Consider the following 144179-nt stretch of genomic DNA (forward strand, 5'->3'; position numbering starts at 1 on the left):
AAGTAAAGTCTTCCGAAAAAGACACGCGCTTCTTGATTTAGGTCAAGAAGTTGTCGTCCAGACCAGCTGTAGGTTGACGAAAAATCTAGAAAAGTCATCACTAAAATCAGCAGGAAATCCACGGACCTCGGCATTAAACAGGGTCGCTAAGTGGTCAGATTTATCCTAACCATGAGAAGGATTTATCTCGTACAATGGGGGGCACCATGCAAATTAGCTTGATAAGACTAATGAATCAGATCCCCAGAAAGGATAATCTCCTTAAAGATTAAAAATCAGCTTTTAAGCCTGATATTACTCAATCCTAGAGATTGACCTTAAAGATTGAGAATTCAAACTCATGGAATTCAATGATATCTAAACTCGAGCTTGAACGAGAAAATATTTTGATCAAAATTGCAAAACCGATTTGTTTTCTGAAAACCCTATTTTCAATGCGTTCATTACCATTGAATGTAAAATCCTAAGAATTCACCTAGAATTCATTAGGTCACCTGAACCAAATCGGGTGTCAACCGTAAGAACGGTGGTTGCATAGTGGTCAAAGACAGGACCTTGTGCCAGACCGAAAAATCATAAGGGTGAGCTTTACTATTGCTCCTACCAAGGATAGTAATTGCATCCGACACGTTATAGACCATAATTAAAAGCATGTCAGGGGACATTGCCTTAACAGTTGCTTGTTCAACGCTTTCCTTTACAACCGGACGGTAGTTTATCGAAAGGTAATATACGGGACAAGTAAACTGGACGTGTTGCTTTCCAAATACAAGGTTAGCAAGTGGGTGACACAAAACCGCAAGTTTTGAGCTAAAATTTTCAAATCTGAAACCCACCAAATCCACAAAAATATTTTGCAAACACCGGTGAAGGGTTATTCCGGAAAACTTATCTAGGGTAAAAGCTAGATTGAATTTTCAAAAGATCAAATATTTTCATAAAGATCCAATTTCCTTATGGATCTAAATTTTCATAGTCATGTGGGACTGTAAACCGCCTTTCAAATGTGCACTTTGCTTTGAAAACCGAAAGTAAATCGGCTATTTGATTGCAAGTGTCGTTGACCTAAACCCGAGGCAACTGTGGATGACACACCCACCTTTAACCATGGTTCTATCGTTACTATCATTGTTTATACCGCCGTATAGAAATCACTGATGTACAAAGTGTGAAGAATAAAGAAGTGATTCTAGTATTTCAAGACGATATTGCTTGAGGACAAGCAACGCTCAAGTGTGGGAATATTTGATAATGCTAAAAACGAACATATATTTTATAGCATTATTCCTCAAGAAAGACAAGCTTTTAGTTGCAATTGTTCTATTTACAAGTGATATTCGTTTAAATAATAAAAGGTGAAGACAAAAGACAGATTCGACGAATTGAAGACGCAAACGACCAAAAAGCTCAAAAGTACAAAATACAATCAAAGAGGTTCCAATTATTGATAAGAAACGTCTCGAAATTACAAGAGTACAAGATTCAAAACGCAAAGTACAAGATATTAAATTGTACGCAAGGACGTTCGAAAATCCGGAACCGGGACTGGAGTCAACTCTCAACGCTCGACGCAACGGACTAAAAATTACAAGTCAACTATACACATAAATATAATATAATATTTAAATAATTCTTATAATTATTTAATATATTATATTATTTATAAAACCGTCGGCAGAAGAAAACAACCAAAAATGAGCCTTCCCAGCTGGCCATGCGATCGTATGGCCTGGAAGGCAAAAATCCATGCGATCGCATGAGCCCCAGTTCCAGCCCACATGCCTATAAAAATCGAGCTTTGGTGCACCAAAAACATATCCATCTTTCTCTCTTCTCTCATATATACGTAAAATATATATATTTATAATTTATATTTTACTTTTAATTATAATTCTAATAATAAGGGTATGTTAGCGAATGTTGTAAGGGTGTAAGTCGAAATTCTGTCCGTGTAACGCTACGCTATTTTTAATCATTGTAAGTTATGTTCAACATTTTTACATTAATGTCTCGTAGCTAAGTTATTATTATGCTTATTTAATCCGAAGTAATCATGATGTTGGGCTAATTACTAAAATTGGGTAATTGGGCTTTGTACCATAATTGGGGTTTGGACAAAAGAACGACACTTGTGGAAATTAGACTATGGGCTATTAATGGGCTTTATATTTGTTTAACTAAATGATAGTTTGTTAATGTTAATATAAAGATTTACAATTGGGCGTCCCTATAAATTACCATATACACTCGATCGGACACGATGGGCGGGGTATTTATATGTACGAATAATCGTTCATTTAACCGGACACGGGAATGGATTAATAGCCACTAGAATTGTTAAAACAGGGGTGAAATTATGTAAAAGGACACTTGGTATAATTGATAACAAAATATTAAAACCTTGGGTTACACTCAGTCGACATCCTGGTGTAATTATTAAACAAAGTATTAAAATCTTGTTACAGTTTAAGTCCTCAATTAGTTGGAATATTTAACTTCGGGTATAAGGATAATTTGACGAGGACACTAGCACTTTATATTTATGACTGATGGACTGTTATGGACAAAAACTAGACGGACATATTAAATAATCCAGGACAAAGGACAATTAACCCATGGGCATAAAACTAAAATCAACACGTCAAACATCATGATTACGGAAGTTTAAATAAGCATAATTCTTTTATTTCATATTTAATTTCCTTTATTTTATATTTAATTGCACTTCTAATTATCGCAATTTTATTGTTATTGTATTAAATTGCACTTTTAATTATCGTACTTTTTAATTATCGCAAGTTTATTTTATCGCACTTTTATTATTCGCAATTTCATTATCGTTATTTACTTTATGCTTTAATTTAAGTCTTGTATTTATTTTTAATATTTTACATTTGGTTTTAACTGCGACTAAAGTTTTAAAATCGACAAACCGGTCATTAAACGATAAAAACCCCCCCTTTATAATAATAATATTACTTATATATATATATATATATTTGTATTTTTATAAAAGTAAACTAATATAGCGTTAAGCTTTGTTTAAAAAGATTCCCTGTGGAACGAACCGGACTTACTAAAAACTACACTACTGTACGATTAGGTACACTGCCTATAAGTGTTGTAGCAAGGTTTAGGTATATCCATTCTATAAATAAATAAATATCTTGTGTAAAATTGTATCATATTTAATAGTATTTTCTTGTAAAATTTAATAGTATTTTATACCCCTTAGCTTTAACATCAACTCCCAATCTGTTTCATCTTATGTCCTTAAATTGAAAAGCCTTATTGATCAAGCGAACCGTCTAAATTGCAACGTGTCTAATGAATTAGCCACGGACCTCATTCTCAACTCATTGTCAAAAAGGTTTGACACATTTGTAATGAATTACAATATAAATGGTTGGGATAAAAGCATTGGCGAATTACATGCCATGCTTAAGACGGCAGAAACAAGCATGGGTAAAAGGGCTTCACCCGTGTTTACGATCAATGAAGGCGGGTCCAAAAACAATAACACTTCTAAGCCGAAGGCGGCTAAGAGGAAAGGACCCGCCTACCAAGGCAAGGGCAAGGTAAAGTGGAAGATGGTTACCCCAACCAACAATAACAAGAAGCAAAAGGTTGCCGGAAAAGCTAACCCCAAGGAAGATCCGTGCTTTGGTTGCGGTGAAATGGGTCACTGGAAACGCAACTGCCCGGTCTACCTGAAGGAGTTGAAAGAGAAGAGGGATGCAGGGCAAACCTCAGGTAATGTATATATGGTATACATTGAGCTTAGTATTACTTCTTCTAATACATGGGTATTAGACACATGATGTGGAACTCACATTTGCAATTCTATGCAGGGGTTCAAAAGAAGTAAACAAGAAGCGGGAACATCAAGTCTCTACATGGGAAATGGAGCTAAGGTGCACGTAGTAGCTCAAGGAGACTTTATTTTAAAGCTTCCAAGTGGTTTGGAGCTTATTTTGAAAAATGTTTTGTATGCACCTGATTTATCTCGAAACATTATTTCTGTATCCCGTTTGAAACAATGTGGTTTTAATCTTAATTTCATTAATGATGATATCCATGTTTCTTTAGATAATGTGTTCTATTTCAAGGCTTCGCCTTTGAATGGTATTTATGAATTGGTTCATAATAACACATCATACAATAGCTCAATATACCATGCAAATACCAAGAAACTTAAAAGGGATTTGAGTGATTCCTACTTATGGCATTGTCGCCTTGGTCACATAAACAAGAATCGAATGCATACACTTCAAAAGAATGGACTTTTGAAATCAAATGAACAAGACTCGTTTGATGTATGTGAATTTTGTTTACAAGGCAAAATGACTAAAGCACCTTTCAAAGGTACCTATGAAAGGGCTAAGGACTTATTGGGATTAATACACTAGGATGTATGTGGACCCTTTAAGCCTATAACGAGGAATGGTGAAAGATACTTCGTTACTTTCATTGACGACTTTAGTCATTTCAGATATGTCTATTTATTAAGGCACAAGGACGAAACTTTTGAAGCGTTCAAAGAATATCAAAACGAAGTACAAAATCAACTCAACAAGACAATCAAGGTACTTCGTACCGATAGAGGAGGTGAATACCTAAGCGAAGCTTTCCAAGATCATCTTAAAAGGTGTGGGATTATCTCGCAACTTACTCCTCCTAGAACACCACAACTTAATGGAGTATTCGAAAGGAGGAATCGAACCCTAATGGATATGGTTCGATCTATGATGGCTAGAAGCTCGTTACCTCTATCATTTTGGGGTTATTGTCTATGCTCCGCGGCTCGTATTTTAAATATGGCCCAAACTAAGAAAGTGGAACGAACGCCTCATGAGATGTGGTTTGGAAAACCTCCATCTCTATCATACTTAAAGGTATGGGGATGTGAAGCTTACCCTAAGCGTTACGTCCCTAATAAGTTGAATGCTCGATCCACGAAGTATATCTTCATAGGATATCCCAAGGATGATATGGGATACTATTTCTATGATCCATCCGAGCAAAATGTATTTGTTGCTCGGAAGGCGGAATTCCTTGAAACTAAGTTCCTAATGGAAGGAAATAGCGAAAGGAAGATAGATCTTGAAGAGGTTCAAGATCAAGTAGATGATACACAATTGGTTAACACTAGCACTCAACATGAAAATGTTGAGAGTGATCAAATGGATGATCAAAATACACAAGACGTTCGCGGATCTGGTAGGATTAGTAATCCTCCTGAGATATATGGGTTTCTCATGGATGGTTGCTATGTGGTTGATTTGGATGAACCAACAAACTACCAAGATGCTTTATCAAGGAATGATAAGGATAAATGGCAGGAAGCCATGAACGCTAAGATGCAATCCATGTATGACAACCAAGTTTGGGAACTTGTTGTGCAACCTCCTGGCTCTAGACTAGTTGATTGTAAATGGCTTTTCAAAATGAAAACTGACATACATGGAAACTTGGATACATATAAAGCTAGACTTGTAGCAAAAGGTTTCACTCAAACTCAAGGGGTTCGCTATGATGAAACTTTTTCGCCAGTGGCAATGCTAAAGTCTATTAGGATATTACTTGTCATTGCTGCTCATTATGATTATGAAATATGGCAGATGGATGTCAAGACCACTTTTCTAAATGGACATCTTGAGGAAGACGTCTATATGGTTCAGCCTGAAGGTTTTGTGGATCCGAAATATCCTAAAAAGGTATGCAAGTTAAAGAAGTCAATCTACAGATTGAAACAAGCATCTAGAATGTGGAATCATCATTTTAATGAGGAGGCCAAAAAATTTGGCTTCATTAAAAATGGTGATGAAGCTTGTGTATACAAGAAAGCTAGTGGGAGCACTATCATGTTCCTTGTACTATATGTGGATGATATATTGTTATTTGAAAATGATATTCCGGCAATGGAAGGTGTTAAAACTTGGCTAAGTAAATGCTTCTCTATTAAGGATCTTGGAGAAGCACAATACGTTTTGGGGATTGGGATCTACAGGGATAGATCCAAGAAGCTGATAGGTTTGAATCAAAGTGCATACATTGAAAAGATCTTGAAAAGGTTCAAGATGGAGAATTCTAAGAAAGGTTTGGTACCTATTCAAAAGGGAACACTTCTCAGTTCATATCAGTGCCCCACAACGAAAGATGAACAGGAGAGAATGAAGAAAGTCCTATATGCGTCTGCCATTGGGTCAATCATGTATGCAATGATATGCACTAGACCGGATGTGTCATGCGCTCTTAGCCTGACAAGTAGATACCAGAATAACCCAGGAAACAGTCATTGGATTACTGTCAAAAGTATATTGAAATACCTTAGGAGGACTAAGGATATGTTTCTGGTATATGGGTCTGGTGAGGAGGAACTCGCTGTAAAAGGTTACGTAGATGCGAGTTTCCAAACTGATCGAGATGATTCTCGATCACAATCCGATTATGTCTTCACGTTAAATGGAGGTGAGGTCTCTTGGAAGAGTTCAAAACAGGATGTTGTTGCTTTATCCACTACAGAGTCGGAGTACATCGCCGCATCATTGGCAGCTCAGGAAGCTGCATGGATGAAGAAATTCATCGACAACTTAGGAGTAGTCCCTTCCATTCAGGACCCTCTTGAGATCTTTTGTGACAATGAGGGTGCGATTGCTCAAATCAAAGAACCTCGTGCTCACCAAAAGACCCGTCACATTGAGCGGAGATTCAACTACATAAGGGATGAAGTTGAAAAGGGAAAGATATGTATTCGCAAAGTTCACACAGATCTTAATATAGCTGATCCTCTCACGAAGCTCTTACATAGAGCAAAACATACTGGACATGTTTGTGCATTAGGGCTTCGATATTCCAGTGATTGGTCATGATCTGTTTTAAGTATTGTATCGGAACAAAATTGTTCAAACTCATTAATATAATTATGGTATTAATTTATCTTGAGTCAATTTCCTATTTTGCATATTTTATGCATGAATAAGTATTTATTCTAAATTCCATAGTCGATCGCATTTGTGGGAACAAGTGTGAGGTTTAGACTATTATGAACTTGGATTGGTATACATTCACGGGATGAATGTGGGGCAAGGTTGCAACCAAGGTTCATAGATATTTGTGGGATACAAATATTGGAAGACCCGCTTCGAGATTTACTAAATGGAGCCTTTGTGGTTGATCACATGTAGTCTTGAGTAAATGCGAATATCATTGTATCCTCTGACCTGAGATACATATTGGGTTCGGATATTCACTAAGTATTATGCCTTGATTCTTTCATTCGCTATTCTGAAATATGGTAGTTCATAAGGAAGAGCTCAGGTGTAATACAAAGTATATACCTAGGACGTATGTAATCAAGATGGAATTTGTCCCTCTTATTCGTTGAGAGTCAGATGTCTAAGGCCTGATAAAGTTAAATCTAAAAGAGAGTGATCACTCTGTGTCTCTTGGATTTAACATGACATCTAGGATGAAAGGATAGAATGAATGATTCACCTATTCATATTCAAGATGGGAACTCGAAAGGGATGATGTTATTGAATGGCACAAAGTCATAACATATTGGGGGTGATGGACGATCGTTAGGTGGTATCCGTCACCTGCATTAATTTCTTATGTTTCTCGTGCAAGTGGGAGATTGAAGGTTTTTCGTATGCCCGAGAGACATATTAAATTAATGTGGCTAATGTGTTATGATCCAAGTCGGGTCATACCCAATAACAAACTTACCGACACCTTATTCGTATTTGATCTTAGCGATTGGATCGTTGATTAAATACGCGACACTTGAACTTTAAGAAAAATAGTTTTCTAAAATATTACTTGATGTGTATATATATAAATTATGGAATAATTTATATAATATGAAATTAATTATTTATAGGTTAAATAATTAATTTATGTTGCATTTTATATAAATTGGTTTTATATAAATAAAATGTACATAAAAATAAATATGGAAGTTTTATAAAACTTAATTTATAAAATCTAACTTTTATAAAATTAAATTTTATAAAACTAATCGGTGGCCTTGGAGTCTTAACACACATGCTAGAGATTCCATCTAGTTGGTCACACTTTTCCTTTAATCCATATACATGTTCCTTGACTTCTTGGAACACAGAACATGCAAAATACATCAAAAAAACTGCACCAAACTCTCTCAAAATCTGCTGTTAGGCCGTGGCCTTTGGGAGGAGAAAAGAGGTTCAAAGTTTGGTTTTTGCAAGTTCATTCAAGTGTCTAATAAATCCTAACCAAAAGCAAGGGTGTTGGTGCACAAGTTTGGGGTATAACTACTTGAGGTTTCATAGTTTTGGAGCTCCATTCATCATCATCATCCACATCATTTATCAACAAGCTTGGAGAAGGTATAATCTCTTTACTTTCTTGTAGTTTGTAAGTATATATCACAACTTGATCCTTATTGAGATTTAACTTTAATTGGTTAAAGATTAACAAGTTCAAAATGGTAATACATACATGCTTCCGCTTTAATTTGATTCTTAAAATGTTTTATGTACTATGAAACTTGTTAAATCCCAACACTACCTTTCTCAATATAGGAACAGAAGTTGCATTTCCAATGATACTTCTAATTTTGCTATCTAATCTATAAAGAATAGCATCTTGTTCTGTCCACTGAGTTCTTGGAGTTTGAATGAACTCAGCAGGTTTGACCACAGTACCATCAGCATTACTTACTTCTTCAGTCCATTTGCCTGGAATAATTAGTCCTTCAGTTAGAACTCTTTCCATTTCATCATGAATAGAACCCAGATACCAAAGTAACTTTAGTTTCCAGGTTGTGAAATCAGTACCATCAAAAATTGAAACCCCTTTTCCTGCCATAACAGGAGCAGTAATAGTAGTAGCAGACATGATGAATGTGTGTTTTGTTCTGAGTTATAATAGATCGTTTAAAGAAAATCAAAAGAATTTATATCTTTAACCGCTCTGATACCAGTTGTTGGTCCACAATCAACAACCTAGAACGTTTATATAAGATCAATTGAACAGAATAACAACTAGGTTATAAAGTAAGGAATCAATTGAACTTTACAGATAAATTAACACACAAAGAAAGAAACAAATAGAGAAGAAAATTGTTATTGAATTGATGACTTGGAATGAATTACATGTTCCCTATTTATAGATTTGAGAAACAAACTTCTCAAATCTTATCGAATCAATTCCTAAACAACCATAGCAAAATATAAGGAAACAATATAATCCAAATCTTCTCAATTATCTTCTCCTAGAAATCAGAGATATTCTCTTTGATATAATCTCTTCAATCTTATCTTAATTTACTGTACACGTATTTGATTTGATCTTAATCTTTGTTCAGCACCGATAGAATCTGTATCTCTTGTTGTGCAGAGTCTGTGTTCTTCAATCTTCCAGACTCTAAATATTACAGACTCTAAATTTACAGATTCAAATAATACAGACTCAAAACTATTTGACTCATCATATTTACATAATTCCTAACAATCTCCCCCTATCTGATGATGTCAAAACATATAAGCAAAAATATAAGCTATAATAAGTCTATGAATATATGAACAAGCTTACAGACTCTAAATCTTAGAACCAACCAGTTCTTCTTTTCCTTCATTCACCCTTTCTTTGACTCGAAGATTCACTTGGAACTCTTTTCCTCTGAAGTTTTGCATGCTCATCCTTAAACATCACTCATAAATCTCAAACTTGAATTAATTTCAATCTCAGTCAAATTAAGAAACAGAAAGTCAACCAATTTTCTTCTGAATGGTAAACTCTGTTCAGATTCACACCTCTTAAGTAGTGCAATCAGGTGGCTCAGCTGTGTATCTTTAAACTTATCAACTTTCATAAAACATTTTGTGTTTCTTCTGTCTTTGTACATCAGACCTTCAGGATCAGGCAAATAAGCATTATCTTCAAATTTTACATAACTTCGAACCTGAAACAAAGGATGCTTCTCATCTTCAAAAATCAGATCTACCCCATCAATTTTTATCCTTTCTTCTTCTGAGTGAACTCTGCAGTATCCTCTATATTCTTCTTCTTCTATTATACCCAGTTCATATGAAACATGAACTAACATATGAATTTATCTAAGAACTTCTGGCTTTAAATCCCATTCCTGCAGCTTTCTAATACACCTTGCAATAGCTTTTCACTCATAGAAACCTAAAATAAACACCTGATCCAAATTAATTATCCTTTTGCTCTTATCATCTAGAATCAACTCAATACAAATAACTCCATCATCATTCTTTCTTAAAATACAATCAACAATTGTATTATCTTCAAACCCTCTATAAGAAAATCTATCATTCAATTTTTCAGCCAATTCTCTTTCTTCCTCTAACCTTTTTAAAACAAACTTCTCAGCTTAAGACCTTGATTCTTGTTCTTTTATCATCTGCAAATAGTCTTCAACAGACATTCCTTCTGCAGCAGCAGTTTCTCTGATTAAATCATCAACAGCTTCTTCAGCAGGACTCATCTTTCTTTTACCAGCATCCTTCTCCCTTCTTTGCACATTTGAATCCGATCTCTGTTTCATATATTCTTCTCTCTTTTCTGCTCTTGCCCTTCTTCTTTCTGCCCTGTTCAAAATAGATGATATCATATCATTATCATTATCATCACTATCACTATCATCACCAGATTCTATGCTCATAACACTTGATTTACACCCTTCAGCCTTCTTCATTCTTTTTGGAATAATTTTCTTTCTTGTGTACAACTTTGTGATTTCTGGTTTAGATTTTTGTTGTTGCTGAGCTGTATCCTCCCCCTCAACCTTAGATTCACCTTTACTTTCAGCATGTGACTTCTTTGTAACCTTAGGCTCCCCCTCAACCTTGGAATCCTTATCAACCTTTGTAAAACCTCCAACTCCTACAATCCAAGGAATCCAGTCACCTGCACCATCATTAACAGATTTAACCCTTTTACCTGGATGCTTTGCAATAAAGGCATTAATTTCATCACGTTTTCTCTCATTCTCCCCCTTTTTGACATCATCCAACTCCTCATCAGACATAGGTGGAGGATCAATATGAGTAACATGATCATACACCTTTTTAGACAGATTCTTAATTGTACCAAGCTTTGTAGATAGACCAGCAACTTCAGATCTAAGACTATCCATTTCACCAACAGCTATCTCCATTGAATCTAACCTTCTATTGATAGTATGTAAAATAACATTGTTAGAACACGAGGTAGTTGCTTGATCTTTCTGTACCTGCATCATCACACCTGTTAAATTCCCAACCAACCTCCTTACCTCCTCCAGCTCATTTTTGGTTGCCAAATTATTATTCAAGTTATTAAACCCATCCTGCACACCCTTCAGCTTGTCATCAAACTATGCAGTCCACTTGGTCAAAGTATTAAACATACCAACCAAGTCAACTTGTGCCTCGGGTTGGGGTGGAACATCAACATTGGGTGATTGTGTTGGTTGTGTGTTCTCACCTTTTTCCTATTGAGAAGGATTGGGATCATTAAACACAGAAGGCTTTGGAGCCTGTGCCCCACCCTGTGACATGATATTAGCATTGGCAGCTCGTGCAAGAATGTGTAAGGAGTCATTTATGGGAGATGAGTGAGTCAGATTTTCATCTGAGGTATTTGTGGGATTAGGTGAGTTTGGTGGAGCAGTGAATTGGTTTGTTGAGTCCAGGATTGGGATCTCTGCAGTTTGAGCATCTGAGGGGGTTTTCTCAGTGTCAGTAATATGAGAATCCAGGTTAACTATTCAAATAGGTGAAGGCTAGTTTTGACCAATAACTTCCTCACTCCCTAGTAGAGATGAAGAAGCATTGAGTTTAGCATCTAACCTAGTAGACAGATTTGGTTGGGAGTCTACAGATGCTTGTTCATCTATGGTTTCAAGTATGGTGGTATTCTCTGTATGACCTGGTGAAGTCATAAGGTTGTTTGAGGAGATATTTAATTCTCCGATAGCAGTAGGTGAGGATGGGTTAGAGTTTGGTGGTTGTACCTCACTCATCTCCTCAGTCTGCAAATTAGTATCCATACCTGAAGGTGTTGTAGAAGAAACACCTTGATCACCTGCAATGGAGGGTGTTGTCAAATCTGCATCATTGGTTGAATGTTCAACTTCTGGTACAGATGAATGATCCCCTTGACTAGGACTGAGAGAGGACCCAGAGTCTGTGAACAGGTCAGAGTCTAATAAATCAGAGTCCGAAATTGCTTCTTCCCCAGATTTAGGTTGCCAATCCTCTGAGGAAGATGACCCAACATTATCTGCTAGTTGATTGTTGAATCCAACCCACACCAGCATAGCTGGTGTTAAATCAACCTCAAGAGAGTTAATGGGTAAGTGAAACATTTTACTGCTGCACTCTGGTACTGCTATAAAGTCAAACTCATGATTTAGCCCTGCATACAAAGGTGGAGATAGGGCATCCTCAAACATCAGACTCATGAATTTAATGAATGGGACATTATGATCCCTAGTGCTCCTTTCAACAAGCATTAAAAGTTCACTGAAAAATAGATTAGCAAAATCTATATCTCTCCCTATCACAAAAGCATTAAAAATTTAGATTTCCATCTCATTCATCTCACTTAAACTTCCACTTTTATAACTTAGGCTTCTTAATATATTTGCAATTATAAAACTCCATCTTGAAGAAAACATATTCATTCTAATGGTGCATGTAGTCATAGGTTGACCCACCATTGGAAAACTTTGCTTTGCCTCAGTTTTTGAGGCAAAGGCAACAAAATTATCTCTGGCTGGCAGATTTAAAACACTTCTTAATGATTCTTCAGAAATAGTTAGAGTATTTGCACCATCACCATATGTACCAGTGATGGTTCTAGCTTCAGAGTTACCTCTACATGTATACCAAAATTCTGCAAGTATAACTGGATACATGTAATCAGGGGTTTTGAAAAATCCTTCTCTGAGAGGATGATTTTGCAAAAACAAAATAAGTTGTTCATATCCTTGATTTTGAAAATCGGAAGGTATATCAATACAAGCCACCCGATTGTTTATAGGCACTTGTACATCCTTACCTCTTTTAATAGGGCGAGCCCTATTTATATTAGCAGTAGGGATAAGAACATAAGGGATGTATTTCACCATTGTGATTAAGAGAAATAAAGATTAGCAGATAGATGAACAGTAAACAAATAACAGATGATCGATCGAATGAAAGAAAATATAGAAGAGTCTGTATAACTTTGATAGCAAAAAGTATTCTCCAAAGGTTTAACTTATCTATTTATACCCTTCACAAAACCCTAATTTACCTTAATTAAAACGATTTGACCTCAAAGTTACTGTTTGCCCCCCGAAACGAAATTACCATTTGACATTAATTAAAAAGAAAACTAGCCGTTGTAACAGAATTTTACAAAATTTAATTATTACTAAAACAGAAAAATGTTTTATTTTACACAAAAGCTTTAAAAAAATAAAAAATAAAAAAAATGAAAAGAAATGGAGTCTGCAAACACCTGAATCTGGATGACGTCACCCAGACTCAAAAATACTCATTTTTTAGATTCTTCCGCTAACATTTCTGGAGAAGGATTCAACATGCTGAAAGGACCCGTCCTAATCCATCTGGACGAAGTCACCAATATCTGGTTCCATTGCGATGATCGACTCCAAATAATGTCTTTAAAATGAGCAAATGCACAGCGGAATATTTCTTTCATACCTGAGAATAAACATGCTTTCAAGTGTCAATCAAAAGGTTGGTGAGTTCATAAGTTTATCATAAAACAATAAAATTCATCATTTTGATAGACCACAAGATTTAAATGATGCATGGTACAAATGGGCCCGAATCCTATACTCACATGTAATGTACATGCGATATCTTTTAAATACAGAACATCCTTCTCGTGTACGAAACCATTTTCATAAATCATAGTAACCGTACACATATCTTGTGTACAAAAATAACATACACATAACTTGTGTATAAAATCATTCTCTCGTTATATAACATTCACATCAACTGGTGGCAATTATCATGTCCACATAATTCAATGGTGGCAATTATCATGTCCACATAATTCAATGGTGGCAATTATCATGTCCACATAATTTAATGGTGGCAATTATCATATCCACATAATTCAATAATAATCCGCAGAACTTCTGTATGCATAATAATTCATTCGAGGAATGTTTTGCTTGTGTCTATCTCGTCAAACATTTATAAAAGCATTTCATGTATTCGCAGTTCAAAATATATTTCAAAAGCATTTAATAAAGCAGTTGTAAAAACAGCGCATGTATTCTCAGTCCCAAAAATGTAAAGAGTAAAAGGGAGCAAATGAACTCACCATACTGTATTTTGTAGTAAAAATACATATGACGATATTGAACAATGCAGGGTTAGCCTTGGATTCACAAACCTTAAGGGTATCATCTCCCAAAATAATATAAAATTGTCTCTGCCAAGACTCGAACACGCAACCTCTCATTAACCCGATATAACCCCAACCACCTGATCTAGTCTGCTTTTCTTGATTCAACACCCAAAATAATTTTATTAATCCATTTTCTGTTTCGAGCCCGAACAGTCTAGCCACTCTTGGCCCAACAGCCCAATCACCCTTAGCCCACCCTGTGCAGCTATCTATTGGAAAAAATAAAATAAATTTTAGCAGCCTAGATTCGAACCCACGACCTCCTGATTCAACAAACAAACTCCTAAACCACTGAACCATCTGATTCTTTCTGTTTTAATGCGTGACATAATTTTTATATATCCAATCTCGTCTGTTTTCCCATTTCTTCTTCTTCGTATCATTATCTTCCAATATTATCAACCCATTAAAACCATAACTACCCATCATTTATAATCATAACCGTGATCATTTCATGATCATAAAAGTAATCATAACATAATCATAATCATATTATAATCATGTTTATATCATAATCATAATCACCATCATCTACTTATAACTCGTAATTGTTAACATAGTCATTCTCCATGATCAACATCGAGCATCATCATCTATATCAACATCATATATCTCGATCATCATCGTTACTTATCTATCATTATCATACCATCGTCACTAACTTTTATCCATCATCATCAACTTCGTTATGTGTAACAACTTATCATTTTATGCGTTATCTTCCTCAACTTATCGCTACCATTATCTTACATTGTTGTTTAACGTCATCCTCACAACAAGAGAATACAATAGCTACACGAGTGAAATTCTTGGGTCGTTATAGAATTAATTTAGTTTAAGTTGTCCCTAATTTTACATCGGCCCAAAGAAGCTGGATCCTAGTTTTTAGAAGAAGGAACACGACTCCCTAAACCGTCCTAAACTAAGCACGACCCATGTAGGAAAAGTATAGGTTAATTTAACTAAAATAATGATCGCTCGATAAAAAAAATTAAAGATACCGTTCCATGTTGTCCCATGCTGTCCACTTTTCTTTGTTCCTTTATTTTTTTAATCGCAAATTGGTAACCATCTTTAGACAAAGGTATACAGCTAAGCATTCCATTAAGAATAAGATATACAAAAGTATTGTATTGGCTTTTCATTGATCGTTCTAGTTTATGACAATATTATCATCTTTATCATCATGTTACCCACTATGATATCATAAAGTTATGTGGGGGTATTTCACCTAATAAAGGTTGCCGTAAAAAAAATGCATTTGGTTCTCGGTTCACAGCTGAATCAGATATTAGTAATATTGGAGGTGAAGTGGTATTTGTTTGTGGCGTAAGAATCAAACATAGAAATATGTACAACGTTTAGGTTTGATAGTGGTGGCGCCGTGGCAGGTTTTAAAGCAGAAAAAGTAGAGAGGGGGAGATAGAAAGGTTAGGAGAAAGAAGGTTGTCGTTAGTGGCTGTGGTGGTTGATTGAACTCGAACAAGAAGGAAATAAAAAATGGGGTTGATGAAAGTCGTGAACCGAAGGTGAAGTTAGGATGAGGATTATCGTGCAGTAATGAAAAAAAATCTGTTTTCCTTCCCATTAGTAACAGGGATGAATCGTATATAACCAAAAATGAAAAGGTTAATTGAATTATTAAAGCAGTACATTTGATTGTATTTTAATGAAGATGGTCGACAGGAAATTTTGTCAAGAATATAAATACAATAAAAATAATAAAAAGCTGAACTAGATAGATCATGGAAATTTTGTTTGGTTCTAGTAGTTGGTTCCTGATTTGTACGATTTTATAAATCAACAACAGTATGAAAATAACATGTAACAGATTCTGAATCCAAACAAGAAGATGTACGTATGGTCTCATCCCATTTTTATTAATAGTTAATAATTTATTAATTATATTTATATTAATAATAATCTAAGTAAAAATAATAATAATAATATTAATAATAATAATACTAATATTGATAGTATTATAATTAATAAAAATACTGATAATTATAACAATAACAATAATAATAATAACATCATTACTAATCAAATAATGCTAATTATAATTATAATAATAGAACTAATATTAATAATAATAATAATAAATGATAATTACTAATAATATTTAAATCTTAATTGGATTATAATTTTATTCATTTTTATAATAATACTTATATTTTTAACTTTTTATTTTGATAAACATACTTTACAATTATTAGAATTTTTAATTATATTAATAATAATAATAATAGGATTAATAATACTAATACTCATATCAATATTAGTAAAAATATCAGAAGTAACTATAACAATTATATTTAATTATATTTTTAACCCGCAATCAAACTTGATATCACATATTATTAATTATGACATATATATAATAACATATATATAACCTTTATATTTATATATATTACAATTTACATATAACATTAACTACATATAACATTAACTACATATAGAAATCATATTTACATATAGATTTATTTTAATCACTACTTTATCATTTTATATATATTTTACTTCTTCAATTCAAATGATTAAATTGTTTTCTATTACTTAAAATTATTATATATTTATATTTACATATTCATTTATACACAATTGTTCGTGAATCCTCGGGAGTGGTCAAAGTCCAATAATTTCATAAAACAGTTCAGAAATTTTGAGATTCAATTTAATAGACTTTGCTTATCATGTCGAAACCATATAAACATTAAGTTTAAATTTGGTCAGAAATTTCTGGGTCGTCACAGTACCTACCCGTTAAAGAAATTTCGTCCCGAAATTTGAGTGTGGTTGTCATGGTTAACGATAAATATGTTTTCATGACGAATACGATTTGATAAGATAGAATTTTATCATCATTGATTAATATAGATAAAATGATTCGATTATGTGAAGCTTACGAGTGAAGCTAATACAGAAGAGTGAAATGAGTAAATGCAGATTCGTCTTATTCGGTGACGTAGTCATGGTTAAATTCCGGAATTCAAGGGATTTAGAGGAAATCTTCGTAATAAGATTTGGTTCTTCGATAATTAAGGAAATTAGGATCTGCTTTAAATACGATCATCTGTTTTGATTGCTCTGTCGAATAATTTACTATGAATTCATCTTTTCCGTTCCATTTCACAACTCCTCTATTTCCTTCTATTTTCATGCTTTTGTTTTCTTCTCGACTAAAAGTAAACCGATCAAGACGTCTCAGTTTTGTAGATATAAAGTTCGGATGAACATGACTAACGTTCTAAGAGAGAGATTAAAATAGCACGATCTTCATTGGTTAGATTACCAGAATTTAAGAGAAAAAAATAGTATTATCAGGAAATTATGTTCTTGATATATTTATATATTAGATAGAATGTAAGAGTCATGTAACATGGCACATGATGACGTTATAATCTGTGAATAATCATGTTTCATTAGAAACTGAGCATGACTTACTGTAATATAATCACGTTGATCAAGTGTCATTTTATTATACTAACTCATGCATCAGTTCCCAACACTACTTCAAAACATTCTTATTTTAAACTCGAAAGTTACAGAATATAGAAACTAATAGTTTCTCATATGATGTAACACTGATAGCTCAAAGAGATAAATGATTTCAGATAAGATTAGTTCAGAAATATCGAGGATATTTATAATGAAATATACGATAATATCTTTGGATATCTAAGATCGGAGGATGATGGAGACTATTGTCCACACGGGTTTAGAGTAAGGAGCAAGATATTCTCTAAAGACTTCAGCAGGCATTGAATCATTTGGATTCTTTGAAGTCAAACTTATTCTTTGTGATTTGTCCATGACTTCCTTCATAGTTTCGCATAATCCTCTTTTCGGTACTAAATTTTCTATTGAATGTTTCCAATACTCCATTCTTTATCATCAAACTTTCGACAGTTAAGGTCGTATACACTTTTTGCTGCTGTATTCAGCTTTTCAAAATTCAGAGTATTAATTCGCAGACTGGGTGCTTTTCAGAATTTCATAATGAAAGATCATAGTTCAAAGAGATAAATGTTATATGGATACATATAATTGTTGATGTGGAAACGTTGCGAGACTCACAATACAGATTTGCTGATTCCCAGTAATTGGTATGGCAATTCTTGTTACAAGATGCGAATGAGTACATGATGAGACTTCAATAGATAAATATAGTGATTTGTCGGAGAGGTTTAAACCAAGGAGCAACGAGGTTGTTGGTACGTCTGCTGGTATTATGATAGAATATAAAAAGTTTCCCGGTAACCATAAAAAAGCACACATATATATCAAGATTATAATAAGGTTGTTTTGAACGAAAAATCGAAGTTGACTTGTTAGAGCTGTGACAAAATTGGCTAATTTGGAAAGAGATTGCAAAGTTATTTTCGGTAATAATGACGCTAAAGGAATTAGCACAGCTACGCATTAAACGTTTATTCAGTTTTCGAGAGTTTTCAGGTGCGTAACTATACGCATCAATTTTTTTTCTTTCTGTAGATGAAGTGTGGTTGGTTCATCCTCTCGATTGAGGTGTTTTCAAGAATCATGAAAGGTTTGAACGCAGATTGTAATCGTCAAGATACAAATGAAGTTTAAGATGAAATCAAGTGGCAAACTTGAAGAATTGTTTAGTTTCATATGTTATAATCAATATTTTAATTCATTTTAATTGTCCAATATTATTAGTCCACAGTCGATAGTCCACAGTTAACAGTCTAATAATTTATATATAGTTTAATATATAATATTCAAATTAATTAATACATATCGTGACCCGTATTCATCTCAGACTTGATCACAACTCAAACTATATATATTATTGTAGAATCAACCTCAACCCTGTATAGAGAACTCGATCATTACTGCATATAGAGTGTCTATGGTGATTCCAAATAATATATATAGATGCGTCGATATGATATGTCAAAACCTAGTATACGTGTCCCGATATTTAAAATGAGTAAATAACAGTATTTAAATGACGATAAATAAAGTGCGTAAAATAAATAACAGAAATTAAATGACGATAATTAAAATTGCGAGAATATAAATTGCGATAAATAAACTGCGATAAAATAAAATGTAATACGGAATTAACAGTTAGCTAGGATCTTGTTAGCATGGTTTCTTAACAAAATTTCATATTGTTAATTAGTCTGTTTCTAATCAATTTTTATTGTGTCCATTATTTCTTCATTATGCCACTTGTTGGATTCTGATAGATCAAAATCCAAATATGAAATTGAATTTGAATGAAAATAGTTATTCTGCGGTGAACGAATACGTATATCGGTGGTTGTAAGTAGGATAATTAATAACTGTTGAATCAGCTTCGAATAATGTACAGTGTCATTTATTAATGTGAAATCTAAATATTCCTCGAGTATTACCTACCCGTTAAAATATTTTCACCATTAACAGTTTGTACAAAAGAATTTTTAATTACAATCTTTATGAAAACATATATACATATATATTTTCTTCAGATGTAGTCAGGGATTTAATGAGTCAATATGATATTAGACTCATTTGATTTACCGTTAGAATAAGAATATATAATCTCTAAAACATTAGAGATTACATAATTGCCATGAAGAACGAAGGTAATTGATGTAGAACGATATGTAGTATTATGATTATAATCGAGGTACAGAATGAGATGTTGAAGCGTGTGTTGTTGATGGTACGGGTGTTGTTACTGATGGTGTTGTTGGTGCCAGTGATGTTGCTGAAGCTGGTATGTTTTGCATCATATTTTACAAGGCTACAACTCGAGCGCGAAGCTCGTTGACTTCTTCTATTATACCAGGATGATTGTCAGTTCGGACGAGCGGATGAATGAGGTTTAGATTCTATATAATCGTTACGAGATACTCTGGAAATGAGAGAGAAAATGGTGACTCGAACAGGTTCGTCGGTAAACGCTTCAGGTTCATTGTCAAGAGGTGAATTCGGTTGGTGGAAGGGATCGCCTTTTTCGCGTCTCCATAAATTAAGTTGACTACGAACCCATCAGATGAATTGGGGATGGTTGATTGATTGATTCATTCTGGTGACACCGCTTTCGGAGCTTAGGTGAATATCCATGTCGGAATAGCTGTCGGAATAACTATCGGAATATCTATTAAAATCTGAGGGACTCGAACTGGTTGAGTGATCCATCTCGTACGATCAGATGAAGGATTTTCGATAAGAAATAGATTATAGGATGTAGATTAGTACCCTGCAATACATAATTTACATATGCATATATAATACTAAAATCCCATAAGTTAGGGAGGAATCTACGGAAGCTGTCAGGCAAAGGTAACAATAACAGATACGCTAAGATATGAATTTATCTATACACTGTCTATCCAATAGAGGCAGTAAGACATGTCTAGACTAAGAATGATAAGCAGGTAATTTCCTAAGGATGATAAACTGATGATTTCCGACAAAAATGATAAGCAAAATTTTTTGACATGCAGACACGGTCGAAGTCCAGACTTACTAATGCATCCTAACGACTACTAGTTAGACACACTAATGCAAGACCTGGTTCCCTAAGACCACCGCTCTGATACCAACTGAAAGGACCCGTCCTAATCCATCTGGACGAAGTCACCAACATCTGGTTCCATTGCGATGATCGACTCCAAATAATGTCTTTAAAATGAGCAAATGCACAGCGGAATGTTTCTTTCATACCTGAGAATAAACATGCTTTCAAGTGTCAATCAAAAGGTTGGTGAGTTCATAAGTTTATCATAAAACAATAAAATTCATCATTTTGATAGACCACAAGATTTAAATGATGCATGGTACAAATGGGCCCGAATCCTATACTCACCTGTAATGTACATGCGATATCTTTTAAATACAGTACATCTTTCTCGTGTACGAAACCATTTTCATAAATCATAGTAACCGTACACATATCTTGTGTACAAAAATAACATACACATAACTTGTGTATAAAATCATTCTCTCGTTATATAACATTCACATCAACTGGTGGCAATTATCATGTCTACATAATTCAATGGTGGCAATTATCATGTCCACATAATTCAATGGTGGCAATTATCATGTCCACATAATTTAATGGTGGCAATTATCATATCCACATAATTCAATAATAATTCGCAGAACTTCTGTCTGCATAATAATTCATTCGAGGAATGTTTTGCTTGTGTCTATCTCGTCAAACATTTATAAAAGCATTTCATGTATTCGCAGTTCAAAATATATTTCAAAAGCATTTAATAAAGCAGTTGTAAAAACAGCGCATGTATTCTCAGTCCCAAAAATGTAAAGAGTAAAAGGGAGAAAATGAACTCACCATACTGTATTTTGTAGTAAAAATACATATGACGATATTGAACAATGCAGGGTTAGCCTTGGATTCACAAACCTTAAGGGTATCATCTCCCAAAATAATATAAAATTGTCTCTGCCAAGACTCGAACACGCAACCTCTCATTAACCCGATATAACCCCAACCACCTGATCTAGTCTGCTTTTCTTGATTCAACACCCAAAATAATTCTATTAATCCGTTTTCTGTTTCGAGCCCGAACAGTCTAGCCACTCTTGGCCCAACAGCCCAATCACCCTTAGCCCACCCTGTACAGCTATCTATTGGAAAAAATAAAATAAATTGTAGCAGCCTAGATTCGAACCCACGACCTCCTGATTCAACAAACAAACTCCTAAACCACTGAACCATCTGATTCTTTCTGTTTTAATGCGCGACATAATTTTTATATATCCAATCTCGTCTGTTTTCCCATTTCTTCTTCTTCGTATCATTATCTTCCAATATTATCAACCCATTAAAACCATAACTACCCATCATTTATAATCATAACCGTGATCATTTCATGATCATAAAAGTAATCATAACATAATCATAATCATATTATAATCATGTTTATATCATAATCATAATCACCATCGTCTACTTATAACTCGTAATTGTTAACATAGTCATTCTCCATGATCAACATCGAGCATCATCATCTATATCAACATCATATATCTCGATCATCATCGTTACTTATCTATCATTATCATACCATCGTCACTAACTTTTATCCATCATCATCAACTTCGTTATGTGTATCAACTTATCATTTTATGCGTTATCTTCCTCAACTTATCGCTACCATTATCTTACATTGTTGTTTAACGTCATCCTCACAACAAGAGAATACAATAGCTACACGAGTGAAATTCTTGGGCCGTTATAGAATTAATTTAGTTTAAGGTATCCCTAATTTTACATCGGCCCAAAGAAGCTGGATCCTAGTTTTTAGAAGAAGGAACACGACTCCCTAAACCGTCCTAAACTAAGCACGACCCATGTAGGAAAAGTATAGGTTAATTTAACTGAAATAATGATCGCTCGATAAAAAAAAAAATTAAAGATACCGTTCCATGTTGTCCCATGCTGTCCACTTTTCTTTGTTCCTTTATTTTTTTAATCGCAAATTGGTAACCATCTTTAGACAAAGGTATACAGCTAAGCATTCCATTAAGAATAAGATATACAAAAGTATTGTATTGGCTTTTCATTGATCGTTTTAGTTTATGACAATATTATCATCTTTATCATCATGTTACCCACTATGATATCATAAAGTTATGTGGGGGTATTTCACCTAATAAAGGTTGTCGTAAAAAAAATGCATTTGGTTCTCGGTTCACAGCTGAATCAGATATTAGTAATATTGGAGGTGAAGTGGTATTTGTTTGTGGTGTAAGAATGAAACATAGAAATATGTACAACGTTTAGGTTTGATAGTGGTGGCGCCGTGGCAGGTTTTAAAGCAGAAAAAGTAGAGAGGGAGAGATAGAAAGGTTAGGAGAAATAAGGTTGTCGTTAGTGGCTGTGGTGGTTGATTGAACTCGAACAAGAAGGAAAAAAAAAATGGGGTTGATGAAAGTGGTGAACCGAAGGTGAAGTTAGGATGAGGATTATCGTGCAGTAATGAAAAAAATCTGTTTTCCTTCCCATTAGTAACAGGGATGAATCGTATATAACCAAAAATGAAAAGGTTAATTGAATTATTAAAGTAGTACATTTGATTGTATTTTAATGAAGATGGTCGACAGGAAATTTTGTCAAGAATATAAATACAATAAAAATAATAAAAAGCTGAACTAGATAGATCATGGAAATTTTGTTTGGTTCTAGTAGTTGGTTCCTGATTTGTACGATTTTATAAATCAACAACAGTATGAAAATAACATGTAACAGATTCTGAATCCAAACAAGAAGATGTACGTATGGTCTCATCCCATTTTTATTAATAGTTAATAATTATTAATTATATTTATATTAATAATAATCTAAATAAAAATAATAATAATAATAATAATAATAATAATAATAATAATAATAATAATACTAATATTGATATTATTATAATTAATAAAAATACTGATAATTATAACAATAACAATAATAATAATAACATCATTACTAATCAAATAATGCTAATTATAATTATAATAATAGAACTAATATTAATAATAATAATAATAAATGATAATTACTAATAATATTTAAATCTTAATTGGATTATAATTTTATTCATTTTTATAATAATACTTATATTTTTAACTTTTTATTTTGATAAACATACTTTACAATTATTAGAATTTTTAATTATATTAATAATAATAATAATAATAATAATAGGATTAATAATACTAATACTCATATCAATATTAGTAAAAATATCAGAAGTAACTATAACAATTATATTTAATTATATTTTTAACCCGCAATCAAACTTGATATCACATATTATTAATTATGACATATATATAATAACATATATATAACCTTTATATTTATATATATTACAATTTACATATAACATTAACTACATATAACATTAACTACATATAGAAATCATATTTACATATAGATTTATTTTAATCACTACTTTATCATTTTATATATATTTTACTTCTTCAATTCAAATGATTAAATTGTTTTCTATTACTTAAAATTATTATATATTTATATTTACATATTCATTTATACACAATTGTTCGTGAATCCTCGGGAGTGGTCAAAGTCCAATAATTTCATAAAACAGTTCAGAAATTTTGAGATTCAATTTAATAGACTTTGCTTATCATGTCGAAACTATATAAAGATTAAGTTTAAATTTGGTCAGAAATTTCCGGGTCGTCACACATGCCTTGCCTTTCCAAAATATAAAAATGACTTTCTTCACTTAAAGGTTTAGTAAAAATATCAGCCAACTGATCATTTGTTCCCACAAACTTTAGCACAACTTTTTCTTTTTCAACACAATCCCTGATGAAGTGATGCCCAATCTCAATGTGTTTAGTTCTTGAATGAAACACGGGATTTTTAGTTATTGCAATAGCACTTTCATTATCACACATAATAGAAGTCTTTGTCAAAATCACATCATAATCTGCCAATTGATGTTGCATCCATAACAATTGAGCACAACATCCACCAGCAGCAACATACTCAGCTTCTGCAGTTGAAGTAGAAACAGAATTTTGCTTTTTACTTGACCAACTAACTAATTTTCCTCTCAATAACTGACAATCACCTCAAGTGCTTTTTCTATCCAACTTACATCCTGCATAGTCAGTATCTGTATATCCAATACGATCAAAACCAGAACCCTTGGGATACCACAGACCCAAATTTGGAGTCCCTTTTAAATACCTGAAAATTCTTTTAACAGGCTTATAATGTGAGTCCTTTGGGTTTGCCTGATATCTTGCACATAAACATGTTGTAAACATGATATCAGGTCTGCTAGCAGTTAAATATAATAAAGTTCCAATCATACCCCTGTAAGCCTTTTCACACACAGATTTTCCAGATTCATCTTTGCTCAATTTTTCAGACACTCATTGGAGTTTTCAAAGTAGAACAGTTTCTGAACCCATATTTTCCAATTAAGTTTAAAACATAAGTGTTTTGGTTTATAAAAATTCCCTCAGGATTTTGTTTGACTTGTAAACCTAAAAAGTGATTTAACTTACACAAGTTGCTCATTTTGTATTGCTTAGACATTGTATCAGAAAACCATTTACCCAAATGTGGATTTGTAGACCCAAAAATGATATCATCCACATATATTTGAACAAGTAAGACATCACCTCTATCCTTTTTAATGAATAAGGTTTTGTCTATTAATCCTCTGACAAACTTCTTTGAAAGAAGAAAAGATGTCAAAGTATCATACCAAGCCCTTGGTGCTTGTTTTAAACCATACAATGCTTTATCAAGCCTGTAAACATAATCAAAAAACTTTTTACTTACAAAACCTGGAGGTTGTTTGACATACACCTCCTCCCGTAGCTTCCCATTCAAGAATGCACTTTTCATATCCATTTGTGATACTTCAAAGTCCATGTGTGATGCATAAGATAAAAAGAGTCAGGTTACCTCTATTCTTGTAACAGGAGCAAAAGTCTCATCATAATCAATACCTTCTTCTTGCCTGTAACCTTGAGCAACAAGCCTAGCTTTATTCCTTACAACAATACCATCTTTATCAACCTTATTCCTGTAAACCCATCTAGTTCCAATAGCAGTCTTTCCTGCAGGCTTAGGTACCAAATTCCACACTTCATTTCTTTCAAACTCCATTAATTCTTCAGTCATAGCTTCAACCCAGTCATCATCCTTTAAAGTATCATCAACCTTTTTGGGCTCTATGAGAGACAGAAAACTTGTATACAAATAGAAATTAGCAATTGCAGTATCAGACATAGGAGTCTGTGAAGTAGAACCTCCTTTTGGTAACCCTTTTGTGTTTACAACATAATCCTCAAGATATCTTGGAGGATTAATAGATCTTTATGATCTTCTTGTACTTTCAGAACCAGAAACCATAGGGACAGTATTTACTTCTTCTTCATCAGAATTTGTTTGAGTGGAAACATCATCAACTTCTTTTTCTACAGCAGAGGAAATCTCATTTGAAATATTCAAGGAGTCATTAACTTTTTCACAAGTAACTTCATCTTCAGATTCATGATCAGAGAAGTAAGTCTGTAAGCCAGACTCATCAACTTTAGGAGAGAGTTCAAACAAAATATTAGAATCTGTATTAGCAGAGATATCTGTAACAACAGAATTCTCATCAAAGGTGATGTGAATAGATTCCTCAATCTTCTTTCTTCTAGAGATAAAAGCTCTGTAGGCTTTATACACAGATGAATATCCCATGAAAGTGCCTTCATCAGACTTAGGCTCCATTTTACCAAGCAAGTCTCTTTGATTGACAATATAACATTTACAACCAAAAATTTGAAAATAGTGAACAGTAGAAACTTTCTTGTTATAAAGCTCATAAGGAGTCTTTCCATGCTTTTTGACAATAATAGATCTATTTTGAGTATAACAAGCAGTATTTACTGCTTCTACCCAAAACCGGATAGTAACATTTGTATGACACAACATAGTCCTTGCAGCTTCAATTAGTGTCCTATTTCTCCTTTCAGCAACACCATTTTGTTGTGGTGTTCTAACAGCAGAGAAATTTGACCAATACCAACACTTTCACAAAAATCAACAAGAGTAGCATTCTTGAACTCTGTTCCATGATCAGTTCTTAATTGCTTGACCAACTTTGTAGTGACCCGAACTTTTTTAATGTTTATATATATTAAATAAAATCGATATTTACATGATTAAATATTTCCAAAATGTTAAGCAATCAAACTTGTTAAGACTTGATTATTTGAAATATGTTTCATATAGACAATTGACCACCCAAGTTGACCGGCGATTCACGACGTTAAAAATTTGTAAAAACTACATGATGATATATATATGGATATATATATGGTTAACATGATATTATGATAAGTAAGTATCTTACTAAGTATATTAACAATGAGTGATATACATAAAAATGAGTTTATTGAATTAAGAAACCCGAAACGATATATATAACGATTATCGTTATAACAACGTCTTACTAAATACATATGAATCATATTAAGATATTGATACACTATGTTTAACATGATAAAATGATAATTAAGTATATCATTAAGTGTGTTAACAATGAACTACATATGTTAAACAAGACTACTAACTTAAGAATTTCGAAACGAGGCATATATGTAACGATTATCGTTGTAACGACATTTTAATGTATATATATCATATTAAGATATATTCATACATCATAATATCATGATAATGTAATAATTTAACATCTCATTTAAGTATAATAACAATGGATTAATTACATTTAACAAGATCGTTAACTTAAAGGTCTCAAAACAACACTTACATGTAACGACTAATGGTGACTTAACGACTCAGTTAAAATGTATATACATGTAGTGTATTAAGATGTATTAATACACTTTTGAAAGACTTCATGACACATATCAAAGTACTTCTACTTAACAAAAATGCTTACAATTACATTCTCGTTCATTTTCATCAACAATTTTACTCGTATGCACCCGTATTCGTACTCGTACAATACACAGCTTCTAGATGTATATACTATTGGTATATACACTCAATCATCAGCTCCTTAGCAGCCCATGTGAGTCATTAAATATGTGGGAACCATCATTTGGTAACTAGCATGAATGATTACACAAAATTACAAAAATATTATAAATCATTCATGAATTATTTACATGAAAACAAAATTACACATCCTTTATATCTAATCCATATACCAACGACCAAAAACACCTACAAACACTTTCATTCTTCAATTTTCTTCATCTAATTGATCTCTCTTAAGTTCCATCTTCAAGTTCTAAGTGTTCTTCATAAATTCTACAAGTTTTAGTTTCATAAAATCAAGAATACTTTCAAGTTTGCTAGCTCACTTCCAATCTTGTAAAATGATCATCCAACCTCAAGAAATCTTTCTTATTTATAGTAAGATATCTTTCTAATTCAAGGTAATACTCATATTCAAACTTTGTTTCAATTTCTATAACTATAACAATCTTATTTCGAGTGATGATCTTACTTGAACTTGTTTTCGTGTCATGATTCTGCTTCAAGAACTTTCAAGCCATCCAAGGATCCTTTGAAGCTAGATCTATTTTTCTCATTTCCAGTAGGTTTATCCACAAAACTTGAGGTAGTAATGATGTTCATAACATCATTCGATTCATACATATAAAGCTATCTTATTCGAAGGTTTAAACTTGTAATCACTAGAACATAGTTTAGTTAATTCTAAACTTGTTCGCAAACAAAAGTTAATTCTTCTAACTTGACTTTTAAAATCAACTAAATACATGTTTTATATCTATATGATATGCTAAATTAACGATTTAAAACCTGGAAACACGAAAAACACTGTAAAACCGGACATACGCAGTCGTAGTAACATCGCGGGCTGTTTTGGGTTAGTTAATTAAAAACTATGATAAACTTTGAATTAAAAGTTTTTCTTCTGGAAAAATGATTTTTCTTATGAACAAGAAACTATATCCAAAAATCATGGTTAAACTCAAAGTGAAAGTGTGTTTTCCAAAATGGTCATCAAGATGTCGTTCTTTCGATGGAATTGACTACCTCTTTAGTAAATGACATGTAACCTGTATTTCTGACTATAAACTTATACTTTTTTTGTTTAGATTCATAAACTTAAGTTCAATATGAAACCATAGCAACTTGATTCACTCAAAACGGATTTAAAACGAAGAAGTTATGGGTAAAACAAGATTGGAAAATTTTACTTGTTGTAGCTACGAAAATTTTATAACAAATCTATATTAATCATATCCTAGCTAACTTATATTTTATTATACATGTATTCTAATATATATTATGTAATCTTGGGATACCATAGACACGTATACAATTTTTGACATATCATATCGACCCATCTATATAATATATTTTGGAACAACCATAGACACTCTATATGCAGTAATGCTGGAGTTAGCTATACAGGGTTGAGGTTGATTCTAAAAGAATATATATAGTTTGAGTTGTGATCTAGCCTGAGACGTGTATACACTGGGTCGTGGATTGATTCAAGATAATATGTATTAATTTATTTCTGTACATCTAACTGTAGACAACTAGTTGTAGGTTACTAACGAGGACAGCTAACTGAATAAACTTAAATCATTAAAACGTAATAAAAAAATGTTGTAAAAATATTTCGATCATACTTTGATATATATGTACATATTGTTATAGGTTCGTGAATCAACCAGTGGACAAGTCTTATCTTTCGACGAAGTAAAATCTGTGAAAGTGAGTTATAGTCCCACTTTTAAATCTAATATTTTTGGGATGAGAATACATGCAGTTTTATAAATGTTTTACAAAATAGACACAAGTGCTTGAAATTACATTCTATGTTGGATTATGAATACCGAATATCACCCTTTTAGCTTGGTAGCCTAAGAATTAGGGAACAGACACCCTAATTGACGCGAATCCTAAAGGTAGATCTACGGGCACTAACTCCCCCCATACTGGAAAATGATATGCTTTAGTACTTCGAGTTATTTGTACAGATGGATTTCTGTTTTGAGGATATTCTATATGCATTTTGTTAATGTCGGTTACCAGGTGTTCAACATATGAATGATTTTTATACAGATTGTATGTTATTAAAAGATGAAAACTTGTGGTCTATTATTATGATTTGATAATATATAGGTTAAACCTATAACTCACCAACATTTTTGTTGACATTTTAAGCATGTTTATTCTCAGGTAATTATTAAGAGCTTCCGCTGTTACATACTAAAATAAGGACAAGATTTGTAGTCCATGCTTATTTAATATTGTTAAAAACTGCATTCGAAGACGTATGTTGTTGTGTAATATTATTGTGAACCATTATGTAATGATCTTGTGAAAACGCTACATTTTAGATTATCATTATTTGATAATCGTTGTAATATTTAAAAAGTTATGCTTCGTTTTAAAAATCGAATGCAGTCTTTGAAAAACGTCTCATATAGAGGTCAAAACCTCGCAACGAAATCAATTAATATGGAACGTTTATAATCAATATGAACGGAACATTTTAGTTGGTATCCGAGCGTTGGTCTTAGAGAACCAGAAAAATTTACATTAGTGTGTCTTATCGAGTTTGTTAGGATGCATTAGTGAGTCTGGACTTCGACCGTATACTCTTCTCTATAAAAAAACGATTGCTTAACATTTTTTTTGTTGGAAACTATATATTATTAACATGTAAATATTATGTGATATATTAATCTCTTAACATGTTTGATATTGTGTGATAGATGTCTACCTCTAGTACAAATCCCATCGACTCACCTAATAATAATGAAGAGTCGAATATATATTGGGAAGATTCACAAGTTCCTGAAGAACCGGAAGAAGAGGAACCGGAAGAAGAGGAACCGGAAGAAGAGGAACCAGAAGAAGAGGAACCGAAAGAAGAAGAGGTTCCGGAGGGGGACATATTAGGAACCACAGAAAAACAGATAAATAAACGAAAATCCTCAACCAACGGACCAAAGTTAATAATGGTCAATGGTGTTTCCGCCGAGGAAACAAAATATTAGGAAGATTACCAATTTTCCGAATCGGATCCCGATGAAGATTCCGATGATGTTATAGAAATTACCTCGGCCCAATTTAATAAAACAAAAGAAAATAATAAGGGAAAAGTATAAAAATAGAGAAACCTGGCTCCAACCCTGATGAACTTTATAGGTATCTGCAACATCCGTATTTCCTAAATTGTAACAATAACCCGGGAACCTCTAAACCATCAGGTTTTTCTAAACCATTATGGAAAAAAACGGCTCGTATTAGAGGAACACCATATATCCCTCAAAAATTAGGAAAACGAACCAGGTCCGAAGAAGAAGAAACTAGTGATTCAGATTAGAGGATTGTAATCATATTGTGTAATATAGGTATTGTAGTGTGCTTGTACTTTTATGTTCTATGTAAAAATAGCTTGTATTTTTTGTTAATTATCTTTTACGAATCTAATCCTTGTCTATTTTACAGTATAAAAACACAAAATGAACGTTAAGGGTGGACAAACGAATATTTTAGAAGACCTACCAGAGGATATGATTGAGGAAATTTTGTCTAGAGTCGGTCAGAATTCATCAGCACAATTAGTTATGGCGAAATTAACTTGTCAAACATTTGAAATACTTTCCAGAAATGCCTTAGTTTATAAAAGGTTTTCCTTTGATAGGTGGGGTATATCACATTGGGGAGACTTTAAGTTACGCCGTGTTTTCTTTAAGGCATTGAATGCCGGGAACCCAGATGTAATTTTACGCTACGGGTTGAGAACCTATTTTGACTCAACATATCCCAACATAGGACTTCATGCATTAGAAAGAGCTTCTAACATACAATATAAGGAAGCATGTTATGCTTACGGGTTAGTAATGTTCGCTTCTCACCAAAGTGAGAAAAAGAACATCGGATTACAACTGTTAAATAAAATATTCCCACAAGTGACGGACTCAGTAGTTAGGGTGAGAAACAAGGTTTTTAGATTGTTACGGGGCTGCTGGGCATTACGTAATCCCCGTCCTTTTGACGATATTACTACATGCTGTCTTGTCAACGGCCATAACAGTTATGTTCCACAAGATCAAGGGTGGGAAGTAGTCCTAGTAAAACCAGAATGCATGACTTGTTTATGGACGTATGAATTACATATCTTCATTGCCTTTGCTGAACAACTTGCGTATTAACTAAGATCGTTGTCACAACTGTTTTGTATCAAAGTTATTGTGTGCTATATTTCATGTTATATGTATAATAGCGGTATTGTAAGTTTGTAAAATTTTGTATAAAAGTTTGAATGTGAAACATTTTTGTAATCAGTTTTTCATATAGAATTGTAGTAGTTGAATTATATATTAGCTACTAAGTATGAACTTAACTGGTAGGTACTACCCGAATTAAAACTATAAAACGCTAATATGAAGAAAAAGCTTTTATAAATAAGTTCATATTATGCTACGAAATACTATTGGCTACTCTTAATATTCTATATGATTAACTTATTTCTTTTGGTTATTTTTGAAGGAAATGGCACCAACTACTCGACACACCGTGAATATGAGCGAGGAAGAGTTCTGTGCCTTTCTGGCTGCGAATATAGCTGCGGTGCAAGCCGCAATGCAAAATAACAACAATAATTTTGGTTCTAGCAGTGGAACAATTTCCATAGGAACTCGTGTAGGATGCTCCTACAAAGAATTCACTGCCTGCAAACCTTTGGAATTCGATGGAACAGAGGGTCCAATCGGATTGAAACGATGGACCAAAAAAGTTGAATCGATGTTTGCCATAAGTAAGTGTACTGAATGAGACAAAGTAAAGTACGCTACGCATACCTTCACAAGTACTGCGTTGACATGGTGGAATACCTATCTAGAGCAAGTGGGACAAGATGCTGCGTACGCACTACCGTGGTTAGCATTCAAACATTTGATGACTGAGCAGTACCGTCCCAGAAACGAGGTCAATAAGCTCAAATTAGAGCTTAAAGGATTACGAACACAAGGATTCAACATTACCGCCTACGAATGACGATTCACAGAATTGTGCTTATTGTGTTCAAGAGCGTTTGAAGATGAAGAAGAGAAGATCGACGCGTTTGTGAAGGGGTTACCGGAAAGGATCCAAGAGGATATAAGTTCACACGAGCCCGCCTCCATATAAAAGGCAAGTCGAATGGCTCACAAACTCATAAACCAAATTGAGGAACGAATTAAAGAGCAAACGGCCGAAGAAGCCAACACGAAACAACTCAAGAGAAAGTGGGAGGAAACCAGTGACAAGGGTCACCAATACAACAACAATCACAATCAAAATCGTAACAACTATCCCAACAACCGCAACATCAATCGCAACAACAACAACAATCTCAATCCCAATAACAACAATTACAACAGACGTTTCAACAACAACAACAACCACAACAACAAACATCCTAACAATAATAACAAAAGGAAAAAACCATGCCAGAGGTGTGCAGGATACCATCCGACTAGGTTTTGCATGACAACGTGTACCAAGTGTAATAGAGGTGGTCATGGCGCAACGAAGTGTGAAATCTATGGACCGGCGATTAACAAAAATAATGCAACTAGTAATGTCGGGACAAGTAATGCCACCTTTATTTGTTATAGATGTGGAAAACCGGGCCACGTCAAGAGTAAATGCCCAAACCAAGGAAATACAAATGGGCAAACCCGTGGAAGAGTCTTCAACATCAATGCGACAGAAGCACAGGAAGACCCGGAGCTTGTTACGGGTATGTTTCTTATTGATGAAAAACATGCTTATGTTTTATTTGATTCGGGTGCGGATAGAAGCTATATGAGTAGAGATTTTTGTGCCAAATTAAGTTGCCCATTGATGCCTTTGGATAATAAATTTTTACTCGAATTAGCAAACGGTAAATTAATTACAGCAGATAAAATATGTCGGAATCGAGAAATTAAACTGGTTAGCAAAACATTTAAGATTGATTTGATACCAGTAGAGTTAGGAAGTTTTGATGTGATAATCAGAATGGACTGGCTGAAAGAGGTGAAAGCTGAAATCGTTTGTTACAAAAATGCGATTCGTATTATGCGCGAAAAGAGAAAACCGTTAATGGTGTACGGAGAAAAGATCAACGCGAAGCTAAATCTTATTAGTAGTTTGAAGGCGCAAAAACTAATAAGAAAAGGTTGCTATGCCATTCTAGCACACATCGAAGAAGTCAAACCCGAAGAAAAGAACATCAATGATGTTCCCGTCGCAAAAGAATTTCCTGATGTATTTTCGAAAGAATTATCGGGACTACCCCCATATCGATCCGTTGAATTTCAAATAGACCTTGTACCAGGAACTGCACCAATAGCTCGTGCTCTATACAGACTCGCACCCAGCGAAATGAAGGAATTACAAAGTCAATTACAAGAACTTTTGGAGCGTGGTTTCATTCGACCAAGTACGTCACCCTGGGGAGCTCCTGTTTTGTTTGTTAAAAAGAAAGATGGTACGTTCAGGTTGTGTATCGACTATAGAGAGTTGAAAAAGCTTACCATCAAGAACCGTTATCCACTACCGAGAATCGATGATTTATTTGATCAGCTACAAGGCACGTCAGTTTATTAGAAGATCGATTTACGTTCCGGATATCATCAAATGAGGGTGAAGGAGGATTATATTCCGAAGACTGCTTTCAGGACGCGATACGGTCATTACGAGCTTATGGTTATGCCATTTGGACTGACTAACGCACCAGCTGTGTTTATGGACCTCATGAACAGAGTGTATGGACCATATCTCGACAAGTTTGTCATTGTTTTCATCGATGACATACTTATTTACTCAAAAAATGATCAAGAGCATGAAGAACATTTGAGGAAAGTACTGGAATTGTTGAGGAAAGAAAAACTGTATGCTAAGTTTTCAAAGTGTGCATTTTGGCTTAAAGAAGTTCAATTCCTCGGACATGTCGTGAGCAAAGAAGGTATTCAGGTTGATCCGGCAAAGATTGAAACCGTTGTAATTTGGGAAACCCCGAAAACTCCGAAGCATATACGCCAATTTTTAGGACTGTCTGGTTACTACAGAAGATTCATCCAAGATTTTTCCAAAATAGCAAAACCCTTGACTGCATTAACGCATAAAGGGAAGAAATTTGAATGGAAGGATGAACAAGAGAAAGCGTTTCAGTTATTGAAGAAAAAGCTAACTACGGCACCTATATTGTCATTGCCTGAAGGGAATGATGATTTTGTGATTTATTGTGACGCATCAAAGCAAGGTCTCGGTTGTGTATTAATGCAACGAACGAAAGTAATTGCTTATGCGTCTAGACAATTGAAGATTCACGAGCAAAATTATACGACTCATGATTTGAAATTAGGTGCTGTTGTTTTTGCATTAAAGACTTGGAGGCACTACTTATATGGGGTCAAAAGTATTATATATACCGACCACAAAAGTCTTCAACACATATTTAATCAGAAACAACTGAACATGAGGCAGCGTAGGTGGATTGAATTGTTAAATGATTATGACTTTGAGATTCGTTACCACCCGGGGAAGGCGAATGTGGTAGCCGACGCTTTGAGTAGAAAAGACAGAGAACCTATACGAGTAAAAGCTATGAATATAATTATTCGTACTAACCTTACTACTCAAATAAAGGAGGCGCAACAGGGAGTTGTAAAAGAAGGAAATATAAAGAATGAAATACCCAAAGGATCGGAGAAACATCTTAATATTCGGGAAGACGGAACCCGGTATAGGAATGACAGAATTTGGGTACCAAAGTTTGGGGATGTGAGAGAAATGGTACTTGGGGAAGCACATAAAACGAGATATTCAATACATCCCGGAGCGGGAAAGATGTACAAGGATCTCAAGAAACATTTTTGGTGGTCGGGTATGAAAGCCGATGTTGCCAAATATGTAGGAGAATGTTTGACGTGTTCTAAGGTTAAAGCTGAGCATCAGAAACCATCAGGTCTACTTCAACAACCCGAAATCCCGAAATGGAAATGGGAAAACATTACCATGGATTTCATCACTAAATTGCCAAGGACTGCAAGTGGTTTTGATACTATTTGGGTAATAGTTGATCGTCTCACCAAATCAGCACATTTCCTGCCAATAAGAGAAGATGACAAAATGAAAAAGTTGGCGCGATTATACTTGAAGGAAGTCATCTCCAGACTTGGAATACCCGTCTCTATCATCTCTGATAGGGATGGCATATTTGTTTCAAGATTCTGGCAGACGTTACAACAAGCATTAGAGACTCGTCTAGACATGAGTATGGCCTATCATCCACAAACTGATGGGCAAAGTGAAAGAACGATACAGACACTTGAAGACATGCTACGAGCATGTGTTATTGATTTTGGAAACAGTTGGGATCGACATCTACCGTTAGCAGAGTTTTCCTATAGCAACAGTTACCATTCGAGTATTGAGATGGCGACGTTTGAAGCACTTTATAGTAGAAAGTGTAGGTCTCCAATTTTTTGGAGTGAAGTGGGGGATAGACAGATTACGGGCCCGGAGATAATACAGGAAACTACCGAGAAAATCATCCAAATTTAACAACGATTAAAAACCGCCCAGAGTCAAAAAAAGAGCTTCGCGGACAGTAAAAGAAAAGATATAGAATTTGAGATTGAAGAGATGGTCATGCTTAAGATTTCACCTTGGAAAGGTGTTGTTCGATTTGGTAAATGGGGGAAACTAAATCCAAGGTACATCGGGCCATTCAAGATTATTGATCGTGTTGGACCAGTAGCTTACCGACTTGAGTTACCTCAACAACTCGCGGCTGTACATAACACTTTCCACGTCTCGAATTTGAAGAAATGTTTTGCTAAAGAAGATCTCACTATTCCATTAGACGAAATCCAAATCAACAAAAAATTCAATTCATTGAAGAACCCGTCGAAATAATGGATCGTGAGGTTAAAAGACTTAAGCAAAACAAGATACCAATTGTTAAGGTTCGATGGAATGCTCGTAGAGGACCCGAGTTCACCTAGGAGCGGGAAGATCAGATGAAGCTGAAATACCCTCACCTATTTCCAGAAGATGCGTCAACACCTCCAACCACTTAAAATTTCGGGACGAAATTTATTTAACGGGTAGGTACTGTAGTGACCCAAAATTTTTCCATGTTTATATATATTAAATGAAATCGATATTTACATGATTAAATATTTCCAACATGTTAGGCAATCAAACTTGTTAAGACTTGATTATTTGAAATATGTTTCATATAGACAATTGACCACCCAAGTTGACCGGCGATTTACGACGTTAAAAATTTGTAAAAACTACATGATGATATATATATATATATATATATATATATGGATATATATATGGTTAACATGAGATTATGATAAGTAAGTATCTCACTAAGTATATTAACAATGAGTGATATACATAAAAATGAGTTTATTGAATTAAGAAACTCGAAACGATATATATAACGATTATCGTTATAACAACGTCTTACTAAATACATATGAATCAGATTAAGATATTGATACACTATGTTTAACATGATAAAATGATAATTAAGTATATCATTAAGTGTGTTAACAATGAACTACATATGTAAAACAAGACTACTAACTTAAGAATTTCGAAACGAGGCATATATGTAACGATTATCGTTGTAACTACATTTTAATGTATATATATCATATTAAGATATATTCATACATCATAATATCATGATAATGTAATAATTCAACATCTCATTTAAGTATAATAACAATGGATTAATTACATTTAGCAAGATCGTTAACTTAAAGGTCTCAAAACAACACTTACATGTAACGACTAACGGTGACTTAACGACTCAGTTAAAATGTATATACATGTAGTGTATTAAGATGTATTAATACACTTTTGAAAGACTTCATGACACATATCAAATTACTTCTACTTAACAAAAATGCTTACAATTACATTCTCGTTCATTTTCATCAACAATTTTACTCGTATGCACCCGTATTCGTACTCGTACAATACACAGCTTCTAGATGTATATACTATTGGTATATACACTTAATAATTGGCTCTTTAGCAGCCCATGTGAGTCATTAAATATGTGAGAACCATCATTTGGCAACTAGCATGAATGATTACACAAAATTACAAAAATATTATAAATCATTTATGAATTATTTACATGAAAACAAAATTACACATCCTTTATATCTAATCCATATACCAACGACCAAAAACACCTACAAACACTTTCATTCTTCAATTTTCTTCATCTAATTGATCTCTCTCAAGTTCCATCTTCAAGTTCTAAGTGTTTTTCATAAATTCTACAAGTTTTAGTTTCATAAAATCAAGAATACTTTCAAGTTTGCTAGCTCACTTCCAATCTTGTAAAGTGATCATCCAACCTCAAGAAATCTTTCTTATTTATAGTAATATATCTTTCTAATTCAAGGTAATACTCATATTCAAACTTTGGTTCAATTTCTATAACTATAACAATCTTATTTCGAGTGATGATCTTACTTGAACTTGTTTTCGTGTCATGATTCTGCTTCAAGAACTTTCAAGCCATCCAAGGATCCTTTAAAGCTAGATCTATTTTTCTCATTTCCAGTAGGTTTATCCACAAAACCTGAGGTAGTAATGATATTCATAACATCATTCGATTCATATATATAAAACTACCTTATTCGAAGGTTTAAACTTGAAATCACTAGAACATAGTTTAGTTAATTCTAAACTTGTTCGCAAACAAAAGTTAATCCTTCTAACTTGACTTTTAAAATCAACTAAACACATGTTTTATATCTATATGATATGCTAACTTAACAATTTAAAACCTGGAAACACGAAAAACACCGTAAAACCGGACATACGCCGTCGTAGTAACACCGCGGGCTGTTTTGGGTTAGTTAATTAAAAACTATGATAAACTTTGAATTAAAAGTTGTTCTTCTGGGAAAAGGATTTTTCTTATGAACAAGAAACTATATCCAAAAATCATGGTTAAACTCAAAGTGAAAGTGTGTTTTCTAAAATGGTCATCAAGATGTCGTTCTTTCGACGGAAATGACTACCTCTTTAGTAAATGACATGTAACCTGTATTTTCGACTATAAACTTATACTTTTTCTATTTAGATTCATACACAACTTAAGTTCAATATGAAACCATAGCAACTTGATTCACTTAAAACGGATTTAAAACGAAGAAGTTATGGGTAAAACAAGATTGGAAAATTTACTTGTTGTAGCTACGAAAATTTTATAACAAATCTATATTAATCATATCCTAGCTAACTTATATTGTATTATACATGTATTCTAATATATATTATGTAATCTTGGGATACCATAGACACGTATACAATGTTTTGACATATCACCCATCTATATAATATATTTTGGAACAACCATAGACACTCTATATGCAGTAATGCTGGAGTTGGCTATACAGGGTTGAGATTGATTCCAAAATAATATATATAGTTTGAGTTGTGATCTAGCCTGAGACGTGTATACACTGGGTCGTGGATTGATTCAAGATAATAAGTATTAATTTATTTCTGTACATCTAACTGTGGACAACTAGTTCTAGGTTACTAACGAGGACATCTAACTGAATAAACTTAAATCATTAAAACGTAAAAAAAAAAATGTTGTAAAAATATTTCGATCATACTTTGATGTATATGTACATATTGTTATAGGTTCGTGAATCAACCAGTGGCAAGTCTTATCTTTCGACGAAGTAAAATCTGTGAAAGTGAGTTATAGTCCCACTTTTAAATCTAATATTTTTGGGATGAGAATACATGCAGTTTTATAAATGTTTTACAAAATAGACACAAGTGCTTGAAATTACATTCTATGTTGGATTATGAATACCGAATATCACCCTTTTAGCTTGGTAGCCTAAGAATTAGGGAACAGACACCCTAATTGACGCGAATCCTAAAGGTAGATCTACGGGCACTAACTCCCCCCATACTGGAAAATGGTATGCTTTAGTACTTCGAGTTATTTGTACATATGGATTTCTGTTTTGGGGATATTCTATATGCATTTTGTTAATGTCGGTTACCAGGTGTTCAACATATGAATGATTTTTATACAGAATGTATGTTATTAAAAGATGAAAACTTGTGGTCAATTATTATGATTTGATAATATATAGGTTAAACCTATAACTCACCAACATTTTTGTTGACATTTTAAGCATGTTTATTCTCAGGTGATTATTAAGAGCTTCCGCTGTTACATACTAAAATAAGGACAAGATTTGGAGTCCATGCTTGTTTAATATTGTTAAAAACTGCATTCGAAGACATATGTTGTTGTGTAATATTATTGTGAACCATTATGTAATGGTCTTGTGAAAACGCTACATTTTAGATTATCATTATTTGATAATCGTTGTAATATTTAAAAAGTTATGCTTCGTTTTAAAAATCGAATGCAGTCTTTGAAAAACGTCTCATATAGAGGTCAAAACCTCGCAACAAAATCAATTAATATGGAACGTTTATAATCAATATGAACGGGACATTTCAGTCTTGCCTTTTTGCACCTGCTCCTTCTTAATCAAGTTAATGATTTCTTCAGGTGCATCACTTTTAGCATATAAGAAAATTACCTATGTATACCTGGAGTATTCATCAACGATCACCAGAGTATACTTCTTACCACTCAGACTACCAATATTCATGGGTCCAAAGAGGTCCATATGAAGCATATGAAGTGGTTCATCAATTGTAGCTAGAGTCTTAGAGTGAAAATGGGCTTTGGTTTGTTTACCCTTAACACAAGCAGTGCAGACTTTATCCTTCTTGAAGGAGAGCTGTGGCAGTCCTCTTACAACCCCTTTTTAGACAATTCATTTATGTTTTTGAAATTTAAATGAGAAAGCCTTCTATGCCATAACCAATTCAACTTAGGAACAGTTTGTGAATAAAGACAAGTATCAATACCCGAATCTGTAGCATCATGATCAACTACATAAACATTTTGTTGTCTCCAAGCAATCAAGGTAGGTTTTCCTTTAGGATCATAGATGATTCCAACATTTTTCCGTATCCTTATCTCACATTCTTCATCAGCAACTTGACTCACACTCAACAGGTTATGCATCAAACCTTCTACAAGAGCAACTCTTTTTAAAGAAACACCACCAGCTTTGACAGAACCATATCCAATAGTCTTACCAACAGAATTATCCTCATATCTAACAGAGGGATCTTTTTCTTCTACAAACCCTTCAAGATGCTCCTTGCATCCTGTCATGTGTCTTGAGCATCCACTATCTAAAAACTATTTTCTTTCATTCTGCACAAGACACAAAAACAACAAACATTAGTTACCTTTGGGAACCCACTTTACAGTGGGTTTACATGAAGAGCTTTTCACTCTCCAAACAAATGGTTTATTTTTTATCCAAATATTTTTCTCTTTACATTGATTCTGAATATTTGACCATTGTTTGTCTAACTTCATCCTTTTTTTAACCTTTTCAGGACTCTTGGGTTTGTCTGACACAGTTTTAACTTTAGTTTTATCTTTTAGTTTTTTGCAGAGTTTTGAAATCCTCCTTTTTAGTTTAGTAATAGCTTTGACTTCAAAACACTTTTGTTTTTCACTTTTAGAATCATGTGTTATATCTGAGATCACAGTATCAATTTTTTGACTGAGTCTAAATTAGAGTCTGATGATTCAGACTCTGAATTTGAGTCTGTAACTTCAGATTTTGATATAGTCTCAGTGCTATAAATTAATCCTGATTCTGGTCTAACAAAAGCATTTTTTAAGTATTGCTTATCACCATCAACCTTAAGAAAAGTATTATGTAAAATCACTGGCTTAAATCTATTTGGATCCTTTTCAATTCCAGTATCATTCTTAAGATCAAAACCTACACCAAGCACAACCTTAATATCTGCAGGTATTTGCCTAGCTATAGCATCAGAATTTTTCTTAGATGATACACACCAAGATTTACAAATCTTTTCATACTTATTTGCTCTTTCTCTAATTTTCCTTTTCTCATCATCAAATCTTATAATCTCCTTATTAAAACTAGATTTGTATGCTGCCAATTCAATTCTACATTGCTCAGTTTCACTTATGTGTAAATCTTTCTCTCTAACTATGGTTTTAAGGTCTTTTAGTTCAGATTTTAACCTTTTATTTTCATCTAGGCAGGATTTTAAGTCATTCAACAAATACTAAAACATGCTTATTTTTTAATTATCAACACAGTGAACAAAATTTTGTACCTTATAGGCAGTAGATTTATCACTATTTGATTGACTATTAAGTTTCTCAGCAATTTTCAAGTCAGCTTCAAATTGACTAGGTAACTTCTCCTGCTCAATAACAGCCATCAAACATTTGTCTTCATTTTCATCAGATGATGAATCTTCATCATCCCAAGTTTCTGTGTAGAAAGCCTTCGCAGCCTTTCTTACCACAGGCTTTACTCCTTCCTTCTTCACGTTCTTGTACTTTTGCTTGTACTTCTTTGCTTTTTCCAAATACTTATCAGAGTCTGAACTAGAATCAACCTTAGACCAACACTCAGCAGAAATGTGACCAACTTTTCCACACTTAAAACAGGTAGCCTTCTTGGGATCAAAAGAACTTTTTCCTTTCCTAGGACCAAACTTTTTCTTTTCAATCCTTTGAGTAAGAAGAGCAATATGTTCTTCAAGCACTTGAACCTCTTCATCCTCCGAAGAGTCATCACTTTCTTCATCAGATTCAGCCTTGGTAGAATAACTTGAAAATAATTCTTTGTTTCTTTTGGTTGTTGCAACTAAAGCAGCATCTGAATCTTTGGCTATCTTCTTAGCATTGATCTTCTTCTTCAATTTGGTTTCCTCAAAATTTGTGAGGATCCCAACTAACCCACTAAGATCATAATTATCCAGCTTCTCACTTACTACCATTGAAGTGATGATGGATTCAAAAGTTTCTGGAAGTGCATCAACAAACTTTTGGCACAATTCTGCTTGAGTTTTTTTTATAACTCCAGCTCCTTCCAGATCATTGATCAATACCTGAAATCTTGAATGAAGATCAAACAATGATTCCTTTGGTTCAGCAGTAAAATTCTCATACAATCTTACAAAATTCTTCTTCTTTTTGAGTTTTGACAACAGTGACCCTTTCAAAATCATTCAACAGAATATCCCACATGGCTTTTGCAGTTTTAGCATGTCCTTCCTTTCTCAATATAGGAACAGAAATTGCATTGCTAATGATACTTCTGATTTTGCTATCTAATCTATAAAGAATAGCATCTTGTTCTGTCCACTGAGTTCTTGAAGTTTGAATGAACTCGGCAGGTTTGACCACAGTACCATCAGCATTACTTACTTCTTCAGTCCATTTTCCTGGAATAATTGGTCCTTTAGTTAGAACTCTTTCCATTTCATCATGAATAGAACCCAGATACCAAAGTAACTTTAGTTTCCAGGTTGTGAAATCAGTACCATTAAAAATTGGAACCCCTTTTCCTGCCATAACAGGGGCAGTAATAGTAGTAGCAGACATGATGAATGTGTGTTTTGTTCTGAGTTATAATAGATCGTTTAAAGAAAATCAAAAGAATTTTTATCTTTAACCGCTCTGATACCAGTTGTTGGTCCACAATCAACAACCTAGAACGTTTATATAAGATCAATTGAACAGAATAACAACTAAGTTATAAAGTACGGAATCAATTGAACTTTACAGATAAATTAACACACAAAGAAAGAAACAAATAGAGAAGAAAATTGTTATTGAATTGACGACTTGGAATGAATTACTTGTTCCCTATTTATAGATTTGAGAAACAAACTTCTCAAATCTTATCAAATCAATTCCTAAACAACCATAACAAAATATAAGGAAACAATATAATCCAAATCTTCTCAATTATCTTCTCCTAGAAATCAGAGATATTCGCTTTGATATAATCTCTTCAATCTTATCTTAATTTGCTGTACGCGTATTTGATTTGATCTTAATCTTTGTTCAACACCGATAGAATCTGTATCTCTTGTTGTGCAGAGTTTGTGTTCTTCAATCTTCCAGACTCTAAATTTACAGATTCAAATAATACAGACTCAAAACTATTTGACTCATCAGATTTACATAATTCCTAACACATATGGTGGTTGTTTGGGTTACGTTCGAATAGAAAACCGGAGTAACAGAAACAGATGCAACGATAGCCTTGTAGGTGATTGGGCTGAGTTTATGTGTTTTTTTTATGAGATGAACCAGATCATAATGCGAGAAAAGAAAAAAAAAATACAGCAAGATAGATAGTTTACCCATAGTATCAGACTGAAACTGAACCTGCTGGATGTCGATGCAACTCACGATTGTTTCCGTATATATATATATATATATATATATATATATATATAACTACGTATAAATCTATAAGCATATGTCCCAGGTGTCATCCAACCCATGAATTAAGGGCCACTTAGGAGAGAGGTATGTCTCCTATTTTTTTATCTCACACCACACCTATACATATAGACCTATACATATAGATAGATACACCACCTCACAATCTCACATGGCCCTCAAAAAATCTGATTAGTTTCAGAGACTTCCATGTGTAAAAAGCATCTTTTAAGCTCTGACACATTTATCAAAGCCAAAATTTGAAATTTGAAATCCCTAAAATCAAATGTTTTTGTTTAGATCTATAAACTCAGAATCTCTTTCTCCCTCATCTTATGTCGTATGCTGGAGTTATATATCCAAATTAGGGTTTTCAAAATCGTCTTCAATTCTGTCAATTGCTTATTATACATCTACATCAATCTTTTGTGAGCTATACAAATCGATTTTCTTACAGGTATATGTTATGTTTTGTGAGTTATACATAATAGATTACTCTTATTTCGTTGTTACTATTAGTTTGTGGTTACAGCATCTAGGGCTACGCTAAATGGTTTCTTCAGTCTTCTCTTCCACAAAAATCAATTAGGGTTATGTTCGTTCTTCTGCTTCTCTACTTCTCCCTGAATTGGTTTTTTTTTTAGGGTTTCAAAAACCACGAATTAGAGTCTGCAGCCAATTACGTTTAAAAAAAACGCATCTGTGCATTTAGGGTTTCAAACTTCCTTTACAATCCACACATCATCTGTGATTGGATTACTAGATTTTGGCTTATTTATGTGTTTCTTATTTTGATTAATTTCAGGCCCAGTTATCCAAACGGTTATTGAATGTCAAAAGCGATAAAGTTTTTTTATACAGTATTCTTATTTGTTTTTTTTTTCTTTGCCGTTATTTGTGCTGCATTTTTCTGGATGATTCATAAAACTCGAAAATATGCTAGAGATTTTTTTTGTCATTGAGTGAACCGGACATCTACAAACAGCTATTAAGCACGAACGATCAAAACATTATGAGGTACATTTTTATTAGGATTTTTGAATATTTATTTATTTAAATGTGATTTTTTATGTTCATTATTGTTGTATATCACCAACGAGGAGTGCGTCTTCAGAATCCTCTTTATGAACGGAGGGTAATTCAGATTACTGATTATAGCTGCTAATTATATTTGTATTGTGAAGTTTCATGTCGATTTTGTGATTTGATGTACATAGTTGTTTACAGGTGTTGTTCATATCGATTTTGAAGTTCATAGCCATGTCAATATGAATGCATACTTTTTATCGTTTCTGCAGTTATGTATTTCGGTTTTTAGCAGGAATGCTGGTGTTTCGTGTCGATTTTGTTGTTTGATGCGTATATATGCTTATGGATGTTGGTTTGTGTGGTAGTTATGGACATCATAGGAGTATTAGGATAGTGGAATCTGACTTTTGAAGTTGTTAGTTATGTGTCTCATTGGTATTTATTCAATTGCTAAGTATGTCAGTTGTATTGCAGGAGCAGATGCTTACAGTATCGTCTCATGCCTCAGTGTACAATCTCATGAGTGAAAGGACTCTATCTTTACGGAGGATTCGGTACCTGAAAAAAACATGCTGATGGATTTATTTTCTGACCAACTGTAAGCATCTTAATATATGGAGTACTATTTTAGAGATTGTAGTATCACTTTGATTCAGTCTCCCCTTGCATTTTTTTTTTTTGTTTCAGGCTTTGGACTTGGAGGAAAAAAGGGATTCATTTTCATGACTTCACATTGACTGTCCATAGTCGCTTACAAGTAAGTCCGTTATTTTTTTTTATCTTCATTGCTAACTCGACACAATATTTGGCATTTATACTAACTACAAATTCAATACGTAGGAATGTAATAGCTTAATGGCCTTATGGGCAACAATAACCACATGCAGGTTGAAAATGGAGTGTGTTTTGACAATGTAGAGACATAGTGGTGTAGCTGATCGCCTTGAAGTTGTTACTGGAGAGATGTCGATGAATCCATTTTATTATGCCTATATGAGTTCATGGTTTTTTTAAACAGTTAACGAATATGAATTTGCTAATATATGAAATTTTTTTCTGCCCATGGTTTGTTTTATGATAAATTTATGGGTAATTCATTGATTACTCATCTATTATGATATCACTTAATGATGTAGCTGATGCTTTGGTCCTAAACTGCTTTTTTGGTCATCTTTTTAGCAATGGCGCTCTAAGTTATTAACAATTTATATATTTCTCAGTCTGTTTCAGTCTCTGAGAACGTGGGTGGCCATTCAGTTGCTGCTGGTATGTCTCCTTTTCTTTTTGGATGTTTTTTTTTTTCTCTTTGCAGCTTTGGGCACTTTTCGGGTGGATATTGGGTAGGTATTTTTGACTATTGCACGCGTTCCTCGCTTCCTTATAACTTGCATCCCATTTTTAACTCCTCAGGTTACACACGTTGGTACTTAATTTGCGCCTCTTTCGATTTTTTTTGATTTTTTTTTATCCTTATCCTTATCCTTATTTACCCTTTTTATTTCTCAAATAAACTAATCGAGTATTGACATATCGTGCCTTCGGATTTGATTCATATATTGACTGGTAGGCATGATTTTCAGTTCATCTAATTCTCAAGCGATTTATGATTGGTGTATCACTCTTTTGTATGGTTTCGAAATAGCAGGTGTTGCATGTTTTTCGTTGATAAGTTGAAAATTTAAAGTTGTACAACGCCACCATTAGGTCATTTTGGTGTCAAATTGGGTCATGGTCGATTTGGACACGCCCACTATGTTGTGTTAAGTGTGTTTGCAAGTTTTGGTGTTTTACATACGAGTTTTAGGTATATTTGGTTAAGGAATCCATTTTGACCCGTTTAAAGTGTAATTTTGCATAAGTCTACCAGTTTGGGTAACTTCAAGAATTTGAAGTTACCAATACTTCTAAAAATTGATTTCGGGGTTGTGGAGTGATTTTGGGTCACTCGGCATATTGAATAATAAAATAGGCCGTCAACCAATATTTTTTTTTAGATTAGTACCACTTGCTTTTAAGAAATATTTTTTTTTTTTAAATTTAACTTATGTTTTTTCTTCCTTTCCGTGATCTGATTTCATCGTCTACGGCTAAATTTAAATGTTTTGTTTCTTTCTGATTAGGTTCCTTGGATTTTCTTGCTATTACATTCAGGTAATCATGTTTAATTATTTTTTTTTAACCAATCTGCTTCATCTATTATATGATATATTAACATGAAACCTTTATCTCATTGTTGTTATTATGGGTTGGGTTGAATGCTAAACTGAATATTAATCTTCACTTATAATCTGATTCTAAAAAAGTGTTAAAAACATTAGATATCATCCAACGTGGTGCTGTGATGGCAACGTTTTGTGTTTTGGCAAGTCATACTAACCTTTGATTTGCTAATATTTCGGCTACATAGATACTGACGGTATTGTGCTTCTGCCACTTCAAGTCAGGTGAGTGGCAATCCTGATTCCAGAAGTATAACAAAGGTTTTATCAAAAATGTGTTTGGTTTGATTACATTTTAGATTAAATTCAATTAGCTATTTAGATGAATTGTTGAATGGTTTGTTGGTTAGCATAGTATCTACAAAATTTGTATTCTGCAAGGATACTTTTATTAGTTTCTTTATTTCAATCAGGAATAATTCAATAGTTTGAATTAGTCCGAGGTAATCTTTTTACAAATCGAGCTAATTGATTCAAAAACATCACATGTCAATCAGGAATAATCTATTATTGATTTGTTAATTATTCATACAAATATAATGCCCGGGTGAACCATTTCAAATGCACACATACTCTTTGTATAAATGTATTTGCATACTTTGATCATTTTTATTTTTCTAATACTGTTCAGTTGTGAATTTTGAAGATGAATATCGTAGCTATCTTGACATCTTGGGCCCATGAATTAAGGACCACGAGCTCTTAAACTCAAAAAGAATATTTAAATTTTGTCTGGAGCACGGGCTCTTAAATAATTCTTATATTTTTTATATTTTTAGTATCACTATTTACATACTAATATGAACTGCAAATCCCTTTTATTGCACAGTTTTTTACACATCTATGCAATGCACGGGCTCAGAGAAATATTTTATACAAAGAAGTCTTGAAAACAACTATCAATTGTTGCTCTAATTAATGAAGTAGCTATAATCATTAATCATAGAATAATCGAACAATTTACAAAAAATATTTGTTCGACAAATTTAAATAAATTTATTTGGCGATTAAAAAAAATTTATATCATTTGTTGATACTAATTTAGTAAAAAATTATTTATAATCAGTTATGTTATATTCACCGTGCATCATACGGGTTCAAAAAATTTAGTGTATATATATATATATATATATATATATATATATATATATATATATATATATATATATATATATATATATATATATATATATATATATATATATATATATATATATATGTATATAAGTGTATGTATATATATATGTGTTTGTTTACGGTTCAAGATAGAAACAAATGTGATGATTATTTTGAGGTGGTGGCCGATTGGTCATGGTGGTTCTCGTTTAGTTAACAAGGCAGCAGTAACAAAATGGCAGGGATGAATAACAAGTGGGCTGTGGTGGTGGTTTAAGCGGTTTAAGGTGGCCGTTGGTGGCTTGTTTCGTACAGAAACATGAAAAAGAAAGGATTGGTGGTGATGTTAACTCTAGTATGAATATCTATATGTGTAAAATGAATTATGTATTATATAAATATATAAGTTTCAAAGATGTAAGAAATAACACATTCCTAATACCAATCATGCATAGTAAAATAATCAATTAGGTACACTATATATCAAATGCATGATTGAAATATAAACGTGTAAAATATAATTTAAATATAAACGTGTAAATTGTTAGCCGTCGTCTACTATTTAATTCACGGACTGAAATTCGTACTCCGTTGTGGATAAAAGTCTTTGAAAAAATTCTAAATTAAATATCTTTATTTATTCTAATTATTATTTTATAAAAACGGATATTAATTGTTTAAACTTATTAAATAAACATTAAATCAACTGTCTGCGCTCGATCCCGGGTAAAATATAAAAAAATGTTAAAATTTAACAACTAGCTCCTAAATACATTTTTAATAAGCCTATAATTTATATAACTCATTTTCGGATCACTGTTTATTTTAAAATCATATAAGTTCGTATTGAACTTGTTTGATATCCATTGAGTGTTACTGTCGTTTACTAAATAGATTCGAAATCACAATATATATATATATATATATATATATATATATATATATATATATATATATATATATATATATATGTTTTAAATAATAGTTATCATAATATCATATTTTTATTTTATTTTACATAATTAATTTTAATATCAACAACATATAATATTTCAAATTATATTTTCAAATTATTATTATATTTTCATATATTTCAGTATATATGTATCTATTTACAAATAGTTGTTTGTGAATCGTCAGGAATGGTCGAAGGTCAATTGAATATATGAAACAGTTCAAAATTTTTGAGACTCAACCTAACAGACTTTTCTTATCGTGTCAAAAATATTAAATCGTATCGAGAGTTTGATTTAAAATTAGTCGAAATTTTCCGGATCATCACATGAGTCTCCTAGGCGACGCAAAATTTTTACAATCGGACCGTTTGTAAAAAAAAAATAAAAAATTTAAAATGTAAATGAAAGTAGCCGTTGGTGTTTTATTATTATTTTTTTAAATCTTCTATACATACATCCATTTTACTCAACTCATATTCACACAATCAAATCCAAATTCTCTCATCAAATCCAATATATTTTTTTTAAAAATGAGTAGTTCTGACGAAGAAAGTTTGATGAACGCAATGCAAAGTATTTTTGCTTATCGAAATAACGTGTTATGTAGTAACCCGAACTTTTCCATAATTATATATTAAATGAAAATTATATTTGCATGATTAAATGTTTCCAACATGTTAAGCAATCAAACTTGTTAAGACTTGATTAATTGAAATAGGTTTCATATGGACAATTGACCACCCAAGTTGACCGGTGATTCACGAACGTTAAAACTTGTAAAAACTATATGATGACATACATATGATTATATATATAGTTAACATGATATTATGATAAGTAAATATCTCATTAGGTATTTTAACAATGAGTTATATACATAAAATTTAGTTTATTGAATTAAGAAACTCGAAACGATATATATAACGATTATCGTTATAACAACGTCTTATTAAATACATATGAATCATATTAAGATATTGATACACTATGTTTAATCATGATAAATGATAAGTAAACATGTCATTAAGTGTATTAACAATGAACTACATATGTAAAAACAAGACTACTAACTTAATGATTTCGAAACGAGACATATATGTAACGATTATCGTTGTAACAACATTTAACTGTATATATATCATACTATGATATATTAATATATCATAATATCATGATAATGTAATAATTTAACATCTCTTTAGATATAATAAACAATGGGTTAACAACATTTAACAAGATCGTTAACTTAAAGGTTTCAAAACAACATATACATGTAATGAATAACGATGACTTAACGACTCAGTTAAAATGTATATACATGTAGTGTTTTAATATGTATTCATACACTTTTGAAAGGCTTTAAGACACTTATCAAAATACTTCTACTTAACAAAAATGCTTACAATTACATCCTCGTTCAATTTCATCAACAATTCTACTCGTATGCACCCGTATTCGTACTCGTACAATACACAGCTTTTAGATGTATGTACTATTGGTATATACACTCCAATTATCAGCTCTTAGCAGCCCATGTGAGTCACCTAACACATGTGGGAACCATCATTTGGCAACTAGCATGAAATATCTCATAAAATTACAAAAATATTAGTAATCATTCATGACTTATTTACATGTAAACAAAATTACATATCCTTTATATCTAATCCATATACCAACGACCAAAAACACCTACAAACACTTTCATTCTTCAATTTTCTTCATCTAATTGATCTCTCTCAAGTTCTATCTTCAAGTTCTAAGTGTTCTTCATAAATTCTATAAGTTCTAGTTTCATAAAATCAAGAATACTTCCAAGTTTGCTAGCTTACTTCCAATCTTGTAAAGTGATCATCCAACCTCAAGAAATCTTTCTTATTTACAGTAATATATCTTTCTAATACAAGGTAATACTCATATTCAAACTTTAATTCAATTTCTATAACTATAACAATCTATTTCGAGTGGAAATCTTACTTGAACTTGTTTTCGTGTCATGATTCTGCTTCAAGAACTTTCAAGCCATCCAAGGATCCTTTGAAGCTAGATCTATTTTTCTCATTTTCAGTAGGTTTATCCACAAAACCTGAGGTAGTAATTATATTCATAACATCATTCGATTCATATATATAAAACTACCTTATTCGAAGGTTTAAACTTGAAATCACTAGAACATAGTTTAGTGAATTCTAAACTTGTTCGCAAACAAAAGTTAATCCTTCTAACTTGACTTTTAAAAATCAACTAAACACATGTTCTATATCTATATGATATTCTAACTTAATGATTTAAAACCTGGAAACACGAAAAACACCGTAAAACCGGACATACGCCGTCGTAGTAACACCGCGGGCTGTTTTGAGTTTGATAATTAAAAACTATGATAAACTTTGATTTAAAAGTTGTTCTTCTGGGAAAATGATTTTTCTTATGAACATGAAACTATATCCAAAAATCATGGTTAAACTCAAAGTGGAAGTATGTTTTTCAAAATGGTCATCAAGACGTCGTTCTTTCGACTGAAATGACTACCTCTTACAAAAACGACTTTTAACTTATATTTCTGACTATAAACCTATACTTTTTCTATTTATATTCATAAAATAGGGTTCAATATGAAACCATAGCAATTTGATTCACTCAAAACGGATTTAAAACGAAGAAGTTATGGGTAAAACAAGATTGGATATTTTTTGATTGTTGTAGCTACGGGAAATATTGTAACAAATCTATATTAATCATATCCTAGCTAACTTATATTGTATTATACATGTATTCTAATATAGTATGTAATCTTGGGATACCATAGACACGTATGCAAATGTTTTGACATATCATATCGACCCATCTATATATATTATTTGGAACAACCATAGACACTCTATATGCAGTAATGTTGGAGTTAGCTATATAGGGTTGAGGTTGATTCCAAATATATATATACTTTGAGTTGTGATCTAGCCTGAGACGTGTATACACTGGGTTGTGGATTGATTCAAGATAATATATATCAATTTATTTCTGTACATCTAACTATGGACAACTAGTTGTAGATTACTAACGAGGACAGCTGACTTAATAAACTTAAAACATTAAAACGTATTAAAAATGTTGTAAATATATTTTGAACATACTTTGATATATATGTACATATTTGTTATAGGTTCGTGAATCGACCAGTGGCCAAGTCTTACTTCCCGACGAAGTAAAAATCTGTGAAAGTGAGTTATAGTCCCACTTTTAAAATCTAATATTTTGAGATAAGAATACATGCAGTTTTATAAATATTTTACGAAATAGACACAAGTAAATGAAACTATATTATATGGGTGAATGATCGAAGCCGAATATGCCCCTTTTGCTTGGTAACCTAAGAATTAGTAAACCGATCTACTAATTGACGCGAATCCTAAAGATAGATCTATTGGGCCTAACGAACCCCATCCAAAGTACCGGGTGCTTTAGTACTTCGATGTTGTTTTTATCATGTCCGAAGGATTTCTCGAAATGATAGGGGATATTCTTATATGCATCTTGTTAATGTCGGTTACCAGGTGTTCACCATATGAATGATTTTTATCTCTATGTATGGGATGTATATTGAAATATGAAATCTTGTGGTCTATTATTATGATTTGATAATATATAGGTTAAACCTATAACTCACCAATATTTTTGTTGACGTTTTAAGCATGTTTATTCTCAGGTGATTATTAAGAGCTTTCGATGTTGCATACTAAAATAAGGACAAGATTTGGAGTCCATGCTTGTATGATATTATGTAAAAACTGCATTCAAGAAACTTATTTTTGATGTAATATATTCTTGTTGTAAACCATTATGTAATGGTCGTGTGTAAACGGTATATTTTAGATTATCATTATTTGATAATCTACGTAATGCTTTTTAAACCTTTATAGCTAAAATAAAGGTTATGGTTGTTTTAAAAATGAATGCAGTCTTTGAAAAACGTCTCATATAGAGGTCAAAACCTCGCAACGAAATCAATTAATATTGAACGTTTATAATCAATATGAACGGGACATTTCAGTTGGTATCAGAGCTGGTATAACGTCGTCCATGTGTGGCGGGTTAGTCGTAAAGGAGGTTCTCACAGTGTTACCTGTGACGAAGCACTGGCTCTTACTCCTTGCGATCCCTTACGAGGGTTGGCAGTAGCCGAGAGGCAGGCCCTAAAATCAGTATCTGAGGTACACTCAGTGGTCACCAGGCGGTTAGCTGGAAAGGCACTAGGTGGGACGGTGGTTGTCCCCAACTGTATTTCAGTTGGTATCCGAGCGTTGGTCTTAGAGAACCAGAAAATTGCATTAGTGTATCTTACCGAGTTTGTTAGGATGCATTAGTGAGTCTGGACTTCGACCGTGTTTTTCTTCAAAAATGATTGCTTAACATTTTTTGTTGGAAACTATATCTTATTAACATGTAAATATTATGTGATATATTAATCTCTTAACGTGTTTGATATTGTGTGATAGATGTCTACCTCTAATACAAATCCCATTGATTCATCTAATAATAATGAAGAGTCGAATATATTTTGGGAAGATTCACAAATTCCCGAAGAGGAACCGGAAGAAGAGGAACCGGAAGAGGAGGAACCGGAAGAGGAGGAACCGGAAGAGGAGGAACTAGAAGAAGAAGAGGTTCCGGAGGAAGAAATATTGATACCTATAGTAAATCGATTAAATAAAAGAAAATCCTCAACCAACGGACCAAAGTTAATAATGGTCAATGGTGTTTCCGCCGAGGAAGTAAAATATTGGGAAGATTACCAATTTTCCGATGAATCGGATCCCGATGAGGATTTCGATGATGTTATAGAAATTACCTCGACCCAATTTAATAAAGCGAAAGAAAATAATAAGGGAAAAGGTATAAAAATAGAGAAACCCGATTCCAATCCCGATGAACTTTATATGTATCGGCAACATCCGTATTTCTTAAAATGTAACAATGACCCGGGAACCTCTAAACCACCAGGTTTTTCTAAACCATTGTGGAAAACGACAACTCGTATTAGAGGAACACCATATATCCCTAGAAAATTTGGAAAACGAACCAAGTCCGAAGAAGAAGAAACCAGTGATTCAGATTAGAGGGTTGTAATCATGTTGTGTATTATATGTATTGTAGTGTGCTTGTACTTTTAAGTTCTATGTAAAAATTTCTTGTATTGTTTGTTAATTATCTTTTACGAATCTAATCCTTGTCTATTTTACAGTATAAAAACAAAATGGACGTTAAGGGTAGACAATCGAATATTTTAGAAGATCTACCAGAGGATATGATTGAGGAAATCTTGTCTAGAGTCGGTCAGAATTCATCAGCACAATTAATTATGGCAAAATTAACTTGTCAAACATTTGAAAGAGTTTCCAGAAATGTCTTAGTTTATAAGAGTCTTTCCTTTGATAGGTGGGGTATATCACATTGGGGAGACCGTAAGTTACGTCTTGTTTTCTTTAAAGCGTTAAATACGGGGAACCCAAATGCAATTTTACGCTACGGGTTAAGAACTTATTTTGACTCAACATATCCCAACATAGGATTTCGTGAATTAAAAAGAGCTTCTAACATGCAACATAAAGAAGCATGTTATGTTTACGGGTTAGTGATGTTCGCTTCTTACCAAAGTGAGAAAAAGAACATCGGATTGCAACTTTTAAATAAAACCTTCTCACAAGTGACGGATTCAGTAGTTGGGGTGAGAAACAAGGTTTTTAGATTATTACGGGGCTGTTGGACATTACGAAACCCTCGTCCTTTTGACGACATTACAACATGCTGCCTAGCCAATGGTCATAACGGTTATTTTCCACAAGACCAAGGATGGGAAGTCGTCTTAGTAAAACCAGAATGCATGACTTGTTTATGTACTTATGAATTATGTGCCTTTATTTTCTTTGCTGAACAACTTGCATATTAACTAGATTTATCTTCAAAACTGTCATGTATCAAAGTGTACTATATTTCATGTTATATGTAATATAGCGAAGTTGTAAGTTTGAAGAATATTTGTATGTGATATATTATTATAATCAATTTTTCATATGGAATTGTAGTAGTTGAATTGTATATTAGCTGCTAAGTATGAACTTAACGGGTAGGTAGTACCCGAATTTAAACTTATAAAACGCTAATATGAAGAAAAAGCTTTTATAAATGAGTTCATATTATGTTACGAAATACTATTGACTACTCTTAATATTCTGTATGATTAACTCGATTCAGTTGGCTATTTTGAAGGAAATGGCACCAACTACTCGACACACCATGAATATGAGCGAAGAGGAATTTCGTACCTTTCTTGCTGCAAACATAGCCGTAGTACAGGTTGCGCTACATACCAACAATAACTCTGAATCTAGCAATGCAGCTAACGGCGCAAGAAATCGTGTAGGATGCTCCTACAAAGAATTCACTGCCTGCAAACCTTTAGAATTTGATGGAACCGAAGGACCAATTGGATTGAAACGGTGGACCGATAAAGTCGAATCGGTGTTTGCCATAAGTAAGTGTACTGAAGAGGAAAAAGTTAAGTACGCTACGCATACCTTCACAGGTACTGCGTTAACGTGGTGGAACACCTATCTTGAACAGGTAGGACAAAATGTTGCTTACGCACTACCGTGGTCAGCATTCAAGCAATTGATGAACGAGCAGTACCGTCCTAGAAACGAAGTCAATAAACTCAAGGCAGAACTTAGAGAGTTACGAACACAAGGGTTCGACGTTACCACATATGAACGACGATTCACAGAGTTGTGTCTATTGTGTCTGGGAGCATTCGAAGATGAAGAAGAGAAGATCGACGCATTTATAAAAGGGTTACCAGTAAGGATTCAAGAAGATGTGAGTTCACACGAGCCCGCTTCTATACAGAAGGCAAGTCGAATGGCTCATAAACTCATAAATTAGATTGAGGGAAGAATTAAAGAGCAGGCAGCCGAAGAAGACAACACGAAACAACTCAAGAGGAAGTGGGAGGAAAACGGTGACAAGAGTCACCAGTACAACAACAACAACAATTACAACCACAATCGCAACAACTATCCCAACAACCGCAACAACAATCGCAACAATAACCGCAATCCTAATAATAACTACAACAAACATCCCAACAACAACAACAACTACAACAACCGTTTCAACAACAATAACAACCCCAACAACAACCTCAATAACAACAACGGCAACAAAAATCAAAAACAGCCATGTCATAGGTGTGAAGAAAATCATCAGGGGTTTTGCATGACATTTTGCAACAGGTGTAAAAGAAATGGTCATAGCGCGACAAAGTGTGAGGTCTACGGACCAAAGTTTAATAGAACTAAAGGAACAAATAATGTCGGAACAAGTAATGCCGAAACGAATAGTGTCGGAGCAAGTAATACCAACGCTGTTTGTTATAAATGTGGAAAACCGGGCCACATTATTAGAAATTGCCCGAATAAGGGGAATACTAATGGGCAGGGCCGTGGAAGAGTTTTCAATATTAATGCGGCAGAAGCACAGGAAGACTCGGAGCTTGTTACGGGTACGTTTCTTATTGACGATAAATCTGCTTATGTTTTATTTGATTCGGGTGCGGATAGAAGCTATATGAGTAGAGAATTTTGTGCTAAATTAAGTTGCCCATTGACGCCTTTAGATAATAAATTTTTACTCGAATTAGCAAATGGTAAATTAATTTCAGCAGATAATATATGTCGGGATAGAGAAATTAAACTGGGGGATGAAACGTTTAAAATTGATTTAATACCAGTCGAGTTAGGGAGTTTTGATGTAATAATTGGCATGGACTGGTTGAAAAAGGTAAGAGCAGAGGTCGTTTGTTACAAAAATGCGATTCGCATTATGCGTGAAAAAGGAAAACCTTTAATGGTGTACGGAGAAAAGAACAACGCGAAATTAAATCTTATTAGTAGTTTGAAGGCGCAAAAACTAATAAGAAAAGGTTGTTACGTTATTCTAGCACACATCGAGGAAGTTAAACCTGAAGAAAAGAACATCAGTGATGTTCCCGTCGCAAAAGAATTTCCCGATGTATTTCCGAAAGAATTACCGGGATTACCCCCACATCGATCCGTTGAATTTCAAATAGACTTTGTACCAGAAGCTGCACCAATAGCTCGTGCTCCATACAGACTTGCACCCAGCGAAATGAAAGAATTACAAAGTCAGTTACAGGAACTTTTAGAGCGTGGTTTCATTCGACCAAGCACATTACCATGGGGAGCTCCTGTTTTGTTTGTCAAGAAGAAAGATGGTACATTCAGGTTGTGTATCGACTACCGAGAATTGAACAAAATTACCATCAAGAACCGCTACCCACTACCGAGAATCGACGACTTACTTGATCAACTACAAGGCTCGTCTATTTTTTTGAAGATCGATTTACGTTCTGGATATCATCAAATGCGGGTGAAGGAGGATGATATTCCAAAGACTGCTTTTAGGACGCGTTACGGTCATTACGAGTTTATGGTTATGCCGTTTGGATTGACTAACGCACCAGCTGTGTTCATGGACCTCATGAAACGAGTGTATGGGCCATATCTTGACAAGTTTGTCATTGTTTTCATCGATGACATACTTATTTACTCGAAGAATGATCAAGAGCATGAAGAACATTTGAGAAAAGTGCTAGAGTTGCTGAGAAAAGAAAAACTGTACGCTAAGTTTTCAAAGTGTGCATTTTGGTTGGAAGAAGTTCAATTCCTCGGTCACATAGTGAACAAAGAAGGTATTCAGGTGGATCCAGTAAAGATTGAAACCGTTGAAAAGTGGGAAATCCCGAAAACTCCGAAACACATACGCCTATTAAAGGGAGGAAATTTGAATGGAAGGATGAACAAGAAAAAGCGTTTCAATTGTTGAAGAAAAAGTGAACTACGACACCTATATTGTCATTACCTGAAGGGAATGATGATTTTATGATATATTGTGATGCCTCAAAGCAAGGTCTCGGTTGTGTATTAATGCAACGAACGAAAGTAATTGCTTATGCATCTAGACAATTGAAGATTCACGAGCAGAATTATACGACGCATGATTTGGAATTAGGCGCGGTTGTTTTTGCATTAAAGACTTGGAGGCACTACTTATATGGGGTCAAAAGTATTATATATACCGACCACAAAAGTCTTCAACACATATTTAATCAGAAACAACTGAACATGAGGCAGTGCAGGTGGATTGAATTGTTGAATGATTACGACTTTGAGATTCGTTACCACCCAGGAAAGGCAAATGTGGTAGCCGACGCCTTGAGCAGAAAGGACAGAGAACCCATTCGTGTAAAATCTATGAATATAATGATTCACACTAACCTTACTATTCAAATAAAGGAGGCGCAATAAGGAGTTTTAAAAGAGGGAAACTTAAAGGATGAAATACCCAAAGGATCGGAGAAGCATCTTAATATTCGGGAAGACGGAACCCGATATAGGGCTGAAAGAATTTGGGTACCAAAATTTGGAAATATGAGAGAAATGGTACTTAGAGAAGCTCATAAAATCAGATACTCAATACATCCTGGAACGGGGAAGATGTACAAGGATCTCAAGAAATATTTTTGGTGGCCAGGTATGAAAGCCGATGTTGCTAAATACGTAGGGGAATGTTTGACGTGTTCTAAGGTCAAAGCGGAGCATCAGAAACCATCAGGTCTACTTCAACAACCCGAAATCCCGGAATGGAAATGGGAAAACATTACCATGGATTTCATCACTAAATTGCCAAGGACTGCAAGTGGTTTTGATACTATTTGGGTAATAGTTGATCGTCTCACCAAATCAGCACACTTCCTGCCAATAAGAGAAGATGACAAGATGGAGAAGTTAGCATGACTGTATTTGAAGGAAGTCGTCTCCAGACATGGAATACCAATCTCTATTATCTCTGATAGGGATGACAGATTTATTTCAAGATTCTGGCAGACATTACAGCAAGCATTAGGAACTCTTCTAGACATGAGTACTGCCTATCATCCACAAACTGATGGGCAGAGTGAAAGGACGATACAAATGCTTAAATACATGCTACGAGCATGTGTTATTGATTTCGGAAACAGTTGGGATCGACATCTACCGTTAGCAGAATTTTCCTACAACAACAGCTACCATTCAAGCATTGAGATGGCGCCGTTTGAAGAACTTTATGGTAGAAAGTGCAGGTCTCCGATTTGTTGGAGTGAAGTGGGGGATAGACAGATTACGGGTCCGGAGATAATACAAGAAACTACCGAGAAGATCATCCAAATTCAACAACGATTGAAAACTGCCCAAAGTCGACAAAAGAGCTATGCTGACATTAAAAGAAAAGATATAGAATTTGAAATTGATGAGATGGTCATGCTTAAAGTTTCACCTTGGTAAACGAGGGAAACTAAATCCAAGGTATATTGGACCATTCAAGATTATTGAACGTGTCGGACCAGTAGCTTACCGACTTGAGTTACCCCAATAACTCGCAGCTGTACATAACACTTTTCACATCTCGAATTTGAAGAAATGTTTTGCTAAAGAAGATCTCACTATTCCGTTAGATGAAATTCAAATCAACGAAAAACTTCAATTCATTGAAGAACCCGTCGAAATAATGGATCGTGAGGTTAAAAGACTTAAGCAAAACAAGATACCAATTGTTAAGGTTCGATGGAATGCTCGTAGAGGACCCGAGTTCACCTGAGAGCGTGAAGATCAGATGAAGAAGAAATACCCGCACCTATTTTCAGAAGATTCGTCAACACCTTCTACAACTTAAAATTTCGGGACAAAATTTATTTAACGGGTAGGTACTGTAGTGACCCGAACTTTTCCATGATTATATATTAAATGAAAACTATATTTGCATGATTAAATGTTTCCAACATGTTAAGCAATCAAACTTGTTAAGACTTGATTAATTGAAATAGGTTTCATATGGACAATTGACCACACAAGTTGACCGGTGATTCACGAACGTTAAAACTTGTAAAAACTATATGATGACATACATATGATTATATATATAGTTAACATGATATTATGATAAGTAAGTATCTCATTAGGTATTTTAACAATGAGTTATATACATAAAATTTAGTTTATTGAATTAAGAAACTCGAAACGATATATATAACGATTATCGTTATAACAACGTATTACTAAATACATATGAATCATATTAAGATATTGATACACTATGTTTAATCATGATAAATGATAAGTAAACATGTCATTAAGTGTATTAACAATGAACTACATATGTAAAAACAAGACTACTAACTTAATGATTTCGAAACGAGACATATATGTAACGATTATCGTTGTAACAACATTTAACTGTATATATATCATACTATGATATATTAATATATCATAATATCATGATAATGCAATAATTTAACATCTCTTTAGATATAATAAACAATGGGTTAACAACATTTAACAAGATCGTTAACCTAAAGGTTTCAAAACAACATATACATGTAACGACTAACGATGACTTAACGACTCAGTTAAAATGTATATACATGTAGTTTTTTAATATGTATTCATACACTTTTGAAAGACTTCAAGACACTTATCAAAATACTTCTACTTAACAAAAATGCTTACAATTACATCCTCGTTCAGTTTCATCAACAATTCTACTCGTATGCACCCGTATTCGTACTCGTACAATACACAGCTTTTAGATGTATGTACTATTGGTATATACACTCCAATGATCAGCTATTAGCAGCCCATGTGAGTCACCTAACACATGTGGGAACCATCATTTGGCAACTAGCATGAAATATCTCATAAAATTACAAAAATATTAGTAATCATTCATGACTTATTTACATGTAAACAAAATTACATATCCTTTATATCTAATCCATATACCAACGACCAAAAACACCTACAAACACTTTCATTCTTCAATTTTCTTCATCTAATTGATCTCTCTCAAGTTCTATCTTCAAGTTCTAAGTGTTCTTCATAAATTCTATAAGTTCTAGTTTCATAAAATCAAGAATACTTCCAGGTTTGCTAGCTTACTTCCAATCTTGTAAAGTGATCATCCAACCTCAAGAAATCTTTCTTATTTACAGTAATATATATTTCTAATACAAGGTAATACTCATATTCAAACTTTGATTCAATTTCTATAACTATAACAATCTATTTCGAGTGGAAATCTTACTTGAACTTGTTTTCGTGTCATGATTCTGCTTCAAGAACTTTCAAGCCATCCAAGGATCCTTTGAAGCTAGATCTATTTTTCTCATTTCCAGTAGGTTTATCCACAAAACCTGAGGTAGTAATTATATTCATAACATCATTCGATTCATATATATAAAACTACCTTATTCGAAGGTTTAAACTTGAAATCACTAGAACATAGTTTAGTTAATTCTAAACTTGTTCGCAAAAAAAAGTTAATCCTTCTAACTTTACTTTTAAAAATCAACTAAACACATGTTCTATATCTATATGATATGCTAACTTAATGATTTAAAACCTGGAAACACGAAAAACACCGTAAAACCGGACATACGCCGTCGTAGTAACACCGCGGGCTGTTTTGGGTTTGATAATTAAAAACTATGATAAACTTTGACTTAAAAGTTGTTCTTCTGAGAAAATAATTTTTCTTATGAACATGAAACTATATCCAAATATCATGGTTAAACTTAAAGTGGAAGTATGTTTTTCAAAATGGTCATCAAGAAGTCGTTCTTTCGACTGAAATGACTACCTCTTACAAAAATGACTTGTAACTTATATTTCTGACTATAAACCTATACTTTTTCTGTTTAGATTCATAAAATAGAGTTCAATATGAAACCATAGAAATTTGATTCACTCAAAACGGATTTATAACGAAGTAGTTATGGGTAAAATAAGATTGGATATTTTTTGATTGTTGTAACTACGGGAAATATTGTAACAAATCTATATTAATCATATCCTAGCTAACTTATATTGTATTATACATGTATTCTAATATATTATGTAATCTTGGGATACCATAGACACGTATACAAATGTTTTGACATATCATATCGACCCATCTATATATATTATTTGGAACAACCATAGACACTCTATATGCAGTAATGTTGGAGTTAGCTATACAGGGTTGAGGTTGATTCCAAAAATATATATACTTTGAGTTGTGATCTAGCCTGAGACGTGTATACACTGGGTCATGGATTGATTCAAGATAATATATATCAATTTATTTCTGTACATCTAACTATGAACAACTAGTTGTAGGTTACTAACGAGGACAGCTGACTTAATAAACTTAAAACATTAAAACGTATTAAAAATGTTGTAAATATATTTTGAACATACTTTGATATATATGTACATATTTGTTATAGGTTCATGAATCGACCAGTGGCCAAGTCTTACTTTTCGACGGAGTAAAAATCTATGAAAGTGAGTTATAGTTCCACTTTTAAAATCTAATATTTTGGGATGAGAATACATGCAGTTTTATAAATGTTTTACGAAAAAGACACAAGAAAATGAAACTACATTATATAGGTGAATGATCGAAGCCGAATATGCCCCTTTTGCTTGGTAACCTAAGAATTAGTAAACCGATCTACTAATTGACGCGAATCCTAAAGATAGATCTATTGGGCCTAATTGTAATGACCCGGAATTTTCCGACCAAATTATACTTATGAGATTAATATTTACATAAATTAAACCATACCAACATGATAAGCAATCCAAATTATTGAGACTTGTGTTTTTGAAAAGAGTTTTACACAACGTTTGACCGTCCAATATGACCGATGATATCACGAACTATATAACATACGATAATTATATGTTTGTGTATATATATGTATTTATATATATTTAACATGATCTAAGGATGGTTTAACATCTCATTGTGTACTAATGACAATGAGTTATAAGTATATTTTGAAACTACTAACTTAAGTTTTCAAAACGATAACTATACGTAACATTCTTTGATATATATACTTATAATCTATAATGCTTATACATGTATCGTATATATAATGTATTTAATCACTTTTTAAGGACTTAAATACATAAAACAATATAAGTATATTCATAAAAGATAGCTATATTTGAATTCTCGTTCCGTTTCCTCAAGATTTCTATACGTATATCTAGGGTATATGTACCTGTATCATACCCAGCTTCTATATGTATTTACTATTGGTATATACACATCAAATCAACATCCTAATCAACATTATTACTGCCCTTGATATGAGGTAACTAGGATTTGTCAAGTAGTATGAATTATTAGTAAGAAAACAAAATTAGGAATCCTTTTCTTTCTTTATAAACTAAAAACGTTTTTATAAATGAACACCATTTCTTCACTCCATTTTCTCATACCTACACCCTCATTTCTCTCTCAAAATACTCCTAACTTCATACTTGATCATCTCCAAGCATTTTCCCCATCATTTAGCTTCAATTACAAGCCTTAAACACCATAAGAAAACTCTTTCAAGAACATATCAAAATAACCACCCATTTGAAGAAGTTTACTTCCAACCTTTTGATCTAACTCCACCACTCTTTGATTCCAAGATTATTTCTTATCTTTTACAGTAACTTTGTCCAAGTAACTTGAGGTAGTAACCTTGTTCATAATCTTATTCAATTCATATTCATATAGCTATCTTATTTTGTGGTATAAAATTTTAACAACAAGAACATAGTTTGAATGATTTCAAACTTGTTCGCAAACTAAATAGATCCTTCTAACTTGACTTTTAAAACACTTCATGACCTGTAATATATCATAATAATATGCTAACCTAACAAGATATAACTTGGTTTTACAAAGAACATCTTAAAAACTGAATCTACGTCGTCGGAGTGCAACCGGGGGCTGTTTTGGGTTGGATAATTAAAAACCATCTTGAACTTTGAATTGGAAGTTCATGTTCTGGAAAAATGATATTTCTTATGAATATGTTAACACATAAAAATTTCATGGTTTAACTAAAAGTGTAAGTATTTTTAGAAAAATGATCATTAAATGTTGTTTTTATGATGGAAAATGATCACTTTCATAAGTTTCACCAAAGTTTGACCTATCACCTATGATTTAAAATACAAACTAAGGTATTTTCAGTTCATATTCTTAAAATTTGACTCGATCCAAGGAAGTGGCAAGTTGAACCAACAAAAACGAAGTTGTAATGAAGAAACTACGACTAAAACAAGATTGGGTATCCGAAGCTAGTTTAGCTACGAAAATATTTGAAGAAAAAGTAAATTAATCATATCTTTTCTAATTAATATGATATTTTATATATAATTACTTATGATTTGATTTTATATATTTCAGGACCACCCATAAACAACACGAGAAGATTAATCATAAGACCTCATGATTGTACGCAACACGTCATTTGACAACATGGTACTTTATGTACGCAACACGTCATTTGACAACATGGTACCATGGGTCAAGATTAATTCTGATCAATATGAATACGATGGGGTCTTTATTTATTTTATTTAAGCAACTAATTGTGGACCACTAACATCGGACTGCTAACTACGGACTAAGAAAATATTAAAAGTATATATATATGTAACGATTACTTAAAAAGAAAATATGTTGATATATTATATATATGGTTAGGTTCGTGATATCTATCGGAGACCAAGTCGAATTAAATACCTTCAAGGAAAAAGTGAGTTTCATTTGCTCCCTTTTATATATATTTTTGGGACTGAGAATACATGCGCTGTTTTTATAAATGCTTTACGAAATAGGCACAAGTACTAAAACTAATTCTACGTGGGTTTAAACCAGAAATATACCCTTAGCTTGGTAACATTAAACTACTTGTCTATGTACGGTAGGCGCGAATCCTAAAGATAGATCTATTGGACCTGACAAACCCCATCCTGACTATGGGATGCTTTAGTACTTCGAGGTTATTTTAAACACACCTGATCTGGTGTACTTCAGAGGGTAAAACATGAACGTTAAGGCTTGTTACCGGGTGCCTACAACTTATAGAATACTTTTACACACTTGCGAGTGTACATATATTTATAAACGGAAATCTTGTGGTCTATTAACATATTGAAATGATTGTTATGATAAACCTATGAACTCACCAACCTTTTGGTTGACACTTTAAAGCATGTTTATTCTCAGGTACGAATTAAGTCTTCCACTGTGCATTTGCTCAATATAAGGACATTACTTGGAGCTGATCATCGCAATGGGACCAAATGTTGATGACTTCGTCCAGGTGGATTAGGACGGGTCATTTCAGTTGGTATCAGAGCGGTGGTCGTACCGAACCAGGTCTTGCATTAGTGTGTCTAACTAGTAGTTGTTAGGATGCATTAATGAGTCTGGACTTCGACCGTGTCTACATGTCAAAAGTTTTGCTTATCATTTCTAGTCGGAAATCATCTGCTTATCATCCTTAGGAAATTACCTGCTTATTATTCATAAGTCTAGACACGTTTTACTACATTTACTGCATTGATAGTGTATAGACGAATTCTTATCTTGGCATATCTGTTATTGCGAACTTTGACTGATATCTTTTCAAAGATTCTCCGTAATTTACGGGATTTTGATATTATATATACATATGTAAATTATGTATTGAAGAGTACCAAATCTAACTCCTATAATCTATTCCATACCAAAAATTCATTTTCCCCATTATACAAGATGGATTCCGCATCTAGTTCGAATTCTTCAGATTCCGACAGTTATGCCGATATGGATTTCCATTCGGGCTCCGAAAGCAGCATCACCGGAATGGATCAACCAATTTCCCATCATTTATTCTGGATGAATTAGGGATGGGTTCGTAATATACTAAATCACTGGAGACAAGAAGAAGGTGATCCATTCCATCCACCAAATTGCCTTCTTGGCGATGAACCTGAAGCACTTACCGGCGAACCTATTCGAAACACCATTTTCTCTCTCATTTCTAGAGTATCTCGTCGCGATTATATACTATCCCATATTACAAATCTTGTTCATTCGTGTGACAACCCGGAAATTTCCAACCAAATTTAAACTTTAATCTTTATATGTTTCTGACACGATAAGCAATATCTGTTAAGTTAAATTGCAAGAATTTTAAACTATGTTCATACATTCATTCAACCTCGACCATGTTCCAATGATTCACGAACCATTAAACGAATATGATTATATATGTATATGTGTATATATATTATAACTTGAAACGTAAACAAAATATTAGATTAAATACTTTATATGATTGTATCTGTTTCAAAATATTTATCAATGGAATTAGAAGATAAGATCAAATGATTGAATTATCAGATATACTGAATTATGATTACAAGTCTCTGTTGAAAGGTCCACGTTGATTTGAGAAATCTTTCCGTTTTAACAATATTCGGAAAATGGTAAAGTGATTTATAAATAAGAACAAATTGTCAATCATTGAGAACTAGACAAAGGATAGTGGAAGATTGAATCTCATAAAGACTCGATTGATCTATTTAGTTTCAAACGTACAAAAACGTTTTCAGTTTAAAAAGAACTTTATTATTAAAACGTATATTACTTTTATAAATATCTAGAACCACTTTTGACAACTCATTACTTAACTAGTATGATAAAGATAACGATATTTATATTTTATTTTATTAAATATATATAACGATTTAAATTAATATTATATATATTTATACGCGTATTATACGTACATAGTTTTATACTTTTACTATACTTAAACTTTACCTTTACTTTATTTTTACTTTACTTTCACTTTAATAATTCATACTTTAATAATTCACTTTAATAATTCATACTTTAATAATTCACTTTAATAATTCATACTTTAATAATTCACTTTAATAATTCATACTTTAATAATTCACTTTAATAATTTAAAAATCTATTATAAATAGAATTCAATAGGTTTCATTATTTCATAGAAACTTGAAAATATTTTTCACTAAACTCTCTCAATCGATTTACATATATATATTTACTCCGTATTATTTCAAGATATTATTAGTATACATAAAATGTTACGACGGAGTGCTGTCCGAGTGATCTCGAAATTGTTTTTCGAGTTGGATCGGATTAAGGAAATTATGGGTTATAGCTATCGAGGTGATTGAGTATGGTTCATGGGTATGCTCGTGAGGTCAATATAGTGCTTATCATTTCCGTTGCGTCTACGTACCTTTCCTGCAATATTGAATCTCAATATTGATACGTGAGTACTCATAATTTAACTTTTACATACTAATAGTGTATCCCTGACTAGTGCTCGAGTATTTAGGATTATGCATGCTTGTACTTTTGATATTGCCCTTAGACAGGTTAGGTTGAATATTGAATTAGTTACACTTGCGGTTGAGATAAGGTATAAGATACGCATGTCCTTGGAAAGCTAGCGAAAAATTAAGGACTTTTCCTTTAGATATCGAATGGTTTCGATGAACGGATTAGAAGTTATAATTAATTGAATTTTCTATATTTTTATTAAAAATGATTATTATTATCGTCGTTTTTATCGTCGTTCTAGTTTTATCTTATTATTATCATTATTATTATCTTTATCAATAAAAGGGATTTATCATTAAAAATTGTTATTTTTTTTATTATTACTATCGTTATTATCGTTAAAGTTATAATTAGTATTATTATTATTATTATCCAATTATTATTATTATTATTATTATTATTATTAGTATTATTATTATTATTATCATTATTAATATATATATCATTATTTAAAAATGGATATTGTCATTGTTATTATTATTATTACTATATTATCATTAAGATAATTATTAGTATTATTGTTAAAAATGTTATAGTAACTATCATTATTAATATTAGTGTAATTAAAACAAATATTTGTAACACCTAATTATTTTGATTACTATTATTATCATTATTATGAACACGATATAAAAGACGATTAAAAGCTATTAAACGAAACGATTAGGAAATAATGAGTAAGAGTATCATGATGAAATTAAAATATTATAAGATATTGATTTAGATAAAATTATCGTTCTTATTATTTTTATCATTACTATTATTATTAAAAATATCGTTAGTATTAAAACTATCATTTTAACAAAAATTATCATTTTAATAGAAATGTCATTGTTACTATAAAATATCATTATTATTATTATTATTTTAAATAGAATTATTATTTTAAAGATAATATTAAAAATTATCGTAAATATTAAAGTTATCATAATTAGAATTATTGTTTTATCATAATGTCATCTTAGTAATTATAAATATTGATATTTTTATAATAATAATAATTATTACAAAATAATACAACTTTTACTTACTATCATTATAGATATTATTTTATCAAATAAATATGTGATACAAACATATTTTACTACGTGTAATAACTTACTTTAATAATACCTATCATATTATCTTTATGATATTAAATGAACCCTATAAATTTTATTACTTAATATATATAAAAGTATATTATATTATATAAATTTAATATAAAATTTTATTTATTAATAAATAAATTATATTATTTACTCTAATAAATCTTTTAAAAATATTTAAAAATATAAAATGACGATATTTAAACTATATATTAATCATGTATAGATTTTTGGAAATTATTTTGAGTCAAATTTTCTTTTGTTGACTTTTGCATATTAGTCTCGAGCATTAGGATTGTGGTACACTATGACTTGGCCTAATTTGTTAGACAAATATTGACCAACACATAATTATATATAATTAATTTAGGTTCGTGAATCCGAGGCCAACCTTGCACTTGTTCAATGACGTTATATGTATTTTTACTACGAAATACAGTATGGTGAGTTTCATTTGCCTTTTTACCCTTTATATTTTTGGGACTGAGAATACATGCGCTTTTATAAATGTTTGACGAAATAGACACAAGTAATTGAAACTACATTCTATGGTTGAATTATCGAAATCGAATATGCCCCTTTTTATTAAAGTCTGCTAATCTAAGAATTAGGGAACAGACACCCTAATTCACGCGAATCCTAAAGATAGATCTATTGGGCCTAACAAACCCCATCCAAAGTACCGAATGCTTTAGTACTTCGAAATTTATATCATGTCCGAAGGAGGATCCCGGAATGATAGGGGATATTCTTATATGTATCTAGTTAATGTCGGTTACCAGGTGTTCACCATATGAATGATTATTTTTGTCTCTATGCATGGGACGTATATTTATGAGAACTGGAAATGAAATTCTTGTGGTCTATTAAAATAATGGAAATAAATGATTATGATAAACTAATGAACTCACCAACCTTTTAGTTGACACTTTAAAGCATGTTTATTCTCAGGTGTTAAAGAAATCTTCCGCTGTGCATTTGCTCATTTTAAAGATATTACTTGGAGTCTTTCATAGCATATTTCGAAGAACGTTGCATTCGAGTCATTGAGTTCATCAAAGATTATTATTAAATCAATTTATAGTTGGATAGTGGATATTATGAAATGGTATGCATGCCTGTCAATTTTCGATGTAAAGAAATTTTGTCTTTTAAAAACGAATGCAATGTTTGTAAAATGTATCATATAGAGGTCAAATACCTCGCAATGTAATCAACTATTGTGAATCGTTTATAATGTATATGAACGGGTCATTTCAGTTGGTATCAGAGCGGTGGTCTTAGAGAACCAGGTTTGCATTAATGTGTCTAACTGATAAGTCGATAGGATGCATTAGTGAGTCTGGACTTCGACCGTGTCTGCATGTCAAAAGTTTTGCTTATCATTTTGTGTCAAAAATTAACTACTTATCATCCTCAGGAAATTACCTGCTTATCATTTTTTGTCTAAGACACGTCTTGCTGCATTGATTGCATGAATAGTGTATAGACAAAAATTCATATCTTAGCATATCTGCTAAATCATATCTTATCGTATCTGTTACTTTAAACTTTGCCTGACATATCCCGCAAAGTCCTCCGTAATCTACGAAATCTTTTGATATATATATATATATATATATATATATATATATATATATATATATATATATATATATATATATATATATATATATTCTATGTAATTAGAATACCATCCGTTAGCCAAAATCATTTCATATCGGAAAAAAAAATCCTTTATCCAATCGTACGAAATGGAATTCGTCATCAGTTCAAGTCACTCAGATTCCGAAATGGAATCCCATTCAAGCTCCGAAAGCAGTGTGACCGGAATAGATCAACCAATCAGTCATCACCTATTCTGGATGAATTGGGGATGGGTTCGTAGCCTCCTCAATCATTAGAGACAAGAAGAAGGAGATCCCTTCCATCCACCACATTGCCCTCTTGACGAAGAACCTGAAGCACTTACCGGCGAACCTGTCCGAAACACCATTTTCTCGCTCATTTCCAGAGTATCTCGTCATGATTATATATTACATCAAATTTTAGATTTTATTTATCCGCTCGTCCGAACCGACAATCACCCCGGTGTAATAGAAGAAGTCAACGAGCTTCGCGCTCGGGTAGTGGCTTTGGAGAATATGGTGCAGAGATTACAAACACCAGCATCAGCATCAGCAGCATAACCAGTACCACCATCATCAACGCCAACAGTACCATTACCACCTACAACCACAACCGCGTCGTAAACCTCAACTTCACAATCTGTCCCACGAGCATCAATGTCATACCCACCATAGATACCAAGGAGTACCAACAACAGTAACTGACGAAGTATTAATTCATAACTTCATTGGAGAAACATTCCGCGGCGATTATGTAATCTCTAAAGTCTTAGAGATTATCTAATCTTGCCCTAACCATAAATCAGTTAAGCGAACCAAAATGATAGAAGGAAGAGTAGAAACCCTGACAAAAATGGTGTGTGATTAACAAGCTAAACTTGCTTTACCAACAGCATCAACAGTACCGTCAGCGTTAGCAGCATCGTCAGTACAGTCAACATCCGAATCAACAACACCGATAACATCACAAACTCTGTCAGTTCAAGAATCACTGTGGACATCATTACGAATCAATAACGTGTATATTGTATCAACGAGTTATGAAGAATTAACACATTCCCTCTGAAGAAATTATATGTATATTATATATATATATATATATATATATATATATATATATATATATATATATATATATATATATATATATATATATATATATATATATATATATATATATTTGAAATAAATCTTTCCGTGCTAAGCTATTGTGTGTGAATCTTAACTACTCGGTTAATTCATATTACAAATATGCAATAATGTACGTCCTTCGGCCGCAACTTAACCAGCATTAACTACAATCTCTGTCGCAATTCAACAAATTCCAATTCATAATAAATCAAGTATATATTTGATTTTACACTTTCATCATCGATGTACCCGAAACTTTTCAGATAACATCATTCGTACTTTGCGAAATTCACAAGAATTCCACGAACCGAACATCATACATCAACAAATAACGAAGTATTGATTCATAATTTCAATGTCATTAAAGAAATACTGCGTAAAAGTTATGTACTTTTTAAAGCCTTTAGGGATTATTCAATTCTAGTTTCAACCGTAAATCAAATGAGTTTAATTTAACATTAACTCATTAAATCTATGTTACATCTGAAGAAAATATACATATTTTCATAAAGACTGTAATAAAATTCTTTTGTACAAAATATTAATTGTGAAATTTTTTTTAACGGGTAGGTAATACCCGAGAGATATATAAATTCACAATTAATATGTTACATTCTTCGAATCTGATTCAGCAAATCATCCATTATACTCCCTACTTTCACAACAATATACATTCTTTTATAGAAATCAAAACAACCATACTCATTCAAAATTTAATTACATATTCTGATTTTGAAATCTCAAAATTCAACTTGAGATATGACCAAAATCATCACTCTTAGATCCTTACATCTTTCACAAGCTATATTTTGACTTCAAAACTGTGTTAGAACATCAAATGTATGTTAACGATTACAATCTGTGTTCAAACCCTTCGAAAATTTCTAAAGACACTTCGAATGATGAGCAATCGAGATGATGATCCAACCACATGTTACCCACAGTTATGTACCCGAAAAACTCTTGAAACCAAAGTAAAAGTTTAAACAACGTATCCGCGTCAGATTCTTTGGCATTTATTAGCAAAAATAACTTTGCGACTCCTATTCAAACTAGCCAGTTTTGTCACAGCTCCAGCAAGTCAACTTCAACTTTTCAGTCAGACTAACCTTATTATAACCTTGAGATATACACCTTCGTTACCAGGGAACCTTTTACATTCTACCACATTATTAGCAGATGTACCAACAACTTCATTACCCTTTGACTTTAGCCTCTCCAAAAAGTCATTATAATTATTCATTGAAACCCCATCATTTACTCATTCGCATCTTGTAATGAGAATTGCCATACAAATCATTGGGAATTAGCAATCAATATTTTGAAATCTCGCAGGATGTCTACGCCAACAGTTATATGTGTATATATAACGTCTATCTTCTAGACTTAATTTGAATGTGAAGTTTCTGAAAAACACTCCGAACTACGAATTGGTTCTCCGAAAATGAAAAAAAAAAATGCTGATGAAGCAGCAAAAACTATAAACGACTTTAAATGGTAAAAGCTGGATGATAATGATGAAGTGTGTTGGCAAAGCGGAGAAAAAGAGAAGTTTTGGAACTGGAAAATGGATTGAGCAAAGTAGGAAGGAGGCTGTGGACAAATTACAAAGACTGAACCTGACTTCAAATGATCCAAATGATTCAGTACCTGCTGAAGTCATTAACGAATACCTTGCTCCTGACTCTAAACCCCTGCGGACAATATTCTTCATCATCCTCTGATATTAGAAATTCTAAAATATCATCATATCTTTCATTATAAATATCCTCCATATTTCTGAAGATATTTTCTTAATTTTTCTTATTTGAAATCATTTACCTCTTCGCGCTATTTGTATTACATCACAAAAGAAACTATTTTAGTTTCAAAATTCTGAAACATTCAGGTTTAAAATAGGAATATTTTAAAGTAATGTTGGGAACTAAAGCATGAATTAGTATAATATAATGACACTTGATCAATGTGATTATATTACAGTAAGTCATGCTGAGTTTCTAAATGGAACGTGGTGATTCACAGATCATAACATCATCATGTGCCATGTTATACGACTCTTGTATTCTATTTAACCTCTAAAATATCAAGAAAATATTTTGTTGGTCCCTTAATAACAACAGGAGTATTGTAGAGGGGGGGTGAATACAATTCTTTTCTTAATTAACTAGTCAGTTAAACACGTTTAGTATTCTGTAGTAAATAAGATAGAGTCACAGGTAATTTTCAACTGTTATTCTTTATTGATTAAATCAGAAAGAATCACAACTATCCTTGGCGGAAATGATAGTTGGTTGATACAGATTACCTAGATTATAGCTAAGAGATAAACTAAAGCTATTACACGGTTTTGACTCTAACAGATAAACCCACACCACTAGTTTTTACAATAGTGGATACAACAGTATATATAGTAGTTCTATTAACCGTGTAATTAATCTATTGTCCACTAGTACATTGGATGCCTTGTACTTGTGGGGACAATTGTGTCAGAAGGCGTGCTCTCCTTCTTTCCTCTTAGGTAGCTATTTGCTGGAACACACCAATTCGGTTTGGCACTACCATTTGATTTAAACAAATGGAATGTTGTGTTCCCTAGGTATGAATAAAGTATAACACATGTCTGCACATGCGTTCCACTTCTGCATTCCCACGTGGTCTTGTAAGGTCACTTGTCAGCCGCCGACTCCTGTCCTTTTCTGTTCAACTTTGTCTTCGACTTCTGTTGAATAGTGCGTTGATGTAGACCACTCTGGGAAACTACCATGCTTGTAATGGAGCATGGCTGTCTTGTGTTGTATGCTAATATCCAGACTTACTGGTCCTTCATATGCTGAGTCACTTGATATTCTTGATTTGCTGGGTGCACATACTGTGCTGATTCGAAGAATACATTTCTACCTTGTGCTGATAGACTAGGCAGCATACTAAACACTCGACACAGCTATATTAGCTGACTATACATAAACAAACGTGTGCTGGCTGCACATAACACTTTAGTGCAAATAAATATTGTTTTGTCATAATTAAATCCTTAATTATTTTGGGGACTCAACAATCTCCCCCTATTTGATGATGACAAAACCTATGACTTGAAGAGAAAACACTAAAGCCAGCACTTAGGGACCTAGAGAGAGTAGACAGTAAATTCGTCCCTTTAAGTTTGTTTTGGGATCTTTTGATGAGTTATCTATATCTTATAATTTGATATGATTTTGAAGATAAACTCACTTTACTTACATTACATTAGATATATACAATAATTACAAGATAATTCATAATAAAAAGTAAATTACAAAGATACAAATTAAGCACATAGGAGACTATCTATCTTTATCCCTTTCTCTTTCTCTTTCTTCATCAGATAGCTCCTCTTGTTTAATCTTCCAGGCTTCAGGGAACAGGAGAGGTACTTCAGCAGGGTCAAAAACAGGGATGGAAGGAGGTAGAACAATTCGGCTTCTCCCAGTTGGTCCTTCACCAGTAGGTTGCTTCCCTTTAGGCTTTTGAGCAAGAAATTCATCAACATCAACTACTGGTGCATTCCCAAACTTAGTTGCCTTCTTGAACAGCTGTTGGAGTTCAGTCTTAAGAGCACTCTTGATAGCACTCTCACCTTTACCAATGAAATACTCCAAGATTTCTATCCATTCACTGAATCCAAGAGTTCTTAAGTCATCAAAACTAATCCTTTCTTGAACATTGTTCTCCCTGACAACATTGAAAGCCCTTTTTGTCCCCCTGTTTACCTTGATAATTCTGCAGGGATTAGATCTTCTATTCATCACATTACCATACCTGCTCTTATAGTAAGTATCAGGAAACTCAATATTGTGATCAGGTACTACAGGAGCAGTGGTAGGTACTTTCTCAGCAGTTTCTATCTTATCAAAAACCTTATCCTGTTCTTTGACAATGGCTCTGGCTAGTTTGAGGGACTCAGCCTGTTGCTTTCTGTCAGCAGCCAATCTGTCTTCAATATCCTGAAGCCTTGAACGTACAGCAAGTTCAGCATCAGCAGCTTCTCTGGCTTCCCTTTCAGCAGCTAAACCCATCAGATAATCATCATAAGAAATGTTCAGGGATCTTACTGCTTCAACCATCTTTCTACCCTCTTCAGTACTAAGGGCAGCACAATACTCCCTTATATCCATACCCAGCTGGAGAGCATCTTCAAAATGAATTCTTTCATCAGTAGTGGAGAGCCTGAGACCACTGTTATTCAAGTACACCCTAATGTCAACGCCAAAGGTTAGTGCAGCAATATAGTGTGGCTGATCAAGAGGGTGATGCAGCAGCCTGACTTGACGAATTCTTTCATTAAGTTCAATTTGTCTTTGTTCAAGCAACTCTGGAACAGTGATCTGAAGTCTGTAGGCATCTCTTTCATCTGGGTTCATTTTTCTGATGTTCGGCTCACCATAGGTTACTGAGTCATCTTCCCAAGTGATATGTTTGTCATGAACCCTTGGGGAAGATGGAGGATACATAGATGATTCATAGCTGCCAGATGAACTAACTGGATGCTGATTGACCCGGTTATCCTGTGTTCTGTCAAAGTAAACTTGAATCTGGGGAGGAAGAGGAGATAGAACAAATGTTTGGCCGTCCCTTCCCCAGACTGTGAAGTGAGCAGGATCAACCGTTTCATCATCTATTTGTTTAGCACCCAGCTCAACCGACTTTGCTGGGTCTTCAACACTTGTACTACCCAGCAGCACACTTCTGGCTGGGTCTTCTATCACAGCACTCCTTGCTGTGTCTTCAATGCCAGCTGACTGATTAGTATCAGCTGGCTCAACCACTTCAGTACCTTCATCAGCTGCCTCTAATAGGGGTCCTTTCCTCAGGGGCTGATTGTCCCTAGGAGCAGATTTCACCCTGTATTTGTCAATAGGCCTGGGTTCAGCTGATGGTTCTTGTGTCGATACAGGTTGAATAGGAGGCAGGTAAGGAACAATAGCAAGATGCTCCCCCTGTCTAATAACATCATCATCATTAAGGATGATTGTTTCTGCTGGCTGTGTTTGTTGTGTAGCTGGCTGAGCAGCAGATGCTGGTTGAGGAGTAGAGCTGGGTTCTAACATAGCATCAACCCATTTCATGAAAATATCAGCTCTAACTCCACCAGTTGACTCAGTAGAATCAAGGTAATCCTTCATCTCAGCAGGAGTCATGTTCCTGATTCTTTCTGCTCTCTGTGCATACAGCTTTGCCCTCTGTTTGTCGTATTTGACCATGAACTTGGCATTTCTTTTTCTTGCCTCTTTTCTGTGTTTATCAAAGGCAGTCAGGTCATCATCGACTTCCATTGCTTTTGGACTCAGCCATCTTCTGTGCATAATCTTACGACGTTTAAGTTCAGCAAAGGCCTCAAACTTGGCATTGAAGGCATCATCTAGTTCCTGCTGTCGCTTTTGATGTCTCTCTAACTTCCTCTTCATTTTACGTTCAATAGATTGAGACAACACAAAAGCTTCAGCTACAGCCATATCAGAAACATCACTGGGCTTACTGCCAGAACCAATATCATCCACTGGTGTGGCAGACACACTGGGTTGAGTACCACCAGTTGCCTGTGCACCACCAGCTTCAGTATGAGCGTTGCTGGGCTTAGGGCCAGTGTCTTGACCATCACCATCACCATCTCCATCTCTCCTGGGTTGTTTAGGAGCCTTTTCATGTTCATGCTCCCCCTCAGACTGTTTTCTCTTTTTAGATTTCTTTTGAGACTTTTTCTCCCCCTTTTTGTCATCAGCACGGGCAGTAGGGTGAATAGAAGGGGAGACAGTAGCATCAAGATCACTGTCTGACTGAGGAGCAGAGAAGGCAAAATTGTTCCACTCAGCAACCTCTGGAGTAAGATGGGCACCAGGATCCACACCAAATTGTCGTAGCAGAAGATTGGAGGATCGAACTTCATTCCTGGCTACACCCATAGCCATTTGTTCAACGATGGCCCGAACATCACCTTGCAAAGTAGCCATTCGTTGCATGTTTTCAACCATCTGAACATAGGCAGCAGCAGGAATCATGTTAGCCATTTGAGCTTCCTGCGATTCCAATCTCTCGTGTAACACCCTGTTCTCCTCATTTAAGAAAGTATTTCCGCGGTTAGCAGCATCCAAATCAGCTTGGAGTCGGGTGATATTTTCACAGTACTCATTGTGAGAGATAATTCGCCTTTGAAGCTCCTCTTCATCTTCGTGGTGCTTTGTGATTGCTTCGACTGCCACATCAGCAAAAGCACACACCTGCTGGAGTTTAAGATCAATAAGAGTTGTAACAGCTTCTCCAGCAGATCTGACAGCAGCAGAGACACTATCAACAATAGCTCTGCGAATAGTTTCCTCCAAATTTGGTGTGATCCCTTGCAGTGTCTTATAGACAGCAAAGGTGGAAATATCAGCAACCTCATCTGCATTGAACTTTAAGTATGCAGAGGTTGAAGGTTGGTCAGCACAAGTTAACAGAGGAGTATCACCGTGGGGTGGTGGAGATGGAAGGTCAGGAGCTGACCCATCATCATGATCACCATCGTTTTTACCTTCGCCCGAAGGCTTAGAACCACTGATATCCTTGTCAGCATTACTATCAGCATTGTCATCAGTAAGATCCACTAGTTTGTCTTTGGAACCAGTCACGTTATCATGAATGACTGGTTCGCCCTTACCAGTACCTTCATCAGCATCCTCATCAGAAGAAGATGAGGAGGAAGAAGCTGAGGAAGAAGAAGGTACTGGCGAATCAGGGACATTTTGCATAACACACTTACCAGTAGTAGGATCGATGACAAACTTGAGAGGCCTCCATGTACCAGGAAATGGCGAAGCAGCTGGAGCCATACCAAAAACATGATAGTAAGGCTGTTCATTGATTTGCTCCAGCAGGGCTATCCTCTCATAAATTTCTTCTCTAGCTGGTCTATCAAGCTGAGATAATAGCTCAACCATCTCTTCACGAGGTAATCTGCTGGCTGAGACTATCGCAGATTCGGGATCGATGGTCAGCTGATCGACCAGCATAGCAATCTTGGGAGAGATTGAAGCTCCCTTGAAAATGAAGTTAGGAACAACTTCATCTGGATCTGGTACCTGCACAACATATGGCTTTGTTTCCTCAGTAACAGAAGCCTTAGTCGAATCAGTAGTTGTGTCAGCAGAGGTACCAGCATCCTTAACATCAGCAACCTGTGCACCAGAATCAGATGGTTCAGTAGCAACCAAAATCGGACCAATAGGATGACGAACTGCCGATTCTATAAGAACTTGACGTTCCATAGAAGAAGAATCAGAAGAATCAGCAGGCTCATCAGACAATAATGCAGAGTCCACTCTTGGCTGGGTGACAGGTTCATCAAGAAGAACATCCTTGACAATATTGTCAATAACCTTCTCAAGAACAGGAGGTTCTTCCATGATAACATCTTCCACACCAGCAGCAGCAGAATCAACAGTACTAGCATCAGCACCACCAGTAACAGAATCAGTGGCGCCAACACCAGTAGCAGAGGCAGCAATATCACCAGTAGGAATAACAACATCTTTATTTTGCTCCCCCTCTGCCTGTTCATCTACCCTGCTAAGAACTGAAACAATAGAACAAGTTATGTTAGCAACTGTAGAACCAAATAAATTTGACTCAACAATTGCATCTGTTTTTGGTCTCTGGGGACAGACTTTTGATTTGGTCAGCCCTTCGAATGAGACAGAAGAAGGTGTCTGTAAGTACAGCGGTGACTCTGCTGACTCATTGGCAACACATGTTGACCCAGATAGTGTAAGAGATCTGGCTGGTAATGATGTAGGAGTGCGACTCTTAACAGTATCCGAGTAACATACTGGCTGTGCAGTCACCTGAGCTGGTTCAACACGATGAAGACCCAGCTCAAGCCTGCTTTGGGGGTCAGTTATGTTCTCTGCTGGTTGTACTGTCAGCAGAGAGTATTGCAATAAGTTCATTTCAGAAAAATGTGGAAGTGCCTGGTTAGACGAGTATGGGTTGCTACTCTTCTTGACACCAGTTTTAAAACCAGTCAGCTTGGGAGCCAGGGTTATACCGTTAACTCCCTCAACATTTTTCAAGTCAGCAGTTAAAAAATTTTCAATTAAGTTAGATTGTTCTGCTGTTTGGTCTAGAAACGCACCAGGTTCCATAGCTACATCCTTTGCAGGAGCAGCAGCTGAGACTGGTGCAATCTCCCCTGTGGTTCGCTTGGAGCCAGCTTTAGCACGCTTAGGTTTGCCTGTTACCAAGAAATAGATGAGCAACGGATTCCAACACTAGAATTGGGTAGTCAGTATATAAGACTAGGGCTGTTCTTTATGATTAGAGAGCACTAGATTCTAATACAACTACTGCTTTACCAGTATATGAGACGGTGGCTGTACTAGTTGAGGTAGCTGGCTGCTTCCTTCGCGTTGCTGGCTTTCGCTGAGGACCCTCCCCCTCAGCTGGTGCAGAACCAGAGGCAGTCGATTGGGTGGCTCCACGACGAGCAGCAAGATACTCGTTCATTGCTGGTGTCAACTCAGCATATGGAGCAGCAGGTACATCTTTTGGCATACCCCCTTGTTTTACTGGGACCTCAAATGATTGATCAGCAATTTGCTGATAAGCTTCACCCAGTTCACTTTCAAATACCAGGCTTAAGAATCGTGGAAATGGAATCAAGTTGGTTCTTACTCTGGCAGTCACCATTTCCCTTAGCCTCAAATAAATTTCAAGGGCGTAATCGATGTTCCTGTTGAACAACAACCCATGACCAAACTTGAGCTCAAAATCTGAGCATTGGTCAAAGCTTCCTGACTTTTGACTCATGCACTGAGTCATCAACCCAAAGAAGTAGTACCACAGAGGTGGCATATGCTTTCTCAACGGTGTGTGTGCCACTGGTCCAGCAAACCCAATGGTCTCCAACACCTCCCTTCTTAATTCGTCACTAGTAGGTGAAGCAACAAATGGTCCACCGGGCAATTGAAGAGCACGTCTAATAGCTTCGACGGTGACAGAGCAATTTAGGGTTTCAGTCACCATGCCACGAATACATGGAACGTTGCCGGGAGTGGTGGCAACAGTGGCAGTATACCAAAATCGTGCCAAACAGGCAGCATAGAATCGGGAAGGTACACCGGTGATGGCTCTTGCCAGAGGTGATTGACGGATGTATTCGATGAGGGCCTCATACCCTTTGTTAACCTTCGATTTGGGAATAGAGAGGGCATGTGCAGCATTGCCTCTAGATAGGCGAATCAGTGAGTGATCAGGTGCATTGGGAGCCCTAATCAGGTTGGGGTGGAGATTGAACAGTGGTCCTTGAACGACGTGTTCTTGAACCACCGGTTCCTCCGGTGCCGGTGCCGATTGTGGGGCAGGTTGTGGTTGCTGTTGTGGTTCGACTGTTTGAGGTTGTTGTTGCTGTTGTTCCTCTTGCTGGCTTGCAGCACGTGGTGATTGCTGTTGTTGTTCTGCCATTGATGAGTGTAGGATGAAGATTTGAAGATTGAAAAGATTTTGAGAGTAAAAGTGTGTGTGTTTTGAAAAATGAATAACCGAAGGTTATTTTGTAAGATGAAACACACTTTTATCCGTTGTGATTGGGTGAAAAAGTGCAGGAGAGAGAAAATTACTGTCATCTGCAGGTGCGTGGGCAGATGTGACAGACTGGCACGTTTTCAAATGGAGACAGACGGTTGACATGACATTTATACGGCTTAAACACTCATTACTCCCATACAGCATTAAATGCATCAGATTTTATTTCAAACAAATTGATTTAAAACCTCAAAAATAATTTTTTGTATTAAATACAAAATACTTTTGTTACATTTAATATGTCATGAATTTAATTTAAATCATTGGAAGTAAATGAGTTTCCAGTTTTAAGGAATCATTAAATTTGGAGAGCTATTTATTATTTCATTTAAAAACATTTAAGTAACCAAAATATAAAAGACCTTGCTGTGCTGGTTGTTTGACATGTAGGCAGTAAGTAAATAAATGTGACTTACTGGTTTGCCCTACACGTTGTAGAACCAGCACACCAACCAAAGTTGTCCTTTATTTAAAGCTCAAGCATACCCAGCTCAGAGATGAGATAGTTAAAACGTTTCTCATCTAATGGCTTTGTAAATAGGTCTGCTAATTGCCGGTCTGTAGAAATAAAATGTAACTCAACATCACCCTTTTGAACATGATCCCTTATGAAATGATACCGAACATCGATGTGCTTAGTCCTTGAGTGCATCACAGGATTGTTGGTGATAGCAATTGCACTGGTGTTGTCACAGTAGATTGGAGTTTTTGTAACATGAACACCATAGTCCTTTAGCTGGCTTTGCATCCACAGTACTTGAGCAGTACAACTACCAGCAGAGACATATTCTGCTTCAGCAGTGGATGTGGACACAGTATTTTGCTTTTTGCTTGTCCAGCTGACTAGCCTACTACCCAGTAACTGGCACCCACCAGTAGTACTTTTCCTGTCTATTTTACACCCTGCAAAGTCAGCATCTGAATACCCAATTAGTTCAAAATCCTGGTCTTTGGGATACCAAAGACCACGTTTAGCAGTACCTTTTAGGTATCTGAATATTCTTTTTACTGCCAGCAAGTGTGACTCTTTAGGATCAGCTTGATATCAGGCACAGAGACATGTGGCGAACATAATATCTGGTCTGCTAGCTGTGAGATAAAGTAGGGATCCAATCATGCCTCTATATTCAGTGATATTGACTGGTTCACCATTTGGATCAGCATCTATTTTAATGGATGCTGCCATTGGAGTCCCTATGTCTTTTAAACAGGTCAGACCAAATTTCTTTAACATATCTTTGATATATTTATCTTGACATATGAATATTCCATCATCAAGTTGTTTGATCTGCAATCCTAAAAAGTATTGCAGATCTCTTTGTAAGCTCATTTCATATGCCTTTGACATACGTTTTGAAAAATCTTGACAATGTTTTTCATTTTTAGAACCATAAATAATATCATCCACATATATCTGTACCAACAAGAGATCACCATCTATCTCTTTTGAGAATAGAGTGGTATCAATTGTTCCAACTTTAAAACCTATACCAGTGAGATACACATGAAGTGTCTCATACCATGCTCTTGGAGCCTGTTTAAGGCCATAAAGAGCTTTGTCTAACTTGTAGACATGGTCTGGATATTTACTGCTTACAAAACCAGGAGGCTGTTTGACATAAACTTCTTCTTGCAGCTTCCCATTCAGAAATGCAGATTTAACATCCATCTGAAATACTCTAAAGTTCATCCTAGCAGCATATGCTAAGAACAATCTGATAGCTTCCATCCTAGCCACTGGTGCATAAGTTTCCCCATAATCCAATCCTTCTTCCTGTCTAAACCCTTGAGCAACCAATCTTGCTTTGTTTCTGATAACGACACCATCTTCATCCATCTTGTTTTTAAACACCCACTTAGTACCAATGATCTTCTTTGTCTTATCCTCAGGTTCAGGTACCAATGTCCACACTTTGTTCCTATCAAACTGAGTAATTTCTTCTTGCATTGAACCAACCCAGCTAGGATCTTGAAGTGCTTCCTCAGGACACGTGGGCTCAATGGTAGACACAAAATTAACATGCATACAAAAGTTACTGGTAGCATGCCTCCGTGTTTTAACACCACTCGCAAGATTACCAATAATCTGCTCAATCGGATGCTCCCTTGTCCATTTGGTGTTATGAACAGGTGAGCTGGTTGTAGAACACACAGCATCTTGATCATCAGCTGGTTCAGATGAGTGAGCAGCAACAGAAGGTTGCTGATCAATATCAGTAGAATCAGTACCAGCTTGTGATCTCTCAGAACCAGCAGACCTAGGCTCAAGTTGCAGCACTTCAGTAGAGCCAGTAGGTCCACTTGGTTTAGACACAGATGGAACAGAATGTTCCATTTCATCATCAGAGAACCCAGCAGCATGGATTGGTGAGGGTTGTGCTGCTGGCTCTTCATCATCAAGAGCTTGCTGAGTAGGCTCTTCAAACAGTAACACTTCATCTTCATGATCAGTAGATGAAGCAGAGGCAGTTTCATCGAATGTAACATTAATGGATTCTTCAAAACAACCTCTTCTTTTGTTGTAGACCCTATATGCCTTTGACATGTTGGAATATCCAAGGAATATACCTTCATCAGCTTTAGCATCGAATTTGCCCAGCTGATCCCTATTATTTAGAATGTAACAGGGAGTGCCAAATACATGAAGAAATGAAATTGAGGGTCTTCTTCCTTTGAGAACTTCATATGCAGTTTTCTGATGTCTTTTCACAATAAGAGATCTATTCTGGGTAAAACAGGCAGTATTCACAGCTTCTGCCCAGTAGGAATTCTTCAACCCAGACTCAGCCAACATAGATCTTGCTGCTTCAATGAGAGTTCTGTTTCTTCTTTCTGCAACACCATTTTGCTGAGGTGTTCTCACAGCAGAGAAATTTTGGGAAATACCTTTGTCAGCACAAAATTCTTCTAATGTAGCATTTCTGAATTCTGTACCATGATCACTTCTTAGTTGCTTCACCAGTTGCCCATTCAAAAGCTCCATTCTTTTGATAAAATTGATGATTTCATCAGCAGCTTCACTCTTTTGCCTCAGAAAGAACACCCAAGTGTATCTCGAGTATTCATCAACAATAACCAGTGTATACTTCTTCCCACTACAGCTGGCCACATTCACTGGACCAAATAGATCCATATGAAGTAAGTGAAATGGTTTCTCAACAGATGAGATTTGCTTTGATTTGAACGAGGCATGGTGATGTTTTCCCTTTTCACAACCAGGACACAATCTGTCCTTCACATAAGACATTGTGGGTAGCCCAGACACCAAACTTCTACTGGATAATTTGTGAATATCTTTGAAGTTGAGATGTGAGAGTCTCTTGTGCCATAACCACTTCAGGTTGTCTGCTGCCTTCGAATAGAAACAAGTATCAGTTGTTGTGACTGCTGTGTTCATGTCAATTTGATACATGTTTTCATGACGTTTTGCAGTCAGCAGTGGCTTCCCTGTCTTATCAAAAATAGTACCAATTTTCTTTCTGAATTGGACTATCTTATTCTTGCTTGTCAGTTGGCTTATGCTGAGTAAGTTATGTTTAAGCCCAACTACATATGCAACATTTGAGAACGTGACATTCCCATTTGTCAAAGTACCAAAACCCTTTGTGTAACCCAACGAATTATCTCCATACGAAACAACTGGACCATCCTTTTCCTGATAGTCCATCAGCAGGGACTTACTTCCGGTCATATGTCTCGAACAACCACTGTCGAGATACCAGATTTGCTTGTTTTGAATGCCCTGCACAATAACTTAGAGATTAGTTCTTTTTGGGAACCCATCCAAGGATGGGTTCTGAAGGAGTCACCTTTGATGACTTCTTCTTTTCTACTGGCTTGCTAGAAGGAGCAGCAGATGGGGTTTGGGTTTGAGTACACTGGTTAGCCAGGTGAGCTTTGCTGCCACATTTGTAGCATTTTCTCACTTTTGGCTTTTGTGGCTGGTCATGCACAGATCTAATAAGGGCAGTAGGATCTGGTCGACTTTTAGTTACTGCCTCAATTAGCTGGTCAAGCTTGGCTGTCATTATCTCAGTGATAGACAGCTCATCAGTCGAGTCAATTTTTGCTTTTCCCTTATGGGCAGCTTTACTTTTGGAACCAGTACCATGACCATGGCGAACTGTCTTTCCTTTATCATTTGACAAGTTAGCGTGGGAAGTTGCTGGCTTGTCTTCTGATGCTGATGAACCAGTAGATATCTTAACTGCTGCCTTAGATTTGCCAGTATTTCGTTTCACTGGCTTGTCTGCAGCTACTGGGTAACCAGTAGATTGGTCATCAGCTGGCTTAGCACTGGTAGAACTCGAACACGAAGGGGAATCAGTTGGTTTAACTTTTCTCAAGTTGTTTTCAGTGATTTCCCTTTTAATACGTCTTTCTTTCGGAGTCATGTAGTGGATGCTTGAGGGGTCAGTAGTCTCATCAATTGAGTTACTGGCTTCTCTTGCTCTAACTTCATCCTCCAAAATTTCTTTCATGGCAGGTGGTGGGGACACAGTAGGTCTAACAAATTTGTTTGTCATAACCTTTTTACCTTCAACTATCTTGGCAAAAGTATTTGGCAAGACAGCTTCAGGATCAGTTTCAAGAATCGGGTCCATGAAAGTAACTTCTGCAATAGCAGCAGCAGCAGCATAGTCACCAGCAAAGAAGGCTTGAACTTGGGCAGGCACCTGCTCGTTAACACATTTAGCTGTTCGTTGAGCAGATGTGCACCATGAAGCAACAACTCTTTTGAGATTGTCCAGCTGGGTCTTGACTTCTGCTGCCTCAACGTGAAGAGTTTCTAAAGCAAAGTTTTGTTTTTCAAGTTTGGAAATTGTATCTTTTAAGATCTTAATTTCATCATTTTTGCCTTTGAGTTTTTCATTTAAGGATTTGTTATTAGATTTCAAACTCTCTTCACGTTTGCAGCTTCTGCATAAATCAATTCTTAGGTAGTCAAACATTTCAGCTTTTTCATCATCAGTATAAGTTCGAAAATTATCAACCTTATACATCATTTCAGTTTTCCATTGAGGAGAATCTCTGTTATGATCAGCTTCCCTCATATCAGCCAAAAACGTACTACCACCATCATCCTCATCAGACTCCTCGACCTCTTTGGCCATCAAACACAGCTTTTTACCAGTAGCATAACCAGCACCATCATCATCAGCTTCACTATCAGAAGATGAGGACGTGCTGGCTTCATCCCAGTCATGATGTTCAGCAACTAGAACCTTTTCTGGCTGTTTACCCTTCTTGTCAGTCTTTGCACTTTCCTTCATCTGAGCTTTCATAGCTTTGTACTTGTTTTTGTACTTATCAGCTTTTGAGAAAGAGTTAGCATGTGACGTGGAAGGTTTCTTGGACATGCATTCAGCAGCAAAATGTCCAACCTTCCCACAATTAAAGCACTCAGATTTAGGACCCTTGACTGACTTGCTGTTGTACCTAGCATTTGGCTTTTTGCTCCCTTTGTATGACTTGCTGGTTCTACTACGATTGAACCTTTTGAACTGCCTAGCCAGCAGAGCCATACCTTCAGCAAACCCTTCTACATCACTTTCATCTGTACTGCTTTCTTCAGACCCAGTACCACTTTCCTCAACACTATCAGCTGACTCTTGTTCTTCCAGTAACTTTTGAACCAGTAAAGCTTTTTGAGCTTTCTTCCATTTAGCAGCAGCAATAAGAGCAGCATCATCATTTTTAGATGATTTTGAAGTGGTGGGGGCAGACCTAAAGTTTTCTTTCATGTTAAGTTCAAACTTGGCTTCTGCCTTCTCATGATTCCAAAGGGAACTGTAGAGAGAAGACAGGTTAAAGTTCTTTAGGGTCTGTGTGGTTCTTAATGGGTCAGTAACAGGTTTCCATTTACATGGCAGTGCATCAATGAATTTGTTCACTTGTTCAAATTCAGTGTAGGTTACATTTAAAGTGGTCAGGTCTGCTATCAAAGAGTTAAACCTAATGAAGGTTTGCTTAAGGGTTTCATTCTTATAGGCAAAGAACATTTCATATTCTCTTTTAAGAGCGATCATCCTGTTCTACCTAACTTCTCCCATACCCTCATAGGTGACATCTAGGTAGTCAAGCATAAGCTTAGCATTTTCTTTTCCCTTGATCAGTTTGAACAGTGGGTTAGGCAAAGTTATGGCTAACAGGGTTCTGATTTTAGGGTCAAGACCAACTCGACGTTTATCCTCATCATCCCATCTAGAGGGAGTGAGAATAACCTCTCTGCCAGGGATGGCAGGAGTGTCAGCTGTTGCTGGTGCACTACCAACTGTCTCAGTGGGAACAAAAGGGCCATCTTTGGCAATTCCAGGCATGAGTGAATCCACAGACTCAAGATGGAGCATGAACCTTGCCTTCCAGGTTTCATACTCATCTTCATCAAACTTAGGTGGTCTGTTAGACGAGCCATTCTCAAGGTAAGCTGAGTTTGAATACGAAGCCATAAGAGAATTCAGATCCAAGATATTAATTATCAAGACTGAAGCTCTGATACCAGTTGTTGGTCCCTTAATAACAACAGGAGTATTGTAGAGGGGGGGTGAATACAATTCTTTTCTTAATTAACTAGTCAGTTAAACACGTTTAGTATTCTGTAGTAAATAAGATAGAGTCACAGGTAATTTTCAACTGTTATTCTTTATTGATTAAATCAGAAAGAATCACAACTATCCTTGGCGGAAATGATAGTTGGTTGATACAGATTACCTAGATTATAGCTAAGAGATAAACTAAAGCTATTACACGGTTTTGACTCTAACAGATAAACCCACACCACTAGTTTTTACAATAGTGGATACAACAGTATATATAGTAGTTCTATTAACCGTGTAATTAATCTATTGTCCACTAGTACATTGGATGCCTTGTACTTGTGGGGACAATTGTGTCAGAAGGCGTGCTCTCCTTCTTTCCTCTTAGGTAGCTATTTGCTGGAACACACCAATTCGGTTTGGCACTACCATTTGATTTAAACAAATGGAATGTTGTGTTCCCTAGGTATGAATAAAGTATAACACATGTCTGCACATGCGTTCCACTTCTGCATTCCCACGTGGTCTTGTAAGGTCACTTGTCAGCCGCCGACTCCTGTCCTTTTCTGTTCAACTTTGTCTTCGACTTCTGTTGAATAGTGCGTTGATGTAGACCACTCTGGGAAACTACCATGCTTGTAATGGAGCATGGCTGTCTTGTGTTGTATGCTAATATCCAGACTTACTGGTCCTTCATATGCTGAGTCACTTGATATTCTTGATTTGCTGGGTGCACATACTGTGCTGATTCGAAGAATACATTTCTACCTTGTGCTGATAGACTAGGCAGCATACTAAACACTCGACACAGCTATATTAGCTGACTATACATAAACAAATGTGTGCTGGCTGCACATAACACTTTAGTGCAAATAAATATTGTTTTGTCATAATTAAATCCTTAATTATTTTGGGGACTCAACATATTTCTTGATGATTCGGCCTTTTCCAAGGTATTCTAGTAATTTGACAAGTCAAGATCGTGCCATCACAATTTCCTTCCTAGAACATTAACAATGTTCATTCCGAAATTCATATCTGTGAATTCTGGACCATTACAAGCGGTGCTTAATCGCAAGAAGAAGAAACGAAAGGACAAAACTCCGAAATAGAAATTGGGGTATAAATTGCAGCAAATAAAAGAGAGCATTAACTGTGAATGATAATGATTATAGAAGACAGAAGAAGATACTTTGAAATATAAGGGAACATATAAATCCCAACGACAAACCAGAAATTATAAACCATATATATCGATGCATTTAGCAATATAAAGACACGGGAGAACTAGAAACACTATAAACCCAAGAGTATAGTAGAAGTAAATAGATTCTTCCGACGGTAGATGAAAAAGAAGAATGACCGATATGAAAGTTATAAGTATATCGAGGATCAGAACTGGATGTAGCATATTGATGAATACATTAAAATATGAGTTGAGGGGGAAAGAATAGAAGGTGATGAAACATGACTAGGAACTTAGAAATCAACAGATTTAACTCACACAATGGCGGAATAAGTGAATCAAACCCTCTAGTGAATAGGTTAAGTTTTTTTGATTAATTTAGTCAAAACACAACTAAATCAAGTGTGATTAGATCAACACCTAGAGCTATTATTCACCACCTGGGTGATTTGGACTGAGAGAGAATCGGAGGAGCTCACTAGATCTGAGTGTGTGTAACAAATGAGAGGCTTAACCTAAAATGAAGAATATAAGACTTTATATACCCCTGCTGTTGACTCACCTATACGATTCATTCATCACACGTACGGGTTAGCTTCATCAGTCGTACGTGTGATCACTCACTCGTGTCTTCTCATTTAGGTTGTAATTGTGACTTAGCTCAGCATCAACTGTGCGTATGAGCCTGTCAGCTGTACTAGTGAGGCTTCACTCGTACGTCTGACTAAGTTTAACATAGTTAAACATCTAAATCTCATTCCTGCAGTTCCTGTAACCACATACAAACACGGATAGGATAATAACGAGCAATCATGGTGGCCTGTAAACTGTTGTACCTGCAATGAACGCGGGTAGATGTCTAGGAACTTTCATAAAATACATCAACAAAAGGTGTGAGTTGTAAGGAAATGAAGGAGGTGAATTTATAAGAAAATCTCTGACAGAACAATTAAAATGGACGATCGCATTTAAAGCGGATCCTAATTCCCTTGATTACCGGAGAGTCAAATCTTATTAAGAAGATTTTCTTCAAATCCCTTGAAATCTGGGAATCAATCATATCTACGTCAAATGATAAGATGAATCTACACTTACTCATTTCACTCTTCTATGTTAGCTTCATTCGTACTCTTCATATAAATGGATTGTTTATCCAAATTATTCGCTGATGATAAAACTCTAATTTTCAGCCCGTATGCATCATGAAAACATACTTATTATCATTCACGACCTTTCCACTCAAATTTCGGGACGAAAATTTCTTTAACGGGTAGGTACTGTGACAACCCGGAAATTTCCAACCAAATTTAAACTTTAATCTTTATATGTTTCTGACACGATAAGCAATATCTGTTAAGTTAAATTGCAAGAATTTTAAACTATGTTCATACATTCATTCAACCTCGACCATGTTCCAACGATTCACGAACCATTAAACGAATATGATTATATATGTATATGTGTATATATATTATAACTTGAAACGTAAACAAAATATTAGATTAAATACTTTATATGATTGTATCTGTTTCAAAATATTTATCAATGGAATTAGAAGATAAGATCAAATGATTGAATTATCAGATATACTGAATTATGATTACAAGTCTCTGTTGAAAGGTCCACGTTGATTTGAGAAATCTTTCCGTTTTAACAATATTCGGAAAATGGTAAAGTGATTTATAAATAAGAACAAATTGTCAATCATTGAGAACTAGACAAAGGATAGTGGAAGATTGAATCTCATAAAGACTCGATTGATCTATTTAGTTTCAAACGTACAAAAACGTTTTCAGTTTAAAAAGAACTTTATTATTAAAACGTATATTACTTTTATAAATATCTAGAACCACTTTTGACAACTCATTACTTAACTAGTATGATAAAGATAACGATATTTATATTTTATTTTATTAAATATATATAACGATTTAAATTAATATTATATATATTTATACGCGTATTATACGTACATAGTTTTATACTTTTACTATACTTAAACTTTACCTTTACTTTATTTTTACTTTACTTTCACTTTAATAATTCATACTTTAATAATTCACTTTAATAATTCATACTTTAATAATTCACTTTAATAATTCATACTTTAATAATTCACTTTAATAATTCATACTTTAATAATTCACTTTAATAATTTAAAAATCTATTATAAATAGAATTCAATAGGTTTCATTATTTCATAGAAACTTGAAAATATTTTTCTCTAAACTCTCTCAATCGATTTACATATATATATTTACTCCGTATTATTTCAAGATATTATTAGTATACATAAAATGTTACGACGGAGTGCTGTCCGAGTGATCTCAAAATTGTTTTTCGAGTTGGATCGGATTAAGGAAATTATGGGTTATAGCTATCGAGGTGATTGAGTATGGTTCATGGGTATGCTCGTGAGGTCAATATAGTGCTTATCATTTCCGTTGCGTCTACGTACCTTTCCTGCAATATTGAATCTCAATATTGATACGTGAGTACTCATAATTTAACTTTTACATACTAATAGTGTATCCCTGACTAGTGCTCGAGTATTTAGGATTATGCATGCTTGTACTTTTGATATTGCCCTTAGACAGGTTAGGTTGAATATTGAATTAGTTACACTTGCGGTTGAGATAAGGTATAAGATACGCATGTCCTTGGAAAGCTAGCGAAAAATTAAGGACTTTTCCTTTAGATATCGAATGGTTTCGATGAACGGATTAGAAGTTATAATTAATTGAATTTTCTATATTTTTATTAAAAATGATTATTATTATCGTCGTTTTTATCGTCGTTCTAGTTTTATCTTATTATTATCATTATTATTATCTTTATCAATAAAAGGGATTTATCATTAAAAATTGTTATTTTTTTTATTATTACTATCGTTATTATCGTTAAAGTTATAATTAGTATTATTATTATTATTATCCAATTATTATTATTATTATTATTATTATTATTATTAGTATTATTATTATTATTATCATTATTAATATATATATCATTATTTAAAAATGGATATTGTCATTGTTATTATTATTATTACTATATTATCATTAAGATAATTATTAGTATTATTGTTAAAAATGTTATAGTAACTATCATTATTAATATTAGTGTAATTAAAACAAATATTTGTAACACCTAATTATTTTGATTACTATTATTATCATTATTATGAACACGATATAAAAGACGATTAAAAGCTATTAAACGAAACGATTAGGAAATAATGAGTAAGAGTATCATGATGAAATTAAAATATTATAAGATATTGATTTAGATAAAATTATCGTTCTTATTATTTTTATCATTACTATTATTATTAAAAATATCGTTAGTATTAAAACTATCATTTTAACAAAAATTATCATTTTAATAGAAATGTCATTGTTACTATAAAATATCATTATTATTATTATTATTTTAAATAGAATTATTATTTTAAAGATAATATTAAAAATTATCGTAAATATTAAAGTTATCATAATTAGAATTATTGTTTTATCATAATGTCATCTTAGTAATTATAAATATTGATATTTTTATAATAATAATAATTATTACAAAATAATACAACTTTTACTTACTATCATTATAGATATTATTTTATCAAATAAATATGTGATACAAACATATTTTACTACGTGTAATAACTTACTTTAATAATACCTATCATATTATCTTTATGATATTAAATGAACCCTATAAATTTTATTACTTAATATATATAAAAGTATATTATATTATATAAATTTAATATAAAATTTTATTTATTAATAAATAAATTATATTATTTACTCTAATAAATCTTTTAAAAATATTTAAAAATATAAAATGACGATATTTAAACTATATATTAATCATGTATAGATTTTTGGAAATTATTTTGAGTCAAATTTACTTTTGTTGACTTTTGCATATTAGTCTCGAGCATTAGGATTGTGGTACACTATGACTTGGCCTAATTTGTTAGACAAATATTGACCAACACATAATTATATATAATTAATTTAGGTTCGTGAATCCGAGGCCAACCTTGCACTTGTTCAATGACGTTATATGTATTTTTACTACGAAATACAGTATGGTGAGTTTCATTTGCCTTTTTACCCTTTATATTTTTGGGACTGAGAATACATGCGCTTTTATAAATGTTTGACGAAATAGACACAAGTAATTGAAACTACATTCTATGGTTGAATTATCGAAATCGAATATGCCCCTTTTTATTAAAGTCTGGTAATCTAAGAATTAGGGAACAGACACCCTAATTCACGCGAATCCTAAAGATAGATCTATTGGGCCTAACAAACCCCATCCAAAGTACCGAATGCTTTAGTACTTCGAAATTTATATCATGTCCGAAGGAGGATCCCGGAATGATAGGGGATATTCTTATATGTATCTAGTTAATGTCGGTTACCAGGTGTTCACCATATGAATGATTATTTTTGTCTCTATGTATGGGACGTATATTTATGAGAACTGGAAATGAAATTCTTGTGGTCTATTAAAATAATGGAAATAAATGATTATGATAAACTAATGAACTCACCAACCTTTTGGTTGACACTTTAAAGCATGTTTATTCTCAGGTGTTAAAGAAATCTTCCGCTGTGCATTTGCTCATTTTAAAGATATTACTTGGAGTCTTTCATAGCATATTTCGAAGAACGTTGCATTCGAGTCATTGAGTTCATCAAAGATTATTATTAAATCAATTTATAGTTGGATAGTGGATATTATGAAATGGTATGCATGCCTGTCAATTTTCGATGTAAAGAAATTTTGTCTTTTAAAAACGAATGCAATGTTTGTAAAATGTATCATATAGAGGTCAAATACCTCGCAATGTAATCAACTATTGTGAATCGTTTATAATGTATATGAACGGGTCATTTCAATTCGCTCGCTCCAACCGCCAATCATCCCGGTGTACTAGCAGAAGTTAACGAACTTCGCGCTCGCGTGACGGCTTTGGAGAACATGGTGCGAAGGTTACAAACACCAGCAGCAGCACCAGCAGCATAATCAGCACCACCATCAATAACATCAACAATACCATCATCACCACTAACAAACAACATCCGCATCACACGTCTCGACATCATAATCTGTCCCACAAACATCAACATCATACGCACCATAGATACCAAGGAGTACCAACAATAATGAACGATGAAGTATTGACCCATAACTTCATTGATGTTCTGCGAAGAATATGTGGTTTCAAAAAGTTTTAGAAATTTCTTATTCTAGCTCAAACCAAAAAGCAAATGAGATTAATATCATATTAACTCATTAAATTCATGATTTCATCTGAAGAAAATATATATGTATATATGTTTTCATAAAGATTGTAATTAAAAGTTCTTTTGTACAAAATATTAATGGTGAAAATTTTTTTTAACGGGTAGGTAATACCCGAGGAATAATTAGATTTCATCTTAATAAGTTACATTGTACATTCGTCGAAGCTGATTCAACAGTCATTTACTATCCTACTTACAACCACCGATATACATATCTGTTCACCGCAGAATAACCATTTTCATTCAATTTCATATTTAGATCTTGACTTCCCAGAATCCAACAAGTGGCATATGAAGAAAACATATGACAAAATAAAATCTGTTAGAAACAAACAAATTAACTATGAAAAATTTTGTTAAGAATCCACGCTAACTGTTCCAGCTAACTGTTCCTAGCTAACTGATTACATTTTATTTATCGCAGTTTATTTATCGCAATTTAATTATCGCAATTTAATTATCGCACTTTTATTTATCGTCATTTAATTTCTGTAATTATTTTACGCACTTTAAATATCGGGACACGTATACAATGTTTTGACATATCATATCAACGCATCTATATATATTATTTGGAATCACCATAGAAACTCTATATGTAGTAATGATCGAGTTCTCTATACAGGGTTGAGGTTGATTCTACAATAATATATATAGTTTGAGTTGTGATCGAGTCTGAGACGTATACGGGTCACGACACGTATTAATTAAATCGTATATTATATATTAAACTATATATGAATTATTGGACTGTTACTGTGGACTATCGACTGTGGACTAATGACATTGGACAATTAAAATGAATTAAAATATTGATTATAACATATGAAACTAAACATTTCTTCAAGATTGCCACTTGATTTCATCTTAAACCTCATTGTATCTCGACGATTACAATCAGCGTTCAAATCTATCATGATTCTTAAAAACACCTCAATCGAGAGGATAAACCAACCGCACTTCATCTACAGAAGAAAAGATTGATGCATATAGTTATGCACCTGAAAAACCCTCGGAAACTGAGTAAACGTTTGACACGTATCTGTTCTAGTTCCTTTAACATTGTTATTACCGAAGATCGTTTTGCAATCCCTTTCCAAAGTAGCTAATTTTGTCACAGCTCCAGCAAGTCAACTCTGACTTTTCATCCGAAACAACTTTATTATAACCGCGATATATATGCGTACTCTTTATTGTTACTGGGGAACCTTTTATATTCCACAATATTACCATCAGCGATTAATCATTCTAAAAACACAATTCTCCTGAACTACCTCGGTTTGATAACCGATGACCCAGATCAGTTAACTTTGAAAATGCTGAAGAAGCAGCATGTTGTAGATGATCTTAATGGCCAAAAGTTTGATGATAAAGAAAGGAGTGTTAGGAACGCTCGATAGAAAATTTAGTACCGAAAAGCGAATTATGCAAAACTATGAAGAAAGCCGTGGACAAATCACAAAGAATAAGTTTGCCTTCAAAGAATCCAAATGATTCTGTGCCTGCTGAAATCGTTAGCAAACATCTTATTTCTCATTCTAAACCTTCACAGATAAATCTTCTTCATCATCCATTGATATTAGAAATTCTAAGATATTCTCGTATGTTCTATTATAAATATCCTCCATATTTCTGGCGATATTTTCACAACTATTCTTATCTGAGATCATTTATCTCTCCGTAATATCTGCAACATAAAAGAAACTGTGTTAGTTTCTAAATTCTAAAACCTTCGAGTTTAAAATATGAATGTTTTGAAGTAGTGTTGGGAACTGAAGCATGGATTAGTATAATATAATGACACTTGATCAACGTCATTATATTACAGTAAGTCATACTGAGTTTCTAATGAAGCATGATGATTCACAGTACCTCATCATGTGCCATTTACATGACTCTTACATTCTATCTAATCTCTAAACATATCAAGAGAATATTTTTCTGGATGACTCGGTCTTCTCCAGGGTATTCTGGTAATTTAACAAATCAAAATCGTTCTATTACCATTTTCTTCTTAGAGCATTAGCTATGTTCATTCTGAATTTCATATCTACTAATTCCGGACCATTACTCGCTTGACTCAAAGTCGGGAAGAGAAAACGAAAGCATGAAGCTCCGAAAAATAATGAAGAATATAAACTCCGATAATAACCCCGAAATTACAAACCGTGTATATCGATGCAGATAGCAATATAGAGACATGGGAGAATTAGAAACACTATAAACACAAGAGTATAGTAGAAGTAAATAGATTCTTCTGGTAGTAGATGAAAAAGAAGAATGACATATATAAAAGTTAAGAGTATATCAAAAATCAGGACTGGATGGAGCATATTGATGAATGCTTTAAAGTAAGAATCAAGGGAGAAGGAATAGAAGGTGTGAGTCATGGAAAATAAGGAAACGAAGGGGTGAATTTATAGTGAAATATCCGACAGAGCAATCGAAACAGATTATTGCATATAATCAAAGAAGATCCTGATTTCCTTAATCACCAAAGAACCAAATCTTATTACGTAAGATTCTCTTTAAATCCCTTAAATCCCGAAAATCAATCATAACTACGTCATCGGTTAAGAGGAATATATTTTACTCATCTCACTCTTTTACGATAGTCTCATTTATATTCTTCGCATAATCGACTCATTTTATCTACATTACTCAATGATGATAAAACTCCATTATCACCTTATATTTGTCATGAAAACCTTTTTATTGTTATCCATAATAACCTCTATCAAATTTCGGGGACGAAATTTCTTTAACGGGTAGGTACTGTAATGACCCGAAATTTTCCGACCAAATTATACTTATGAGATTAATATTTACATAAATTAAACCATACCAACATGATAAGCAATCCAAATTATTGAGACTTGTGTTTTTGAAAAGGGTTTTACACAACGTTTGACCGTCCAATATGACCGATGATATCACGAACTATATAACATACGATAATTATATGTTTGTGTATATATATGTATTTATATATATTTAATATGATCTAAGGATGGTTTAACATCTCATTGTGTACTAATGACAATGAGTTATAAGTATATTTTGAAACTACTAACTTAAGTTTTCAAAACGATAACTATACGTAACATTCTTTGATATATATACTTATAATCTATAATGCTTATACATGTATCGTATATATAATGTATTTAATCACTTTTTAAGGACTTAAATACATAAAACAATATAAGTATATTCATAAAAGATAGCTATATTTGAATTCTCGTTCCGTTTCCTCAAGATTTCTATACGTATATCTAGGGTATATGTACCTGTATCATACCCAGCTTCTATATGTATTTACTATTAGTATATACACATCAAATCAACATCCTAATCAACATTATTACTGCCCTAGATATGAGGTAACTAGGATTTGTCAAGTAGTATGAATTATTAGTAAGAAAACAAAATTAGGAATCCTTTTCTTTCTTTATAAACTAAAAACGTTTTTATAAATGAACACCATTTCTTCACTCCATTTTCTCATACCTACACCCTCATTTCTCTCTCAAAATACTCCTAACTTCATACTTGATCATCTCCAAGCATTTTCCCCATCATTTAGCTTCAATTACAAGCCTTAAACACCATAAGAAAACTCTTTCAAGAACATATCAAAATAACCACCCATTTGAAGAAGTTTACTTCCAACCTTTTGATCTAACTCCACCACTCTTTGATTCCAAGATTATTTCTTATATTTTACAGTAACTTTGTCCAAGTAACTTGAGGTAGTAACCTTGTTCATAATCTTATTCAATTCATATTCATATAGCTATCTTATTTTGTGGTATAAAATTTTAACAACAAGAACATAGTTTGAATGATTTCAAACTTGTTCGCAAACTAAATAGATCCTTCTAACTTGACTTTTAAAACACTTTATGACCTGTAATATATCATAATAATATGCTAACCTAACAAGATATAACTTGGTTTTACAAAGAACATCTTAAAAACTGAATCTACGTCGTCGGAGTGCAACCGGGGGCTGTTTTGGGTTGGATAATTAAAAACCATCTTGAACTTTGAATTGGAAGTTCATGTTCTGGAAAAATGATATTTCTTATGAATATGTTAACACATAAAAATTTCATGGTTTAACTCAAAGTGTAAGTATTTTTAGAAAAATGATCATTAAATGTTGTTTTTATGATGGAAAATGATCACTTTCATAAGTTTCACCAAAGTTTGACCTATAACCTATAATTTCAAACACAAACTAAGGTATTTTCAGTTCATATTCTTAAAATTTGACTCGATCCAAGGAAGTGGCAAGTTGAACCAACAAAAACGAAGTTGTAATGAAGAAACTACGACTAAAACAAGATTGGGTATCCGAAGCTAGTTTAGCTACGAAAATATTTGGAGAAAAAGTAAATTAATCATATCTTTTCTAATTAATATGATATTTTATATATAATTACTTATGATTTGATTTTATATATTTCAGGACCACCCGTAAACAACACGAGAAGATTAATCATAAGACCTCATGATTGTACGCAACACGTCATTTGACAACACGGTACTTTATGTACGCAACACGTCATTTGACAACATGGTACCATGGGTCGAGATTAATTCTGATCAATACGAATACGATGGGGTCTTTATTTATTTTATTTAAGCAACTAATTGTGGACCACTAACATCGGACTGCTAACTACGGACTAAGAAAATATTAAAAGTATTAAAAGTATATATATATATGTAACGATTACTTAAAAAGAAAATATGTTGATATATTATATATATGGTTAGGTTCGTGATCTCTATCGGAGACCAAGTCGAATTAAATACCTTCAAGGAAAAAGTGAGTTTCATTTGCTCCCTTTTATATATATTTTTGGGACTGAGAATACATGCGCGGTTTTTATAAATGCTTTACGAAATAGGCACAAGTACTAAAACTAATTCTACGTGGGTTTAAACCAGAAATATACCCTTAGCTTGGTAACATTAAACTACTTGTCTATGTACGGTAGGCGCGAATCCTAAAGATAGATCTATTGGACCTGACAAACCCCATCCTGACTATGGGATGCTTTAGTACTTCGAGGTTATTTTAAACACACCTGATCTGGTGTACTTCAGAGGGTAAAACATGAACGTTAAGGCTTGTTACCGGGTGCCTACAACTTATAGAATACTTTTATACACTTGCGAGTGTACATATATTTATAAACAGAAATCTTTTGGTCTATTAACATATTGAAATGATTGTTATGATAAACCTATGAACTCACCAACCTTTTGGTTGACACTTTAAAGCATGTTTATTCTCAGGTACGAATTAAGTCTTCCACTGTGCATTTGCTCAATATAAGGACATTACTTGGAGCTGATCATCGCAATGGGACCAAATGTTGATGACTTCATCCAGGTGGATTAGGACGGGTCATTTCAGTTGATATCAGAGCGGTGGTTGTAGCGAACCAGGTCTTGCATTAGTGTGTCTAACTAGTAGTTGTTAGGATGCATTAATGAGTCTGGACTTCGACCGTGTCTACATGTCAAAAGTTTTGCTTATCATTTCTAGTCGGAAATCATCTGCTTATCATCCTTAGGAAATTACCTGCTTATCATTCATAAGTCTAGACACGTTTTACTACATTTACTGCATTGATAGTGTATAGACGAATTCTTATCTTGGCATATCTGTTATTGCGAACTTTGACTGATATCTTTTCAAAGATTCTCCGTAATTTACGGGATTTTGGTATTATATATACATATGTAAATTATGTATTGAAGAGTACCAAATCTAACTCCTATAATCTATTCCATACCAAAAATTCATTTTCCCCATTATACAAGATGGATTCCGCATCTAGTTCGAATTCTTCAGATTCCGACAGTTATGCCGATATGGATTTCCATTCGGGCTCCGAAAGCAGCATCACCGGAATGGATCAACCAATTTCCCATCATCTATTCTGGATGAATTGGGGATGGGTTCGTAATATACTAAATCACTGGAGACAAGAAGAAGGTGATCCATTCCATCCACCAAATTGCCTTCTTGGCGATGAACCTGAAGCACTTACCGGCGAACCTATTCGAAACACCATTTTCTCTCTCATTTCTAGAGTATCTCGTCACGATTATATACTATCCCATATTACAAATCTTGTTCATTCGCTCGCTCCAACCGCCAATCATCCAGGTGTACTAGCAGAAGTTAACGAACTTCGCGCTCGCGTGACGGCTTTGGAGAACATGGTGCGAAGGTTGCAAACACCAGCAGCAGCACCAGCAGCATAATCAGCACCACCATCAATAACATCAACAATACCATCATCACCACTAACAAACAACATCCGCATCACACGTCTCGACATCATAATCTATCCCACAAACATCAACATCATACGTACCATAGATACCAAGGAGTACCAACAATAATGAACGATGAAGTATTGACCCATAACTTCATTGATGTTCTGCGAAGAATATGTGGTTTCAAAAAGTTTTAGAAATTTCTTATTCTAGCTCAAACCAAAAAGCAAATGAGATTAATATCATATTAACTCATTAAATTCATGATTTCATCTGAAGAAAATATATATGTATATATGTTTTCATAAAGATTGTAATTAAAAGTTCTTTTGTACAAAATATTAATGGTGAAAATTTTTTTTAACGGGTAGGTAATACCCGAGGAATAATTAGATTTCATCTTAATAAGTTACATTGTACATTCGTCGAAGCTGATTCAACAGTCATTTACTATCCTACTTACAACCACCGATATACATATCTGTTCACCGCAGAATAACCATTTTCATTCAATTTCATATTTGGATCTTGACTTCCCAGAATCCAACAAGTGGCATATGAAGAAAACATATGACAAAATAAAATCTGTTAGAAACAAACAAATTAACTATGAAAAATTTTGTTAAGAATCCACGCTAACTGTTCCAGCTAACTGTTCCTAGCTAACTGATTACATTTTATTTATCGCAGTTTATTTATCGCAATTTAATTATCGCACTTTTATTTATCGTCATTTAATTTCTGTAATTATTTTACGCACTTTAAATATCGGGACACGTATACAATGTTTTGACATATCATATCAACGCATCTATATATATTATTTGGAATCACCATAGACACTCTATATGTAGTAATGATCGAGTTCTCTATACAGGGTTGAGGTTGATTCTACAATAATATATATAGTTTGAGTTGTGATCGAGTCTGAGACGTATACGGGTCACGACACGTATTAATTAATTCGTATATTATATATTAAACTATATATGAATTATTGGACTGTTACTGTGGACTATCGACTGTGGACTAATGACATTGGACAATTAAAATGAATTAAAATATTGATTATAACATATGAAACTAAACATTTCTTCAAGATTGCCACTTGATTTCATCTTAAACCTCATTGTATCTCGACGATTACAATCAGCGTTCAAATCTATCATGATTCTTAAAACACCTCAATCGAGAGGATAAACCAACCGCACTTCATCTACAGAAGAAAAGATTGATGCATATAGTTATGCACCTGAAAAACTCTCGGAAACTGAGTAAACATTTGACACGTATCTGTTCTAGTTCCTTTAACATTGTTATTACCGAAGATCGTTTTGCAATCCCTTTCCAAAGTAGCTAATTTTGTCACAGCTCCAGCAAGTCAACTCTGACTTTTCATCCGAAACAACTTTATTATAACCGCGATATATATGCGTACTCTTTATTGTTACTGGGGAACCTTTTATATTCCACAATATTACCATCAGCGATTAATCATTCTAAAAACACAATTCTCTTGAAACTACCTCGGTTTGATAACCGATGACCCAGATCAGTTAACTTTGAAAATGCTGAAGAAGCAGCATGTTGTAGATGATCTTAATGGCCAAAAGTTTGATGATAAAGAAAGGAGTGTTAGGAACGCTCGATAGAAAATTTAGTACCGAAAAGCGAATTATGCGAAACTATGAAGAAAGCCGTGGACAAATCACAAAGAATAAGTTTGCCTTCAAAGAATCCAAATGATTCTGTGCCTGCTGAAATCGTTAGCAAACATCTTATTTCTCATTCTAAACCTTCACAGATAAATCTTCTTCATCATCCATTGATATTAGAAATTCTAAGATATTCTCGTATGTTCTATTATAAATATCCTCCATATTTCTGGCGATATTTTCACAACTATTCTTATCTGAGATCATTTATCTCTCCGTAATATCTGCAACATAAAAGAAACTGTGTTAGTTTCTAAATTCTAAAACCTTCGAGTTTAAAATATGAATGTTTTGAAGTAGTGTTGGGAACTGAAGCATGGATTAGTATAATATAATGACACTTGATCAACGTCATTATATTACAGTAAGTCATACTGAGTTTCTAATGAAGCATGATGATTCACAGTACCGTCATCATGTGCCATTTACACGACTCTTACATTCTATCTAATCTCTAAACATATCAAGAGAATATTTTTCTGGATGACTCGGTCTTCTCCAGGGTATTCTGGTAATTTAACAAATCAAAATCGTTCTATTACCATTTTCTTCTTAGAGCATTAGCTATGTTCATTCTGAATTTCATATCTACGAATTCCGGACCATTACTCACTTGACTCGAAGTCGGGAAGAGAAAACGAAAGCATGAAGCTCCGAAAAATAATGAAGAATATAAACTCCGATAATAACCCCAAAATTACAAACCGTGTATATCGATGCAGATAGCAATATAGAGACATGGGAGAATTAGAAACACTATAAACACAAGAGTATAGTAGAAGTAAATAGATTCTTCTGGTAGTAGATGAAAAAGAAGAATGACAGATATAAAAGTTAAGAGTATATCAAAAATCAGGACTGAATGGAGCATATTGATGAATGCTTTAAAGTAAGAATCAAGGGAGAAGGAATAGAAGGTGTGAGTCGTGGAAAATAAGGAAACGAAGGGGTAAATTTATAGTGAAATATCCGACAGAGCAATCGAAACAGATTATTGCATATAATCAAAGAAGATCCTGATTTCCTTAATCACCAAAGAACCAAATCTTATTACGTAAGATTCTCTTTAAATCCCTTAAATCCCGAAAATCAATCATAACTACGTCATTGGTTAAGAGGAATATATTTTACTCATCTCACTCTTTTACGATAGTCTCATTTATATTCTTCGCATAATCGACTCGTTTTATCTACATTACTCAATGATGATAAAACTCCATTATCACCTTATATTTGTCATGAAAACCTTTTTATTGTTATCCATAATAACCTCTATCAAATTTCGGGGACGAAATTTCTTTAACGGGTAGGTACTGTAATGACCCGAAATTTTCCGACCAAATTATACTTATGAGATTAATATTTACATAAATTAAACCATACCAACATGATAAGCAATCCAAATTATTGAGACTTGTGTTTTTGAAAAGAGTTTTACACAACGTTTGACCGTCCAATATGACCGATGATATCACGAACTATATAACATACGATAATTATATGTTTGTGTATATATATGTATTTATATATATTTAACATGATTTAAGGATGGTTTAACATCTCATTGTGTACTAATGACAATGAGTTATAAGTATATTTTGAAACTACTAACTTAAGTTTTCAAAACGATAACTATACGTAACATTCTTTGATATATATACTTATAATCTATAATGCTTATACATGTATCGTATATATAATGTATTTAATCACTTTTTAAAGACTTAAATACATAAAACAATATAAGTATATTCATAAAAGATAGCTATATTTGAATTCTCGTTCCGTTTCCTCAAGATTTCTATACGTAAATCTAGGGTATATGTACCTGTATCATACTCAGCTTCTATATGTATTTACTATTGGTATATACACATCAAATCAACATCCTAATCAACATTATTAATGACCTAGATATGAGGTAACTAGGATTTGTCAAGTAGTATGAATTATTAGTAAGAAAACAAAATTAGGAATCCTTTTCTTTCTTTATAAACTAAAAACGTTTTTATAAATGAACACCATTTCTTCACTCCATTTTCTCATACCTACACCCTCATTTCTCTCTCAAAATACTCCTAACTTCATACTTGATCATCTCCAAGCATGTTCCCCAACATTTAGCTTCAATTACAAGCCTTAAACACCATAATAAAACTCTTTCAAGAACATATCAAAATAACCACCCATTTGAAGAAGTTTACTTCCAACCTTTTGATCTAACTCCACCACTCTTTGATTCCAAGATTATTTCTTATCTTTTACAGTAACTTTGTCCAAGTAACTTGAGGTAGTAACCTTGTTCATAATCTTATTCAATTCATATTCATATAGCTATCTTATTTTGTGGTATAAAATTTTAACAACAAGAACATAGTTTGAATGATTTCAAACTTGTTCGCAAACTAAATAGATCCTTCTAACTTGACTTTTAAAACACTTAATGACCTGTAATATATCATAATAATATGCTAACCTAACAAGATATAAATTGGTTTTACAAAGAACATCTTAAAAACTGAATCTACGTCGTCGGAGTGCAACCGGGGGCTGTTTTGGGTTGGATAATTAAAAACCATCTTGAACTTTGAATTGGAAGTTCATGTTCTGGAAAAATGATATTTCTTATGAATATGTTAACACATAAAAATTTCATGGTTTAACTCAAAGTGTAAGTATTTTTAGAAAAATGATCATTAAATGTTGTTTTTATGATGGAAAATGATCACTTTCATAAGTTTCACCAAAGTTTGACCTATAACCTATGATTTCAAACACAAACTAAGGTATTTTCAGTTCATATTCTTAAAATTTGACTCGATCCAAGGAAGTGGCAAGTTGAACCAACAAAAACGAAGTTGTAATGAAGAAACTACGACTAAAACAAGATTGGGTATCCGAAGCTAGTTTAGCTACGAAAATATTTGGAGAAAAAGTAAATTAATCATATCTTTTCTAATTAATATGATATTTTATATATAATTACTTATGATTTGATTTTATATATTTCAGGACCACCCGTAAACAACACGAGAAGATTAATCATAAGACCTCATGATTGTACGCAACACGTCATTTGACAACACGGTACTTTATGTACGCAACACGTCATTTGACAACATGGTACCATGGGTCGAGATTAATTCTGATCAATACGAATACGATAGGGTCTTTATTTATTTTATTTAAGCAACTAATTGTGGACCACTAACATCGGACTGCTAACTACGGACTAAGAAAATATTAAAAGTATTAAAATTATATATATATATATATATGTAACGATTACTTAAAAAGAAAATATGTTGATATATTATATATATGGTTAGGTTCGTGATATCTATCGGAGACCAAGTCGAATTAAATACCTTCAAGGAAAAAGTGAGTTTCATTTGCTCCCTTTTATATATATTTTTGGGACTGAGAATACATGCGCTGTTTTTATAAATGCTTTACGAAATATTCACAAGTACTAAAACTAATTCTACGTGGGTTTAAACCAGAAATATACCCTTAGCTTGGTAACATTAAACTACTTGTCTATGTACGGTAGGCGCGAATCCTAAAGATAGATCTATTGGGCCTGACAAACCCCATCCTGACTATGGGATGCTTTAGTACTTCGAGGTTATTTTAAACACACCTGATCTGGTGTACTTCAGAGGGTAAAACATGAATGTTAAGGCTTGTTACCGGGTGCCTACAACTTATAGAATACTTTTATACACTTGCGAGTGTACATATATTTATAAACGGAAATCTTGTGGTCTATTAACATATTGAAATGATTGTTATGATAAACCTATGAACTCACCAACCTTTTGGTTGACACTTTAAAGCATGTTTATTCTCAGGTACGAATTAAGTCTTCCACTGTGCATTTGCTCAATATAAGGACATTATTTGGAGCTGAACATCGCAATGGGACCAAATGTTGATGACTTCGTCCAGGTGGATTAGGACGGGTCGTTTCACTAACGAACCCCATCCAAAGTACCGGATGCTTTAGTACTTCGATGTTGTTTTTATCATGTCCGAAGGATTTCCCGGAATGATAGGGGATATTCCTATATGCATCTTGTTAATGTCGATTACCAGGTGTTCACCATATGAATGATTTTTTTCTCTATGTATGGGATGTATATTGAAATATGAAATCTTGTGGTCTATTATTATGATTTGATAATATATGGGTTAAACCTATAACTCACCAACATTTTTGTTTACGTTTTAAGCATGTTTATTCTCAAGTGATTATTAAGAGCTTCCGCTGTTGTATACTAAAATAAGGACAAGAATTGGAGTCCATGCTTGTATGATATTATGTAAAAACTGCATTTAAGAAACTTATTTTTGATGTAATATATTCTTATTGTAAACCATTATGTAATGGTCGTGTGTAAACGGTATATTTTAGATTATCATTATTTGATAATCTACGTAATACTTTTTAAACCTTTATAGATAAAATAAAGGTTATGGTTGTTTTAAAAATGAATGCTGTCTTTGAAAAACGTCTCATATAGAGGTCAAAACCTCGCAACGAAATCAATTAATATGGAACGTTTATAATCAATATGAACGGTACATTTCATGTTAATTCCTAGAGAGGTCGAGGAACAAAATGAGACTCAAAGCTCAAGACAAACACGTCGATATATTTATCGAATCGTGTAGAAGCGCACAATTGTTTGATGAAATATTACTTTGTTCAAGATCCAAAGTATCCCCCTGAATATTTCAAACAGCGTTATCGAATGTCACAAAGTCTTCTTGAAAAAATAATTGACGGTATATTTTCTTACTCTACTCGTCCCAATGCACCAGAGTAGTTTACTTATTTTCAACAACGTCCCGATGCACGTGGTGTTCTCGGAGTATCTACTATTTTTAAGGTCATGTCTGCCATTCATCAATTAGCATACAGTGATTCACCAGATCTATTTGACAAATATTTACAAATTTCAAAGAGAACATCACGTGAGTCTTTGCAAAATTTTACAAGATGTATTATATGTGATGACCCATCCTAATCCATCCGGACGAAGTCCATATCGATTATAAACGATTCACAACAGTTGATTACATCGCGAGGTACTTAACCTCTATATGATACATTTTACAAACATTGCATTCGTTTTTGAAAAGACAATCTTTCATTACATCGAAAGTTGACGGCGTGCATACCATTTTATAATATATCTAACTATAATTGACTTAATAATAATCTTGATGAACTCAACGACTCGAATGCAACGTCTTTTGAAATATGTCATGAATGACTCCAAATAATATCTTTAAAATGAGCAATTGCACAGCGGAAGACTTCTTTCATACCTGAGAATAAACATGCTTTAAAGTGTCAACCAAAAGGTTGGTGAGTTCATTAGTTTAACATAAATAATCATTTCATAATTTTAATAGACCACAAGATTTCATATTTCCATTTCTCATAAACATACATCCCATGCATAGAGACAAAAATATCATTCATATGGATTGAACACCTGGTAACCGACCTTAACAAGATGCATATAGAATATCCCCTATCATTCCGCGATCCTCCTTCGGACATGATATAAATTTTGAAGTACTAAAGCATCCGGTACTTTGGATGGGGCTTGTTGGGCCCGATAGATCTATCTTTAGAGTTCGCGTCAATTAGGGTGTCTGTTCCCTAATTCTTAGATTACCAGACTTAATAAAAAGGGGCATATTCGATTTCGATCATTCAACCATATAATGTAGTTTCAATTACTTGTGTCTATTTCGTAAAATAGTTATAAAAACAGCGCATGTATTCTCAGTCCCAAAAATATATATTGCGAAAGCATTTAAAAAGGGAATAATGAAACTCACCTAATGTATTTTGTAGTAAAAATACATATGACATCATTTAACAAGTGTAGGGTTGGCCTCGGATTCACGAACCTATATCATTTGTATATTTATTAATATACATAACTGTAATCGAACAAATTCATGTATTGTTCCTAGTGATATAATTACTATATTTAATAATTTATAGTTTTCATTAATAATTTTATTAGGTATATTTACTTTATTTTCTTTAGATAAATAATTATTACTTTTTATAAAAATACAAATATAATTATGTTATATGTATTAAATATATTTTCATAAATAATTAATATTTATTTGTTATAATATTAATAATAGGAATAATATTAATAATAATGATACTTATTTTAATAATAATGATAATACTAATAATAATTTTAATATTGATAATAAAAATGATGATAATAATAATAATAAAAATAATAACACTGATAATAGTACCTATATTAATACTAATAATGATATTTAATAATGATAAAATAATATCATTCAAAATCTTTAATATATATATATATATATATATATATATATATATATATATATATATATATATATATATATATATATATATTTATAATACCTAATCATATTCATAATGATCATAATAGGGTTAATAATAATAATAATAATAATAATATTTCTTATAATAATAATGATTTTAAAATTTTACCATCATGTATTGATATCATCAACATAATTCACGTTCATTAACATCATCGCCGACTTCCTTCAATTATCACCATCATCATTTATCATGGACATCATCGTGGTTATCACGATTGATGTGGTAGCGTGGGGGTACGTGATAGTACTATATTTTACTACGAAATACGTTACAAATTACACAAGTTTTAATTATTTATTTACAAATGGGATATACCTAAACCTTGCTACAACACTATAGGCAGTGTACCTAATCGTAGAGTAGTATAGTTTTTAGTAAGTCCGGTTCGTTCCACAGGGAGCTGGCTTATTTCACACTATATTTTAAACAATTATATTCGTACAAAATATATTATATTAATAATATATAAAAGGGGGTTTTACCGTTTAATGACCGGTTTGTCGATTTTATATTTTAAGCGAAGCGTAAAGTAAATGACGATATTTAACTAACAATATAAAATAAATAACAATAATTAAAATGACAATAAATAAAAGTACGAGGAAAATGAAATAAAATATATTATGCTTATTTAAACTTCCGTAATCATGATGTTTGACGTGTTGATTTTAGTTTTATGCCCATGGGTTAATTGTCCTTTGTCCTGGATTATTTAATATGTCTGATGATGTAGCGTGAGGGTACGAAATAGTATTATTTTTACTAGGAAATACTACAAAATATGACACAAGTTTTATTAATTTACGGATGGGATATACCTAAACCTTGCTACAACACTATAGGCAGTGTACCTAATCGTAGAGTAGTGTAGTTTTTAGTAAGTCCGGTTCGTTCCACAGGGAGCTAGTGATTACGTACTATATTTTTATAAAACTATATTTATATAAATATATATATATATATATATATATATATATATATATATATATATATATATATATAAGTAGTAATATTATTATAAAAGGGGGGTTTTTACCGTTTAATGACCGGTTTGTCGATTTTATATTTTTAAGCGTAAAGATAAATGACAATAATTAAAGTGCGTAAAATAAATAAATGACGATAAATAAAATAACAATAAATAAAATTGCGATAGAATATGAAATAAAAGGATTATGCTTATTTAAACTTTCGTAATCATGATGTTTGACGTTTTGATTTTAATTAATTGTTACTCGGGTTAATTGTCCTTTGTCATGGTTTATTTGATACCTATCTGGTTTTTATCCATAATAGTCCATCGGTCATAAATATAAAGTGCGAGTGTCCTCGTCAAATTACCCTTATACCCGAAGTCAAATATTCCAACTAATTAAGGATTTAAACTGTGACGCAGTTATCACTTCTGTCAACAATTACACCAGTTATCACTGTATGTAATCTACCCCTGTTTTGATTAGATATGAATATTAATTTACCCACTTGATCAGTTTGAATAATCAATTACCCAACCCGAATAATTAATTAAATGATTATAATAGATTCCATATGAACGTCACTAAATAGGACAACCATAATCATTATTAATTATTAGGATAATTAATTTGAAGATAGGTTCGACAGACTCCAATGAGTTGTCACTCAATTAGACAATACCCCCCATCTATTAATAGTCAATAGTCCAATTTCCACAAGTGTCGGTCTTTTGCCCAAACCTTAATTATGGTACAAAATCCAATAACCCCGTCTTAATATTTAGTCAAACATCACGATTACTTCGGCTTAAATAAGCATAATAATAACTTAGTTACGAGACATTAATTTAAAAAGAAAGAACATAACTTACAGTGATTATTAATCGCGTAGCGTTACACGGACACAGTTCCTACTTTAAAACCCGTAAAACATTTCTTACAATAACCCAATTATTATTAATCTTAAATTAAACTTAATATTATAAATATAAATATAAATTACATAAGAAAGAAAGAAGATTGGAAAAAGGTGTATCTAAATCATCGATTTAGATGGCCTTTTATAGGCAAATGATAAATTGAAATTTTCACTTATGACCCCTTAACTATGCTCAATTAACAACTTTTTATTATTTATTATTATTCTTATTATGAATTATTTAAATATTATATTATATTCTTGAGCATAGTTAACTTGTAATTTTAGCTCCGTTGCGTCGAGCGTTGAAAGTTGGTTCATGTCTCGGTTCCGGATTTTCGAACGTCCTTGCGTACAATTTAATATCTTGTACTTTGCGTTTTGTAACTTGTACTTTTGTCATTTTTAGACGTTTCTCATCAATAATTTGAACCACTTGAATTGTATCTTGTACATTTGAGCTTTTTGGACGTTTGTGTCTTCAAATCTTCGTTTTCGCCTTTTGTCTTCGCACTTATTTATTTAAACAATTACAATGAAAATATAATACAATTACATATGAAAACCTATTATTTAGAAGGGATATTGCTATGAAATATATGTTCCTTTTTAGCCTTATCAAATATCCCCACACTTGAGCGTTGCTTGTCCTCAAGCAATACAGAACTTGAAATAAAAACATACATGAATCACTTTTTTATTCATCACACTTTGTACATCAGTGATTTTGATATGGTGGTATAAACAATGATAGTAACGATAGAACCATGGTTAAAGGTGGGTGTGTCATCCACTGTTGCCTCGGGTTTAGGTCAACGACACTTGCAATCAAATAGCCGATTTACTTTCGGTTTCCAAAGCAAAGTGCACATTTGAAAGGCGGTTTACAGTTCCACATGACTATGAAAATTTAGATCCGTTAGGAAATTGGATCTTTATGAAAACATTTGATCTTTTGAAAATTCAATCTAGCTTTTACCCTAGACAAGTTTTCCGGAATAACCCTTCACCGGTGTTTGCAAAATATTTTTGTGGGTTGTGTGGGTTTCAGATTTGAAAATTTTAGCTCAACACTTGTGGTTTTGTGTTACCCACTTGCTAACCTTGTATTGGGAAAGCAACACGTCCAGTTTACTTGTTCCGTATATTACCTTTCGGCAAACTACCGTCCGGTTGTAAAGGAAAGCGATGAACAAGAAACTGTTAAGGTAATGTCTAATGACATGCATTTGTTCATGGTCTAAAACGTGTCGGACGCAATTACTATCCTTGGTAGGAGCAATAGTAAAGCTCACCCTTATGATTTTTCGGTCTGGCACAAGGTCCTGTCTCCGACCATGCTATGCAACCACCGTTCTTACGGTTGACACCCGATTTGGTTCAGGTGACCTAATGAATTCCAATGAATTCTCAGGATTTTACGTTCAATGGTAATGAACGCATTAAAAATGGGTTTTCAGAAAACAAATCGGTTTGTAATTTTGATCAAAATATTTTCTCGTTCAAGCTCGAGTTTAGATATCATTGAATTCCATGAGTTTGAATTCTCAATCTTTAAGGTCAATCTCAAGAATTGAGTAATATCAGTCTTAAAAGCTGATTTTTAATCTTTAAGGAGATTATCCTTTTCTGGGGATCTGATTCATTAGTCTTATCAAGCTAATTTGCACGGTGCCTCCCCATTGTACGAGATAAATCCTTCTCATGGTTAGGATAAATCTGACCACTTGGCGACCCTGTTTGATGCTGAGGTCCGTGGATTTCCTGCTGATTTTAGTGATGACTTTTCTAGATTTTTCGTCAACCTACAGCTGGTCTGGACGACAACTTCATGACCTAAATCAAGAAGCGCGTGTCTTTTTCGGAAGACTTTACTTCCTTTTAATGATGGAATTGATTCATCGTGTAGATCCATCTTTCTTTCAAATGTATTACAGTAAACCGGGTAAAACTGATTAGTATCGTCCAAAGCAAAAGTACCTGCAATAATCTTGTACAAAAATATGTGATATATGTTTTAAATTGAATAACTTGGTACATTCTTCCCACACTTAGTTTCTTTCTTTGCCTTTTTATTTTCTTCTATTTCATTTTAAATGAATTCAAGCGTTTTAGGGTGTTTCTCAATTTATGTCCTTTTCGAGGTAACGATAATTTCGGTATTATCACCTAGTTTTCATCGTTCATAAATATGTATAAACATGATTTTGAGTTCATTTAATTGAAAATTTTTCAAATTTTCACAAAATTTGGCAAATAAACTAAGTGTAAACCCGAGAGAATTTATAACCCTTCCCCACACTTGAGATCATGCAATGCCCTCATTTGCATGAAATCAGACTATAATTATAAATTCATGAGGGTGATTAGTGTAGAAAAGTGATTAAAAATACCCAGTTTGTAAGCATATTATTTTACATCACATTTGATATTTTGCGCCTTGTCATCAAAATTAGTAGCTTTTTGTTGAACTTAATGACAGTCTTTGAAAGTGCGCTGTTTTACCCTGTTGTGTACATAACATAAAATACAAACATATATACATATTTTTGAAGTTTGGTATATAACCCCTACGTTCAAAAATTAATATAATTTTTTTTTTTTATTTTTTTTTTTTTGCATACTTTAGATCAATAAAATTAAATGATAACAAAATTTGTCGCCCCGCCCTCGGGTAAAGCAATTTCGGCTCAACGACCTAGTCTTTAACTCACGACGAATTTTAGAAATCATTTTTTAAACTTAATGAATTAAAGTAAATTTTGTTTTTAAAAACTTAAATTAAAATGCATATTAATTTCATAAAAAAAAACTACAAAACAAAAATTCAGAATGGAGGGAGAAAACTAGTTCTTTAGTGTCTGCTAGCGGAAAAGACCAATCGGGTTCCATTCTCGGAACTACACGAGAACAGAACAACTAACTCTAGATAGCATTTTCTTTTTAGAACATTTGAATCTCCCCACACTTAGGTAGCCGTGGTGTCAAAATTGTGATTAACTTCATCGTTAATTTCTCTTGGTCCATAATCAACTTGCATATCCGTGACTTTTTCTTTAAGCCATTGGTCGGATTCCTGTGTAATATCCACAATTTCAACTAGTTTCTCCTTTTCTTTAGGTGATAGATTGGATACTAACCGGTTATATAACTTAAAGTTTCCCTTACTTTTAGCATCAATAACCCGTTTAAAAAGTTTCTTCATTGAACTGTTAATAACGGGGTTATTTAATTTCGTATCAACTATGGGGTTCTTTATTATCAAGTCATCATTAGGTGTTACTTCATTTTCCCCACACTTAGGCGTTCTATTATTGTTAAGCATTACCGTTGGAGTTGGTAAAACAACATGGTTCTTACCAATCATTTTTGTCGGTTCAACGGTTTTGGTTTGTGGATATTTAGACTGTCGAATCATAAAGGTGATCGATTTCTCATCATTACTAAGTGTCATTCTACCCTTTCTTACATCAAATAACGCCCCGGTGGACGCTAAGAATGGTCGACCTAAAATTAGAGGAACGTTTGAGTCCTCTTCTATGTCAATGACAATGAATTCGACTAGAAAGGTTAAATTACCTACTTGAACGGGTAGGTTGTCAGCAATTCCAACTGGGTGCTTAATGGTTTGATCAAGGAGTCGAACACTCATATCCGTTGGAGTTAACTCACCTACACCTAATCTCTTATATAATGAAAGAGGCATAACACTCACACTTGAACCTAAATCTGCTAGTGCATCATACATGACACAGTCACTAAGTAGACAAGGAACAATAAATTCACCCGGATCACCTACCCTAGGTAGAGGTTTTGGTGGAACTGTCTTCACCGGGTTTACTTCTACGGTTTTTATTTCTTGCACTTTCTTATTCTTCTTATTCTTCTTCTTTCCAGAGGTATCACAAACTTTATTACCTATTACTTGCTCATACTCAACTCCTTTTCTTGGAAACGGGATGGGTGGTCTGTATGGTGCCACCACTGGCTTTACATACTCGGATGGTGGTGGTGGTGTAACTTCTTCATTTTTACTCTCATCTAAAACCTTCCCATCTTCCGGAGCTGGTTTTTCAGAATTTGTTGAAACCATATTAACATTCTCTTTCCGAGGATTTACTTCAGTATTACTCGGTAGCTTTCCTTGTTCCCTCTCACTCATCATGCTAGCAAGAGTACCTACGTGTTTTTCTAGATTCAAAATGGAAGCTTGTTGAGTTCTTAATGACTGATCAAACCTCTCATTCGTTTGGGTTTGAGTTTCAATAAATTGTGTTTGAGATTCAACTAGCTTGAATACCACGTCTTCCATATTTGACTTTTTCTCTTCGGTTTATTGTTGTGGTTTATATAATCCAGGTCTTTGTTGATTGAAAGTGTTGTTTTGAGTTGGTTGGTTATTCGGACCTTGTTGGTTATACCAGTTATTTTCGGGTCCTTTTGGATTGTAAAGAATGTTTTGATTTCGATTTAAGTTTAGCCTTGGCGGTTGATAATTATTTTGATAATTATTTCCCGGCCTTTGGTTCATATAGGAAACATTCTCTCGTTGTTCCATCGTTGGTTCAATGTGACAATCTTTCAATAAGTGTGGTCCACCGCATTGCTCACAACTGATTCGTATTGCGTGAATATCTTTATTCATCTTTTCCATTCGTCTTTCGAAAGCATCTATTTTTGCGGAAACGGAATCAAAGTCATGGCTAGAATCGGCTCTAGCCGCTTTAGATGAACGATATATATCTTTCTCTTGGTGCCACTCATGAGAGTGGGAGGCTGTGTTATCAATAATTTTGTAAGCTTCAGTTGCGGTTTTCTTCATAATGGAACCACCAGCGGTTATGTCGATGTCTTTTCGTGTGGCGATGTCTACGCCTTTATAGAAGATTTGTACTATTTGAAAAGTATCTAATCCGTGTTGAGGACATCCTCTCAACATCCTTCCGAATCTTGTCCACGCCTCATATAATGTTTCATTTGGATTTTGCGCGAACGTAACAATTTCTCCCTGAAGTCTCACGACTTTGGATGCCGGAAAGAATTGTTTAAGAAATTTTTCAACTAAAACATCCCATGTGTCAATCGCCCCTTCAGGTAACGATTCTAACCAATCTTTGGCTTCTCCCTTTAAAGTCCAGGGAAATAACATGAGATAGATTTGTTCGTCTTCAACTTCTCGGATTTTAAATAGTGTACAGATCCTATTAAACGTACGAAGATGTTCGTTTGGATCTTCCTTCGGCGCACCACTATATTGGCACTGATTAGTTACCATGTGTAGGATTTGTCCTTTGATTTCATAATCTGGCGCATTAATGTCTGGCTTAATAATGGCGTGACCTTGGCCAGTGCGCTTAGCTCTCATTCGTTCTTCCATACTTAGAGGTTCTAGATTTTCCATGATTGGATTTGTTGTATCCGAATCACTAGAGGATTCTGATTTAACGGTTTGTGGTTCAGGAGGAATGATTAGTGGTTCTGGATCTTGGAATTGTCCCTGAATATTCTCCGGATTCTCAATTGTGAGGTCGGGTTCAAAAGATGGATTATCGGAAATTTGAGTTGGAGTTCTTGGTCGACTAGATGACGATTCTAAAGAAAAATCAACGGCGACAATATTTGCTAGATGTCTTGATCGAGTTACAGGTGGTGAACGTATGAAAGGTGGTGAACGTTTTGCTCGGTGCATTCACTGAATATCCTATTAGTTTTTAAAAAGGAAAGAAAAATTATAATAAGTTATCCAATTAATTGACTTTTCTGATTTTGCCCACGTTTCGAATAGCCAAAAGATGCAGCAGAGGGGCAGGATTCGTTTGGTCTCAATATAATTGAGTACTGTTTGGCTCCAATAACCCGGTCCACGTACAAATCCAACTATTACTACGAACCAGAAAATTTTGATGTCTATCAATTTAACCACTTAAAATAAATTTTCGTAATTTTAAGAAATTTAGAGAAGAAGTAGAAAAAATTCTAAGTCCTAAAAACTAGAATGGCGAGAAATAAGAGAGAAAAAGATTGCGCGTCGAAAAGTGTCGAAAAATAAAAAGGTCGAAAAATAGGCGTCGAAAAATAAAAATAAGAAAGTAGTGCGAAATACGGCGTCGTAAAATTCTAAAGCACCTAAAACTTAGTCTAAGGAATAAGCACTTAAGGGATTTTACGGCAAAGCCTAAAAATTCTAGAAGTAAAAATAACTATGGCAAAACTAAACTTAATACTAAAAGTTGCGACTATAGTCTAAAAATCTAAAGGTAATAAAACTAAAAAAAAAACATTTTTATTTTTTTTTATAGATAAAATCTTAAAAATATATATATATATTTTTTTTAATATTTTTTTTTTACGTTTTTTTTTTTTAAACGATTTTTTTTTCTTAAAAAAAAACGTTTTTTTTTTTTACAATTTTTTTTTTTTTTTTATAAAAAACGAAATTTTTTTTTCTTTAAAAAAAAACGTTTTTTTTTACACAATTTTTTTTTTAACTCATTTACTATTCATGAATAGTAAATGAAAAGAAATTAATTAATTTACTATTCACATGAAAGCGACATTATAGAAATTATTAATTACAAGTTACATAATATACCCCTGAAGTATTTAATAAATACGACTTTTTAAAACTTTACGTATCATTTTGATTCTAAAATATTATTATATTATTATATTCTATTTCAATATTATTATATTATTATATTCTATTTCAATATTATTATATTATTATATTTTATTTCAATATTATTATAATTAAAAATATAGCGTTTTAGCGCTCCCCGGCAGCGGCGCCAAAAACTTGATGATGTAGCGTGAGGGTACGAAATAGTATTATTTTTACTAGGAAATACTACAAAATATGACACAAGTTTTATTAATTTACGGATGGGATATACCTAAACCTTGCTACAACACTATAGGCAGTGTACCTAATCGTAGAGTAGTGTAGTTTTTAGTAAGTCCGGTTCGTTCCACAGGGAGCTAGTGATTACGTACCATATTTTTATAAAACTATATTTATATAAATATATATATATATATATATATATATATATATATATATATATATATATATATATATATATATATATATATATATATATATATATATATATATATATATAAGTAGTAATATTATTATAAAAGGGGGGTTTTTACCGTTTAATGACCGGTTTGTCGATTTTATATTTTTAAGCGTAAAGATAAATGACAATAATTAAAGTGCGTAAAATAAATAAATGACGATAAATAAAATAACAATAAATAAAATTGCGATAGAATATGAAATAAAAGGATTATGCTTATTTAAACTTCCGTAATCATGATGTTTGACGTTTTGATTTTAATTAATTGTTACTCGGGTTAATTGTCCTTTGTCATGGTTTATTTGATACCTATCTGGTTTTTATCCATAATAGTCCATCGGTCATAAATATAAAGTGCGAGTGTCCTCGTCAAATTACCCTTATACCCGAAGTCAAATATTCCAACTAATTAAGGATTTAAACTGTGACGCAGTTATCACTTCTGTCAACAATTACACCAGTTATCACTGTATGTAATCTACCCCTGTTTTGATTAGATATGAATATTAATTTACCCACTTGATCAGTTTGAATAATCAATTACCCAACCCGAATAATTAATTAAATGATTATAATAGATTCCATATGAACGTCACTAAATAGGACAACCATAATCATTATTAATTATTAGGATAATTAATTTGAAGATAGGTTCGACAGACTCCAATGAGTTGTCACTCAATTAGACAATACCCCCCATCTATTAATAGTCAATAGTCCAATTTCCACAAGTGTCGGTCTTTTGCCCAAACCTTAATTATGGTACAAAATCCAATAACCCCGTCTTAATATTTAGTCAAACATCACGATTACTTCGGCTTAAATAAGCATAATAATAACTTAGTTACGAGACATTAATTTAAAAAGAAAGAACATAACTTACAGTGATTATTAATCGCGTAGCGTTACACGGATAGAGTTCCTACTTTAAAACCCGTAAAACATTTCTTACAATAACCCAATTATTATTAATCTTAAATTAAACTTAATATTATAAATATAAATATAAATTACATAAGAAAGAAAGAAGATTGGAAAAAGGTATATCTAAATCATCGATTTAGATGGCCTTTTATAGGCAAATGATAAATTGAAATTTTCACTTATGACCCCTTAACTATGCTCAATTAACAACTTTTTATTATTTATTATTATTCTTATTATGAATTATTTAAATATTATATTATATTCTTGAGCATAGTTAACTTGTAATTTTAGCTCCGTTGCGTCGAGCGTTGAAAGTTGGTTCATGTCTCGGTTCCGGATTTTCGAACGTCCTTGCGTACAATTTAATATCTTGTACTTTGCGTTTTGTAACTTGTACTTTTGTCATTTTTAGACGTTTCTCATCAATAATTTGAACCACTTGAATTGTATCTTGTACATTTGAGCTTTTTGGACGTTTGTGTCTTCAAATCTTCGTTTTCGCCTTTTGTCTTCGCACTTATTTATTTAAACAATTACAATGAAAATATAATACAATTACATATGAAAACCTATTATTTAGAAGGGATATTGCTATGAAATATATGTTCCTTTTTAGCCTTATCAATGTCCGTCTGGTTTTTGTCCATAACAGTCCATCGGTCATAAATTTAAAGTGCGAGTGTCCTCGTCAAATTATCCTTATACCCGAAGTCAAATATTCCAACTAATTGGGGACTTAAACTGTAACAAAGTTTTAATACTTTGTTTAATAATTACACCAGGTTATCGACTGCGTGTAACCCAAGGTTTTAATACTTTGTTATCAATTATGCCAAGTGTCCTTGTACATAATTTCACCCCTGTTTTAATAATTCCATAGACTATTAATCCATTCCCGTATCCGGTTAAATGAACGATTATTCGTACATATAAATATCCCGCCCACCGTGTCCGATCGAGTGTATATGGTTATTTATAGGTACGTCCAATTGTAAATCTTTGTATTAAAATTAACAAACTATCATTTAGTTAAACAAATATAAAGCCCATTAATAGCCCATAGTCTAATTTCCACAAGTGTCGTTCTTTTGTCCAAACCCCAATTATGGTACAAAGCCCAATTACCCCGTCTTTAATATTTAGTCCAACATCATGATTACTTTGGCTCAAATAAGCATAATAATAACTTAAGTACGAGACATTAATTTAAAAAGGAGAACATAACTTACATTGAGTATTTATCACGTAGTGTTACACGGACAGAATTTTGACTTCAAAAACCCGTAAAAATAACTTTTACATAACCCGAACTAATCTAATATAAAACTACCCTATACTATATATATTATATATATATTTATTTATTTATTTATTTATTACAGAGTATTATTATTATTATTATTTATTATTATATATAAACTCGGCAGAATGCATGGCCTTTTATAGGCGTTTTGATTTCTGACAGCTCCGCGAGTCGTGGAGTTTTTGGCCTTCAAACTCCGCGAGTCGTGGAGTTTGAAAATCCAGCTCAGGATCCTTTGTCTCATAGCTTGTCGATATGATTATATATATATTTATAATATATAAATAATTTATATAATTATTTATATATTATATTTTATTCTTATGCATAGTTGACTCATAATTTTTGGTCCATTGCGTCGGGCGTTGATAGTTGACTCATGTCCTGGTTCCGGATTTTTGAAAGTCCTTGCGTACAATTTAATATCTTGTACTTTGCATTTTGTAACTTGTACTCTTGTCATTTTTAGACGTTTTTCATCAATAAATTGAACCTTTTGAATTGTATCTTGAACATTTGAGCTTTTTGGACGTTTGTGTCTTCAAATCTTCGTTTTCGCCTTTTGTCTTCGCACTTATTTATTTAAACAATTACAATGAAAATATAATACAATTACATATGAAAACCTATTATTTAGGAGGGATATTGCTATGAAATATATGTTCCTTTTTATCCTTATCAAACATCCCCACACTTGAGCGTTGCTTGTCCTCAAGCAATACAGAACTTGAAATAAAAACATACATGAATCACTTTTTTATTCATCACACTTTGTACATCAATGATTTTGATATGGTGGTATAAACAATGATAGTAACGATAGAACCATGGTTAAAGGTGGGTGTGTCATCCACAGTTGCCTCGGGTTTAGGTCAACGACACTTGCAATCAAATAGCCGATTTACTTTCGGTTTCCAAAGCAAAGTGCACATTTGAAAGGCGGTTTACAGTCCCACATGACTATGAAAATTTAGATCCGTTAGGAAATTGGATCTTTATGAAAACATTTGATCTTTTGAAAATTCAATCTAGCTTTTACCCTAGACAAGTTTTCCGGAATAACCCTTCACCGGTGTTTGCAAAATATTTTTATGGGTTGTGTGGGTTTCAGATTTGAAAATTTTAGCTCAACACTTGTGGTTTTGTGTTTCTCACTTGCTAACCTTGTATTAGGAAAGCAACACGTCCAGTTCACTTGTCCCGTATATTACCTTTCGGCAAACTACCGCCCGGTTGTAAAGGAAAGCGATGAACAAGAAACTGTTAAGGCAATGTCTAATGACATGCATTTAATTATGGTCTATAACGTGTCAGACGCAATTACTATCCTTTGTAGGAGCAATAGTAAAGATCATCCTATAATTTTTTCGGTCTGGCACAAGGTCCTGTCTTTGACCATGCTATGCAACCACCGTTCTTACGGTTGACACCCGATTTGGTTCAGGTGACCTAATGAATTCCAGGTGAATTCCTAGGATTTTACGTTCAATGGTAATGAACGCATTGAAAATAGGTTTTCAGAAAACAAATCGGTTTGTAACTTTTGATCAAAATATTTTCTCGTTCAAGCTCGAGTTTAGATATCATTGAATTCCATGAGTTTGAATTCTCAATCTTTAAGGTCAATCTCAAGGATTGAGTAATATCAGTCTTAAAAGCTGATTTTTGATCTTTTAAGGAGATTATTCTTTCTGGGGATCTGATTCATTAGCCTTATCAAGCTAATTTGCACGGTGCCCCCCATTGTACGAGATAAATCCTTCTCATGGTTAGGATAAATCTGACCACTTGGCGACCCTGTTTGATGCTGAGGTCCGTGGATTTCCTGCTGATTTTAGAGATGACTTTTCTAGATTTTTCGTCAACCTACAGCTGGTCTGGACGACAACTTCTTGACCTAAACCAAGAAGCGCGTGTCTTTTTTGGAAGACTTTACTTCCTCTTAATGATGGAATTGATTCATCGTGTAGATCCATCTTTTCTTTTCTTTCATCGGGTAAAACAGTTAATTTAGTCCAAAACAAAAACACCTGCAATAACTTTGCACAAACATATGATAGATAGTTTTTAATTAACTTGGTACATTCTCCCCACACTTAGTTTCTTTCTTTACCTTTTTATTCTCCTTTATTCCATTTTAAATGAATTCAAGCATTTTTGGTTGTTTCTCAATTTATGTCCTTTTCGAGGTAACGATAATTTCGGTATTAACACCTAGTTTTCATCGTTCATAATTATGTATAAACATGATTTTGACTTCATTTAGTTGAAATTTTTTCAAATTTTCACAAAATTTGGCAAATAAACCAAGTGTAAACCCGAGAGAATTTATAACCCTTCCCCACACTTGAGATCATGCAATACCCTCATTTGCATGAAATCAGACTATAATTATAAATTCATGAGGGTGATTAGTGTAGAAAAGTAATTAAAAATACCCAGTTTGTAATTACAAAGCTCGTCGAATGATAGATGGCGCGCCTCATCGTTCATTTCTTTTATTGTTTTATCACACATGTTTTTCTTCAAAAACGGTTGCTTTTCTGGACTGTTTGCTAATCTTTGAAAATGCGTCTTTTACCCTAACTTATTATGCATGTTTATTAACGAGTTATGCACTAACCCGAACCCCTAATTTAAATTTAAGTGGGGTTAGACTTCCCCACACTTAGCTGACAACATGTGAAGTCGGTAGAATAAGTTCCACGAATTAGAATAGTGAGCCAGTTATTTACATCTCGGGTGGTGTATAATATATCAATGGGTTTAAAGTTTAGACTCTCCCGATCGTCACTACTTAATTCTTTTTTAAGTGTAGTTTTTAGTAAATAGATATGTCTCTTTTCTGGTTCTTGGTCAAATGGATCGATATACATCGACATACATATTTCTATAGGGTGGATAATTCCTAACATTTCCTTCCGTTCATTCTCGGGATCAAAGGTTTCACCTCTATTACCCAATTGGGTGAAATTCGAGGTGTCATTATCTATTAAAGCTCGTAGTTCATCTTCGGTAGATGACTCGTCTATTGAGAATATTGGGTTGGAAGGTTGTGGAATGGTGAATTTCGGGATTGGAGTAGATTCTTCTTCATTAACGGTACTTATTGGTCTCACTATTTTGGTCTCGGGGGTAAAATTTTCAACGTTATCGTTTTCCCAAGAGTACCAATTTGTCACCCTTACTTCTTCTTTATCCATTGATGGATCGATGATTTCGTCAGTAGAGGCTAATGTGTCGATATGTTGTGAAATTGGTAAGACTGAATAAAAAGTATCATCGGGATAGTTGGTAATTTCGGAGCTCTCGAATTCATCAAAATTCGATGATATGAGATTTTCTTGCACAATACTCCTCAGATCAACAGGTGTGTAGTCTGATAGAGTTTCAGCTTGCCGGTTTACAAACTCTCTCATTTGTTCATTTTGAGCATTGAGTTCTTCGAGTTTGATTTTCATATTGTCTAATAAATTTTCGGACACGTAATTTTCCTCGTCTACTGGTTGTTGAGTTTGGATATATTCTTGGGAATAATCCCAATTTGAATTGTATTCTTCATAATCATTCCATTCAGGTTCCGTGGATGCGTAATTTTCCATAGGAACGTAATAATAACATTCCCATGTTGAGTGATAATCTCCACAGATTTCACAACCAGTTATTGTTTCGTCATTCGTGATCCAAGATTGACCGAACGAATTGTCATCAACACTCGTTTGAGAGTATTGATTTAATCGATTTTGGATATCAAAAAGGGTTTCCATAGCCTTGTTTTCAAAATTTTCCATTTTATTGCGATGGCCAAATTTTAGCTACAATGTGGTGCATTTACTAATTATCCTATTAGTTATAAAAATAGAAAAACTTATATAAGTTGTCCAATTAATAGACTTTTCTGCTTTTGCCCACGTTTCGAATAGCCAAAAGATGCAGCAGGGAGCCAGAACCCTTTAAATCGGAAGCTCACAACTCAGCCACTAACAAATTCAACTATTACTACGAAGCGGAAAATTGTCAACGTCCATTAATATAACCACTTAAATAATTTTTCTTTCCGTTTGAGATATTAGATAAGAAATAGAGAAAATTTCTAAGTCCTAAAAACTAAAGCGTCGAGAAATAAGAAAGAAAAAGAATGCGCGTCGAAAAATAAAAATAAGAAAATAGCGCGTCGTAACTTAAAAGTTTAAAAATTATATCTAAAAAGTTGCGCCTAAAGGTCTAAAGGTAAATGCAATTTTATTCAGAAAACGGCAATTACTTAAAGGCACTAAAATCTATTTAAAACTAAAGCGAAAAACAGCGTCGCAAAATTCTAAAGCACCTAAATCTTAGTCTAAAGGAAAAGCACTTAAGGGATTTTACGGCAAAGCCTAAAAATCTAGAAAATAAAAATAAGCTACGGCAAAAACTATGTCTTAAAACTAGCTACGAACGAAAAATATACAAATATTACGCTAAAACAAATGAAAAGATACAAAATATAAAAATAAACTTAAAGTTATAAAAATTATTTATTTTTATAAAAATATTATTTTTATATTATTTATTTTATAAAAGTATTAATTTATATATATATTTAATAATACTAATTAATATTTAAAATACAAATTAATTTAAAAACTAAAACTAAATATTAATATTAAATATAAACCTAATTAAGTTTTCATAATAATAATTAAATTATACTCGTAATAAATGCCAAATTAGGGTTCTGGGTGCGTCTATCAGGGTGGCTCCGCGAGTCGTGGAGTTTTAAGCCTGCAAACTCCGCGAGTCGTGGAGTTTGCATTTTCGGTTTTTTTTTTAAATTTTATATTGTTTTTCTAAAATGATATATAAATATATTTATACAAAAATAAATTAAAAATCTAGCGTTTCGCCAAGTTCTCCGGCAGCGGCGCCAAAAACTTGATGTGGTAGCGTGGGGGTACGTGATAGTACTATATTTTACTATGAAATACGTTACAAATTACACAAGTTTTAATTATTTATTTACAAATGGGATATACCTAAACCTTGCTACAACACTATAGGCAGTGTACCTAATCGTAGAGTAGTATAGTTTTTAGTAAGTCCGGTTCGTTCCACAGGGAGCTGGCTTATTTCACACTATATTTTAAACAATTATATTCGTATAAAATATATTATATTAATAATATATAAAAGGGGGTTTTACCGTTTAATGACCGGTTTGTCGATTTTATATTTTAAGCGAAGCGTAAAGTAAATGACGATATTTAACTAACAATATAAAATAAATAACAATAATTAAAATGACAATAAATAAAAGTACGAGGAAAAATGAAATAAAATATATTATGCTTATTTAAACTTCCGTAATCATGATGTTTGACGTGTTGATTTTAGTTTTATACCCATGGGTTAATTGTCCTTTGTCCTGGATTATTTAATATGTCCGTCTGGTTTTTGTCCATAACAGTCCATCGGTCATAAATTTAAAGTGCGAGTGTTCTCGTCAAATTATCCTTATACCCGAAGTCAAATATTCCAACTAATTGGGGACTTAAACTGTAACAAGGTTTTAATACTTTGTTTAATAATTACACCAGGTTATCGACTGCGTGTAACCCAAGGTTTTAATACTTTGTTATCAATTATGCCAAGTGTCCTTGTACATAATTTCACCCCTGTTTTAATAATTCCATAGACTATTAATCCATTCCCGTATCCGGTTAAATGAACGATTATTCGTACATATAAATATCCCGCCCATCATGTCCGATCGAGTGTATGTGGTTATTTATAGGTATGTCCAATTGTAAATCTTTATATTAAAATTAACAAACTATCATTTAGTTAAACAAATATAAAGCCCATTAATAGCCCATAGTCTAATTTCCACAAGTGTCGTTCTTTTGTCCAAACCCCAATTATGGTACAAAGCCCAATTACCCCGTCTTTAATATTTAGTCCAACATCATGATTACTTTGGCTCAAATAAGCATAATAATAACTTAAGTACGAGACATTAATTTAAAAAGGAGAACATAACTTACATTGAGTATTTATCGCGTAGTGTTACACTGACAGAATTTTGACTTCAAAAACCCGTAAAAATAACTTTTACATAACCCGAACTAATCTAATATAAAACTACCCTATACTATATATATTATATATATATTTATTTATTTATTTATTACAGAGTATTATTATTATTATTTATTATTATATATAAACTCGGCAGAATGCATGGCCTTTTATAGGCGTTTTGATTTCTGACAGCTCCGCGAGTCGTGGAGTTTTTGGCCTTCAAACTCCGCGAGTCGTGGAGTTTGAAAATCCAGCTCAGGATCCTTTGTCTCATAGCTTGTCGACATGATTATATATATATTTATAATATATAAATAATTTATATAATTATTTATATATTATATTTTATTCTTATGCATAGTTGACTCATAATTTTTGGTCCATTGCGTCGGGCGTTGATAGTTGACTCATGTCCCGGTTCCGGATTTTCGAACGTCCTTTAGTACAATTTAATATATTGTACTTTGCGTTTTGTAACTTGTACTCTTGTCATTTTTAGACGTTTTTCATCAATAAATTGAACCTTTTGAATTGTATCTTGAACATTTGAGATTTTTGGACGTTTGTGTCTACAAATCTTCGTTTTCGCCTTTTGTCTTCGCACTTATTTATTTAAACAATTACAATGAAAATATAATACAATTACATATGAAAACCTATTATTTAGGAGGGATATTGCAATGAAATATATGTTCCTTTTTATCCTTATCAACGATCATAAACATTATCATGACATCATGTATTATCCTCTCATCTCTACACCATCATGATCATCATCTTATTATTATGATATAATATCATAATAATAATAATAATAATAATAATAATAATAATAATAATAATAATAATAATAATAGTAGTAATAATAATAATAATACCTACTATATTTGTAGTTATACCTTAATTAAAAGAGCCCATTAATATAGAAGAAGTCCAAGAAAGAAAAGCCCATTTGTTAATTGAATCCACTAAGCCCGAGAATCTCAATTATATGAACCGGTCACTAGAATTTGTGGGTGAGGTTCTTGCAGCTCGATCAGAAACAGAGAGAACGAATATAGGCGTGCACAGTAATCACTCATCTGGGTTTCTAGTCAATCATCAGTAATAGTTCATGGCGGTTCTTGAGGATTAGGTTCGAAGGTAACGATTTTAACCTTATTTAATTAAGTCATCTGATGGGTTGTGGGTATTCAATCAGGGTTTCGGGTTGGATTGATATCGAGTGTTGTGTGTCGATTAGTTGGATAATAATTAATGGAAAGATTATCTATAGGTAACGATTAACCAATCTTGAAGCGAAGTGGACTGAAACAATATTAATTAATTGCAATCGACAGGAACAGGAGCCGGTGGTTCATTATGAGTTTCAAAATTGAATTCAAGATCAGATGTGTTGCATGTGTTGAAATCAACATACCATCTTCTAAAAGTCGTGTATATAAATGGTATGTTTGAATTATCCATCGAAGATAAACAATAGGGTTTAATTTGGATTTGCTTTAAATAGGATACAGAAGGTAGAACACAAACAGGTATGTCAATCTTCACAAGTGAGTTTTCGTGTTTACAGTTTATCAGAAAAGAAAAAAAAAATATATAACAAGCTCATAATTACCAGCCTCTTATCGGTTTTATTGAATTGCATTTCTGAGTTGAGCTGTTCAAAACAGGTGAATAAAACGACCAGCAGTAGCAGACCGGAAGGAAAAGGACAGGAACATTTAACTTGTGTTGTTCAATCCAAACAAGAAGAAGAAAAATGACGGTTTTTCGAATATAACTTTGAAGAGTAATTTGATTTGTTTTGCAGATGTTTGAAAACAGAAACATATCATTAGTTATCATATGGTTTTTATTTAAGATTGGTTTCGATGGTTAATAGTTGTAGGTACAGCAGCATAGCAATAATTTGATGATCTTTTTCGTTGGGCTGAAACAGATTACTAGATAGCAGCTTAGTTTGGGTCTGTTGACAGAAACAGAAAGCAAGATGAGTAGCGAGCAGTTGTTGGGTGGAGTTACAGTGTAGCAAGGAGGTTTGAGGAGACTGCTGAAAGTTGTTGGTTGTAGGTAACAAAAGACAAGGAGAGAGTGTGTATATATATCTATATGTTATGTAATGTATATATATATTTTGAAGATAGATAGAGTGATCGACTTTCAACTTCCCTAGTTCCCAATCCTCTCTTTCCAATTTACTTTTAGTTGACAATATATCACAAGTGGAACAGAAACAAAAGAAAAACGAGATAAAGTTGATATTGATAGGAAACTTCCTATAATTATTTGTCTAGATTATTTATATTTAATTAATATTAATTATTAATAAATCTATTAATAATAATAATACAGTTAATATTATTAATAATAGTAAAAGTACTAATAATAACAATACTAATAACAATATTATTAATAGTAGTAATAACAATACTAATACTATTAATAGTACTAATGTTAATAATAATAATATTAATGTTAATACAACAACTATATTTTAAATTTGTAATTAATCACATTTAAATATTATAAATTTCTACATATAATATTTATAAATTGTTACAATATTCATAATTATGTATAGAAATTATAAGTTAAAACTGGTTAAATATCAATCGAAACGACACACGAATATTACAATCATTTATTATTTATTTTTAATATACTTTATTTATATATAGTTATGTTTTAAATGATAATTATTATAAATTATAATATCCTATTTTTATTTTATTTTACATAAATAAATTTTAACAATGGAATCATATAACATTTCAAATTAATATACATATATATATATATATATAATTAAATATGTACATATCTATTTATAAATAGTTGTTCGTGAATCGTCGGGAGTTGTCAAAGGTCAATTGAATATATGAAATAGTTCAAACTTTTTGAGACTCAACCTTACAGGCTTTACTTATCGTGTCGGTAACATATAAAGATTAAGTTTAAATTTGATCGGAAATTTCCGGGTCGTCACAGTACCTACCCGTTAAAGAAATTTCGTCCCAAAATTTGAGTGAGGTGGTCATGGCTAACAATAAAAATGTTTTCATGACGAATATGAGTTGATGAATAGAGTTTTATCATCATCGAGTAATACAGATAAAACAATTCGATTATTCAAAGAGTACGAATGAAGCTATTACTAAATAGTGAAATGAGTAATTGCAGATTTGACTTAACCGGTGACGTAGTCACGGTTGATTTAGAAGAATAAGGTGCGTTTTAACTTTTGACGTAGTCTGGTTTAAATTCCGGTATTCAAGGGATTTAAAAGAAAATCTTCGTAATATATATAAGATTTGATTCTTCGGCAATCAAGGAGATTCTGATCCTCTTTAATTAAATGCGGTAATTTGCCTCGATTTCTTTGTTTGCTATTTCACTATAAATTTACCTCCTCCGTTCCATTATTCTCACCATTCCTTTACTTTCTTCATACTACCAAAGATTGTGAAAATGCTTAATCCGGTTTTGATCCTTGTCCTTATCCTGATTATCGCAACAATCATTCTCCTTTTTCAACTTCCACCGAAGGAATATGTTTACTTCTACTTCGTCCTCGGGGTTATAGTGTTTTTAATTCTCCTGTGTCTTTATGTTACTATAAACATTGATATACACGGTTTGTAATTTATGTGTTGTTATCGGGTTTAATATCTTCTGTGACGACCCGGGAATTTACGACCAAATTTAAACTTTATCTTTATATGTTCTGACACGATAAGCAAAGTCTGTAATGTTGAGTCTCAAAAATTTTGAACTATTTCATATATTTAATTGACCTTCGACCATTCCCAACGATTCATGAACAACTAATTGTAAATAGATATGTGTGTATATATATATAGTAATTGAATGTATATTTGAAATATTAAATGTCGTTGTTATGAAATATGATATTATAATAATTATTATTTAATAACAAATCTATATATAAATATATATAATTCCTATACATGATTAATATTATATGTATATCGTACTATATATAAAATATATAAATATGTGTTATTATATAGTAGATAGTTAATAAATATTACATAGTTAATAATATCAATATATTAAACTTACTTGCAATATAAAATATAATTGCTATATTAATTTTATCATTTCTTTTATTAAAATCAATATAAATAATAATATCAATATTAATACTATTACTATACATAATATAAAGATATGAAATTGGATACATATAATTTGATAAAATATCATTGTTAATAATATTATTGTTATCATCATTAATAACCTTATTAATATAATTAGTAGTAAAATATTATGATGTTGTAATTAATAAAATCATTATTATTATCTTTATCAATATTATTATTATTATTAATATCATTATTATTCTTATAATTATTATTAAAAGGAAATAATACAATATATTATTATTAATAATAATATTATCATTCTTATGATATTTTGTCTATCATTATTATTTATTAATATAATTATTACTACTAAAATATTTATTAATATTTATTATATTACATAAACTACAAATTAGGAAACAAAATCGTATGAAGTGGATATCATATCTTTTTCACTGTATCTAATTTGAAAACACTATATCTGATTATTGACATTACAGCAAAACCATCCAAAAATCTATTAGAATATTCAATCAATCGTACAATTTTATTAAGGGTCGGTATCACTTTTTGTTTCTTCATTTTGTTTATTTCTTGATCGAATATTCTGTCTTTTTGATTGAAATCTTCACATGCACAGAATGTGACAAAATTAGTTAGAGGTATATATCCACTTTATTTATTTTCCTTGTATCTTCTGTGTTTGTAATCACCAATTTAAACTATCACAACCCACAAGAATAACATCACCCATGATCACCAAACCATCACCTCTCAAACAAACTCACCACCTTGTTTTCCATTCTAGTAATTCGATCAATCATCATCATATAACCAAACATCCATTTTTCCTTCTTTTTATCTTTTCTTTTGTCGTATAAAACTGCAAACCAAGATCAAGAACACCCCATCGATTAAACTTGGAGCAATCACCTTCTACTTTTAGTACATAAACAAACCAAATTGTTTTATACTTCGGTTTCTAGATCAGCACAACAAACCATAAACCATCATCCACTTCACCTCCATCAATTCCACCACTCGCCACCTCCTACCTGAAACCCACAACTTTATGGCTCGCTGCAGCTCCACGTTGTTTAAACCATCATTCGAACACCTTACACATGCTTTGATTGAATACTGCTGCTATTGTGTTTACGTTCCATTGCAAACCGAAATATATTAATAGGATAAATCGATGCAAGTGGGACTAGTGAATAAATTATGGCCGACATCCATCAGCTCAATAACCCCACATAAAATCTAAACAATTCAGCCTTTTGACCTTCATGAATTGTAATAAATCGAACAACTTTTGGACAGCTAAGTTTTTTTTTTAGAAGCAAGTGGATGGTAGGGTTATGGAAATTACCTTTAGTTGTTGGACGGTTTTGAGGGGATCCAAGGTACACCTTATTACTTATCTGTTTCCATTATAAAAATCAAAAGTAATTAGACACACATAACCCACTATGATTTCTCGCCTACTATTCTGTTTACAAACTGAAATCATCTATATTCCTTAGTGGGCCGTGACAAAACCCAACTCAATTGATAAATCATCGGGCAGTCGTTCCATCTGTTGGTCTGTTTAAACGAATACATGATAATCAACAATGATGATTATGATTTTATGATATAGAGATAATGGTGAGAAAACGTTTATAATACTAGATGATTAAGGTTAAGATGATGATAAGATAAAATAGGTAATGATGGTACTTCCATATGGTTGCTGTTTCGATTTAGCTAAAAAGAAAAAGATTGGAACCCATTTTGCTACGTAACCTTTTTCTTAGACTACCATGACGATATTCAAAACCAAAACATCGAAAATTTCAATGATGTGATGCCACTGAATGTTCCTATTTATATCTCTGTGATGGTTAGCGATAGTATGATGAGGAATTTGTGAAAGATGATTCATTGATGATGAACTTTAGATGATATTGTTTTAGTTGTGTGGTTATAAAATAAATCGAAAACCCCATTGTTTATCTCCTGGTCATCTAATCAACTAACGGAGCTGGGTCGATTTAATGAATGAAGAAGAAGGAGACCAGTGTAAACGGGTTATAAATTTTAGTCTGGGTTTTAAAACAGAAATGTATGGACGGATGGATGGTTAAAGGTGTAGTTACGTTATCGAGAGGTCTCTGGTTCGAATCCCGTCATAGACAATTCTTTTTAGTGAAGCTTTTAATAAGGGTATACACTTTTATATTTTCATATTTATTATTATTATTATTATTATTATTATTATTATTATTATTATTATTATTATTATTATTATTATCATTAATATTATTATTATTATTATTATTATTATTATTATTATTGAAATGATTTTTATATAAAAACATTATTATTTTAATATTATTATTATTAAATTACATTATTATTAAAAACTATCATTTTTATTATCATTACTATTTTAATTATCATTATTATTTTTATAACAAATAAATGTTATACTTATATTACACATAATTATATACTAAACATATTAACATTAATTTTATAAATATTACAAATAACAAATTATTGATAAAATACTAATAAACATATTAAGATACCTACATGTATAATATTAATCATTTTAAAAATATACAAATTAAATACATAAGACATATAAACTAAGATATAGTATATATAAATATTGTTAGATTACAAATATATGTTTTGATATACATTAATGATATAGGTTCGTGAATCTGAGGCCAACCCTGCATTGTTCAATGTCGTCATATGTATTTTTACTACAAAATACAGTACTGTGAGTTTCATTCGCCCTTTTTACTCTTTACGTTTTTGGGCTGAGAATACATGCAAATGCTTTATTAACTGTTTTTACAATATTTATATGTGTGAGTTTCATTTGCCTTTTTACCCTTTATATTTTTGGGCTGAGAATACATGCGCTGCTTTTATAACTGTTTTACGAAATAGACATGAGTAAATGAAACTACATTCTATGGTTGGATTATTAAACCGAATATGCCCCTTTTTAGTCTGGTAATCTAAGAATTAGGGAACAGACACCCTAATTGACGCGAATTCTAAAGATAGATCTATCGGGCCCAACAAGCCCCATCCAAAGTACCGGATACTTTAGTACTTCGAAATTTGTATCATGTCCGAAGGAGGATCCCGGAATGATGGGGATATTCTTATATACATATTGTGAATGTCGGTTACCAGGTGTTCAATCCATATGAATGATATTTTTGTCTCTATGCATGGGACGTATGTTTATGAGAAATGGAAATATGAAATCTTGTGGTCTATTAAAATTATGAAATGATTATTTATACTAAACTAATGAACTCACCAACCTTTTGGTTGACACTTGAAAGCATGTTTATTCTCAGGTACGAAAGAAATCTTCCGCTGTGCATTTGATCATTTAAAGATATTACTTGGAGTCATTCATGACTTATTTCAAAAGATATTGCATTCGAGTCGTTGAGTTCATCAAGATTATTATTAAGTCAATTTATATTTGGATATATTATGAAATGGTATGCATGTCTGTCAACTGTCGATGTAAATGAAAGTTTGTCTTTTAAAAAACGAATGCAATGTTTGTAAAATGTATCATATAGAGGTCAAGTACCTCGCGATGTAATCAACTGTTGTGAATCATTTATAATCGATATGGACTTCGTCCGGATGGATTAGGACGGGTCCTTTCAGTTGGTATCAGAGCGGTGGTCTTAGCGAACCAGGTCCTGCATTAGTGTGTCTAATTGATAAGTCGTTAGGATGCATTAGTGAGTCTGGACTTCGACCGTGTCTGCATGTCAAAAGTTTTGCTTATCATTTTGTGTCAAAAATTACCTGCTTATCATTCTTAGAAAATCACTTGCTTATCATTCTTAGTCTAGACACATTTTACTGCATTGACTGCATGAATAGTGTATAGACAAAAATTCATATCTTAGCGTATCTGCTACTTAATATCTTAGCTTATCTGTTACTGTAACTTTGCCTGACAACTTCCGTAGATTCCTCCATAACTTATGGAATTTTAGTATTATATATGCATATGTAAATTATGTATTGCAGGGTACTAATCTATATCCTATAATCTATTTCTTATCGAAAATCCTTTATCTGATTGTACGAGATGAATTCTGCAACCAGTTCGAGTCCCTCAGATTCCAATAGCTATTCCGATAGTCATTCCAACAGCTATTCCGACATAGATGTTCACCTAAGCTCCGAAAATAGCGTCATCAGCATGAATCAACCAATCAGCCATTATCAATTCATCTGATGGGTTCGTAGTCAACTTAATTAATGGAAACACGTAGAAGGCAATCCCTTCCACCAACCAAATTCACCTCTTGACAATGAACCTGAAGCGTTTACCGGCGAACCTGTTCGAGACACCATTTTCAGTCTCATTTCTAGGGTAACTCGACAAGATTATATTCTATCCACAATTTTGAACCTTATTCATCCGCTCGTTCCGACCGACGCTCATCCTGAAGTAATAAGTCAATGAACTTCGCGCTTGAATAATCAATTCGGAGAATATGGTGCAAAATGTACCAGCTTCAGCAACATCACCGGCACCAACAGTATCATCAATAACAGCACCAATACCATCAACAATCCATGCTTCAATATCATCATCTGTACTTTGAGTATGATCTTCGTTCTACGTATCGTTCTACCTCATTTATCTTCGTTCGATACGACGAATATGTAATCTCTAAAGTTTTAGAGATTATTTATTTTAGTTCCAACCGAAAATCAAATGAGTTTAATATCATATTAACTCATTAAATCCATGAATACATCTGAAGAAAATATATATGTATATATTGTTTCATAAAGATTGTAATTAAAAATTCTTTCGTACAAACTGTTAATGGTGAAAATATTTTAACGGGTAGGTAATACCCGAGGAATATTTATATTTCACATTAATAAGTTACATTGTACATTCTTTGAATCTGATTCAACGGTCCTTTACTATCCTATTTACATCTACAGAGATACGTATCTGTTCACTGCAGAATAACCATTTTCATTCAATTTCACATTTGGATTTTTACTTACCAGAATCCAACAAGTGGCATAATTAAGAATTAATGAACACAAAAAAAAAAAAAAATTGATTAGAAACAGACTAATTTAACAATATAAAATTTTGTTAAGAAACCACGCTAACAAAATCCTAGCTAACTGTTCCTAGCTAACTGATTACATTTTATTTATCGTAATTTATTTTATCGCAATTTACATTCTCGCAATTTTATTTATCGTCATTAAATTTCTGTTATTTACTTTACGCACTTTATTTATCGTTATTTAATTTTCTGTTATTTATTTTACGCACTTTAAATATCGGGACACGTATACAAGGTTTTGACATATAGTTTGAGTTGTGATTGAGTCTGAGACATATACGGGTCACGACACGTATTAATTAATTCAAATATTATACATTAAACTATATATGAATTATTGAACTGTCAACTGTGGACTATCGACTGTGGAATAATAACATTGGACAATTGAAATGAATAAAAATATTGATTATAACATATGAAACTAAACAATTCTTCAAGTTGCCACTTGATTTCATCTTAAACCTCATTTGTATCTTGATGATTACAATCTGTGTTCAAACATTTCATGGTTCTTGAAAAACACCTCAAACGAGAGAATGAACCAACCACACTTCATCTACGGGAGAAAAGATTGGTCATATAAATTGTACACCTGAAAATACTCGGAACCTGACTAAACGTTTAACACGTATCTGTGCTAATTCTTTTAGTGTTATTATTACCCAAAATAACTTGGTGATTCCTTTTAAAGTAGCAAATTTTGTCACGGCTCCAGTAAGTCAACTTCAACTTTTCGTTCGAAACAATTTTATTATAACTTTGTTATATATGCATGCTCTTTATTGTTACCGGGGAACCTTTTATATTCCACCATATTACCAACAGCCGTACCAGTAACCTCGTTGATTCTTGGCTTAAATCTCTCTGATAAATCATTATATTTATTCATTGAAACCCTATCATATACTCTTCCGCATTTTGTAATGAGAACTGCCATACCAATTACCGGGAATCATAAATCAGTACTTTGAAAACTCATAGCATACCTACATCAATAGTTATATGTATAACCTTTATCTCTTAGAATTATGATCTTTCATCCTGAAAATCTGAAAAGCACTCAGTCTACAAATCAATACTCTGAATGTTGAAAAAGCTAAATGAAGCAGCAGAAACCGTAGACAACCGTAAACGACCTTAATCATCGAAAGTTTAATGATAAAGAATAGTATGTTGGAAAAGCTCAGAAAAGTTGGAACTGGAAAACGGATTGAGCTAACCACGAAGGAGACCAAGGACAAATACAAGGACCATACCATATATTCAAAGAATCCAGGTAATTCTGGATCCAATGAAACATTCAACGTATATCTTGCTCCGAACTCATGTTAAAATCTTGCGAAAAATCTTTCTTCATCAACCATCGATATTAGAAATTCCAAGATATCATCGTATCTTTCATTATAAATACCCTCCATATTTCTGAAGATATTTTTATAATTATTCTTATCCTGAAATCATTAATCTCTTCGTGTTATCAGTGTTACATCATATAGAAACTGTTAGTTTCTATATTCTATAAACTTTCGAGCTTAAAATATGAATGTTATTGAAGTAATGTTGAGAACTGATGCATGAGTTAGTATAATATAATGACACTTGATCAACGTGATTATATTATAGTAAGTCATGCTGAGTTTCTAAATGAAACACGATGATTCACAGATTATAACGTCATCATGTGCCATGTTACATAAGTCTTTCATTCTACTTAACACCTGGACAAACCAAGAAAATGTATTCTTGATGGTTCTATCTTTCGTGATGTTGATAAATTTGAAAATCAAATCGTGCTATCACGTTCCTTCCTGCTTAGAACATTATAATCATTCGAAACTCTATATCTACAAATTCTGGATCATTATTCGCTTGACTTAAAGTCGAGAAGAGAAAACAAAAGCATAGAGCTTTAAAATATAAGGGAGAATATAAAGCCGATAACAACACATACATTACAAATCATTTATATCAATGTTTATCGCAACATAAAGACACGGGAGAATTAAAAACATAATAATCCCAAGGGCGAAGTAGAAGAAAGCAGAGTCCTCTAGTGTAAATTGGAAAAGGAGAATGATTGTTGCGATAGTAAGGATGAGGACAAGAATAAGAACTGGATTAAGCATTTTCAAAATCTTTTGGAGGTATGAACTAAGAAAGAAAGTATAGGAATGGTAATAGATACGAAACGGAAAAAGTTAATTTATAGTGAAATATTTGATAAAGAAATCAAGGAAGATCTCCGCATTTAATTACAGAGATCTTAATCTCCTGATTCGCCGAAGAATCAAATCTCTCAGATTTCGAAGATTTTCTTTAAATCCCTTAAATTCCGGAATTCAACAAGACAACGTCAAAAGTTAAGACGCAAAATATTTTCAAATTCAACCCTGACTATGTCAAAAGCTAAGGCGAATCTCTATTCAAATCTTTTGCGATAGTTTCTTTCATACGCGCCGAGTAATTTAATTATACCATTCAAATACTTAGCGATGATAAAACTCTAATTATCAACTCATATTCGTCATGAAAACATTTTTATTGTTAGCCATGACCACCTCACTCAAATTTCGGGACGAAATTTCTTTAACGGGTAGGTACTGTGACGACCCGGGAATTTACGACCAAATTTAAACTTTATCTTTATATGTTCTGACACGATAAGCAAAGTCTGTAATGTTGAGTCTCAAAAATTTTGAACTATTTCATATATTTAATTGACCTTCGACCATTCCCAACGATTCATGAACAACTAATTGTAAATAGATATGTGTGTATATATATAGTAATTGAATGTATATTTGAAATATTAAATGTCGTTGTTATGAAATATGATATTATAATAATTATTATTTAATAACAAATCTATATATAAATATATATAATTCCTATACATGATTAATATTATATGTATATCGTACTATATATAAAATATATAAATATGTGTTATTATATAGTAGATAGTTAATAAATATTACATAGTTAATAATATCAATATATTAAACTTACTTGCAATATAAAATATAATTGCTATATTAATTTTATCATTTCTTTTATTAAAATCAATATAAATAATAATATCAATATTAATACTATTACTATACATAATATAAAGATATGAAATTGGATACATATAATTTGATAAAATATCATTGTTAATAATATTATTGTTATCATCATTAATAACCTTATTAATATAATTAGTAGTAAAATATTATGATGTTGTAATTAATAAAATCATTATTATTATCTTTATCAATATTATTATTATTATTAATATCATTATTATTCTTATAATTATTATTAAAAGGAAATAATACAATATATTATTATTAATAATAATATTATCATTCTTATGATATTTTGTCTATCATTATTATTTATTAATATAATTATTACTACTAAAATATTTATTAATATTTATTATATTACATAAACTACAAATTAGGAAACAAAATCGTATGAAGTGGATATCATATCTTTTTCACTGTATCTAATTTGAAAACACTATATCTGATTATTGACATTACAGCAAAACCATCCAAAAATCTATTAGAATATTCAATCAATCGTACAATTTTATTAAGGGTCGGTATCACTTTTTGTTTCTTCATTTTGTTTATTTCTTGATCGAATATTCTGTCTTTTTGATTGAAATCTTCACATGCACAGAATGTGACAAAATTAGTTAGAGGTATATATCCACTTTATTTATTTTCCTTCTATCTTCTGTGTTTGTAATCACCAATTTAAACTATCACAACCCACAAGAATAACATCACCCATGATCACCAAACCATCACCTCTCAAACAAACTCACCACCTTGTTTTCCATTCTAGTAATTCGATCAATCATCATCATATAACCAAACATCCATTTTTCCTTCTTTTTATCTTTTCTTTTGTCGTATAAAACTGCAAACCAAGATCAAGAACACCCCATCGATTAAACTTGGAGCAATCACCTTCTACTTTTAGTACATAAACAAACTAAATTGTTTTATACTTCGGTTTCTAGATCAGCACAACAAACCATAAACCATCATCCACTTCACCTCCATCAATTCCACCACTCGCCACCTCCTACCTGAAACCCACAACTTTATGGCTCGCTGCAGCTCCACGTTGTTTAAACCATCATTCGAACACCTTACACATGCTTTGATTGAATACTGCTGCTATTGTGTTTACGTTCCATTGCAAACCGAAATATATTAATAGGATAAATCGATGCAAGTGGGACTAGTGAATAAATTATGGCCGACATCCATCAGCTCAATAACCCCACATAAAATCTAAACAATTCAGCCTTTTGACCTTCATGAATTGTAATAAATCGAACAACTTTTGGACAGCTAAGTTTTTTTTTTAGAAGCAAGTGGATGGTAGGGTTATGGAAATTACCTTTAGTTGTTGGACGGTTTTGAGGGGATCCAAGGTACACCTTATTACTTATCTGTTTCCATTATAAAAATCAAAAGTAATTAGACACACATAACCCACTATGATTTCTCGCCTACTATTCTGTTTACAAACTGAAATCATCTATATTCCTTAGTAGGCCGTGACAAAACCCAACTCAATTGATAAATCATCGGGCAGTCGTTCCATCTGTTGGTCTGTTTAAACGAATACATGATAATCAACAATGATGATTATGATTTTATGATATAGAGATAATGGTGAGAAAACGTTTATAATACTAGATGATTAAGGTTAAGATGATGATAAGATAAAATAGGTAATGATGGTACTTCCATATGGTTGCTGTTTCGATTTAGCTAAAAAGAAAAAGATTGGAACCCATTTTGCTACGTAACCTTTTTCTTAGACTACCATGACGATATTCAAAACCAAAACATCGAAAATTTCAATGATGTGATGCCACTGAATGTTCCTATTTATATCTCTGTGATGGTTAGCGATAGTATGATGAGGAATTTGTGAAAGATGATTCATTGATGATGAACTTTAGATGATATTGTTTTAGTTGTGTGGTTATAAAATAAATCGAAAACCCCATTGTTTATCTCCTGGTCATCTAATCAACTAACGGAGCTGGGTCGATTTAATGAATGAAGAAGAAGGAGACCAGTGTGTAGTGACCCGAACTTTTCCATGTTTATATATATTAATTGAGATTGATATTTACATGATTAAATGTTTCCAACATGTTAAGCAATCAAACTTGTTAAGACTTGATTAATTGAAATATGTTTCATATAGACAATTGACCACCCAAGTTGATCGGTGATTCACGAACGTTAAAACTTGTAAAAACTATATGATGACATATATATGGATATATATATATAGTTAACATGATACTATGATAAGAAAACATATCATAAAGTATATTAACAATGAACTACATATGTAAAAACAAGACTACTAACTTAATGATTTTTAAACGAGACATATATGTAACGATTATCGTTGTAAAGACATTTAATGTATATATATCATATTAAGAGATATTCATACATGATAATATCATGATAATATAATAATTTAAAATCTCATTTGATATTATAAACATTGGGTTAACAACATTTAACAAGATCGTTAACCTAAAGGTTTCAAAACAACACTTACATGTAACGACTAACGATGACTTAACGACTCAGTTAAAATGTATATACATGTAGTGTTTTAATATGTATTTATACACTTTTGAAAGACTTCAATACACTTATCAAAATACTTCTACTTAACAAAAATGCTTACAATTACATTCTCGTTCAGTTTCATCAACAATTCTACTCGTATGCACCCGTATTCGTACTCGTACAATACACAGCTTTTAGATGTATGTACTATTGGTATATACACTCCAATGATCAGCTCTTAGCAGCCCATGTGAGTCACCTAACACATGTGGGAACCATCATTTGGCAACTAGCATGAAATATCTCATAAGATTACAAAAATATGAGTAATCATTCATGACTTATTTACATGAAAACAAAATTACATATCCTTTATATCTAATCCATACACCAACGACCAAAAACACCTACAAACACTTTCATTCTTCAATTTTCTTCATCTAATTGAACTCTCTCAAGTTCTATCTTCAAGTTCTAAGTGTTCTTCATAAATTCCAAAAGTTCTAGTTTCATAAAATCAAGAATACTTTCAAGTTTGCTAGCTCACTTCCAATCTTGTAAGGTGATCATCCAACCTCAAGAAATCTTTGTTTCTTACAGTAGGTTATCATTCTAATACAAGGTAATAATCATATTCAAACTTTGGTTCAATTTCTATAACTATAACAATCTTATTTCAAGTGATGATCTTACTTGAACTTGTTTTCGTGTCATGATTTTGCTTCAAGAACTTTGAGCCATCCAAGGATCCATTGAAGCTAGATCCATTTTTCTCTTTTCCAGTAGGTTCATCCAAGGAACTTAAGGTAGTAATGATGTTCATAACATCATTCGATTCATACATATAAAGCTATCTTATTCGAAGGTTTAAACTTGTAATCACTAGAACATAGTTTAGTTAATTCTAAACTTGTTCGCAAACAAAAGTTAATCCTTCTAACTTGACTTTTAAAATCAACTAAACACATGTTCTATATCTATATGATATGCTAACTTAATGATTTAAAACCTGGAAACACGAAAAACACCGTAAAACCGGATTTACGCCGTCGTAGTAACACCGCGGGCTGTTTTGGGTTAGTTAATTAAAAACTATGATAAACTTTGATTTAAAAGTTGTTATTCTGAGAAAATGATTTTTATTATGAACATGAAACTATATCCAAAAATTATGGTTAAACTCAAAGTGGAAGTATGTTTTCTAAAATGGTCATCTAGACGTCGTTCTTTCGACTGAAATGACTACCTTTACAAAACCGACTTGTAACTTATTTTTCCGACTAGAAACCTATACTTTTTTTGTTTAGATTCATAAAATAGAGTTCAATATGAAACCATAGCAATTTGATTCACTCAAAACGGATTTAAAATGAAGAAGTTATGGGTAAAACAAGATTGGATAATTTTTCTCATTTTAGCTACGTGAAAATTGGTAACAAATCTATTCCAACCATAACTTAATCAACTTGTATTATATATTATGTAATCTTGAGATACCATAGACACGTATACAATGTTTCGACCTATCATGTCGACACATCTATATATATTTCGGAACAACCATAGACACTCTATATGTGAATGTTGGAGTTAGCTATACAGGGTTGAGGTTGATTCCAAAATATATATAGTTTGAGTTGTGATCAATACTGAGATACGTATACACTGGGTCGTGGATTGATTCAAGATAATATTTATCGATTTATTTCTGTACATCTAACTGTGGACAACTAGTTGTAGGTTACTAACGAGGACAGCTGACTTAATAAACTTAAAACATCAAAATATATTAAAAGTGTTGTAAATATATTTTGAACATACTTTAATATATATGTATATATTGTTATAGGTTCGTGAATCAACAGTGGCCAAGTCTTACTGAAATGTCCCGTTCTTATTGATTAAAAACGTTCCATATTAATTGATTTCGTTGCGAGGTTTTGACCTCTATATGAGACGTTTTTCAAAGACTGCATTCATTTTTAAACAAACCATAACCTTTATTTCATCAATAAAGGTTTAAAAAGCTTTACGTAGATTATCAAATAATGATAATCTAAAATATCCTGTTTACACACGACCATTACATAATGGTTTACAATACAAATATGTTACAACAAAATAAGTTTCTTGAATGCAGTTTTTACACAATATCATACAAGCATGGACTCCAAATCTTGTCCTTATTTAAGTATGCGACAGCGGAAGCTCTTAATAATCACCTGAGAATAAACATGCTTAAAACGTCAACAAAAATGTTGGTGAGTTATAGGTTTAACCTATATATATCAAATCGTAACAATAGACCACAAGATTTCATATTTCAATACACATCCCATACATAGAGATAAAAATCATTCATATGGTGAACACCTGGTAACCGACAATAACAAGATGCATATATAAGAATATCCCCATCATTCCGGGACACCCTTCGGATATGATATAAATTTCGAAGTACTAAAGCATCCGGTACTTTGGATGGGGTTTGTTAGGCCCAATAGATCTATCTTTAGGATTCGCGTCAATTAGGGTGTCTGTTCCCTAATTCTTAGATTACCAGACTTAATAAAAAGGGGCATATTCGATTTCGATAATTCAACCATAGAATGTAGTTTCACGTACTTGTGTCTATTTTGTAAATCATTTATAAAACCTGCATGTATTCTCATCCCAAAAATATTAGATTTTAAAAGTGGGACTATAACTCACTTTCACAGATTTTTACTTCGTCAGGAAGTAAGACTTGGCCACTGGTTGATTCACGAACCTATAACAATATATACATATATATCAAAGTATGTTCAAAATATATTTACAACACTTTTACTATATTTTGATGTTTTAAGTTTATTAAGTCAGCTGTCCTCGTTAGTAACCTACAACTAGTTGTCCACAGTTAGATGTACAGAAATAAATCGATAAATATTATCTTGAATCAATCCACGACCCAGTGTATACGTATCTCAGTATTGATCACAACTCAAACTATATATATTTTGGAATCAACCTCAACCCTGTATAGCTAACTCCAACATTCACATATAGAGTGTCTATGGTTGTTCCGAAATATATATAGATGTGTCGACATGATAGGTCGAAACATTGTATACGTGTCTATGGTATCTCAAGATTACATAATATATAATACAAGTTGATTA

Source organism: Rutidosis leptorrhynchoides, chromosome 2, assembly GCF_046630445.1.
Source record: "Rutidosis leptorrhynchoides isolate AG116_Rl617_1_P2 chromosome 2, CSIRO_AGI_Rlap_v1, whole genome shotgun sequence".
In the NCBI taxonomy this organism is placed as follows: Eukaryota; Viridiplantae; Streptophyta; class Magnoliopsida; order Asterales; family Asteraceae; genus Rutidosis; species Rutidosis leptorrhynchoides.